General features: G+C 41.8%; 1 protein-coding gene, 1 long non-coding RNA gene and 1 pseudogene across 2 annotated transcripts; all 3 read right to left on the reverse strand.

Moving 5' to 3' along the window:
- Positions 1-39,256: 39,256 nt before the first annotated feature.
- On the reverse strand, positions 39,257-60,158 carry LOC122677766 (syncytin-2-like). Its single transcript, XM_043878003.1, is given in 5 exon segments — positions 39,257-41,207; positions 41,542-41,597; positions 41,600-41,710; positions 54,642-54,720; positions 59,978-60,158. Coding segments are annotated over 3 exon segments (1,206 nt in total). The 5' UTR covers positions 41,672-41,710; positions 54,642-54,720; positions 59,978-60,158; the 3' UTR covers positions 39,257-40,129.
- LOC122677767 lies at positions 57,695-105,703 on the reverse strand (annotated as a pseudogene).
- LOC122677768 lies at positions 90,412-103,745 on the reverse strand. The gene is made up of 3 exons (XR_006335913.1): positions 103,598-103,745; positions 102,907-102,987; positions 90,412-92,861 (listed from the first exon to the last, which is right to left on the reverse strand). It is a non-coding gene; the product is annotated as an uncharacterized LOC122677768 (long non-coding RNA).
- Positions 105,704-121,896: the final 16,193 nt, after the last annotated feature.

Genomic DNA, 121,896 nt, shown 5'->3' on the forward strand with positions numbered 1-121,896 from the left:
GTGTGGTAGTTTGAACATTCTTTGGCATTGCCTTTTTTTTGGAATTGGAATGAAAACTGATTCCTATGGCCACTGATGAGTTTTCCAAATTTGCTGGCATATTGAGTGCCACACTTTAATAGCATCATGCGGGGAGCCGGCCTGCTCAAGGCCCAAAAAGGCCCTGGGAAAGCCTTGAAAGAGGCCATTCCCTGTCCCACCACCCCATGATAAAGTAGTAAAACATTTGCCGGGTCTCCTTTGTTCTTCCTTGAGAAAAACGTAGTAGTGACCTTCACTTAGTAGTTTGTCTTGGAATGCCAAAAACAAGATGTAAGCTTCTGCAATCACTTAAGACAAAGAATTGTATTGATGTGACAAACACCAGATAGGATTTTTTATGAACTATGTTTTCTGCTTGTACTAGTATAAAGGTAGCTGTTTTACTCAATAAAATCGCTGACTTGCCTAAAGGGCATTCAGCCCTCTCGACCCCATCCTTTACTTTCAGCTTCTTTTCCTCAGGCTTCCGTGCTGCTGCGGTCGGGACTTGTTCTCTTTGCCGGCTGGTCCCGGCAGCAGCATCTTTTAGAATTTGAAATAAATCAACTGGAATTCCATCACCTCCACTAGCTTTGTTCACAGTGATGCTTACTAAAGCCCACTTGACTTCACATTCCAGGATGTCTGACTCTAGGTGAGTGACCACACAGTTGGGGTTATCTGGGTCATGAAGATCTTTTTTGCACAGTTCTTTGTATTCTTGCCACCTCTTCTTAATATCTTCTGCTTCTGTTAGGTCCATACCATTTCTGTCCTTTATTATGCCCGTCTTTGCTTGAAATGTCTCTTATCACAGTCTTCATTTAAAAATCTATTTTATCTGATATGAATATTGCTACACCCATTTTCTTTTGGTCTCCATTTGCATGAAATATCTTCTTCCAGCCCCTCACTTTCAATCTTTATGTGTTCCTAGGTTTGAGGTGGGTCTCTTGTTCAGTTCAGTTCAGTCACTCAGTCGTGTCCGACTTTTTGCGACCCCATGGACTGCAGCACGCCAGGCCTCCCTGTCCATCGCCAACTCCCAGAGTTTACTCAAACTCATGTCTATTGAATCAGTGATGCCATCCACCCATCTCATCCTCTGTCATCCCCTTCTCCTCCCACCTTCAATCTTTCCCAGCATCCAGGTCTTTTCCAATGAGTCAGTTCTTTGCATCAGGTAGCCAAATTATTGTGGTTTCAGCTTCAGCATCAGTCCTTCCAATGAATATTTGGGACTGATTTCCTTTAGGATGTACTGGTTTGGTTCTCCTTGCAGTTCAAGGGACTTTCAAGAGTCCTCTCCAACACCACTCTTGTAGGCAGAATATATAGGTGTTTTGTTTTTGTATCCATTTGGCCAATCTTTGTATTTTGGTTGAACCATTTAACCCATTTACGCTTAAGGTAATTATTGATAAGTATGATCCTGTTGTCATTTACTTTGTTGTTTTGAGTTCATTTTTTCTGTGTTTCCTGTCTAGAGAAGATCATTTAGCATTTGCTGAAGAGCTGGTTTGGTGGTGCTGAATTCTCTCAGCTTTTGCTTGTCTCTAAAGCTTTTGATTTCTCCTTCAAATCTGAATGAGATCCTTGCTGGGTAGAGTAATCTTGATTGTGGGTTTTTCTCTTTCATCACTTTAAGTATGTCCTGCCGGTCCCTTCTCACCTGAAAAGTTCCTATTGAAAGATCAGCTGTTAGCTTTATTGGGATTCCCTCATATGTTATTTGTTGCTTTCCCTTGTTGCTTTTATTATTTGCTTTTTGTGTTTAATTTTTGTTAGTTTGATTAAAATGTTTCTTGGGGTATTTCACCTTGGGTTTATCCTGTTTGGGATTGTCTGGGTTTCTTTGACTGGATGGAGTTCTATTTCCTTCCCCATTTTAGGAAAGCTTTCAACTATTATCTCCTCAAGTATTTTCTCATGCCCCCCCCCCTTTCTTTTGTCCTCTTCTTCTGGGATACCTATGATTCAAATGTAGGGACATTTAACATTGTCCCGGAGGTCTCTAAGCTTGTCCTCATTTCTTTTGATTCTTTTTTCTTTTCTCCTCTCTGCTTCATTTATTTCCACCATTCTGTCTTCCACCTCACTTATCCTTTCTTCTATCTCAGTTACTCTACTCTTGCTTCCCACCAGAGTGTTTTTAATCTCAGTCATTGCATTGTTCGTTATTGATTGACTCTTCTTTATTTCTTCAAGGTCCTTGTTAAACATTTCTTGCATCTTCTCAATTCGTGTCTCTAGTCTATTTATCTGTAACTCCATTTTGTTTTCAAGATTTTGGATCATCTTTACAATCATTATTCTGAATTCTTTTCCAGGTAGACTTCTTATCTCCTTCTCTTTTTTTATTTTTTCAGTTTGGTGGGTTTTTATCCTATTCTTTCACTTGCTGGATAGTTCTCTGCCTTTTCACTTTGTTTAGTTTGCTGTGTTTGTGGTCCGTCTTCTGCAGTCTGGAGGATCATGGTTCCTCTTAACTGTGGAGTCTGCTCCCTTTGGGTGGGGTTGGACCAGTGGCTTATCAAAGTTTCCTGGTTGGGGAAACTTGTGTCTGTGTTCTGCTCATGGATCTGGATCTCTTCTCTCTGGAGTGCAATGAAGTGTCCAATAGTGAGTCTTGGGGTATCTATGGGTTTGGATTGGCTTTGGGCTGCCCATCTTTTAATGTTCAGGTTTATGTTCCTGTTTTGCTGGAGAATTAATGTGGTATGTCTTGCATTGGAACTTGCTGGCTCTTGGGTGGAGCTTTCTTTTGGTGTAGGTATGGAGACTTTGGGGTGGGCTCTTGTCTGTGAATGTTCCCTCGGGTCAGGAGTTCTATGATGGTCTAAAGTTCTGGAGTTGAGGCTCCTGCCTCTGGGTTTTGGTCCCCCTCTTACAGTGGCCTCAGGATTTCTCCATCCACACAGCACAGAAGACAAAATCCCTTGCTTAATGGTGAAACAACTCTCTACTGCCAGGAACACCCAGAGAGATTCACAGAGTTATATAGAGAAGACGGAAGTGGGAGATGGAGGTGAACAGGAGGAGAAAAGGGAGTGTGAAAAGGGGAGAGAGCAATCAAGCCAGTAATCAAATACCTAAGTGAAAATGGATATTAAAGATTAGATTCTTAAAAGTACAAAACTGATAACAAATATCAAAAAGCAAAGATTAAAAACCTAGACTAGAGATTAGACTCAAAACTACAATATAAAAAATATAAAAATCAATCACAAAAATTTTTGAAATATATGGAATTTGTTTTTTAAAAATGGGATTTTCAAAAGAAAAGTAATAGTAGGTTATAAAAATGAGAGTTAAAGGAGTAATAATAACTAAAATGAAAAAAAGTAAACATGATAATAGTAAAAGTATGTTTAGGAATTTCTCTGGACCTGTTGTGGGCAGTGTGGGGTCAGTTCAGTGTCAGATAGTCCCTTGACTGGTTTGTACTTGTTCTCAAAGTCTATAGCTGCTCCTCAAATGCACAGTCTCAACCTAACTGCAGGGTTTTAATCTGTTGCACCTATCACTTCCAGTGCAGTTCCCCCTTCTTTGCCTATTTTGGCTTCCTCAGACTCTTCTATGTCTAATTTCCACCTTGACACTAGGGGGCAAAGGCGACCACCTATTTAGGCTCACAGATTTTAGCTATCTTCCTTTTTAATGTGTGGTTCTGGTTGATCATGGCCTCCAAGAGGCATGCAAACTCCATTTTATTCCACATATTTTAGATTCCTCATGAATCACATTAGCAATAAAGTTACCTCCGTTATCACTCTGAATTGAATTGCTAGACCAAATCTAGAAATTATCTCCTGGAGCAAGACCTGCACTACCTCTGAAGCATTATCAATCCAGCAACAGAATGGTTCTCCCCCTCTAGCTTAGACTCCATGAAGGGTGGGGGAGTCCCAGTCTTAGAATTATTTTTGGCACAGATCATACATTTTCATAATATTCTTTCAATTGTCCTTTGCATATTTGACCTTTTAATGTAACCCTGTATCCATCAGATGTCCAGAATGAGTGCTCAGGTATACTGATCCAATTACTTCTTCCATGAGATATGCATGAATTAAAACACTCCTTGGTCATTTACTATTTGATCCTAGATACACAAGATTAAATACCCATTCTCGTGACTTTTAGAAGTTCTCAGGTGAGCATGCCAGATAAAATTGGGTCAGGCTTTACTTAGAATCAGAGCTGTAACCAAAGGTGTTTTTGTCCTGACTGTCCTGGGCAATGCACAACTCCCACCTCCTTTGGCTTGGGCACTGTGTCTAGCAGTTTCAAAACGACCTGGGGGCATGTTTGATTTATTTTTCTTCAGAAGTGAGCAATCTATCTTTCCAAATTGCCCCATATATGTTCACAACTGAAAAAGGCATACTTTGAGTCAGTATAGATGTTAACTATCTTACCTTCACAGAGATGGAAAAGTCAAATGAGGGCAAAGATTTAACTTTTTGGGCCAAGATACGTGATGACAAAGCTTACACTCCTAGGTTCTCCTGCAAGGTTATCATTGTATATATGCTCTTTCAGTTTCCATGGTCCATGAAACTATTCCTATCTGTGAAGACCTCGATATCTGTATCTCCCAAGGGAACATTACTCCCAAGGCCCAAGAAGCTGCTCAGTGATCTGAAAGCAATAATACATGGGCCTGAGAGCATGGGCCACCCAGAGGGGTGGGGAGTCTTTGGGGTCACATTAGGATTAAGAAATAAAATTGACTGATATCCTCCCAAGTGGTCTGAAGTGAGCCACTATCCACCGTTCAGTTCCAATAGTGGCACCACACAGTGGGGTGCCAACCATGGTTGGCTGTCCTAGAGTGAATTCCTCTGCTTCTTGCAACAAATCTTGAGTAGCAGCTATGACTCTCAAATCCAGTGACCAAACCTGAATTATACTGTCCAAAGCCTTTGTGAAACAGGGTACCGGGCATTTTGTGCTCTCAGAGTATGGGTCAATACCTCCAGTCTCACTACCTGTCTTTTATGTTTAAAAAGATCAAAAGGTGTATATGTACCACAGCTTCCTTATCCATTCGTCTGCTGATTGGCATCTAGGTTGCTTCCATGTCCTGGCTATTATAAATAGTGCTGTGTATATTATCTAGGGTGAAACAGATCACCAGCCCAGGCTGGATGCATGAGACAAGTGCTAGGGCCTGGTGCACTGGGAAGACCCAGGGGAATCGGGTGGAGAGGGAGGAGGGAGGGGGGATCGGGATGGGGAATACATGTAACTCCATGGCTGATTCATGTCAATGTATGACCAAAACCACTACAATATTGTAAAGTAATTAGCCTCCAACTAATAAAAATAAATGAAAAAAAAATCAAATGACTTTTTTCTAATATGGCAAACCCAGAACAGGGGCAGTCAGTAGTTTTGCCTTTATTGTTTGGAAGGTTTCTGACGTTCTCTAGTTCCCACTGAGGCCTTATTGTCAGATGTTTTTAGGGCTTCATATAACCATTTAGCTATTAGCTTAAGCTGGGGATCCACGAGCAACAGAATCTTGCCATTCCAGGAACTGATGCAACTGTCTTTGGTGGTGGACACTGTCACCCTGGTTACTGTTTCCAGGCAGTCCTGGAGCAATTCCTCTGGCCTTTGGTCAGTTTAATTCCTAGATATTTCACTGAGAGTTGGGAAATTTGAGCCTTTTTCTGAGAGACTTTAGGGCTTCATTTGGCCAGAGAGTTGCAATTGGTGATTGCTTTGATTTCTACATCTGCCCTATGAATGCAAAACACTTGGGATTCAGGACACAAAGTAATATAGAAAAAGACCTCTGTTAAGCCCAAGTCTTCAGGTTATGATAGTCAATAGAATATAATGATTGGGGAATACCAGTTGGATAATTTCTCTATCTGATTTATGACTCTTATGTCCTGAAAAAAACCAGTAGTCCCCAGTGTCAGGTTTCTTATAGGAAGGATGGGAGTACTATATGGTGACTGCATGCATACACGCTAAGTCGATTTCAGTCATGTCCTACTCTTTGCAACGCTATGGACTGTAGCCTGCCAGGTTCCTCTGCCCATGGGATTCTCCAGGCAGGAATACTGGGTTGGGTTGCCATGCCCATCTTCATGGGATCTTCCCAACTGAGGAATCGAACCTTCATTTCTTTGGTCACCTGCATTGGCAGGTGGATTCTAACCACTAGTGCCACATGGGAAGCCCATATGGTGGCTGAGGGAGGAAAAAAGGCAAGTATTTAAAAAAGCCAATTTATCAAAGTCTGCATCCCTGTTTGCTTGCTCCTTTAAAAGGTACTGCCTAAGCTCAGAGCCTGAGTGTCCGGTTTCAGCTTTACTGCTCTGGCCTTCCTTGCTGTACCTGCCCTCTAATAAGCCTATGCTCTCAGGCTTCCCTGATGCAGGATGTCTTCAGGGGTGCTGGTGGCTCCATCCCTTGATAGGATGGCAGCCTACAAGGCACAGGCTTGTTCCACTGATACCTCTATATCCACCCGTCCAGGAGTGAAAGTCATTTTAGCATAATACAGCTCATCCCAATGAGACTGGGCTCTTTGGCATGTATATATAAGTGTGTTTTAAGTTAGGGGCCTGAATTTGACCGTATACGGGTTGCAAAAACAGTTTTTAGAGAGGCTTTCTGGAGATTCCTCTTGACATGGCACTTTTTTGTGTTAATAGTTAACTAGTGTTCAAAACAGAGCAAGTGGCTCTAGGTATCAATCAGAAAGTCAACTTGTTTGTTTCCCACAAAAGAGTTACCTGGCGCTCCTGGTGGGAGGTGGGATGGGGCCTGTTTCCCCAAGTGAATTCCCCAGACTTCCTCACTCTGTCATTTTCTCTTGTCTCCAGCATGAAGAATGATTTCTCCTCCTGTTCTGGTTTCTCTTCTTAAGTTCGGATAATTTTTTTTTTTTCAGTGGACTTCTGGGTTTACAACAAGCATCCCTTTAACATATCCTTTTATATATGTATATATATATATATTTATATATACATCATTTATATATTTATATATAAACATAGCCTATTTTCTGTGTACTACTGTTCACTCTCTTGGGTCCCTGAAATCTTACCCTCTACTCAGATTTTTTGTCTCCCCATTTCTCTGGTCATGAGCATCACTGGAAAAAGGGGCATCTGCAGCTTCATTTAAGGGATCTCTTTCTGGTCTTGTATGCCCTCCTGACTGAAAAATTGGAAGCAATTTCTATTATGCCAAATGAGATATCAGCAAGAGGAAAATACCTTCTATATTCTGCAAAATTTTCTAGACACCTGGGGCACTGTGAACCACAAGGTCTGAATAATTAACTTGTTTTCCGGATTATCTAGATTCACATCTCTATATTGGAGATATGCCCTGTACATTCTTTCCCCAAACTCAGGGTTTTTACTGTGGCTGCTTGCAAACTCTTTGCGCCTTATGAAAACTCCTGTGTTTGTTCTCCGTTTTGGAGACGTACCATGATGCACTCCTTGTAATGCTCAGTTTCAGCTTTATCTCCTAGGTCACTCTCCTCCCAGTCTGGATCTGTGATGGAAATTGCTTTTGCTGCTGGTGCTGGGAGGGGTTTGCCAGACCAGCAACATGCATTCTATCTGCCTCTTCTCTAGGATTTTCTATTACCATCCTCATCTCTTTCTCAGCTAACAGGGTAGTTAGCAAACTTTGAACCCAGTTTGGACTGTGGGTGGCAAAGATGGAGGAGAATGAATCTTCCATCAGGTAGGGTCATCCCAGTAGGTTGGCATATTTTGCAACTCAACAAGTCTGAGGTTGAAAAGGGAGAGTGTATCCAAATGAATCCTGCTGGATGATCTTGGGCGTTTATTCATGCAATGTGAATCTGCCTCAGTGGAATGCCCTGAATGAACATAAGTGCTTCTCTGACCAATACGGGTGCTCTGTCAGGTATGAGAGGGAGACAATTCCTCCTTCCTCAGCTCCTACCAGAGCAGGTGAAGGTGAATTGGTTGGTGTGGGATTCTGTCAACCATACAGAGTCAGCTATCATGGATATCTAGGACCATTTATTTGTTGAATTAATACCCCATCTCTTGATTCCTGAGAATCTGGTAAAACTTTTTTAAATAGAACTTTTAGTATCTCCTTATTGGAGGAAATTTCTTTCTTTGTCATAATTTTATACATGTTACCTTTTTCTCTGAATAGGCTCACTTTGATACAAGGCTGTACTTAAGAAGCATCATTCCATTTCCTCTAATTTCACAAATAGTTCTGGTTGAAAGACAGTGTTGTAACATACAGAGGCAGAAGGGGGGCAGTGGAACTGAGGTTCTAGACTACTGAGGCCAAGCAGTGTTAAAACTGAACAGTGTTTTTTTTTTTTTTCTTTCCTTTCAGAGGTGCTTAACTAAAAATTTACCAGTTCTGCAAAATACATCCTCAGGGTCTACAAGATATAACAGATCTTTGATTACTCATTTTCAGTTGTTCACAGAGGGTGCTGTCAGATACTAAGGAAGCAAGCAGGCCCACAAATAAAGGCATTGTTAGGGTTACAGATTGTTTAGTCCAATAAAGAAAACCCTCAAAATCAATGCTGCACCACAGACAGAGCCAAGTGGCTAAAACAAAGAACACCTTGGTACCATCACACATGAGCTCTACTGTTTTGCAGAAGACACAAGCAAGTGCCTTGTTTAAATCACCTCCAAAACACCAAGGGCCATTGGCACCCAGCTGGTGGCAGATGCTCAGGGCTGTTCCTGTGACAAAGGTGCTCAGGAATCTGCTGGACAGAATCTTAGAGCCACTTCCTACCAGGGAGAAATGTGCCACAAAAATATCCATTTGCTATGGTGGTCCTTTCATGATCACCAAATATGTCACACATTTGAACTAGGTTCACCTGCCGCAAAGTCAATCTATTAACACCAGGTTGTGGTGAAGGAAAAGTACAGTGTTAACTTTCAGGGCACCGAGCAAGGAGTTCAGGTCCTTTGAGCATTAGCTGCCTATTCTCCTTGCTTGGTGTCCTGCAAATAAATGCTGTACTTTCCTTTATCATGACCGACTGTCAGTAGATTGACTGATGTGCATCAGGTGAATGAACCCAAGTTCAGTTCAGTAACAAAACTACTCTATATGTCTTGTAAATACTATTAAAGCAAAATACCAAGTAAAACTGAGAATACTGGCAAAGTACATGTAAATGCTGACAAAATTAAAGCACAAAGAAGGTAACACTGACTAATACAGCGTAATTCAGGTCAGAAAGAAATGAAGCAAAAAAAATTTTTTTTCAGTTATGGTGATTCTCAAATATAAATCTTTGTGCTCCAAATAACATGGCTAAGACAAAACCAAGAAAAGACAAAATACTGAGGTAAAAGTACAAATTTAAGAGAAAAATAAAGAAAAAAATCAAAAGTAAAAATTTAAGAGAAAAGTAAAGAAAAAATCAAAAGCCAACTAAGAATTTGCATTAAAGAGAAAAAAATTACTGTGAGCAAAATTAAGCATGGAACAGGACCCAGTGTGAGGATTTTAAAAGATAAAGCTGCAAATATATGGTAATAAAGAAAAATCTAGATGGAAAACATGATAGCCTAGCAAGACTTTAAATAATCAAGTATTAACCCCAAAAATAAAAACAGACACAGAATCTTCATTAGATGAGTATAAAGAAAAGTCAGTAAAATGTTCAAGATTTTAAAAAGATTCCACATGCAGAACTTTCAATTTAACAATATAGAACAGACAATATTCATTAAAGAGTTCTGAAGTACACAAAAGCTAAAATAAAGAAGTACTTCACAGAAGAAGTACTTAAATTCTAAACCACCACGAAAAATCATTAGTGTTTCTGATATTAAAAGTTTAAGGATATTGATAAATTAAAATTGTTGAAAAGAGGGAATTGCAAAGCAATGCGTACTAAACATGAAAAGTTGCCCAAGACCAGAAGTTGTGGTTATAATTGAAAAAATATTTGGATCAGTATTACCTGTCTGAAGTGGGAATAGTTATGATTTTTCAGGAACTTGAAACATCTATTAAAATCAGAAATAATACATATACTCTCCCCTTGATAATCTAAACAAGAATTAAAGTCACCTAGACTCAATGATACATGAACAAAATGTTTAGTACTGAGGTTTTCATGGCAAAAACTCAGAAAATGAATATCTTTTAATAAGAGAAGGATCGAGCCAAAGGAGCTCAATGCCCACTGAGGAGTCAGATGGCTACTGGACACCACACCAGAGACACAACGCACTGGTTAGGGATGTCCTGGATACATGAGAAGAAAAAACAAGTGCAGGTAATGTACGTAGTACGAGCCCATTTTTGTAAATACACACAAAGCCATAGAAGTAAGAATGGACTGTAAACAGATAAAAACAGGCTCCATGATTATTAGTCAGGAGAATGCTAACAAAACTGGTTCTGGTGTCGGAAAAAGTTGATAATGGCCAGTGCTGGGCTAAATATCACCCCCTCCACCTGGAAAGGGGCAACAGGCACTATTAGACCTTTTGGGTAATTAAAATGTGAAAAGTATACAGTAATGACTAGCTCTGGGTGCTTCAGAGGACTGTGTGGGAATATGAACTATTCTTTCTCTCATGAAAAGGGAGTCCACAAAACCACAAGCAAATTCAAAAAACAAAGGAACCAAAAAAGCACACCAAGAACAGGCTGCCTATTTTGAACAGCTAACTCAGTATAGAGAAAATGAAGTAGACAAAAAAAAAAAAAGAGTACATGGCAGTATAAGCTAAGAAAATGCAAAACAAAACAAGCTGTCTTCCATCCCCAGTTAAGGGGAAATTGGATTAAGGTGGGGCAGCCTTGCATAAAGGCCAGGTGAGTCCCAGAACTGGAGAAAATGAAACACATCCAAACTCAGTTTATGATTTGCTCCATGTATGGCACACAATCACATGTGCACTCTAAGTTAGACACAGCAGTCAGAAAGAAGGATCTGGGAGAAGCTGTGCAACAGATATGGCACCACGACCCCTGGGCTGTTAAGAGTAGTGTGAGCAAGAAGTCACAGAGCCTCCAACTGGACTCAGTCCCCAGACAAGAGCCTGCGAGCTACTCAGCTTAGCGGTCTCATTTTTCAGGAGCCTCCAATACAGAATACCCGTGAAGCCTCAGGGAATTCTTATGTATGTCAGTGCTCCTGTTCCAGTGATGGCATCCCTGGACCTCACCAAACAAATTCCATATCCATATTAACACCTGTATTATGTCACACTTAAATACTCATAGCCTAACAGGATATTAAATACAATCATCATACAAACTCACATTGGCCGCTGTGACTCCATTTCAAACTACCTAACATAGCCTAAAGTCACACAAGGTGAGTAGGAATCACATGATTAAAAGTCACATCAAATTTTAGCACCCCTCACCTCCCCATCCCCTGCAAAGCCTGGGATACAAACTGTTATATGTCACTCACCCTTCCTAACTGATCACTGTCTCCAAATTTCACCCTCCTGTTGCATGTTGTCAGAGCAAGTTCTTTAGGACATAAACCAGCACATCACCACACTGAATAAAAGCCTGTGTCAGCTACAGATTGGCACTTGGCATCTACCTCTACGAGGATTAAATCATATGCTGCTACAGCTTCTGACTTTCAACAGCCCCTGAAAGTTCACTGTGGAGAGCTGAGGCACTCTGGGCTCTGGGAAAAGCTGGCAGAACAGGTCTTCAGATAGATACTTTCAGGAGCTGATTTTATGAGCCCAAGTCTTGCATCTCCTGGTTATTAGAAAAGCACCAAAGTCCTTCATGGTGATGTCTGCTCTTTCTGCCTAGGAGAAGTTGTTGTTTGTTGCTTTTAGTCAACAAACTAAAATTTGTATCCTAACTACAAACTAAGTTGTGTCCGATTCTTTGTGACCCCATGGACTGTAGTGCGACAGGTTTTTCTGCACATGGATTTCCCAGGCAAGAATCCTGGATGGGTTGCTAGCTCCTTATCCAGGGATCTTCCCCACCCAGGGATTGAACCTGAGTCCACAAGTCTTCTGCATTGGCAGACAGATTCTTTACCACTGAGCCAGCATGGAAACCCAATGAGCAGAAGCCTTTGGCAAAAGTTATGTGCTGGATTGCATGAGTTTCCCTTTCACTATAATCACATATATACTCATTTCCCGCCTTACTTCTTTGGATCAGTTTCTCTGAGCTATCTGAAATGCCATCTCCCAGGCTGCAGTCCTCATTTTGCTCCAAATAAAACTGAGCTTGGAACATCTCGCATTGTACATTTTTTAAAAGTCAGCACTCTGGAGTCTTTCTGTATACTAAGACCCTCTGATGATCCTCCAAGCCTGATCTGAAATTTGCCAAGTTTGCCCCACATAGGATGTTTAAACTTTGCTTTCCACCTTAATTTAGAGATTCTCAACCCAGAGTGGATAGAATCTCAAAGGTAACTAGGATCTTGGGCAAGAAAGAGATCACACCTGTTTTCATTCATATCTGAATGCAATTTAGCATGATAAAACTATCAAAACAATAATTCAGATAAAGAATATATGAGCTTCTTTTTTTTTTTTATTCTTTTTTTTTTATTATTATTTTTTTTTCCAGTGGGTTTTGTCATACATTGATATCTATTATTTAACAAGACTGAGTTATAGGTCTAAACTATTTTCAAATTTTAACTTAGAATATAAAGCTATGTTTCACGATACTTACAGAACTACAATGTAAAATGAAAAAAAGCTATGATTTCTAGTGGTGACAAAGTTATGGTTCTGCTAATAATATCAGACCACAAAAGCTCCAGGTTAAGGATCCCCACCCTACACTCATTCCTCAATAGTCCAAAAGGTCCGTCCTCCTGATTCTTTAAAATATGTGTGCTCCTACACCCCCTCCACTTCTCCATTTACCAAGCCACTCTTCTGCCAAGTCTGAGCTGCTGCTAAAGGAAAATCACAAGTCCAGGATGGCATCAGTTATGCTAAAGCCCAGGACACCAGACTTAGACTTCCGTTTGACCTACTTGGAGTTTCCACCTTCACCAGAAATGCAATCTTTATCCAACCAGGTTGGATTACTCTGATTGGCACCAGGGAGTTAATCTCTCATGTGGCCCCTCTCCATAGCCTGCCCCCAGAGGAAGAAGCAGAATACATGATGAAACTGCCATTCTTTTCCCCTCAAAAGATGTCTTTTCTTTTCTTTCCTTAGTAGCTACCTTGCCCCACCATTTTTCTTATTAAAAACCTTCCATTTGGGAAATCTCTGGGAGTCCCCCTTCTGTTTTCTAGAGGGTATGCTCCCCAATTGGCCCATGAAATTGGTTGAATTTTGTTTTTTACCACTGCTCACCCATGAAGCTCCTCGTCCTGGAAGGAGGATGAATTCTCTCAGAGCAGGACTTAGTCTCCTGTGCAGCTGTGTCTCAGGGCCTAGAATTCAAGCAAAGCCATTGACACAGAATTCAAAGTTTAAGATTTAGCATGTAGATAAGTACCCCCATTCTGTACTCAGAAAAAAAAAAGATACTTTTCTAGGTATGTTTGCTTGAATTTATATGATTGTAATGTAAACATGTTATTCCTTTAGTTTTTAGAAAAAGTTCAATTTTCTAACAATGAAGGAAATGTAGAAAAACTTACTACTTTCAAATCTACCCTCAGTCAGAAATACTCTGAAGAAATAGGTCAAGATATAGTTCAGGCCTCATGCCAAGGGAATGGAGGAGACAGAATCAAAGCCTAGGTCCCCTAAATTCCAAAGCTCTCACTTATACCATTGTCTCCAAAGACACTGTCAATTTCACCTTCTGACTCTGTTTGTAAAACCATTAGTTAAGTCCTCCCTCATTTCCTCCTGGTCTTCGTTTTCTTCTCTCATGGCACTACTATTTTCATATTCCCAATTTTAGGGTAAGGGACACCTAGGAAGGTGCCTTTCTCAGCAATCAGAGTTAGGGCACATCATACAGCTAGCTGGCCCAGTACAGTGCCCGCCCTGTCCCCCACACTTCTGCCAGCCTTACCTGGAGAGGGGCTCCAGCCCCAGGATGCAGCCCTGAGCAGAGTGAGGAAGGAGGCTGGAGGGCTGATCTAGTCTTCTGTTGGCTCCTCCCTCCCCTTGAAGAGTTTGCAAATCTCTAGTCCCAACCTCTTTCAATCCCACCCCTTCCCTACCTCTCCAGACATCTCATGCAGCCCTGAAGTCACTGCTGACTTCCAGTCTTGACTTTCCATCCATAACCATCGAGCTCCACCTTCAGGTCCAAACTTGGGCACCTCTGGTTCTCCCCCACCACACAACTGCCAGGATTCCAGGCTCTCAAGAAAATGAAAATTTAAAAAAAAGAGTGTTAGTCACTCAGTCATGTCCCACACTTTGCAACCTTATGGGCTATAGCCCACCAGGCTCCTCTGCCCGTGGAATTCTGACAAGAGTACTGGAGTGGGTAGCCATTCCCTTCTCCTAGGGAATCTTCCTGACCCTAGGATTGAACCTGGGTCTACTGGATTGCAGGTGAATTCTTTATTGTCTGAGCCACCAGGGAAGATCCCTCAAGGTAGTAAAGGCAACACTAATTACCAAGTTATTCAACTATAACCCTAGGAGTCAAACTTGACTTCTCTCTTTTCTTCTATCCCCACATTTACTTATCCCCAGGTCTTGGAATTGTCACCTTCTTTCTCTCTCCGTGGTTCTGTAGTTACGTATGACTCTGTGCAGCCTTCCTGGGGCAGAGTCCTCCTACTATGTCTTCTGTTTTAACTCTTCTCTGAGGTCCCCAGAAAACAATATTTGAACACATTTCCAGAACTGTTGTACAGATGCTAAAATCCCCACATAATGGAAGAAGCTATTGACTTTAAAAAATGCACAATGTGAGTGTTGTGAGGTAAGTTTCATTGGGAGCAAAATGAGAACTATATCCTGAGAGACAGCACCTCAGATACCTCTGAGAAACTGCTCCACAGAGATAATGGGGAAGGTCAGCACAGGTGTGATTTTGGTGAAGGGGAAGTTTGTTCAATCAAGCACATCACTTTTGCAGAAGGTTTCTGCAAGTCTTGTGCAAGTTTCTAGATATGAGGAGATGCAAGAATTGGGCTCATAAAATCAGTTACTGAAAATATCTGTCTGAAAACCTATGAATCTTTCCTAGAGCAGAGTGCCTCATTTCAACTCCCTACCCTAAACTCCTTACACGGGATGTGAAAGTCAGCAGATGCAGCAGCACATGATTTAATTTTTGTAGAGATAGATGGCAAGTGCCAATCTGTAGCTGAAAAAGTTAACTATTTGATGACCATGAGCACATTTCCACTTGGACCTACTGAGGTCTAAGGATTGATTAAGTGATACTGTCCTGTTACCTCACCACCAGCATGTCAGTTAGAGAGTCCAGTGTCACCAAGGCTGAATGATCTGAGAGCCAGCATTTGGGGACCTTCATTCAATTTGAAAGAACTGCCATGTAGAGTTTAAGAGAGACGCTGAGTTCAAAGGGTAGATTTGGAAGAGATGAGACTGAAAATATGTGAGAACCAGGTCATAAGGGACCATAGAACTATAATGTCTTTGTTCTAAAGGCCTTTGATTCATGATTGAGAAATTCATTTATCTAGCCTTTATTTGACACAGATTTGTCAGGTACTTACTCCCTTCCAACCACTATGTTTCAGGCTTGGAAATGGTGGTAGGTAAGTTAGACATGGAACTTACAGATTAGCAGACAAGAGAGACAACCAAGTCATTTTGGCCCAGAATGATGCATGTAGCAACTGAGAAGGTACAAGGTGTGATGGGGACACATACGTGGGACCCTCAGCTGGGACCCTCAGCCTAGTTCAAGGATGTGGATGGGGTAAAGGATTCCTGAGGAATGTATAAGCTATCTGAAGGATGATGAGACATTAGCCGGGCGAAGAGGAGCTGAGGAAGCACGCATAAAGCCTTAAGACGAGGGAGAACACTGATTGGGGCATTAGAGGAACTCCAGAGTTCCTGGAGTAGGAAAAAAGGAAGGATTGCAAGATGAGACTGGAGAGAAAGCCACCATATAACAAGTTTGGATTTGAAGGAAGTAGGACTATAGGAAGCAATGTTCAGATTTACATTTTAGAAAGAACACTCCAGCTTTGTTGGGGGGGCATTTGTGATATTTATTCAGTAAATATTCGTAGACTATCATTCTGGGTCCTAGGCTCCAGCGTTCATGGCTTGGTAAATGAGGCAGACAGACTGACAGCAGTAGCAGAATAGCTGAATAATGAAAGTCCAAATTGCACTGCAGTTGGACCCGCCAGAAGGAGTCAGGGAAACCTGCAGAGGTGGTGGCATTTGACCTAAGCCATAGGGTGCTAGGGGCTTCGCCAGTGGCTCAGAGCTAAAGACTCTGCCTCCAGGTGACAAGGGTTTGATTCCTGGGTTGGGACGATCCCCTGGAGGAAGGCGTGGTATCCCACTCCAGTATTCTTGCCCGGAGAAGCGCATGGACAGAAGAGCCTGGCAGGCTGTACTCCTTAGGGACGCAAAGAGTTGGATACGACTGAAGCCACTGAGCATGCACATACACATGCATAATGATGCATTGGAGATTGCCCAGGCATTCCGGTTAGAACAGCAGGTGTAAAAACAAGGAGAGTGAAAGAGCATGGCCTGCTCTTTCAGAGTCATTTCAGGAGGTCTTGCGTTTAGGTTGCACAGGACAAGTGACAGTAAAGGAGATCTGAGAAGAAGGTTGGGAGACACATCTCACTTGTACATTGATTAGGGGTATGAACTTGTGCCTATAACTTGAGAGAAATCACAGACTCCTTGAAGAATTTGAAGCTTTCTTTGGAAAAATGCACAGGAGTGCCAAATATGCTTGCAATTTCAAGGATTCAGAAATCTGCAGTTAAAATCTCACTGCTCTGGGCAATAGACCCTTGAAAAATTTCTAAACAATGAAGCCAGATGATCAGATTTGTACTTTAGAATGATCACCAGGGAAGGGTGGAAAGAGACTGGAGGCAAAAAGATCTGCTAAAAGGTTTTCATAAGGCAAGAGGTATGAAGCTGTAAGGGCTGTTCCATCATGGTGTCAGCAGGGATAAAGAATAGGAAAGGCATCAGCAGTGGGCATGGGACAGGATGTGATGACAAATGGATAGGAAGAAGGGTCAAAAATGGTGGGACTACTGTCTCCAATATCTGTTCTTCCCATCATCCTTAGTAATACAATTTCCAACTTGTAGCTGGACACATCACCATGCAGAAGAGAGACTCCATCTCTGAGGCTCCGTCATAGCTTAATATGGCCACTTAACTAAGCTTCTACTACTAAGTTGTGAGTGAAGTGATATATATGTGTGCAAACTCTAGTTCCTGCATTTAAAGAAGAAGACAATGTATTTCTCCCTACCCACTAGCTGGAATGTGGTAGTGATAAATCTTGATTCATGAAGATTAGGCCAACAGTCTAGGGATCATAGAATAACCAGTTAGGAAGAGCCTAGGCCCCCAACATTGTAAAGCTGTTGAATCTGCTCCTGACTGTTTATTCCCCATTTGATATGTGAACAAGAAATAATTTTTTAGCTTGCTTAGACCATTGCACGTTTAGGATCTCTGTTGCAGGAAGAACTGGACAATTGCATTCAGCATCTCATCTCAACAGTCTAAAGCTGAGGTTATACCAAGTGAGAGAAAATAGTTGCAAATGATGCGACCACCAAGGGGTTAATTTCCAAGATATACAAATAGCTCATCCAAGACGATAACAAAAAAACCCCAAATCACTTTCCAAAAATAGGCGGAAGACCTAAATAGATATTTTTCCAATGAAGACATACAGAAGGCTAATAGGCATGTGAACGAATACTCATCCTCACTAGTTATTAGAGAAACACAAATCAAAACTGCAATAGGTACCACCTCACACCAGTCAGAATGGTCATCACTAAAAAAATCTACAAATAACAAATGCTGGAGAGAGTATGGAGAAAGGGGAGCTCCTCTGCACTGTTGATGGGAATGTAAATTGGTACAGCCACTATGGAGAACAGTATGGAGTTTCCTCAAAAAGCTAAAAATAGATTTGGCATACCATCTAGCCGACTGAGACATTCAGACAAAACTATATCCAGACAAAACTCCTGAGAGCATATCCAGACAAAACTATAATTCATAAAGGTACATTCACCCCTTGTTCATAGCAGCAATATTTACAAAAGGCAAGACATGGAAACAACCTTAATGTACATTGACAGATGAACAGATAAAGAAAATGTGGCGTATATATGTATATAATGTAACACTGCTCAGCCATAAAAAGAATGAAATATTGCCATTTGCAGCAACATGGATGGACCTAGAGATTATTATACTAAGCAAAGAAAGAAAGAGAAAGACAAATACCATATGATATCACTTACATGTGGAATCTAAAATATGACACAAATGAACTTATCTGTGAAACAGAAACATACTCACAGACATAGAGAATGTATATGTAGTTTCAAAAGGGTGAGGGAGGAAAGAACTGGGAGTTGGGATTCATAGATGCCATTGTTGGTAGGATGGATAAGCAACAAGGTCCTGTGTGAAGCACAGGGAACTGTAGACTGGGAGCAGGGTGGGAGCAAAGGCCAGGACCTGTGTCTGCTCTGTCTACCCACAGAGAGGATGGACGTAGGTCTGCTTTCCACCCACTGCAGGTTCAGCAGGACAGGCCCAGCCAGGCCTCACTGGGGGAGAAAGACTCTGATCAACAATTGCAGTGTGTAGGGTGTTCCCCTCATCCAAGCCATTCTTGGGCACCAGCTAGGTGTTCTACCTTTCAACTTATCTGACACCTTGTACCTGGAAATGGCTTCAGATTTCACAGGTTAAGAGTTCAGTCCCATAAGACTGCCCTGCATCTCAGATGCCAATCACAAGCCCAGGTTGTCACCTACGTTTTGACTGACAGGCTGTAGCTTAGAGGTTCCCATGACCTCCTCTTGGGTTCAATTAATTTTTTAGAGCACACAGAACTCAGAGAAACATTTACTTACTAGAGTATGGGTTTATCATAAAAGGATGTGACTCAGGAACAACTAGATGAAAGAAACATGTAGGGTAAGGAGTGGGGAAAGGCATGGGGCTTCCTGATCCTCTTGGAGCGTGCTCCTCTCTGCATCTCCACAGGTTCACCAACCAAGGAGCTCTACAAACTCTGGTCCTTGGGTTGTTATGGAGGCTTCACTACACAGGCATGACTGATTGAATCACTGGCCAATGGTGATTGGTCTCAGTCTTCAGCCCCTCTCATCTCCTCGGAAATCAGGAGGTCAGAGGAGTACGATTAAAGCTCCAATCCTTTAATGACATGATTGGTTCATGGCAATGAACCAACTGAATTGCCATCAGTTGGATCAGTCCAACTGATCAGTTCCCATCCTTAGCTGCCATCCAGAAGTTGTTCATTAGCATACAGAAGACCTCTTTATGGCTCTCATCACTTAAGAGATCCCAAGGGTTTTAGGAGCTTTGTGCCAGAAATGGGACAAAGCCCGATATGTATTTCTTATTATAAATGACAGTATCACAGGAACACTAGACACTGAAGCTCTCTGCCTGTGACCAGAGTGAACGTGGGATTCTTAGTTCAAGTGTGAGATAGGCACTGTGTACCTTTAAGTAACGTCCTTCTTTCCAGCTGTGACGAGTAATAAAGTTGACATCTCTGCTGTTTCATCTCCCAGTCATTTCCCAGCTTCAGAAATGAGAAAAGTAATGAAATTTATACCCCCCTAATTTCTGTCCCAAGTCCCCCACCCTCCCTGGTCAATACATTGGTCTTGTGGATGTGGTCTAGTCTGGTCCAGTTGGTGAACTGGGGTGGAAAAGAGGAGCAGGGGTCCATAGGCAGATGAAGGAATCTTGTATGAATGAGACACTGCCACACTCAAAGGATGTTTGAGCCTACAGGACACTAGTCGCTTCTGTTGCACAACTCCAGGGGATGCCATCTCAGTGTACTAGTAAACATCACCTTCTTAGCTTGTGTTCCAGGAGCTGCAATTCACAGATGGCACAATGTTTCCCTGGAAGACTTATCCTCTGAAAAGGATAAGATAGCACAGAGCCTCACTGGCAGGTAACTTGGCATGTCCAGGTCTCAGGGTTCAGAGGTCTGATCAGACAGGTAGCAGAACTGAGATACAAGTGATCGAAACCCTACCAAGGGACAAGGTTTTCACACCAGGATACCATCCAGGACTCAGGAGGAAAGAGTCAGTGGGCCAAGGAGGGCTCAGCCAGGGAGCAGGGAGGCTGACAGTTCAGGCTGGCACGATTATAAAGTCACCTGAGTGCCACCTCCAGTTGACTCAATCTAGGCTTAAAAGCAGTCACAACCCAGCATGGAACAAACACAAGACCCAAGGGATCAGCTCAGTTACGGCTTCTCTCCTAGCTTCTGGTGGCCCCTGGCATTTCTTGGCCTCTGAGAGCGTGACTCCAAAATCTGCCTCCTCCTTCATGGTGCCGTTTTCTCCCTGTGTCATAACATCATCTTCCTTCTGTGCTTGTCTATCTCTGCATCCACAAGTTATTTTTTTTTGATAAGGATGCCAATCATATTGGATTAGGGCCCACCCTAAGTACTTCATTTTAATTGGACTACGTCTGTAAAGAACCTGTTTCCAAAAAGTTCACACTGCAAGGTACTAAGGGTCAGGATTTCAATATATCTTTTGAGGGGGGAAAAGGGGGACACAATTCATCACATAACACATATTTTTGTTCCTCTCTTCTAAAGATGCTCTTCCGTCTAGCTCTCACTCTTCCTCACAGTTAATGCCTACCATTTCTTAAAATTGCACCTCACTGTAACCTCCTCTGGGAAGCCTCCATGACCTCTGCCCCCAGGACCGCCACAGATACTCACAAATCTGGAGGGATGACCAGCAGCTCTCATAAGCTCCACATCAGTGCCACTCAGAATGTGGCTAGAAACTTCACAGTGATTTGACATTGTGCGGTCAGTAGGCTTCTATTGTGTTTGTTTTTAATTTCATTTTCCTACGTATTCATGTTCATGGATGGTGTGGGTTGAAAATTTGTTCAGTCACTCAGTTGTGTCTGACTCTACCCCATGGACTGCAGCAAGTCAGGCTTCCCTGTCCTTCACCATCTCCCAGAGCTTGCTCAAACTCTTGTCCATTGAGTTGGTGGTACCATCTAATCATCTTTTTTTTTTCTATTTCTATTATTTTCCATCTAATCGTCTTATCCTCTGTTATCCCCTTCTTTTCCTGCCTTCAATCTTCCTCACCATCAGAGTCTTTAAAAATTATATGTGCTGACAAGATAGCTAAAACAAGTGTAAAACTTAAGACAACAGAGACTTTAAAAGACAACCTGGTGTTCTTTCTTTGTTTCCTGTACTTCTCCGTCCAACTGTTATAGCAAACAAAGTGGGGTGTGAGAGGGTGGTCACATCCCAGGTCTCAGGGACATCATTGGGGACATCCCAAGTGTGTGTTCTAGCTTTGTGCAGAAACGAATTCAAGAGTGAGCTATGGTAAAGCAAAAGAAAGTTTATTCAGGGAGACATACACCTCATAGACAGAGAATGGTCTATCTCAGATGGCAAGAGGTACCAGAGGGCAGGGTTGTCAGTTTTTTATAGAATGGGTAATTTCATAGGTTAATGAGTGGGAGGTGTATTCCAGTTATCTTAGGGGCAGGGATTGCCATGAATTGGGGCCAATGCCCACTCTTTGACCCTCATGGTCACCCTTGGAACTACCATGGTGCCTGCGGGTGTGTCATTTACCAGATGATGTATTACAATGAGTGTCTACTGTCGCTCAAGTTCTAATGGAAGTTGACTTGTCCACCATTTTGGACCCAGCTGATTCTAGTCAGTTTAGGTTGTGTCTTCAATGCCTATGTCATTTTTTTAAAAGTTGTGCCCTGCCCCTTTTCTGTCTCACAGCTTCTCAGAACTAGTAGTTCTCTGTAGGTGCTGTATTCTCTTTTCCTCTGCCTGGTCCATAAGCTGTTTCCTCTCCTGCAAAACTATTCTCCTTGTCACCTGGAAATTAGTTCTATAAAGTAGTCAGATTCACCTCCTCCAGGAAGCTGTACCTGATACCTGAGGCCTAAGATCATAGGGCCCTTCCATTCTCTTTAAGCCTCAGGCTGGAAGCATGTACTCAGGGTTGGGGCTCAGGTTGGAGCATCCCCAAATCTGTCACAGTGGCATATTGATCATTTTGAATTGGACTTGCTTGAGAATCAGGCAATGCAAATAGGTATCTCTCACTGGTCTCTGTCTCCCTGAAAAGCAAGAAATGAACCTCTCCTGGGAAAGGTGCACTCCCTGCATCTTGAGGTAGGAGTACATCCTTATCATCAGAGACAGGGAATTCATAGCTGAGACGCTTGTGTAAACAAACCTTACTTCTTTGAATTTATTACCCTAAGCCCAAACTATGTTCAGGCTCCTGAGCTGCCTCTGCCATTGCAGAATATGCTAGAGATGCAGGTTCAATCCCTGGGTCTGGAAGATACCCTGGAAAAGAAATGGTTACCCACTCCAATATTCTTGCCTGGGAAATCCCATGGACAGAGGAGCTTGATGGGCTATAGTCTATGGCGTCGCAAAGAGTTGGACAGGACTAGGACTGAGCAATTAACACGTTCACTTTCACTTTACTATTGTGTATGCATAAATGTGTGTGTGTGTGTATATATATATATATATATATATATATATATAAGCATATATACACACATATATTTGGCTGTCATGGGTCTTCATCGCTGTTCTCTGACTTTCTCTAGTTGTGGCAACCAGGGGCTACTCTTCCTTGCCATGCCAGGGCTTCTCTTTGCAGTGACTTCTATTTTTGCTGAGCACTGGCCTTAGGGCAGACAGATTCAGTAGTTGTGGAGCACTGGCCTAGTTGCCCCGAGGCATGTGGATCTTCCCAGACTAGGGGATATGATCCATGTTTTCTGCACTGGTAGATAGATTTTCTACAACGGGAACACCAGGAAAGTCCATAACTATATTTTTATAGAAAATTAGAATGTTTGTCTTCCTAGTTCTTGTTATGCAGAAATGTGCCCAAATTACATAAGCTCCTATATGCCAATTATTCTGCATATTAATTCATGTTTGGATTTAAAATAAAATGTAAAAGATGACTGTGGAGTTGGAATTTTGAAACAATAGACAAATCTGGAAACAAGTCACCATGGAAAAGGCCCTGGACAGCCTTGAGGGAAGGGTGCAGTAGACTGTTTTTGTGTTTCGATTAAGGCCTCTGCCCCTTCCTGAAACCCCACCCCCTGCTATGCTTTGGATGGAGGGGGTGGGGTGGCCTAAGGAAACAAGGATATTCTAGGCAGAAGTGGACGGAGGCCCCTTCACAACCCCTTCTATTAGAAATTCATTTTTAGGAAATGCTGTTGGAGTGGATGGTGGCACTTTTATATCCAAGGTTCCCAAGGAGGAAATCACCAGTGGGCTGCAGGTGTTGGGACCAGACATGTGGGTCCACAGGGATCTCGTTCAGCAGATTATTGGAGAGAAAAGATTCTGGCAGTGCAAGTGACTAAGGGTGGAAGCCTTACTGGCTTGAGTCATGCTGGTAGAATACCACCTCCTATTTATGTTTAATGATGCTATTCTTTCTTTACTCACACATCTCCCGTGTATCTATTTTAGTTTCTCCTTTAGACTGTTTTAGTAGCTTTACTTCTTCAGGAGTGAGTAGATGGTACTTAAATGGCATTGGCTTTCCTCACATGTATAATTCTTGCTCAAGGGATTTCTACTCATGTGACTTGGCTTGTAGGGGGTCTCCACGTAGGGAAACTCCACTTGGTTGCCTCTGCTCAGGTACTCTTCTGAGTCCCCTGACTCAGATAAGACCATTTTTTGTGTTAGTAGATTGGCTTGGGTTTTGCTACTTTGAGAATGTAGGTCCCACATGTATGTGGTACAGACCCAAGATTCCAATTGTATGATTCCAGCCTGGGAGGACTAACTCTCTCTTCTTGCTGAGAACCTGGGAGAGTGGAAGGACACTCAGATTCTTGTTTGTGGATGGCAGCTAAGTCCTGGCTCTAGCTCCAGGTCCTCATTAAATGCCAGGCCTATGGGCTTTCAAACACCTCCTTCTACAGCCCATCTCTGGTTCTCTTGAAAGCCATGTAACCTTAGCTACTGCTCTATATCCAACACCTAGGGAATTTCCTCTTCCTGTCTTTTAAAACAAATGTTATTATTTATTTACTTTTGGCCTTATTTGGGATACACAGGATCTTGCATTGGGTTTGCATTGCTCTAGTTGAGGAGAGCAGGCTTACTTGTCCTGTGGCATGTGGGATCCTAGCTCCCTGACCAGGGATTGAACCCAGGTCCTCTGCACTGGAAGGCGAATTCTTAACCACTGGAACACCAGGGAATTCCCTTTTTCTTGCCTTTGAGACTGTATTCTTAAACTATTTGAATATTCAAATATTGTAAATAATATTCTGTCTAGTATTACTATATTTTAGGCATGGAAGGGAGTGCTTTAGCATGTTCTTCGTCTATCATCTTGACCTAAAACTTTAATAGAGGTTATTTTTAGTAAAATACATTTTTAATGTTAATTTTGTAAATATTTCTTTATTCATTCTTCTATTTTTCTAGCAGATTCAAGATGTTTCTCTTTGTCTTCTTTTTAGATGTACAATCATATGATATGTAAATAATGACAGCTTTGCAAACTCCTTTTTATTAATTACATGTTTAAATCCCATCCTTTTCTAATTGCATTGACAGGAAGTTCTAGAGCAATATCCAATAATAATGGTGCTATCAGACCCCCCCCCTCTTGTCTCTGACTTTATTAGAAATGCCTTTAGTGTTTTAGCATTAAACACATCCCAGCTTTGGTTTTTGGAGAAGGAAATGGCAACCCACTCCAGTGTTCTTGCCTGGAGAATCCCATGGACAGAGGAGCCTGGCAGGCGGTTTTGGTTTTGAGAAATGTTTTCCTTATGATAAGGGAACACCCCCTACATCTTCATTTTATTAAGAGGCTTATAAGAAATGGGTGGAGGAATTTTATGAAATGCATTTTCAACATTCCTAAAGGCAATCAGATGGTTCTTGTCTTTTGACTCATTTAAAATTAGTTTATATTGTTAAATTTCCTAATATGGAACCATCCTTAATTTCTTGATTCATGAAATGAACCTCTCTTGATCTTGGTGTGTTACTCTTTTAATGTATTTCTGGCTTCATTTGAGATATATATATATATATATATATATATATATATACAATTTAGATATATATATATATAATTTATATGTGGAGATATATATTTTTAAACTTTTCTTTCTCATTTCTATTTAGAGGCAAAATTAGTCTGTCAAAATTAGGTTATTAGATTAAAGATTTACTAATTTTAAAAAAGGAATTAAGATATTTCCCATATGTCTCTGCTCTTGAATAGTTTAAACAGCATCAGAAATATCTGTTTGTTCAGTGTTTGAAAGATTCACGTGAAATGATCTGAGACTAGGATTTTTTAGAAGAATTTTCTTAATTTCTTCTATGTCATTAGTTTCTTTAGGTGTTCCATGTCTTTCTAACCTAATTTTGGTAAGATATATTTTCATAGAAGGGCATCAATTTTATTTGGATTTTCAAATAAACTAATTATAATAGTACATAATAGTCTCACATGTATCTATCCTTCCTCTGTATATGGAACAAGTCTCTTTTTGGCATAATTTTGTATTGTTGTGCTTTTTTCTCCTGTTTCTTTCTTCTGTGTTGTGAAGTACCAATATCCACATTTTTCAGCAATCCAGACTTTAAAATTACAAAGTTATGGCTTTAGAGTTGCATTTTTGTTTTCTTGGTCATTAATTTCTGCTCTTACCTTACTGTTTCCTTATTCTGCCTTTTAGAGATTTGTTTTACTTTTTCCAGCTTCTTGAAATAGTAATAGGTGAGTCTTGTATACTTTATTTTTATTTTTTGTTTTGGTTGCACCATGGGGCATGCAGTACCTTAGTTCTCCAATCAGGGGCCAAACTCATGACCCCTGCTTTGGAAGCATAGGATTTTAACCACTGGACTGCCAGGGGAGTCCCCTTCATGTATTTTTTTTTTTTTCTTTAATGGCAGTAATATAGCTGGGTTTTTCTGTGAAGTACCTTCTGTTGAACTTCCAGGATATCACACTCACTGGATATAGACTTTGGGATTTATTATATGTTTATTACACTTATTATAAGTACTTTCCAAGAGACTTTGGTACCTTAACCCAAGGGACAAGATAAGAACACTCAGTGAGATTTGAATATGCAGAAATTGGGCATGAAAATATTGTAAAAACTGAGAAAAAATTGTAAGAAATTCTCAGATGTAGGGAAAGATTAGGGGTATTGTCTAGGTGGAAGGTATGGCAATAGGCATGTGGCAGACATTTGGAGGGCCTTCCCTGGTGGCTCAGCAGTAAAGAACCCGCCTGCAATGCAAGGGCTGCTGGAGAAACGGGTTGGACCCCTGGAGAAGATCCCCTGGAGGAGGGCATCAGAAACCCACTCCAGTCTTCTTGCCTGGAGAATCCCACGGATAGAAGAGCCTGATGAGCCTCAGTCCACAGAGTCATGAAGAGTCACACACGACTGAAGCAACTTAGCACGCATGTAGACATTTGGAAGCCAGACCAACTGGATCTTGAATCCGAGGCTAAAGTTGACAGAATTTCTGTAGGTCTGTCTACAGACCTTTCTGAGGGAGGTCCTTGATAGTGGGCTTTTTAAGAGTAGAATGCCACAAACTCAGAATGGGTTCTGGCAGATGCTAAGACTAAGGTGCCAGATGCAGTGGGTGGAGCAGGATGCCAGGGACGCCTGCACGATCAGAAATCAAGTCAGATAGCATGAATGGATGAACAGGGTTCAGAAGATCAGGGCAGAGAAGCAGGATTGAAGTCGTATGCATGAAAGTAATCACAGAAGTCCTCAGTGTTCTAAAGGAGTGAAGGGAAGAGAGAAGAGTCAAGGATGAAACTGTATATAAAGGGATTTAAAGAGAGGAGCCTGAGAAAGGGATCTAGAGGAGGAGACCATGGAGAGCAGTCATGGAAACGGAGGGGCAGAGCTGTGCTGAGCTACAAGGAAGCAAAGCTGAACATGGGTGAAGGAGGGTGGGGTGGAGGTGAAGACACCCCTTTCTAGAGGATGCCCTCACTGCTAATACTAAACTAGTGAGGGCTAGACAGCCAAATGGAAGCACTGGTGGGAAGTAAATTCTGAAGACAATGGACTCTTCACCCTTAAGATCTTTTCATTTTATTCACAATTAACAAACAAAATTAATTAGAGAATTGTTGTTGCTGTTGTTGGGACTAAGAGGTCAAACTTCACCTTACCTGTCTGGGTAGCATGTGTTCAGTGGAAGGTATTAAATGATGTCTTTTGTCAAAGAGAAGTCAACCTGAAAAAATAAATAAATAAAACCGAGGAGATATCCTAGTTTTAGAAAAGATTTGCTACAAATTTATTTTAAACAGAGGTCTGTCAAAGTACTAAAATATTATTTGACTTCAAAGACTGTGGATATGCTGAACTTTTCGATGATATGATGTGCAAAAGACACCTTACAGGCCCTCAATCAATGTTAGTTATCCCCCCCAACCACCTCCCACTCCCAATACGTATCTATGCAAATCAGGCCTGGTGTTTGTTCAGAGGGAGCTATGTTCTCCCTACTTAGAGATTAGATTAGTGCTTCTTGTCTAGGGTCAGACGCCTCTGTGTTTCTCCAAACCAGAAGCTGTGTGCTCACCAGTGTTGACCTTTCCAACACACATCAGAATTCACCCCTTCTAGGCCAGCTCATTTTACCTGATGTCTACAACAGGATAATCGCTTTGGAAGCTTCTGGGGAGATCTGCTCCTGGAAGGCTGTGGAAAAGGTCCCCTGTGCAGTCTTTTGTAACTTGACTACCAGCAAATGTTCACACTGGCTGTGGTGGGCTCTGTGACAAAAAGGGGAAGCCTAACCAGATTTTAGACCCCTATGTAACCCCATAATTGAGTCAAGGCTATGCCATGGTCAGAGGAGAGGTAAGGTGGAGGAAAAAGACCAAAGGGCTTCCTATGGGCCAGTGACAAAAAGTCAATGCCAAGAGAACAGTGAGCATACATTCAAATGACATTATTGTTATATGGTTATGAGAACAAAGGTTTTCCACTGCAAGATTATTTTTTAGCATCCTGATAAGCAACTGATCATGTCTGGGTCCACCAACTCGGCGCATCCCCCATTGTCTCCTCTCTCAGGTCGGCCACCTGACTTGAGAGAACCAAAAGCATGTAAAACCACACGGTGTCTACAGTAACAGAATTATCCTATTCCACTCTCTGCATCAACAACAGTTGACTATTTCAGGGAACTTTTGCCCAGAAGATGAAAGGTGAAACTATTGCTTATTTCTAAAAGTTTTCAAAAAAGTGATTTAAATGATCATTCAGTTTTTCAACAGAAAATGTCAACTGACAATATACTTCCCAAGATTCTCTGAACATTTGCTGCTTTTCTTGTTGTGACCATCAATCTTAAACTCTTATTTCATGATCCTTAACCAATCCTAATCAAGCCCTTCCTTGAAAACGCTTCTGAAACTAGACTCCAAAACCTTTCAGACATCCCAACTTTGCCTTCTCCTCTCAAGACACTATGAAGAGTCTGTCTTACTGGAAAAAAAAAAAAATGAACTCAGTCTTTTTTTGACAACAAACTGTTCCGCTGCTCTTTGGGGGAAAGGCAGCATTTGATAATCTCATCTGACTTCTCCACCTCCCCGCAAGTTCTGAAAGCCATTCAGAATTCAGACATGGTGATATGGGTTAGAGGTGCTTTAGTCAAGCAGGACAAAGCAATTCAGGACAAAGCTATTCAGAATTCAGACATGGTGATATGGGTTAGAGGTGCTTTAGTCAAGCAGGACAAAGACCTTATTCTATCTTCAACAGACATAACCCTAGGTGATCCACCTGGCCCTACATGTCTATTCAATGTATTGTTGCTGCTGCTACTCCTCAGTCACTCAGTTGTGTCTGACTCTTTGTGACCCCATGGACTGTAGCCTGCCAGGCTCCTCTGTCCATGGAATTTTCCAAGCAGGAATACTTGAGTGGGCAATTAACATAATGGTTATAAAGCCTCTTAATGAAAAGATATCATTTACTAGGAGACATATACAGAAAATAAAATTCATTGTGCTCTAAAATTATGCCAGGTACATAACTCAAGTCATTTAAAAAAAAATTAATGTTTTAATACAGCTATGATGTCTCAGTGGTAAGTTAGGTGTTATTCCCCTTCCTTTTTTTATCCCCAAACTGAGTTCACTTCCTGATGGATGTCAACCAAACCAAAGATAAGGAGAAGGAAGGGTTTGTTACTTGCAGCAAGTAAGGAAACCATCATAGATCTTTCCCAAAGCAGTGTCTCCAGGAACAGCAAAATTGGGGAAGTTTTAAGCTAAGGGTATATGCATACTCATTAAGGGACTTGAGCAGAAGAGAAGTCAGCAGAGAATTGGGGCAAAGGTTGACAGAGTCCTAAGCTCTAATAGACTGAAGTCACAAAATTCAGGAAAGGTCAACATCATCATCCCTTTATTGTGGTACTTCAGTCATTAAGTCATGCCCAACTCTTTGTAACACCAAGGATTGTAGCATGCCAGCTTCCTGTCATTTGCCTTCTTCTGGAGCTTGCTCAAACTCATGTCCATTGAGTCAGTGATGCCATCCAACCATCTCATTCTCTGTTGGCCCCCTTCTCCACCTGCCCTCAGTTTTTCCCAGCATCAGGGTCTTTTCCAAGGAGTCGGCTGTTCGAATGAGATGGCCAAAGTATTGGAGCTTCAGCTTCATCATCAGGCCTTCCAGTAAATATTCAGGGTTGATTTCATTGAGGATTGATTTGTTTGATCTCCTTTCTGTCCAAGGGACTTTCAAGAGTCATCATCCCTTAGGTTCCTGTTGATCTAGTGATTGAGTGCTGGAGGAAGGGTCAAAATTCTGCAGTAAACCTCAAGAAAGTGCTTCATGCTAGTCTATACCAATGAAACAGAATTGGAAATCTTTACAACTAATTTGCTCTATTTTCTATTGTTGCCTCTCTTGTCTGATAACAGTAGTATTATTCTCTTATGAACATAATTACTAAGGCCTGTTCAAGGGTGAGCTTTGAGGCCAGGCTTAGGTCATAAAATAGCGTAAGGCCTAAAATGGCTTCTCCTACATTAAAAAGGTTTACCTGACTCTTTTCCTCTGAAGACCATCTAGCCTATCTGCTTCCATTTCATCAGATAAACCTTCTGAGCCTCCTCCATTCATTTTCTACAGCTTCCCAGAGCATACTGTATACAGCATACTGTTCTTATTTATAAAACTCACAAATCCTTCTTTAATGCCTGGCTTTCCCACTAAGGGGCTTCCCTTGTGGCTCAGATGGTAAAGAATCTGCCTGCAAAGTGGGAGACCCAGCTTTGATCCCTGGGTTCAAAAGATCCCCTGGAAAAGGGATCTTGCCTGGAGAATTCCAGGGACAGAGGAGCCTGGCAGGTTACAGTCCACGGTGTCACAAAGAGTTGGACACGAATGAGTGACCAGCACTTTCACTACCTTTTCCCACTAACACCATAAACTATATGAAGTCAAGGAGTGTCTCTTAGTGTGATGAAGATATTCATACCTTTGGTATTCAGTTAGCAACTTCTGTTGTTACAATGAAAAGAAAGAAGGACATCACAGCCCAGCCTTTGTTGACTGACTAGGGAGATTAGTACATGAAAAGTTTAAGCATCTGCATATGCCAAAGAAAAGCTAACAATTAAATAGAAAATTAAAATTGCAGATTTTAATAGGATTTCTAAGCCCCAGTCATACTGAGGAATCAGGAATTCTCTGTATGAGTCAAGTTCTCTCTTCTCTGTGTTTTTCCAGGCTGCCTTATCAACCTGGAAGCCCTTCTTGCTGTCTTGCTCCAGCTAACTCCTAGGACCCTTCAAGGCTTAGTGTGGATATCACCTCCTTTAAGACTTCTTCATATGCAATGCCATGCTAGATGAATCACAAGCTGAAATCAAGATTGCTAGGAGAAATATCAACAATCTCAGATATGCAGATGATACCACCTTAACGGGAGAACTTGAAGAGGAACCAAAGAGCCTCTTGTTGAAGGTGAAAGAAGAGAGTGAAAAAGCTGTCTTTAACTTAACTTTAAATTTAACATTCAAAAAACTAAGATTATGGCATTCAGTACCATCACTTCATATCAAATAGAAAGGGAAAAAGTGAAAACAATGACAGATTTTATTTTCTTGGGTTCCAAAATCCTGTGGACAGTGACTTCAGCTACAAAATTAAAAGATGCTTTCTCCTTAGGAGGAAAGCTATGGCCAACCTACACAGTGTATTAAAAAGCAGAGACATGATTTTGCTGTCAAAGGTTGGTATAGTCAAAGCTATGGTTTTTCCGGTAGTCATGTACGGATGAGAGAGTTGGACCATAAAGAAGGCTGAGTGCCAAAGAATGGATGTTTTCAAATCGTGGTGCTAAAGAAGACTCTTGTGAGTCCCTTGGACAGCAAGGAAATCAAACCACTCAATCCTAAATGAAATCAACCCTGAATATTCATTGGAAGGGCTGATACTGAAGCTGAAACTCCAGTACTTTGCCCACCTGATTTAAAGAGCTGGCTCAACAGAAAAATCCTGATGCTGGGAAAGATTGAGGGCAGGAGAAGAGAGCAACAGAGAATGAGATGGTTGGATGGTATCACCAACTCCATGGACATGAATTTGAACAAACTCCAGGAAACAGTGAAGGACAGGGAAGCCTGACATGCTGCAGCCTATGGGGTCTCAGAGTTGGATGTGACTGAGTGACTGAACGAGAACAACAAAGTTTTGACACCAGACTATGCACCTTTGCATTTAGCAATTAAATTCTGAGAATGGATGCAAACCATTTAACGACTGTCAGACCCACAAATGCCTTCCGCTCTCTTCATATCCTGTCTGTAAAGACAAGGACACTATGTGGGTAGGGATTTAGTCCCTAGGGTGTTCATATTTCTTTAAAAATCTGGAAGTAGTTGGGAATGTAAAATGGTACAGCTGCTATGTCAAACAGCACCAAGCTTCATGAACTTTTTTTAAAAAAATGCAAGTAGTGTATGATCCAACAACCTCACTCTTAGGTAGTTATTCAAAAGAATTCATAGCAGTATCTCAAAGAGGTATTTACACTGTAAATTTCCACAGTGGCTCAGGCAGTAAAGTATCTATCTACCTGCAATGCAGGAGACCCAGGTTCAATCCCTGAGTTGGGACGATCCCCTGGAGAAGGGAATGGCAACCAACACAGTGTTCTTGCCTAGGGAATCCAATGGACAGAGGAGCCTGGCAGGATACAGTCCACACGGTAGCAAAGAGTCAGATATGACTGAGCAACAAAGCACGCGCACATTTATTGCAACCTTATTTGCAACAGCCAAGAGATATAAAAAAACCCTAATGTTCAGACAGATGGGTAAAGAATATGTGGTATATTAATTCAATCCTATATATACATATATATATATATATATATATATTTTTTTTTTTTTAAGAAGAGTATTGTTGTATTTAAACTAACAACCTTCTAGGTCATAAATATAACTATCTCTCCGAGTCTACACATGCTTCAGCTACACACGAAAACAGAGAAGTTGAGGGACTTTCTGTTTCCCTGAATGTTTCAAGCCTGTGGAACTGGGCTGTGGGTGACTTGGACCTGGCAGAGTGAGGCCTCTCCCCAAGATGGAACAAATAGAAATTATTTGGATGATTCTTCATTTTCACAATGTCAGAGTCACCCTGAACAAATTGGCAATACACAGCAGAATTAAACTTAAACTTACTTTAGGAGCCAACAAAGGGACTCTCACCCTGATCCTTAAATGCTCTTCATAAGTAGCGTTGCTTGCAGTGGTGGGAAGTTAGAGGCAGCTTGGTGTTTATCACTAGAGAAACTGATAAATAAAATATGGTGGATACATACAGTAAAATTCAAGTTATAAACAATGAGTTACATGTGCATGAAAACCTACATAGATCTTTTAAAAAGAATGCTGAGTATAATTGAGGTGTGAAGCATAATTAGATTTACATAAACTAAGGACACAATCATTCACAAAATGACATATTTTAGAAGAAACACATATATCCAAGGACTGACTTACACAACACACATTAAGTTAAAGTTATATCACTCACTCATGTCCGACTCTTTGCAACCCCATGGACTGTAACCTACCAGGATCCTCCGTCTATGGGATTTTCCAGGCAAGAGTACTGGAGTGGGTTGCCATAACACACATTAGTGTGGATGAATACTGGAGAATGGGAAGTGCAAGTTAGGATAGAGGATAAAAATAAAAAAGGAGGGGGATATTTTGTATACTTGATGATAGAGGAGCAGAGGCTAAAAAGTATTGTAAGGATATTATCAGCTGTTTACTTTTTAGTAGAAATTCTTACCTCTCTCCAAGACTTGGAGAAAAAAAAAAATTACTAACTATCCCCAAGTAAACCTCACAGGACAAGGAGTCTTGCGTTTGTGCGGCTATGTCAATGTAAACATCCCTGTTGGAGGATTCTGCAGAAGGCTTGTCTCTCAATTTGGTTACTGCAACTAAACGTGTCCTCCTTATAACTTGACCTCCACCAGTCCTTCTCCTCTTGTATCTAGGCAGGAATTGGCTATTATTCTTGGGAATAATAGCACTGGCTCAGAAACTAACATGAGTTCCTGACCATTGCATTAAGTTTCCTAGTACCACAAACTAGGTGGCTTAAAACAAAAACATTGTCTCCCAACTCTTCACAGTAGATGTCTGAAATCAAGGTATAGGCAGGATCATGCTCCCCTTCAACGGATCTAGGGAAGAGTCTTTCTTTGTCTCTTCTAGCTCCTGGTGGTGCCAGAGATACATGGGCTTTCTTGGCATGTAGACCCATCACTCCAACCTCTGCCTTCTCTTCACATTGCCTCCCCACTGTGTGTGTGCATATGTCCTCTGTTTTGTTTTCTTATAAAGACACTAGCCATTAGATTGGAGGCCATTTTATAGAAAACAACCTACATTACACGGAGGAAACTGAAATGCACATTACTAAGTGTAAGGAGCCAATCTGGAAAAGCTACATACTGTGTGATTCCAATATATGACATTCTTGGGATTTCCCTGGTGGTCCAGTGGTTATGAATCTGCCTTGCAATGCAGGGGTTGCAGGTTTGATCCCAGGTTGGGGAACTAAGATCCCACATGCCACGGAGTAACTAAGCCTGAGTGCCACAACTACTGAGCCTTCCATCCAATATATGACATTCTTGAAAAGGCAAAACTGTGGAGAAAGTGAAAAGATCAGTCCTCCCCAGGGACTGGGAAAGGGGGGTGACTAGGCAGAGCACAGAGGATTTTTAGGACAGTGAAATGATTCCATATGATACAATGGTAGATACAAGTCACACATTTGTCCAAACTCAGAAAGTACAACATGAAGAGTGAGCTCTAGTGTAAACTATAGACATTGGGTGATAAGATGTATCATGTAAGTTCATGGATTGTTAACAACTGTGATTCTGATGTGGGATGATGATGAGGGAGAGTGTGCTTGTGTAAGAGCTTGGAGTGTGTGGGAATCCTCTGTGCCTTTCACTCAATTGGTTGTAAACATAAGCTCAAAAAAAGTTAACTCTATTAATTTTTTAAGATTGAGCATAAGACATATTACCTTCGATGCTGAAGTCTAAAACTGAACACTAGAGACTACAGTAAGTCCCCTACATATGAACCTTAAAGTTGTCAACTTTAAAAGATGCAAATGTGTGTTTGCATGTCCAATCACATGAGTTGTTGTAGTCCATGAGTCTGGCCTACATTTTCATGTATGTGCATCCCAGCATCTACATTTCAAGCTAGAACTGTAGGAAGGACAGTTCATTGAACTCCTTGCTGTGCAACACGAGGAGCTTACTAATGAAGACTTGATGGAATTGGAGGCGCAGAGAAAGGACAAAGAGAGACAAGAGGAAGAAGTAACTGAAGAACCAGATTCAGGATGCAGGAAATGGAGAGGGGATTTTATTTCTTTGAGGGGGCACTGTTAGTTTTTGAGGCATGGGACTTGAACTTAGGATGGTATAGGAAGGTTACAGGAGCTGTTCAGAATGCAATCCAGCACTATTATATCATCTATCATGAGGAAAACAGAGCTACTACACAGATGTCACTGGAACATTTTTGAAGAGGGTAGATAGAATTGAATCCAGAAAAGAACCAGAACCTGAGACATCAGCGTCAAGCGTGAGTGAAATTGCAGCTCTGCCTCAAACTTCTACTTCTCATGAGCCTTCAGCCTTTGCTTCTCTTACCTCCTCTCCCTTCTCCAGTCAGTAATCCTTCTGCCTCTTCACTTGATGCCAGCCCCTGTATGCCAGCTGTCGTACTGTATACTGCCATGCTTTTCAAGGTATTGTACTGTAAGGTTAAAAATGTTTTATTTTTGTGTGTTTGCTTTTTTTTCCCCAATTTTATTTATTTATTTTACTTTACAATATTGTATTGGTTTTGCCATACATTAACATGAATCCACCACGGGTGTACATGTGTTCCCCATCCTGAATGCCCCTCCCACCTCCCTCCCCATCCCATCCCTCTGGGTCATCCCAGTGCACCAGCCCCGAGCACCCTGTATCATGCGTATTATTTGTGTGAAAACTATTATAAACCTACTACAGTACAGTACTAGATAGCTAGTTGTGTTTGTTGGGTACGTAGGCTAACTTTGTTGGACTTTCAAACAAATTGAACTTAGGAACTTGCTTTTAGAACAGAACACATTCATATGGAGGGGACTTACTGTACTACAAAAAGATTGCAATGGGACTTCCCTGGTGGTGCAGTGGATAAGAATCCACCTACCAATGCAGGGGACACAGATTTGGTCCCTGGTCTAGGAAGATTCCAAATGCCATGCAGTAACTAAATCCCCATGCTATAACTACTGAACCTGTGCTATAGAGGCCACAAGCCACAACAATCAAGTCTATGTGCTGCAACTACTGAAGCCTGTACCCCTAGAGCCTGTACTCTGCAACAAGAGAAGTCACTGCAATGAAAATGTACGTGCTGCAACAAAGACCAACTGAAGCTACATATAAATAAATAAATAAAACTATTTTTTAAAAATGACTGTGACGTAATATTCATATGAACATTTAACACAACATTAATGTCAATGTTAAGGAGAGAATTATACTTAGAAACAAGAAGTTCAAAATTTTCCATTACATATAAACTAAACCAAGAAAAATTAAGAGGGCATAAAATTAAAAGATAATGATTCCTATGTTTGGCATTTAAATACTAAAAGATATTTATTTAAATTCTAAAAACACTCATCAGCCAAAACCTAAGGGAAAATGGAAACTATTAGATATCAATAATAATAACTGCCTTTTGTAAAAGTGGAGAATTGAGGGAAATTTACAAACTTAAAATATTAAAAAAACTAGAATAGGTGAAAATTGAGATAAATTGCAAGATAAGCAAAATGGACCCAGAAAGTGGACAACATTGAAACTTTTGGTTACATGGACTTACCTGGAAGAAAACGTACAAATAACACAGTGAACAGAAAGAGAGTACAATCATAGATAAATAAAAGGGAATATTATCGAACTTTCACAAGTAAATTTGAAAATTGAGACACAACTTTTATTTTAGTATACCTAGACTCTTCTAGGAAAAGTCTTTTATTCTTATTATCCTCTGCTTTGTTATTGAATAGCCTCCTGGAGCATATTGAAATACTTCCTTTTTATGCTCCAGGAGGCTATTCAATAACAAAGCAGAGGATAATAAGAATAAAAGACTTTCCCTCAAACTCCTAAATATATAGAGATGCCACAATTTTAAAGAAAAAAAGCAACAAATCAAATTCAAATTATTTAAACAGATACACCAAGACCAACTTGATTTATTCAAGAGTGCAAGGAAAGTCACTGTGAAAAAGAAGGGAGGGTCCTCAAAAAATTAACTATAGAATTACTATGTGGTCCAGCAATTCCACTTCTGGGTACATACACATAAGAACTAAAAACAGAGACAAAAGCTATTTATTTATGCAATCATATTTTTTTTTCTTTTATTTTATTTTATTTATTAGTTGGAGGCTAATTACTTCACAACATTTCAGTGGGTTTTGTCATACATTGATATGAATCAGCCATAGATTTACACGTATTCCCCATCCCGATCCCCCCTCCCACCTCCCTCTCCACCCAATTCCTCTGGGTCTTCCCAGTGCACCAGGCCCGAGCACTTGTCTCATGCATCCCACCTGGGCTGGTGATCTGTTTCACCATAGATAGTATACATGCTGTTCTTTTGAAATATCCCACCCTCACATTCTCCCACAGAGTTCAAAAGTCTGTCCTGTACTTCTGTGTCTCTTTTTCTGTTTTGCATATAGGGTTATCGTTACCATCTTTCTAAATTCCATATATATGTGTTAGTATGCTGTAATGTTCTTTATCTTTCTGGCTTACTTCACTCTGTATAATGGGCTCCAGTTTCATCCATCTCATTAGAACTGATTCAAATGAATTCTTTTTAACGGCTGAGTAATATTCCATGGTGTATATGTACCATAGCTTCCTTATCCATTCGTCTGCTGATGGGCATCTAGGTTGCTTCCATGTCCTGGCTATTATAAACAGTGCTGCGATGAACATTGGGGTGCACGTGTCTCTTTCAGATCTGGTTTCCTCAGTGTGTATGCCCAGAAGTGGGATTGCTGGGTCATATGGCAGTTCTATTTCCAGTTTTTTAAGAAATCTCCACACTGTTTTCCATAGTGGCTGTACTAGTTTGCATTCCCACCAACAGTGTAAGAGGGTTCCCTTTTCTCCACACCCTCTCCAGCATTTATTGCTTGTAGACTTTTGGATAGCAGCCATCCTGACTGGCGTGTAATGGTACCTCATTGTGGTTTTGATTTATGCAATCATATTTAAAGCAGCATCATTCACAGTAGTCAAAAAATGGAACCAATCAAGTGTCCTTCAAAGGATGAGTGGATAAAAAATATGGTGTATATATATATATATACATTCACAAGAGATTATTCAGCTTTGTGCTCAGTTGCTCATTCATGTCTGACTCTTTGTGGCCCCAAGGACTGTAGTCCACTGAGCTCCTAGTCCACTGAGCTCCTATGTCCAAAGAGTTATCCAGGCAAGAATACTGGAGTGGGGTGCCATTTCCTACTCCAGGATTCAGCCTTAAAAAGGAAGGAAAATATAACACATGTTACCACATGGATAAACCTTGAAGATATCATGTTAAGTGAAATAAGCCAGTCACAAAAAGACCAATATAGTGTGAATCTACTTGTATGAGGTACCTAAATTAGTCAAATTCAGAGAGAAACAAAGTAGATAGGTATTGCCAAGGGAGAAGGGAAAGGGAGGGGAATAGAGAAATAGTGTTTAGTGAGTAGAGTTTCAGTTTTGAAAGATGGAAAAAATTTGTTGTACTTGAAGCTATCAAGATGACTATGAATGAGTAATAAGAAAAATCCACCAGGTAGGACCTTCAATAGGATTCCAATACTTTAATAACTTGGGGAATAAAGTGCTATTCTAGGTTAGCAGATATAGATAATTATGTGCCCCTTATTTAGATTCTGGCTTGAATAAATCAATTGAGGAAGAGCAGGAAATTTTCAATATATACTGAGTACTCCGTATTATGGAATATGAAATTTATTGGCTGGGGCAATCATATTGTGGTTATTTAAGAACACACTCATATTTTAAGAGATAGATACTGAAGTTTCTAAGGGTGAAATGGCATGGTGTCTGTGATTTGCTTTAAAATATTTCAACAAAAAGAGTAAAGACAAATGAGGAATACAGTTCTTCTTGAATCTGGGTGATGGATATGAGTTTATACTTTTGTATGCTTGAAAGTGCTCCTAACATTCAATAAGCTGAGAAGTCATTAAGAAAAACCACTGAGCTCTCCTAATCAAAACACAGGTTGTTACTTAACCAAACTTGAGTTTGCCCACCCAAATAAGCAAAATCGATCTACTGACAGGGTTGTGGTGAAAGAAAGTACAGCATTTATTTGCAGGGTGCCAAGCAAGGAGAATGGGCAGTAAATGTTTAAAGGACCTGAACTCCCCAGTGACTTTCAGACAGGAGATTTTTATATTAAAGATAAGGGTAAGGATCTTAAGTGTGTGATTATCTCATGGAATATTCTGATTGATGGGGTTTTAATCAACAAAGTGATGTCTGGCATCTTGATCATCGTTCTTCTGGTTCGAACTTGTTTGGCTGTGGTCACTGGGTTTCATCATGAGATCCTGGTTTCTGAAAAACAACTCAAAGATATGTTGCATTAGTTTATTATCTATATCCCTTGAAAAGGATCTAGGAATCCTGTGACTCTGTTTTATGACTAAACATTTATTTCTTGATTGCTTTTCCTTTGTTCCTGTATTTCCTCACTTCTGTAATTATTAACTGCTTGAGTCTGCTCTTAGGAACTCTGTGAAGACCTAAAAATCTCAATCTTTTTCTACAAACAAGAAGTGGGGACAATAGGAGATTGTATCCAGGAAGACCCTGCAGGGTCCTGCTCAATTTCAGGTCCCTCTGCACTTTGATACTCCTCATCCTGAGGGGAACAGGGGCGACGACCGCTCTGGCTACTTCCTGCTGAACAGGGGCGATGTTAATTCTTCAGAATTAGAGGAGCAAAAGTCTTGAATCTTCTTTTCAAAGAATTCTTGAGTCCCAAGTCTAGCATCATACTTTGAATTATGAAAACATGATTTCTCTCTTTGACCACTTTGTCATAGCATCTGAACAAACAGTTGAAAATTAAGAAACACATTAGAGAGAAGATGATGATCAAATAGAGCCTTGTAACAGTACTCAAAAAAGTCCCCCTATTTCAGATGTGTTCTGAAATAAGTCCTGATGTGCATCCTTTTTATGTACATCCTATAACCAGGTAGCCTTTTGAAGTATTTTGTTTACTCGGGTTTCAACTTCTCCAGAGGTATTGATGTATGTGCAGCATGTATTATTAACCATTACACACACTCCTCCTTGTTCTGCTAATAAGAAATCATGGACTATTCTATTGCCCGGGAACACTCGAGTCAATGAGTTCAAAGATATGTGTTGGGCTACAGTACTTTTATCTGTGTCTTCAGCAATTTGTCCAATTGTGGCAGATAGGTTATGAATTGTATCTCTATTGACATAAACTCTGGCAGTTGGTGTGAGGTTGCCAAAAGAGCTTTGTCCTATATTCTTCTCATATACTGCCAATATCATTCTTTTATTATAGGTGTTTGGTTTAGCGAGCAAAGAGATGTTCTCCAGGCTATACAAGGACAAAGGCATCTTTACATATCCCAGTAGGCAGGACCCTTGTATTTCCCAGCTGTCTAAGCAGCGATATGCCCTCCCTTCACTTCTTGGGGTATTTCCTGTGCCACAGACAAAGTAATATCCTGCCGGGGCACACGTTATACCTCCCAGGGTAGTGAAATTGATACTTTCTTTTTGGGGAAGCACGGACAGTACGTTCTCTAGCCAGGGATCACTACCAGTGCAAGCCTTCCAGATTCTCGTTACATTATATTTAACTTTTCTGACTCTCTGGCATGAATTAGTGTCACTTTTAGCTCTTTCACATTTGTCATTCATACATTTCAGGGGGTTTTGTTCATCACATTTTTTCAGGAGAAAGTCAAGAGACCGCGGTGGACCAATTCTGACTCTTGGTCCCCTGAAAATTTTCTCAGACAAGGTGAAACAAGGGGTAGAGGCATTCTTATGTAATCTGATTAACCTAACTTTGAATGTGCGGCCTGGAGGAGGAAGATGATAGTAGGTCATGGGTTCTGGCACAGTACCAAAATCAATTACGGGGACTATAAGTGGGACAAAGTCTTTCTGGATGTCTTCAGATATCAAATGGCATACCCAACAATTACTTACTTTCTGACCTGTGGCTATACTCTGAGATAACATAATTAGAGAATTTTCCCTCCAGGAAACAGCAGACACCAGTGGGATGAGACAGTAAAGAAAAGCAAGAGCCATCATTATACCTGGGGCCAAGATCTTATGTGGGAAAATAGCAATAGCCCTAAACTTTGGTACTAACTGTATTATCACAAGGTTTAAATTAAAATAGAGCAAAAGTTAAATATCTCTTATTATCAATATCACAGCGAATGATAGGCTTGATTGTCTACAATATAATCACAGGTAAAATGATTAGATGAATCCAGAAGCAAACAAAAAACTATAAGCAAATAATAAAACAGAAAAACGCTCCAGCCAATTATAAATGTTATGATAAATGGTCACAAGTCATTTACAACTTATAAAAGATACTTTCTTTGATTTTAACTGAAGTCCCACTGTGGACTTGTAGGAAGGCAGACTGACTTTGTTCAGCTTTGTGGTTGTCTTTTCTGTAACTGCTGAGGACTGTAGATTTGTAGTTGAGTCAGAAGTGAACTTCATCCGTGTGTAACAGATCCACAACTGTTATACAGTTGACTCCTGTCAATTGAACAGAAGAGCTAGTTAGCAGTAGAACATGGTAAGGCCTCACCCTCTGAGGCTGGAGTTGGTTCTTTGGTGTATATTCTTCCTCATTATTAGGAGCACTCAAGTCTCCAGTTCTAAAACACTGGAAGAGGACATCTATGAGAAACATTATTTATTAGTACCAAATTTAGAAATAGTATTTCAAACTTACCCCAGTGTTTACACATATCTTACAGTGTCTAATTCTTTTACCTTTCAATCACATGTCTGACCACTTAACTGCTCAGAATAGAGAAAGGATCTCTCACACAACATTTCTTAAGGACTCAATTGGAGTCTACTTCTAGGACACATTCTAATTCTAAGCAATGCAATGGGGGCAATTTAATCCACGTTAAGTCAGTTTCTTGACAGATTTTAGCCATTGTCTTTTTTAACGTGTGGTTCTGGTTGATCACAGGCTCTAAGATGCACGCAAACTCTTTTTTATTCCACATATTTTAGATTCCTCCTGAATCATATTAGCAGTAAAGACACCTCCAGTATCACTCTGAATTTAGCTGGGTAGCCCAAATCTAGGAATTATCTCCTAGGTCAAGACCTTTACTACTTCTGAAGTGTTCTTCAATCCAGCAAGGAAATGTTTCTAAGCAGCCTATTAAGGTTACCCATCACTAGTAGGTAGTGAAATTCCCCTTTTACTTTGGGCATGACTATAAAATCTACTCGCCAATCTTCACTCAGGCTCATCTCCTCCACTCCATACAGGGTGGGGGAGTTCCAGTCTTAGAATTATTTTTGGGACAAATGATACATTTTCATAATATTCTTTAAAGTGTCCTTTGCATATTTGATCTTTTAACATAATCCTGTATCTACTGTCCATGATGGGTGCTCAGGTATACTAATCCAATAACCTCTTCCATGAGATATACATGAATTAAAACACTCCTTGGTCATTTTCCACTTGCTCCTAGATACAAAAGACTAAATACTTATTCTCATGACCTTTCAAGGTTCTCAGTACATCAGGTTAAATTGGATCAGGTTTATACTTAGAATCCGTGCTATAACTAAAGGTGTTTTTGCTGACTGTCCTGGGCAATGCACAACTCCCACCTCCTTTGGCTTGAACACTGTGTCTAGCAGTTTCAAAACTTCCTGGGGGCATGTTGATTTCATTTTCTTCAGAAGTGAGCAATCTATCTTTCCAAATCGCCCCGTATGCATTCACAACTGAAAAGGCATATTTCGAGTCAGTATAGATGTTAACTATATTAACCTCACAGAGACAGAAAAGTCAACTGAGAACAATAATCTAACTTTCTGGGCCAAGTACATGATGGCAAAGCTTCCACTCCTAGGGTCTCCTGCAAGGTTATCACTGTGTATCTGCTCTTTCAGTTTCCATGGTCCATGAATTAATTCCGTTTGAGAAGTTCTCGATGTCTGGATCTCCCAAGGAATCATTAATCAGGCCCAAACAGCTGCTCAACAATCTGCAAACAATAATGCATGAACCTGAGTGCATGGGCCACCCAAAGGGGGGGGAACAATGAGACCAGATTTGAAAAGGACATAGTCTTTGGGGTCACATTGGGATTATCAAATAAAATTGACTGATATCCTCCCAAGTGGTCTGAAGTGAGCCAATATCCACCCTTTAGTTCCAACAGCAGCAACACATAGTGGGATGTAAACACCATGGTTGGCTGTCCTGGAGTGAATTCTGCTTCTTGCCACAAATCCAGCGCAGCAGCTATGATGCTCAGATATATTGACCAATCCTGGATTATACTGTCCAAAGCCTTTGTGAAATAGGATACTGGGCATTTTGTGCTCTCAGATTGTAGGTCAATACCTCCAGTCTCACTACCTGTCTTTTATGTTTAAAAGGATCAAATGACTTTTTCAAACGTGGCAAACCCAGAACAGGGGCAGTCAGTAGTTTTCCCTTCATTGATTGGAAGATTTTTCACATTCTCTGCTCCCCACTGAAGGCTTATTGTTAGACTTATTTTAGGGCCTCGTGTAACTGTTTAACTATTAGCTTAAGTTGGGGACTCATGTGCAGCAGAATCTTGCCATTCCAGGAACCGAGGCAACTGTCTTCGGTTTTGGACACTGTTACTCTGGGGACTGTCTCCAGGCAGTCCTAGAGCCATTGCTCTGGCCTTTGGTCAGTTTGATTCCTAGATATTTCACTGACAGTTGTGAAATTTGGGCCTTTTTCCGAGAGAGTTTAGAGCTTCATTTGGCCAGAGAGTTGAGATTGTTTATTGCTTTGATTTTCAGATCTTCCTTACAAATGCAAATAACTCTTGGGATTCAAGACTCAAAATAATATAGAAAAAGACCTCTGTTAAGCCTAACAATAATCTTCAGGTTAAGATAGTCAATTGAATAAGTACTGGGGACTACAGTTTGGATATCTTTCACTATCTGATTTATGGCTCTTATGTCCTGAATGAATCAGTGTTCTTCAGTGCCTGGTTTCGTAAAGTCAGGATGTGAGTATTATACGGTGAAGGCATGCATGCATGCTGAGTTGCTTTTAGTCATGTCCATCTCTTTGCGACCCTATGGACTGTAGCCTACCAGGCTCCTCTGTCCATGGGATTCTCCAGGCAAGTATACTCAAGTGGGTTGCTGTGCCCGACACCTGGGGATCTTCCCAACACAGGATTGAACCCATGTCTCTTACATCACCTGCATTGGCAAGCAGATTCTAACCACTGGTGACACATAGGAAGCCTGTAAGATGACTGAGGGAGGAAAATAAGCAGGTATTTTTAAAATCCAGTTTGTCAAAGTCTGCATCCCTGTTTTGCTTGCTCCTAGAAGGCGAGGGTGGGATGTTCTGAGAGAATAGCATTGAAACAAGTATACTGTCAAGGGTGAAACAGATCACCAGCCCAGGTTGGATACATGAGACAAGTGCTCAGGGCTGGTGCACTGGGAAGACCCATAGGGCTGGGATGGAGAGGGAGGCGGGAGGGGGGGTCGGGAAGGGGAACACATGTAAATCCATGGCTGATTCGTGTCAGTGTATGGCAAAAACCATTACAGTGTTGTAAAGTAATGAGCCTCCAACTAATAAAAATAAATGGGGAAAAAATAAAAAATAAAAATAAAAATTTATCTTGCCAAATTTGGCCAGGATGCTTCAATGAAAAATACATAAATAAGTAAAGGGTATTGCCTTAAGCTCAGCGTTTGAGTGTCCAGTTTGTTTCAGCTTTACTGCTACGGCCTTCCTTGCTGTACCTGCCGTCTGATCAGTCTATGCTCTCAGGCTTCCCTGATGCAGGCTGTCTTCAGGGATGCTAGTGGCTCCATCTCTTGACAGGATGGCTGCCTGCAAGGCACAGGCTTGTTCTGGTAGTCCCTCTCTATTCAGTCTTCCAGGAGCGAAAGTCATTTTAGCATAATAAATCTCACCTCAACAATGAGACTGGGCTCTCTGGCATGTATATAAAAGCGTGTTTTAAGTTAATTGCCTCAATCTAGGCGCTGCAAAGCAGTTTTGGGAGAGGCATTCTGTAGACTCCTCTTGACACGGCTCTTTTTTTGGGTTAACTCATGTTCAAAACTGAGCTAGTGGCTCCAGTACCAATCAGAAAGTCAGTTGTCTGTTTCCCAAAAAAGGGTTCCCTGGCGCTCCTGGTGGGAGGTGGGATGGAGCCTGTTTCCCCAAGTGAATTCCCTGACTTTCCTCACTCTCTCTTGTCTCCAGCATGAAAAATGATTTCTCCTCTTCTTCTGGTTTCTGTTTTTAAGTTGGGACAGATTTTCTTACTGAAAGCTTCTTGGCTTTCAGTAAGCACTGCTGGGGATGCACTTTAACATGTCCCCTTTAGGGGTCTCTTTTCTGAGGGCTACCCTTCACTCTCTTGGGTCCCTGGAATCTTGTCCTCTGTTCAGATTTCTTGTCTCCTCATTTCTCTGGTCAGTGAGTATCGCTGCCAGAATGGGCATCTGCTGCTTCTTTTAAAGGGTCTCCTTTTGTTCTTGTATGCCCTCCTGACTGTGAGAAACCGAAAGCAGTTTCTATTACACCAAAAGAGAGATTAGAAGCAGAAAAAGACCTTCTACCTTTTGCACAATTTCTAGATATAGGGGGCACTCTGAGCCAGAGGGTCTGGTTAACTAACTTGAAATTCTCCAGATTATCTAGATTCACATCTGTATATTGGTGATATACCCTGTACATTCTCTCCCCAAACTCAGGTTTTTTTACTGTGGCTGTTTGCACACTCCTTGCACCTTATGAAAACTCTTGGTTTGGTTCTCCCTTTTCAAGCCCTACCATGATGCACTCCTTGTAATGCTCAATTCCAGCTTTATCTCCTAGGTCATTCTCCTCCCAGTCTGGATCTGTGGTGGGAATTGCTTTTGCTGCTGGTGCTGGGAGGGGATTGCCAGAGACAGCAACATGCATTCCATCTGCCTCTTCTCTAGCATTTTCTATTACCATCCTCATCTCTTCCTCAGCCATTGGGGTAGTTAGGAAGCTCTGACCCAATTTGGACTGTGGGTGGCATTTTCTATCCTGGTACGGTCATCACAATAGGTTGGTATATTAATTTTCCAATTGAACAAGTCTGAATTTGAAAAGGGAGAGTATATCCACATGAATCCTGCTGGCTGACCTTGGGCACTTATTCCTCCAATGAGAATCTGCCTCAGTGTGAATGCCTTGCCTGAATATAAGTGGTTCTCTGACCAATATGGGTGCTCTGTTGGATATAAGAGGGAGACAATTCCTCCTTCCTCAGCTTCTACCTGAGCAGGTGAAGGTGAATTTGTTGCTATGGGATCTACGGCCCCTGCCCCTGCTTCCCCATTCTGCCCACCATACAAGTGAGATGGATATCTAGGAGCATTTATTTGTTGAATTAATTTCCTTCTCTTGATTCCTGAGAATCTGGTAAAACTTTTTAAATAGAACTTTTAGTATCTCCTTATTTGAGGAAATTTCTTTCTCTGTCATAATTTATGCATGTTACATTTTTCTCTGAATAGGTTCACTTGGTAAAATAATATCAAAGGCTGTACTTAAGAAGCATCATTCCATTTCCTCCCTTTTTAACAAAACAGTTCTGGTTGAAAGATGGTGTTATTTAGAGAGATACTGGGGGGCAATGTAGTCCAGGTCCTAGACAACTGAGGCCAAGTTGTGTTACAATAGAACACCATTTTTTTTTTCAGAGGTGCTTAAATATTTACCAATTCTGCAAAATATACTCTCAGAGTCTACAAAATGGAACAGATCTTTCATTATCTACTTTGAATTGTTCACAGAGTGCTGTCAAATGTTAAAGAAGGAAGTAAGTTCACAAACACAAGGCATCTCTCAGGGTTACAGATTCTTCAGTTCAATACAGAAAACCCTCAAAATCAATGCCCAGTCATGGACAGACTGGGCTAAAAGAAAGAATACCTTGGTGTCATCACACATGAGCTCTGCTATTTCACAGAGATGTCACAAGCAAGTGCCTTGTTTCCATCACCTCGATGCACCAAGGGCCATTGTAATACAGTTGGTGGCAGAGGTTCAGGGTTGCCCCTGAGACAAAGGTGCTCAGGAATCTGCGGGACAGAATCTTAGAGCCACTTCTTGCTAGTGGCCAATGTGCCACAAAGACATCCAGCTGGGGTGGTGGTCCTTTCACAGTCACCAAAATAGTTGCATACTTGAACTCAGGTTTAGTTGCAGCAAAGTCAATCTATGGATTCCAGGTTGTGGTGAAGGAAAAGTACAGTGTTAATCTGCAGGTCATCAAGCAAGGAGTTCAGGTCCTTTGAGCATAAGTTGCCTATTCTCCTTGCTTGGTGCCCTGCCAATAAATGCTCTACTTTCCTTCATCATGACCGACTGTCAGTAGATTGACTGCTGTGCATCATGTGAATGAACCCAAGTTCAGTTCAGTAACAAAGCTACTCTATATGTCCTACAAGTGCTATTAAAGCAAATATCAAGGAAAACTGAAAGTAAGGACAAAGTTGTACATAGCAGTTCAGTTCAGTTGCTCAGTTGTGTCTGACTCTTTGCAACGCCATGAACCGCAGCACTCCAGGCCTCCCTGTCCATCACCAACTCCCGGAGTCCACCCAAACCCACGGCCGTCAAGTCGGTGATGCCATCCAGCCATCTCATCCTCTGTCGTCCCCTTCTCCTGCTACCCCCAATCCTTCCCAGCATTAGGGTCTTTTTCCTTCCATGAGTCAGCTCTTTGCATGAGGTGGCCAAAGTATTGGAGTTTCAGCTTCAGCATCAGTCCTTCCAATGAACACCCAGGACTGATCTCCTTTACACATAAATGCTTACAAAATTAAAGCACTGACTAATATAGCATAATCCAAGTCAAAATAAAGAAATGAAACAAAGAAAAATTTTCAGTTATTGCAATCCAGAAGTATAAATTATTTTGTGCTCCAAAAAACATGGCTAAGACAAAACCAAGAAAAGAGAAAATGCTGAGTTAAAAGTAGAAATTTAAGAGAAAACTGTAAGAATAAAAGCAAAAGCCAAGTAAGAATTTTCCTTAAAGAGAAAAAATAACCATGTGCAAGATTAAGCATAAAAAGTGAGCCAGTGTGGGTATTTTAAAAGACACATCAGCAAATGTATGGTAATAAAGAAAAAAAATCTAGATGGAACACATGATATCCTAGCAAGATTTTAAATAATCAAATATTAATCCAAAAATAATCCATCTGGTGCCATCAGTTCAGTTCAGTCACTCAGTCATGTCTGACTCTTTGTGATCCCAAGGAGAGCAGAACATCAGGCTTCCCTGTCCATTACCAACTCTTGGAGCTTACTCTTGCTCATGTCCATAGAGTTGGAGATGCCATCCAACCACCTCACCCTTTGTTGTCCCCTTCTCCCCTCACCTGCAATCTTTCCCAGCATCAGGGTCTTTTCCAATGAGTCAGTTCTTCCCATCAAGTGGCCAAAGTATTGGAGTTTCAGCTTCAACATCAGTCCTTCCAGTGAATATTCAAGACTGAGTTCCATTGGGATTGACTAGTTGGATCTCTTTGCAGTCCAAGGGATTCTCAAGAGTCTTCAACATCACAGTTCAAAAGCTTCAATTCTTTGGTGCTCAGCTTTCTTTATAGTCCAACTCTCACACCCATGCGTGACTTCTGGAAAAACCAAAACTTTGACTAGATGGACCTTTGTTGGCAAAGTAATGGCTCTGCTTTTTAATACGCTGTCTAGGTTGGTCATAACTTTTCATCCAAGGAGCAAGCGTCTTTTAATTTCATGGCTACAGTCACCATCTGCAGTGATTTTGGAGCCCCCAAAAATAAAGTATGACACTGTTTCCATTATTTCCTCATTTATTTGCCATGAAGTGATGGGACCAAATGCCATGATTTTAGTTTTCTGAACGTTGAGTTTTAAGCCAACTTTTTCACTCTCCTCTTTCACTTTCAACAAGAGGCTCTTTAGTTCTTTTTCACTTTCTGCCATAATGGTGGGGTTATCTGCATATCTGAGGTTATTGATATTTCTCCTGGCAATCTTGATTCCAGCTTGTGTTTCATCCAGCCTGGCATTTTGCATAATGTACTCTGCATATAAGTTAAAGAAGCAGGGTGACAATATACAGCCTTGATGTATTCTTTCCTGATTTGGAACCAGTCTGTTGTTCCATGTCCAGTTCTAACTGTTGCTTCTTGACCTGCATACAGATTTCTCAGGAGGCAGGTCAGGTGGTCTGATATTCCTATCTCTTGAAGAATTTTTCACAGTTTGTTGCGATCCACACAGTTAAAGGCTTTTGTGTAGTCAATAAAGCAGAAGTAGATGTTTTTCTGGAACTCTCTTGCTTTTTTGATGATCCATTGGATGTTGGCAACTTGATCTCTGCTTCCTCTGCCTTTTCTAAATAAAGCTTGAACACCTGGAAGTTCATGGTTCACATACTGTTGATGCTTGGCTTGGAGAATTTTGAGCATTACTTTGCTAGCATGTGAAATGTGTGCAATTGTGCGGTAGTTTGAACACTCTTTGGCATTGCCTTTCTTTGAGATTGGAATGAAAAATGACCTTTTCCAGTCCTGTGGCCTCTGCTGAGTTTTCCAAATTTTCTGGCACATTGAGTGCAGCACTTTCACAGCATCATCTTTTTAGGATTTGAAATAGCTCAACTGGAATTCCATCACCTCCACTTGGTTTGTTCATAGCGATGCTTCCTAAGGCCCACTTGACTTCACATTCCAGGATGTCTGGCTCCAGGTGAGTAATCACACCATTATGGTTATCTGGGTCATGAAGATCTTTTTTGTAGAGTTCTTCTGTATATTCTTGCCACCTGTTCTTAATATCTTCTGCTTCTGTTAGGTACATAACATTTCTGTCCTTTATTGTGCCCATCTTTGCATGAAATGTGAAGATTCACACACTTCATGTGTCCTGGTCCCATCACTTCATGAAAAATAAATGGGGAAATAATGGAAACAGTGACTGACTTTATTTTCTTGGGCTCCAAAATCCCTGCAGATGGTGATTGCAGCCATGAAATTAAAAGTCGTCTGCCCCTTGGAAGAAAAGCTATGACCAACCTTGATGGCATATTCAAAAGCAGAGACATTACTTTGTCAAAAACGTCCATCTAGTCAAAGCTATGGTTTTTCCAGTAGTCATGTATGGTTGTGAGGGTTGAACCATAAAGATGGCTGAGCACCAAAGAATTCATGCTTTTGAACTGTGGTGTTGGAGAAGACTCTTGAGAGTCCCTTGGACTGCAAAGAGATCAAACCAGCCAATCCTAAAGGAAATCAGTCTTGAATATTCACTGGAAGGGCTGATGCTGAAGCTGAATCTCCAGCTCCAGTATTTTGGCGATCTAATGCAAAGAACTGACTCCTTGAAAAAGAACGTGATGGTGGGAAAGATCGAAGGCGGGCGGAGAAGCGGACGACAAAGGATGAGATCATTGGATGGCATCACTGACTCAATGGATGTGAGTTTTAGCAGGCTCTGGGAGCTGGTGATGGACAGGGAAGACTGGCATGCTGCAGTCCATGCGGTCAAAAAGAGTCAGACACAACTGAGTGACTGAACTGAACTGAATCCAAAAAATATAAACAAACACAGAATCCTCATTAGTGAGGATTAAAAAAAAACAAACAGTAAAATGTCCAAGATTTTAAAAAGGTTCCACATCCAGAAACTTCCACTCAGCAATATAGAACAGACGATATTCATTAAACATTTCTGAACTACACAAAAGCTAAAATAAGAAAGTACTTCACTGAGGAGTGAATAACAAATTCTAAACCACCACTAAAAAATCATTCATGTTTCTTATATTAAAAGTGTAAGGAAATTGATAAATCAAAATTTTAAAATAGAGGGAATTGCAAAACAATGAGTACTAAACATGAAAGGTTTCCCAAGACAAAAAGTTGTGGCTGCTGCTGCGGCTAAGTCACTTCAGTCGTGTCTGACTCTGTGCGACCCCATAGACGGCAGCCCACCAGGCTCCCCCATCCCTAGGATTCTCCAGGCAAGAACACTGGAGTGGATTGCCATTTCCTTCTCCAATGCATGAAAGTGAAAAGTGAAAGTGAAGCTGCTCAGTCGTGTCCGACTCAGCAACCCCATGGACTGTGCAGCCTACCAGGCTCCTCTGTCCACGGGATTTTCCAGGCAAGAGTACTGGAATGCGGTGCCATTGCCTTCTCCAGAAGTTTTGGCTATAACTGAAAAAAATAAGATCACTATTACCTATCTTCTGTGGGAATAATTATGATTTTTCAGGAACTTGGAACACCTATTAAAATAAAAAATAATACACATACTCTCCCCTTAATGACCTACACAAGCATTAAAACCACCTGGACTTGACAATACACGAGCCAAGCGTTAAGTACTGAGGTTTTCATGACAAAAACTCAGAAAACAAATATCCTTTAATAAGAGAAGCATTGAGCCAAGGAAGCTCAATGCCCACCGAGAGATCAGAATGCACTGGTTAGGGCTGTCTTGGATACATTAGAGGAAAAAACAAGCTGCAAATAATGTAGATAGTACAAGCCCATTTTTGTAAATACACTCAAAGCCATAGTAGTGAGAATGGACTGTAAACAGATAAAAACATGCTCCATGATTATTAGTCAGGGGAATGCTAACAAAACTGGTTCCAGTGTTCGAAAAAGTTGATGATGGCAGGGGCTAAATGCCTACCCCTCCACCTGGAAAGGGACAACAGAGCTGGTAGATCCTTTGGGTAATTAAAATGTGAAATGTATAGAGTAATGCCTAACTCTGGGTGCTCCAGAGTACTCTGTGGGATTATGAATTATTCTTTCTCTCATGAAAAGGGAATCCACAAAGTTGCCAGCAATTTCAGAAAAACAAACAGACAAAAAAAAAGCACCCTAAGAATAGGGTTCCTGTTTTGAAAAGTTAACTCAGTACAGAGAAAATGAAGTAGACAATAAACATATAAAATGATGGCAGTCATAAGCTAAGAAAATGCAAATCCGAACAAGCTGTTTTCCATCCCCAATTAAGGGGAATTGGATTAAGGTGGGGCAGCCTTGCATAAAGGCCAGGTGAGTCCCAGAATTGGAGAAAATGAAACACATCCAAACTCAGTTTATGATTTGCTCCATTTATTGCACACAATCACACAAGCACTCTAAGGTAGACACGCCAGTAAAAAAGAAGAGCAATCTGGAAGGTATCTAACTGGCACCCCACTTTCTGGGCTGTTAAGAGTAGTGTGAGCAAGAAGTCACAGAGCCTCCAACTGGACTCAGTCCCCAGACAAGGGCCTGTGAGCTACTCAGCTTAGCAGTCTCATTTTTCAGGAGCCTCCAATACAGAATACCCGTGAAGCCTCAGGGAATTCTTATGTATGTCAGTGCTCCTGTTCCAGTGATGGCATCCCTGGACCTCACCAAACAAATTCCATATCCATATTAACACCTGTATTATGTCACACTTAAATACTCATAGCCTAACAGGATATTAAAAACAATCATCATACAAACTCACACTGGCCGCTGTGACTCCATTTCAAACTACCTAACATAGCCTAAAGTCACACAAGGTGAGTAGGAATCACATGATTAAAAGTCACATCAAATTTTAGCACCCCTCACCTCCCCATCCCCTGCAAAGCCTGGGATACAAACTGTTATATGTCACTCACCCTTCCTAACTGATCGCTGTCTCCAAATTTCACCCTCCTGTTGCATATTGTCAGAGCAAGTTCTTTAGGACATAAACCAGCACATCACCACACTGAATAAAAGCCCGTGTCAGCTACAGATTGGCACTTGGCATCTACCTCTACGAGGATTAAATCATATGTTGCTGCAGCTTCTGACTTTCAACAGCCCCCGAAAGTTCACTGTGGAGAGCTGAGGCACTCTGGACTCTGGGAAAAGCTGGCAGAACAGGTCTTCAGATAGATACTTTCAGGAGCTGATTTTATGAGCCCAAGTCTTGCATCTCCTGGTTATTAGAAAAGCACCAAAGTCCTTCATGGTGATGTCTGCTCTTTCTGCCTAGGAGAAGTTGTTGTTTGTTGCTTTTAGTCAACAAACTAAAATTTGTATCCTAACTACAAACTAAGTTGTGTCCGATTCTTTGTGACCCCATGGACTGTAGTGCGACAGGTTTTTCTGCACATGGATTTCCCAGGCAAGAATCCTGGATGGGTTGCTAGCTCCTTATCCAGGGATCTTCCCCACCCAGGGATTGAACCTGAGTCCACAAGTCTTCTGCATTGGCAGACAGATTCTTTACCACTGAGCCAGCATGGAAACCCAATGAGCAGAAGCCTTTGGCAAAAGTTATGTGCTGGATTGCATGAGTTTCCCTTTCACCATAATCACATATATACTCATTTCCCCCCTTACTTCTTTGGATCAGTTTCTCTGAGCTATCTGAAATGCCATCTCCCAGGCTGCAGTCCTCATTTTGCTCCAAATAAAACTGAGCTTGGAACATCTCACGTTGTACAGTTTTTAAACGTCAGCACCCTGGAGTCTTTCTGTATACTAAGACCCTCTGATGATCCTCCAAGCCTGATCTGAAATTTGCCAAGTTTGCCCCACATTGGATGTTTAAACTTTGCTTTCCACCTTAATTTAGGGATTCTGAACCCAGAGTGGATAGATTCTCAGTGGTGCCTAGGATAGGGCAAGAAAGAGACCATATCTGTTTTCATTCATATCTGAATGGAATTTAGCTTGATAAAACTATCAAAATAATAATTGAGATATAGAATATTTGAGCCTCTTAACCTATTATTAAATAAGATTGAGTGGTAGATCTAAACTATTTTTGAATTTTAACTTAGAATATAAAGTTGTATTTCATGATACCTGCAAAACTATAACATGAAATGAAAAAAGCTATGATTTCCAGTGATGGCAAAGTCATGATTCTGTTTATAATATCAGACCATCAAAGCTCCAGATTAAGGATTCCCACCCTACACTCATTCCTTATCAGTCCAAAAGGTCTGTTCCCCTGATTCACTAAAATATGTGTGCTCCCACACCCCCTCCACTTCTCCATTTACTAAGACACTCAACTACCAAGTTTTAGCTGCTGCTAAAAAAAAATTATAAATGATCCCAAAATGGCATCTCTTATGCTAAAGTCTAGGCACCAATCCTAGACTTTGCACTTAACTTACTTGCAGTTTCCACCTTCCCCAGAAATGTAACCTTAGCCAGCCGGATCAGAATTTTCTGATTGGCACCGAAGAGGTTATCTGTTTTGTGGCCCCTCTCTATAGCCTGCCCCCAGATCAAGAAGCTGTCTACATGATGAAGCTGCCATTCTTTTCCCTCAAAAGATGTCCTGGCCAAAAAATAATCTTTTCTTTCCCTAAGGGCTAGAAAGGATACTTCCCAGTTTGACCTTCAAATTGATTGAGTTTTGTTTTACACCTCTGCTCACCGACGGAGGTCCTTGTTCTGGAAGGAGGATGAGTTCTCTGCAGAGCAGGATGGTCTCCTGTGCAGCTGTGACTCGGGGCCTAGAATTCAAGCAAAGCGGTTGATACAGAATTCAAAGTTTAAGGTTTAGTATGCGGATAAGTACATCCATTTGTACTCAGAAAATAAAAAAGTACTTTTCTACATATGCATTTGCTTAAATTTACATGTTTTTCCTTTTGTTTTTAGAAAAAGAGCTCAATTTTCTAACAATGAAGGAAATGTAGGAAGAGTTACTACTTCCAACTCTATCCCCAGCCAGAAAAAATCTGAAGATATAGGTTGGAGCTAAAGTTCAGGTATCATGTCTAGGGAATGGAGGAGAAAGAATCACAGTCTGGGTTCCCTAAGTTTGGAAACTCTCGCTTATACCATTGCCTCCAAAGACACTGTCAATTTCACCTCCCAACCATGTTTCTAAAGCATGAGTTCTTGCTCATTTCCTCCTGGTCTTTATTTTCTTCTCTCATGGCACTACTATTTTCGTATTCCCAATTTCTTAATAAGAGACACCTAGGAAGGTGCCTTTCTCATGATCCGGTGAGAGACAGAGCAGGTATAAAGCTAGGGGAGCCCAGGACAGCATCTGCCCCATGCCCCATACTTCTGTCAGCCTTACCTGGAGAGGGGCTCCAGCCCTAGGACTCAACCTGGAGCAGAGTGAGGAAGGAGGCTAGATCCAGGCTGCTCTTATGTTGTCTCCTCCCTCCCCTTGCAGAGTTTGCAAATCTCTAGGCTCAATGCCTTTTAAATCCCACCCCTTCCCTACCTCTCCTGACATCTCATGCAACCCTGAAGCCACTGCTAACTTCCAATCTTGACTTTCTATCCATAATCACCGAGCTCCACCTTCAGGTTCAATTCTTGGGCACTTCTGTTTCTCCCCCACGCCACAATTGTCAGGATTCCAGGCTTTCAAGGAAATAAAAATGAAAAAAAAAAAAAAAGAAAGAAACTGTTCATCCTTTAGTTGTGTCTGATGCTTTATGACCTCATGGACTACACAGCCCACCAGGCTCCTCTGTCCATGGAATTCTGGCAAGAATACTGGAGTGGATAGCCATTCCCTTGTCCGAGGGAATCTTCCTGACCCAGGGATTGAACCTGGGTTTCCTGCATTGCAGCTGGATTCTTTACTGTCTGAGCCACCAGGGAAGACCCCTCAAGGCAATACAGGCAACACTAATTACCAAGTTATTCAGCTACAACCCCAAGAGTCAACCTTGACTTCTCTCTTTTCTTCTATCCCCACATTTAATCATCCCCAAGTCCTTGGAATTGTCGTCGTCTTTCTCTCTCCGTGGTTCTGTAGTTACGTGTGACTCTACGCGGCCTTCCTGGGGCAGAGTCCTACTATGTCTTCTATTTTAACTCGTCTCTGAGGTCCCCAGAAAACAATATTTGATGCACATTTTCAGAACTGTTGTACAGATCCTAAAATCCCCACATAATGGAAGAAGTCATTGACTTTAAAAAAATGTATGTGAAAGTTGTGAGTTAAGTTTTACTGGGAGAAATATGAGGACTGTAGCCTGGGAGACAGCACCTCAGATAGCTCTGATAAACTACTCCGCAGAGGTAGTGGGGAAGGTCAGCACAGATGTGATTTTGGTAAAGGGGTAGTTTATGCAATCAAGCGCATCATTTTTGTAGAAGTTTTCTGCTAGTCTCGTGAAAGCTTCTAGATATGAGGAGATGCAAGAATTGGGCCCATAAGGCCATCTTCTGAAAATATCTGTCTAAATACCTGTTGATTTTTTCCAGAGCACAGAGTGCCTCATTCAGCTCTCCCCCCAGAACTCCTTTCATGGAGTGTTGAAAGTCAGTAGCTGCAGCAGCGCATGATTTAACCCTTGTAGAGGTAGATGGCAAGTGTCAATTTGTAGCTGCCAAAATTAACTGCTTGAAGACCATGAACACATAGCCCCCCAGACCTAGTGGAGCCAGAGGATTGATAAAGTGATACTGTCCTGTTACCTTACCACCAACAAATCAGAGAATTATAAACAACCTGATTACATTCCTTGTGACTGCCCACCCCCTCCTCCTTCCACAGCCTTTAGAAATGCTACCTACTCCAAAAAGAGTGCTGTCCTGAAACCTATCAGGGAGTTCAAGTATTTTGAGCACTAGCTGATTGGACTCTTGCTTGATGCCCTGCACTTTTCTTCACCACAACCAGGTGTCAATAAATTGGCTTTGCTGCATGCAGTCGAGCAGACCCAAGTTTGGTTCAGTAACAGCTCCCAGCAGTTGTCACAGGGCCCAGCAGTAAGGACAGGCAAGCATCATGGCTTGGAGACCGAAAAAACATGGCCAATATTCAGTTCACAAATCACTTGGTTTATTACATGCAATTAGCCTGCAAGACACATTAGTCAAATTTGGAATATAGAAAAGAGGGTCGGGAACCTCTCCGAGGAGAAGTCTGAGCACAAGACATGTCAGCAGGACCAGTGGTCTGCTGTCTGCAGTGGGTCTCCAGACAAGTGTGAGTGGGAAGTGGCCCTCTGCTCTGACAGGGCCGCTGGCAGTGTCCCTCTGCAGCAGCTCTCAGCAGGTGGAGTCAGGTCCTCAGTGAAGCATCTAATTTTAAGGAATAACATTTACCCCTGGGGAGGGGACCTTGGCTCATAAGTTGCTTCTTCTGTTCCAGTGACTTGTGTCACCCATCAGACTTCCCTCAGTTTATCCCTCAGTCCTCCAGCTGACTTTTCAAGACAAAAAAATGTGGAATTTCACCCTGGCTACTGAGGCTTAAAACCCTTCACTTAGGTTAAAGTCCTACAAGTTTCACACAAGATGAATAGGAATCATAACACAAAAGAAATTATATCATGACATCATTTATAACTAATATTTGAGAACATTTATATTATTAATGGTACTTACTCTAATAAGTTCAATTTACATTTTGTTTCACATCTCAATACATCTCAAAAAGAAAGTCAAATTAATTATGGTCAAATGCATAATGCCAAAATTTATAAATGTTTAATGTTCGTATATCTGCATTCAGTTTTCGTTGTAAAGTTCCTTGACTATAAAAAAGAACATTTAGTTCACTCCTTTGATAGGAATTAGCTCTTAATGCTGAGATGGCTTTTTCTTGGTATTTCTTCTATGATTATATGAATGGTATTGAATGGCAAGGTACTCATCATGTTAATTTTTAAAAATGCCCACAGCCAACTATTATAATTAGAATAATAGACAGGTAGACAGGTAATGCAACTGCCCAATATTTTTGAGGCTGGTAGATTAAGCCTATGAAGTTTAACCAGCATTCAGTGATAAAAAGCCTTCACAAGTTATAGTATGGTACCAACTAGAAGCTTAAAGAACAGGTAAAAGTTTAAAGAACAGGTAGAAGGTTAAAAAACTGGTAAAAGGTTAAAAAAAGGTAAAAGAACAGAGCACGAATGGATTGCTCTTTCTAGCAACAGCCATAGTGAATTTTCTACTTTCTCCTTGGTTTTGTACATTCTCAATTTTGAGTCTGTGTAAGAGCATGAGGGAGGAAAACTAAGGGAAAGACTGTAGCGCCAAGGCCCCCCACTTCTACTCTATGTCCCCCACCCTATGCTATGGGCCCCTGCCCCTATGCTATGGGCCCCTGCCCCTATGCTATGGCCCCTGCCCCTATGCTATGGCCCCCCACCCCTATGCTATGGGCCCCTGCCCCTATGCTATGGCCCCTGCCCCTATGCTATGGGCCCCTGCCCCTATGCTATGGCCCCCCGCCCCTATGCTATGCGCCCCTGCCCCTATGCTATGGCCCCTGCCCCTATGCTATGGGCCCCTGCCCCTATGCTATGGGCCCCTGCCCCTATGCTATGGCCCCCCGCCCCTATGCTATGGGCCCCTGCCCCTATGCTATGGCCCCTGCCCCTATGCTATGGGCCCCTGCCCCTATGCTATGGGCCCCCCACCCCTATGCTATGGGCCCCTGCCCCTATGCTATGGCCCCTGCCCCTATGCTATGGGCCCCTGCCCCTATGCTATGGGCCCCCCACCCCTATGCTATGGGCCCCTGCCCCTATGCTATGGGCCCCCCACCCCTATGCTATGGGCCCCCACCCTATGCTATGGGCCCCCCACCCCTATGCTATGGGCCCCCACCCTATGCTATGGGCCTCTGCCCCTATGCTATGGCCCCCCACCCCTATGCTATGGGCCCCCACCCTATGCTATGGGCCCCCCACCCCTATGCTATGGGCCCCCACCCTATGCTATGGGCCTCTGCCCCTATGCTATGGCCCCCCACCCCTATGCTATGGGCCCCTGCCCCTATGCTATGGCCCCCAAAGAGTTTAAGAGGCTCAGTTTCCAGGATTCAGGTTCCATACATTCCAACTCTTCTGAGTCCCAGCACCCTGGACTTTTGCTACTAAGGCACTCATCCATCCTGATTCAGGCTGTTGGGCTGAGATCACCTCTGTACCAGCTATGTGACCTAAAACAGTAAGTTAGCAAACCTCTCTGTGATTCCATTTATAAAATAAATGAAGCAGGCAAAATAGTCCCTACCTCATGTTGTTGGCAGAACTTAAAGAAAATTCAGGAAAAATATCTTTCATGATGCTTAGAATTCAGTAATATGTGCATATTGCAACAAGTTTGTTATATATGTGAAAGTAAAAAGAATCAAGGACACCTTCAACATTTGATGCATGTTCTTTGGATTTTTTTTCTAGGACTTATGTTGCTTGCATAAGTTATATAATGAACCTCTTATAACAGTGAACTTTTCTTCTTTAGGGATTTTCCTGAGACTTCAGTGAAATACAAAAAAACAATTGGGGAACTGTAAGATATAATTCAAGCTTTCCAACAGTGAAGATGAAATCTCATCTAGATAGTTATTTAAGCTCTTTTTACCTCCATTTCCTATAAAATGAGAAATTCTTTGGTACCTACCTCATAGATTGTTGATTAAATGAAGTAAAATATGAAAAAATGCTAGAATAGTGAGATGTAAGCCTCATATAATTGTTTGCTATTATATTGCTATTATCATTTGTTTAAACTTGGCTGTATTTTTTCTCAAATAGTTCTCACATACTTTCTTTCTTTCTTTTTTGGTTAATATTATTCCTGGGTAATAATTATTTTCACCACCATTGTAAATTATATTCCACTCCCCCCACCCCCAGTCTATGACTGATAAATTGGAAAGCAGTAGCTGACAGCCTGTGGCTAGTAGCTCACAGTCTAGCATCTCCTGGGAAAGATAGATCTTGTAAACAGATTAATTTTATCACAACAGGTTAATTGAAAAAGTAAAGGCAAGCTTACTGTGAATGGGTTCTGTGAATGGCAGAGAAGGCTGTCAGCCACACTTGCAGGGGTTGTCTGGGCAAGTTTCTTGGAAGCAGTCACAGGGGGCTGGGTCCTCAAGGTCAAAGCATTTTGCACCTGTTGTTGGTACTGTGCTCTCATCACTGCTTAACTCCTGTTCAGTGGATGGGCCAAGGTGGTGGGTTCTACCGCTAATGCCAGAAGTCAAAGTGAAGGCAAAAGAAGAAAACAGATTAGAGAGTCTGTTGCATTCATCTCTACCTGCCCTGGAACTAGATGCCCTGGCCCTTTGCTTTTTCACTCCTGCTGCTCCTAAATTCCACAGAGATTTGCAGCTAACATAGGACTTTCCTTTGGGGTGTAGCACTGTTTTAGCCCAGAGGATATATCCTAACCTAGTAATCTTTCTCTAGAGGAAAGTAGTTTCTCTGGAGAAAGGATGCCTAATTCCATCCTGTATTAAAAATTCTAGTTCTCATTTCAGCGTGAGGACGTTCTCCTGCACTTGAGATCCAGCTATTTCTTTTGAAGGAGGTTTCCTTCTGATGATGTGAATCAGGTAATGGAAAACCTGTGCCATCTTCTGGCCATGTGTGTGAGTAGGTGTCTTGAAAAGTTCTTTTAAAAACATTTTTTATTGAAATATATTTGATGTATAATATTATATAAGTTACAGGTGTACAGTAGAGTGATTCACATTTTTAAAGTTTATACTCCATTTATAGTTCAGTTCAGTCGCTCAGTCGTGTCCGACTCTTTGCGACCCCATGAATCACAGCACGCCAGGCCTCCCTGTCCATCACAAACTCCCAGAGTTTACTCAAACTTGCGTCCATCGAGTCGGAGATGCCATCCAGCCATCGCATCCTCTGTCGTCCCCTTCTCCTCCTGCCCACAATCCCTCCCAGCATCAGGGTCTTTTCCAATGAGTCAACTCTTCGCATGAGGTGGCCAGAGTATTGGAGTTTCAGCTTCAGCATCAGTCCTTCCAATGAACACCCAGGACTGATCTCCTTTAGGATGGACTGGTTGGATCTACTTGCAGTCCAGGGGACTCTGAAGAGTCTTCTCCAACACCACAGTTCAAAAGCATCAATTCTTCGGCACTCAGCTTTCTTCACAGTCCAACTCTCTCATCTATACATGACCACTGGAAAAACCATAGCCTTGACTAGATGGACCTTTGTTGGCAAAGTAATGTCTCTGTTTTTTAATGTGCTATCTGGGTTGGTCATAGCTTTCCTTCCAAGGAGTAAGCATCTTTTAATTTCATGGCTGCAGTCACCATCTGCAGTGATTTTGGAGCCCCCCAAAATAAAGTCTGACACTGTTTCCACTGTTTCCCCATCTATTTCCCATGAAGTGATGGGACCAGATGCCATGATCTTCGTTTTCTGAATGTTAAGCTTTAAGCCAACTTTTTCACTCTCCTCTTTCACTTTCATCAAAAGGCTTTTTAGTTCCTCTTCACTTTCTGCCATAAGGGTGGTGTCATCTGCCTATCTGAGGTTATTGATATTTCTCCCAGCAATCTTGATTCCAGCTTGTGCTTCCTCCAGCCCAGCGTTTCTCATGATGTACTCTGCATATAAGTCAAATAAGCAGGGTGACAATATACAGCCTTGACGTACTTCTTTTCCTATTTGGAACCAGTCTGTTGTTCCATGTCCAGTTCTAACTGTTGCTTCCTGACCTGCATACAGATTTCTCAAGAGGCAGGTCAGGTGGTCTAGTATTCCCATCTCTTTCAGAAATTCCCACAGTTTACTGTGATCCACATAGTCGAAAGCTTTGGCATAGTCAATAAAGCAGAAATAGATGTTTTTCTGGAACTCTCCTACTTTTCAGTGATCCAGCGAATGTTGGCAATTTGATCTTTGGTTCCTCTGCCTTTTCTAAAACCAGCTTGAACATCTGGAAGTTCACAGTTCACATATTGTTGAAGCCTGGCTTGGAGAATTTTGAGCACTACTTTACTAGCGTGTGAGATGAGTGCAATTGTGCGGTAGTTATTTAGTATTAAATACAGGTTTTTCTTTTCTAGTTGCTAAATCTAAAGTTTTGTGAACTTCAACATGTATTCAGTGATGACTCACCTGTGGAATTAAGTGAAAAGTCAGATTCTGATTCCTAAGCGTGCACCTGCCTGCACCAGGATCCTGATGTAAGCTGTTCACGGACAACACTCTTGAAAAACAGTAAAAATAATGGGACAAATGCCAAAATGTAAATGCTTATGGATTTTTAAAAATCATCTTATGATGAAAAACAAAACCACTCTTTTGGGAATTCCCTGATTATCCAGTGGTTATGACTTAGTGTTTAGGGCTGGGGTTTGATCACTGATGGGGGAACTAAGATCCCACAAGTTGCATTGCATGGCAAAACAAAAAATCAAACAATAAAAACACACTTTTAAGTTAAAATGCATAAGTTTGGAAAGTACAGGAATATTAAAGATGAAAATTAAAATCACGTATAACACCAGATAAAAGTATCACTTTCTAATTCAATTTTTGTTCCATTTAATTTTGTGTCTGCAATAAAAATTCCTTTGAAAATATGGTTGAAACTAACTGCATCATTTTCCACTGGTGACTTTGTGCCATGTCATGTTTAACTGTTCCCACTTGGGTTATGGAAGATCTTCAGGCTGGTTTCTTTGTTAGAAATCATAGTATAGTATTTGTATAACCATCGATTTACATTAATCTTTGTCTACATCTTTGATTACTTATTTAGGGTAAACTAGGAAAGACTGTGGTACAGATTAATTCTTGATAATATTGTCAGCTCATTGTTTCCAGATTTAATATATTAGGCAGAATGTCAAAAACATGGAATTGCATAAATGAAAGGAGTCAATTCCTCTACAAGCACAACAATCTCTAATTAGAATCATAAAGCCTGTCCTTTGAAATGTTTAATGGAATTTTGCAATCCAAGAGCTATTTTTCCTCTCCATGTATCTCTTTTTACTTGTGTTCTTTTTTCCCTTTTTCTTTTCCACAATGTAAAAGCTATCTTGCATTTTGATTATTTGTTATTCATCATAAGTCTAATTTTAATAAAGAGGTTCAGTAATAGGAGAGTATAGTTTCACTCGTGGCTCAACCAGTAAAGAATCCACCTGCGATGTAGGAGATCTGGATTTTATCCCTGGGTTGGGAAGATCCCCTGGAAGAGGGCATGCCAACCCACTCAGAATTTTTGCCTGAAGAATCCCCAGGGACAGAGGAGCCTGGTAGGCTACAGTCCATGGGGCCACAAAGAGCCTGACACAACTGAGCAACTAAGCATACATATAGTGAGAAAAAGATATGCATTTTTCATAATTGAATGTTATATAATATACCAAGTGAAGTTCAATTTTATTGAGTGCTTAATTGACCAGGCACTGTGTGAGACTTCTTGAATATGAAGTGAACAACAATCTAATTCATGACCTAGAGAATGACATAGGTATGAAAATAATTACAAAAAGAAGTGATGCCTGCACTATTAAAGCAATGAACAAGGTACAGATATAGCAATAATAGTTAGTTTTACTATGAAACAAGAACTGCTGCTTTTACATCTATGTCAACCCATTTAATTGTTCTCTGTTATGTTATCTTGTGTGTGTTAAGTTGCTTCAGACATGTTTGACTCTTTGCGACCCTGTGAACCACAGACCCTCCAGTTTCCTCTGTACATTGATGGAATTCTCTAGTCAAGAATACTGGAGTGAGTTGCCATGCTCTCCTCCAGAGGATCTTCCCAACCCAGGGATTGAACCCACATCTTTTAGATCTCCTGCATTGGTAAGTGAGTTCTTTACCACTAGAGCCTATGTTATCTTATAAGGTAGTTTTTATTATTATCATCATCATCGTCTTCCCAACTTTACAGATGGGAACACTAGGCAGAGGAACTTGCTCAAAGTTGTAAGAGCCAGGATGTGAATCTAGATGCTCCTGCTCCAGAGTCCATACGCATAACCACTAAAGAGTAATGTCTCTCTGTAATGTCAAGGATGGTCTAACTAGGGAGGGATAATTTTTAATTCATACTGGATCGGCTTCTGTGAATTTATCCTTTATCTTGCCCCTTTTGTTACTGTAGGCATACGTAATGGCCTGCCTCAGTGAGATAGCCTGACCCTGCCCCTGTGTGAACGGCTGTAAGGAAGTGAAACATATTCCACTGCCTGAAACTTGTCATTTTAGGAGACATTTGGAAGAAAGCGATGGTCCTTTTACTTTGTTCCCTCACCTCCCTCTCCATCTCTGACCAGTAAAAGAAACTGGCATCCAGCCCCTACAAGATGGTTATTTTGAGGCACTAGACTGACATCTCCATCTGTCGGCTCCCTGAGTAAAGTCCCTTCCTCGTCTCAATACCTTGTCTCAGATTTATTGGCCTGTTGTTCAGTGAACAGAGCAAGCTTGGACTCAGTAACAAAGGAAGGATGATAACTCTGGAAGATCAAGAATTATTTTAAAAATGAATATTTTCAACTAATATTAACTGAGCAACTACTACATGGCAAGCCATGTGCAAAGAGCTGGGTGGATACACAGTACTGAAAAAGATAGTCATGGTTCCTGTCTTCACGAAGTTTGAGTCAACTTAAAGAAAGAGGCACAACATGAGAGCTTTGAGCTTCAGTTTTGTTCTGGGACCTTCCTGAGGATTATAGCCTGAGAAGAGCTCCTCATAGAGCGCTGAGAACCTGCTCCAAGGAGGAAGGGCGAGAAGTCAGTATAAATACAATTTTGGATGGAGAACACATGTAGCCAACCATATATCTCAACAGCAGATTACTGCCAGTTGTGCTGGACAGTATCTCAGTAAATGATTTTAGTGCTTTTGTAGATTTGGAATGATACAAGAGTCCATAAAGATTTTATAAAAATGTTAATATATATATATGCATGTTATATTTGGCTGGAGAATCCTATGGACAGAGAAGCCTGGTGGGCTACAGTCCATAGGGTCACAAAGAATTGGATGTGATTGAAGCAACTTAGCACACACACATGTGCACACATGCGCATGCACATGCACACACACACACACACACACACATATATATATATATATATTTTAACTTTCTACAGTCCTTTTTCCAAAGCACAGAGTGCCTCATTCTGTTCTTCATCCTGAATTCCTCTCAGGGTGCACTGTTGGTCATTGACTGCAGTGGCTAATGATTTCATCCTTGTAGAAATGGAGAGTGGGTGACATTCTTTGTTTAATACTAAACAATCTAGTGGGAGAGCCATACAGTAGACCCACAAAAACACAAGTGAATACACAATTGCCTAAGTGAATAGACAATTGCCAAGACAAAGAGGATCTTCCCTGGTAGCACAGTGATAAAGAATCCACCTGCAGTGCAGGAGACGCAGGAGACATGGCTTCGATCTCTGGGTCAAGAAGATCCCCTGGAGGAGGGCATGGCAACTGACTCCAGTATTCTTGCCTGGAGAATCCCGTGGAGAGAGGAGCCTAGCAGGCCACAATCCATAGGGTTACAAAGAGTCAGACATGACTGAAGCGGCTGAGTACGATGCACACACTAAAGACAAGGAGCTAAGGATTAATATAAAAATAATAATATCAGGATAAGGAGATTATGCTGGTGTCATGAGGAGACACAACATCTGGAATTAAGGAAAGAGAAGGAGTTATTCAGGCACAAAAATGAGAAGAAGATTTTGAATGCAGGTTGTGAGTCAGGAGCTTATGTCAAGAGGAACTGAAAGAGTGGTTGCAACAGCAAGGGAAATGCTGGTGAGAACAGATCATTCGAGGCCACATTGAAAGAAGTTGAATTTATCCTAAGGTCAATGAAGGGTTTGCAGCAGGGGTGGGGAAGAAGTTACAAGGGCCCATGAACATTTCAAAAAGTTATTCAATTCGATGCAGTATGAATTGAAGGTTGAGAGACTGAAAACTGAAAGAGCAATTAGAAATAGCTCCAGGTGGGAAATGATGGTGTCCTGGACCAGGCTGGTGGTTCTGGAGATAGAGCATTCCCGGGCTGAAGCAGGAATGTGGAAGCTGGGCTGGGCAGGGCCCACTCTGCACTGACATATCTCTCTACCTGGAAATTTGTTCTAAAACTTCCACAATCCCAGGGGCCCAAATGTTCATGGTTTTATCTATGAATTTGTTCTTTCTCAAAAATCTCTCACACAAAAATATCCCTTTTATGCAAAAAGGAAAGACATCAAAGTTGAGTGAACCTCACGTTGGCAACTCAAAAGCTTGAGTTCTCTTGTGATTCAGATACCGGGAGCTTAATGCCCCATGGGTGAGTCATGGAACCTCCCTGGGCCCCAGGTTCATCATCTCTAAAAATGGAAATCATCATATAACCTTGGGGTGCTGGGCAAGGAATAGCCAAAGAAAGTCTTGGAATCCAGTTTGTAATCCATGAAGACTGTCTTACAGGAATGGCACAGCCAATGTCAGTACAACTCTGTGACTCATACCTAAGAGAGGCGCAAAGTCCCAGAGCAGGACACTGATGTGTGATGGTGTGGCTCAGAGAATGGGGCAAAGAGTGATCTGAAATGCTTTAAATGGGTTTACTTTGATTTCAAAGCACATTTTAAGAGCAGAATCCCACATTACTAATGTTCTAGCTAAGTGTTTCTCAAACTTTGATGTACATTCAAATCACCTGGAGATCTTGTCGGAAGATTCAGTCAGTCTAGGAGGGAAGGGGGCTGGAGAGTCTGTTAGAACTTTCTAACCAGTTCTCAGGGGACGCTGACACTGCTTGGCCACACCACATCTGGAGCAGCAAGACTCTGGCCTATCCTGACCATTTATATATTAAAATGCTGCTTCTCTGTCTTTTGTCTCCCAAGTTTCTTTGCATTTCTCTGGTTTCAGCTCTAGGGAATTTGTAATGTGGGTCTTCTGTTGTGGTTCTACAGAGGGAAGTAGGCAATGTGTCCCATGTTGCCTATTTAGAGTCTGTTTCCACATCTTGTTGGGTGGCAGCTTGTATTTGGTCACGTTTTTAAAAGGTATCTCATTGGAGTCTAGCGCTTAAATACAGCTTATTTACCATAGAAAGTGAACATGTTTATTGCTCAGTCGTGTACAACTCTTTGCAAGTCCCATAGGGTATAGCCTCTGTCCATGGAATTCTCCAGGCAAGAATACTGGAGTGGGTTGCCTTTCCTTTCTCCAGGGGATCTTCCCAACCCAGAGATTGAACCCACATTTCAGGCAGATTCTGTACCATCTGAGCCACCAGGGAAGCCCCATTTACCCTAGAAGCAAATGGTTTTCCTAGAACTTGAAGTAGTTGAGTCATTATCAAAAAGACTTTGTCCACCCTGTCCGAGATTTTAAATAAGTTTCTTTTCATCTTGAGCCTGGAACATGAATATATGATCTCAGCCCTTATAACCATGTCATTCCATTGGAATGTCTGAGCCCAGAACATGGTGAGATGAACAATCACAGCCTGCCTTCCTACACAGTCACTGCTCTAGAACTCACTTCACAAATATCTGCTGAGACTGACCAGATGCCTGACATTATTTCCAGTAGTGGCTTTTCAGTGTCTAGGGTTACCATGATCCCAATTTCAGGCTGACCAGACATTAAACCAAGGTTCCACTGATTAATACATTTGTCATGTGCCTGACAGCACAGTTTCCAAGCAGCATAAATCAGGCATCCTGGAGACAGGCATTAAGCACAGGGTGGGGAGAGATTCACAGGTATTTCAACTTCCCTCTCTGCCTTCAGACCTTGAAATCTGCTTTAGGATGACAAAACACACTTGCTAATAGGAAAGAATAAGACCAGATAGCACAGATCATTCCACAGATATTTCTAGAGCACCTATCGTGTGTAGTTGCTGGGCTCAAATTAGACATCACAGTGATACAGTTCAAACAGCCATTTCATCTACTAGGGGAAACAGAACAGTTAGCAAGAAGCAGGAGACACAGGTTCGATCCCTGGGTTGGTAAGATTCCCTGGAGGAAGGCATGGCAACCCACTCCAGTATTCTTGGCTGGAAAATCCTGTGGACAGAGGAGCCTGGTGGATACGATCACAAAGAGTAGAACATGATGGAAGCCACCGAGTATGCACTTACACACGCATACGCTTGCAAAAGAGTTTGCCCAGGCATTCCAGTTAGAACAGCAGGCATAAAGATGTGGAGTGTGAAAAAGCATGGATGGCCTGCTCTTTCAGAGTCATTTCAGGAGGACTTGGGTTTAGGTTGCACAGGGCAAGTGACAGGGGAGGAGATTTGAGAAGAAGGTTAGTAGACACATCTCATTTGTACATCTCCCTCACAGCTTGATATAGCCATGTAACTAAGCTCCTGCTAATAAGATGTGAGTGAAGCAATGTGTATGTGTGCAAACTCCAACTCCTGCATTTAAAGAAGGAAAAAGCATTTCTCCCTACCCACTGGCTGGAATGTGGTAGTGATAAATTTTGATCCATGATTAGGCCAACAGTCTAGGGATCATAGAACAACAAATCAGATAGAGCTTAGGCCTTCAACATTGTAAAGCCATTGAATCTGCTTCTGACTGTTTATTCCCCATTTGATATGTGAACAAGAAATAATTCTTTAGCTTGCTTACTCCATTGCACATTTGGGATCTCTGCTGTAGGAAGAACTGGAAAAATGCACTCAGAATCCCATGGCAGTCTCAACAGTCTAAAGCTGAGGTTATACTGAGTGGAAGAAAATAGTTGCAAATGATGCAAATGCCAAGGGCTTAATTTCCAAAATATATAAACAGCTCATACAAGTCAATAACAAAAAACCCCCAAACCCCTTTCAAAAAATGGGCAGAAGACCTTAATAGATATTTCTCCAATGAAGACATACAGAAGGCTAATAGGCATGTGAATGAATTCTCATCATCACTAATTATTAGAGAAATGCAAATCAAAATTACAATAGGTACCACCTCATACCGATCAGAATGGTCATCATTAAAAAATCTACAAATAACAAATTCTGGAGAGAGTATGGAGAAAGGGGAGCTCCCTTACACTGTTGATGGGAATGTAAATTGGTACATTCGCTGTGGAGAACAATATGGAGGTTCCTCAAAAAACTAAGAATAGAATTGGCATATGTAGCAATCCCACTTATGGGAGTTTCTCCGGACAAAATTATAATTTGCAAAGGTACATCCACCCTTTTTTCATTAGCAACACCATTTACAATAGGTGAGACATGGAAACAACCTAAATGTACATTGACAGATGAACAAATAAAGAAAATGTGGTGTACATATATATATATGCACATATATGTGTATATATAGAAATATCTGTCAGCAATAAAAAGAATGGAATAATGCCATTTGCAGCAACATGGATTGACCTACAGTTTATCACACTAAGCAAAGAAAGTCAGAAAAATACTATATGATATCACTGACATGTGGAATCTAAAATATGACACAAAGGAGCTTATCAATGAAACAGAAACACCATATGATATCACCTATATGTGGAATCTAAAATATCACACAAATGAACTTACATATGAAACAGAAACAGACTCATAGACATAGAGAATAGATATGTGGTCAAGGTGGTGGGGGAGAAAAGGACTGAGAGTTTGCGATTAGCATATACAAACTATTATTTATAGAATGGATAAACAACAAGGTCCTATGTGTAACACAGGGAACTGAAGATCAGGAGCAGTGTGGGAGCAAAGGCCAGGACCTGTTTCTGCTCTGCCTGCCCACAGAGAGGATTAACACGTGTCTGTGTCTACCTACTGCTGTCTCAGCAGGACAGGCTCAGCCATGCATCACTAGGGGACTAAGACTCTGTACACCAGTTACAGTGTGTAGAGTGTTCCCCTCATCCAAGCCATTCTTGGGCACCAGCTGGGTGTCCTACCTTTCAACTTGTATGATACTATGTGACTGGAAATGGAATCACAACGTAAGGGTTCAGTCCCACAGGACTGCCCTGCACTTCAGATGCCAGTCACAAACCCAGGTTGTCACCTGTGCTTTTGACTGACAGGCTGTAGCTTAGAGTTCCCCATGACCTTCTCCTTGGGTCCGATTAACTTGTTAGAGCAGCTTACAGAACTCACAGAAAGATTTACTTCCTAGATCACAGGTTTATCATAAAAGGACTCAGGAACAACCAGATGGAAGAGAGTGTAGGGTAAGGAATGGGGAAAGGGCACCGAACTTCCTTATTCTCTCGGAGCGCACTGCTCTCTGCATCTCCACAGAGGTTCACCAACCGAGAAGCTCTCTGAACCTTGGTCCTTGGGTTGTCACTACATAGGCATGACTGATCAAATCATTGGCCAATGGTGATAGATCTCAGTCTTCAGCCCCTCTCATTTCCTCAGAAGTAAGGAGATCAGAGGAGTAAGACTGAATGTTCCAACCCTTAAATTGCATGGTTGGTTCTCCTGACAATCAGTCTCCGTCCTTAGGTGCCATCCAAAAGGTGTTCATTAACATACAAAACACCCCTTTACAGCTCTCATCACTTAGGAGATTCAACAGTTTTAGTAGCCCTGTGCCAGAAAGGGGACAAAGTCCAATATATATTTTTTATTAAAGTCACAATATCACAGGGAAACAGAAAGGGGCACTGCAGCTCTGCCTGTGACCAGAGTGAACATGGGATTCTGGGTGCAAGCGTGAGATACTCGCTGTGCACATGTAAGTCACATCCTTCTTTCCAGCTATTGTTGTTTAGTTAGTAAGTCATGTCTGACTCCGTTTGCAAGCCCATGGACTGTAGCCCACCAGGCTCCTCTGTCCATGGGATTTCCCAAGCAAGAATGCTGGAGTGGGTTGTCATTTCCTTCTCCAGGGGATCTTCTCATCTCAGGGATTGAATACACATCTCCTGCATCAGCAGGTTGATTCTTTACCATGGAAACACCAGGGAAGCTACGCCCTTCTTTACAGTTGTGATCAGTTGTAAAATTGACATTTCTGGTGTCTCATCTCCCAGTTGTTTTCCAGCTTGGGAAATGTGAAAATTAACAAAATGTATTGCCCCCAAACTCCTGTTCCAAGTCCCCCACACTCCCTGGTCAGCACATTGGTCTTGTGGATGTGGTCCAGTCTGGTATAGTTGGTGAAGTGGGGTGGAAAAGAGGGGCGGGGCTCAGGAGCAGATGAAGGAATCTTGTCTGAAGGAGGCATTGCCACACTCAAAGGATGTTGGAGTCTACAGTGCCACTAGTCACTTCAGTTGCACAACTCCAGGAGTGTTGTAACTAGTGAACATCATATTCTGCTGGCTGTGTTTCAGGAGATGCCATTCACAGATGACATTATGGTTCCCCTAGATGGCTGGAACAGGGTGCTCTGAGTCAGGGTAAGGTAAGACAGAGCCTCACTGGAGTGTAATTTGGGGTGTCTGGGTCTCAGGGTTCAGAGGTCTGGTCAGGATGTGGCAGAACTGAGATATAAGTAATGAAAACTCTACCAAGGAGCAAGGTTTGCACATCAGACGCCCATCCAGGACTCAGGAGGAGAGAGCCAGCGGTCCAAGGCGGGGCTCAGCCAGGGAGCAAGGAGGGTGAGAATTAAGGCTGGCATGGCTATAAAGCCACCTGAGTTCTACCCCTAGTTGACACGATCTAGGCTTAAAAGCAGTCACAGCCCTAACAAGGAACAGACACAGGACCCAAGAGATCAGATCAGCCAGGGCTTCTCTCCCAGGTTCTGGTGGCCCCAGGCACCTCTTGGCTTCTGACAGCATGACTCCAATCTCTGCCTCCTCTTTCATGGGAGTGTCTTTTCCCTGTGTATCATCACATCATCTTCCCTCTGTGCATGACTATTGTGAATGTGCACGCCTACTGTGAATGTGCATGCTCAGTTGTGTTTGACCCTTTGTGACCCTGTGGGCTGTAGCTAGCCAGGTTCCTCTGTCCCTGGGATTTCCCAGACAAGAGTACTGGAGTGGTTGTCATTTCCTATTCCAGGGGATCTTCCCAAATCCCCAACCCCTGCATTGGCAGGTGGATTTTTTTTTACCACTGTACTACCTGGGAAGCCCCATGAGTGTCTATTTCTGCATACAAATGTTTTCTTCCACATAAAGTACTTTATTTTAACGGATTTTCTCTGTAAAGAACTGTTTCCAAATAAGTTCACATTGTGAGGTACTAGGGGTTAGGACTTCAGTATATCTTTGGGGGGAAGGGGGGCACAATTCAGCACATAACATATGCTTTTGTTCCTCTCTTCTAAAGATGCTCTTCCCCTCTAGCTCTCACTCTTCCTCACAGCAAATGCCTACCGTTTCTTAAAATTGTACCTCAGCATGACCTCCTCTGGAAAGCTTTCCATGACCTTTGCCCCCAGGGTCACCACAGATACTCACAAATCTGGAGGGATGACATCCAGCTCTCATAAGCGTCACATCAGTGCCACTCAAAATGTGGCTAGAACTTTACAGTAATTTGATGCTGTGCAGTCAGTGGGTTTCTATTGCATCTATTTTTAATTTTCTTTTCCTACTTATTCATGTTTATGGATGTTATGGGTTGAATGGTGGTCCCGAAAGGAGCATATCCCTACCAACATCTTGGTTTCAGACGTCTGGTCTCTAGAACTGCCAGAGAATGCATTTCCGTTGATATAAGTGACTCAATTTGTGTTAATGTGTTGTAGCAGCCATAGATAATGAACACAATGGCATTTTACAAAAACACTGATCCATAACGGATTTGGAGGTAGAGGGGGATTTCTTTTTAACCACATATTGTTTAAGAAGCACTATTCTGCGTAACATCACTGCACATAATACAATGTACTTTACCTTTAAGTGACTCTCTTCCCACTAAGGGTGTATGCACTGAAGGCAGATAAGGTAACTCCACATATCTTCAGGTTTAAATTCCCATGTCTAGCATCTGACCTGACAAATAGTAGACAATAATACATTGAATATACATTTAGGGCCAGGCAGATCACCTAGAGCCCTGTATGTTGAATATAAGACTAAGGCTTTCGTCCTGCTCAGTCAGAACCCATATCCCATATCCTCTTTGTCTGAGTTCCAAATGGCTTTCAGAACTAGTGGGGAGATAGAGGTGACAGATGAGGTTGTCGAATGCTGCCTTCCCACCAAATAGCACCAGGACAACCTGTTGTTAAGACAAGACTGAGTTCATTCTTTTCTCAGTGAGACAGAATCTTAGTAGTGTCTTGGAGAGAAGAAGGTAAAGTCAGGATGTGTATAAGGTTTTGGAGTCCGGTTTTGAAAGCTCTTTCATGGAAGGGCTTGATTAGGATTGGGTAAGGATCACAAAATTAGAGTTTAAGACTGATGGCCACAGCAAGAGAAGAGGCAAGGGTTCAGAGAGAATCTTGGGAGGTAAATTGTCTGTTGATGTATTCTTTTGAAAAGTTGAGTAACTGAATGATCATTTAAAGCATTAAAAAAAAAAAAAAAAAAAAACTTCCAGGAACAAACAATAGTTACTTCAGCTTTCACCTTCTGGGCAAGAGTTCCCTGAAAGAGTCAACTTATGTTGACACAAAGAGTGAAATAGGAAAATTCTGTTACTATAGACAGTCTCTGTGTGGGTGTAGATGGTTTTAGTTCCCTCGAGTCAGGTGACCCACCTGAGGCAGGAGAGAGTGGAGAATGCTCAGATCTGGTGGGTCCAGACAAGAAATTCTTTCAATGAGAAACGTTTGTCGCTCATAACCACATGACACAATAATGTCATATGAATGTATGCTCACTGTTCTCTTGGCATTGAGTTTTCACCACTGATTCCAGGGCAACCCCTTTGATCTTGCTCCTCCATTTTCCCTCTCCTTCTGGTTATGGTGTAGTCTTGACTCAACCACAGGGCTAGATAGGTGTCTAAAATCTGATTGGTGCATGCCTGCTAAGTCACTCCAGTCATGTCAGACTCTTTGTGATGCTATGGACTGCAGGCCAACCAGGCTCCTATGTCCATGGGATTTTCCAGGCAAGAATACTGGAGTGGATTGCCATGCCTCCTTCACAGGATCTTGCCAACTCAAGGATCAAACCTGCATCTCTTACATGTCCTGCATTGGCAGGTGGGTTCTTTACCACTGGTGCCACCTGGGAAAGCCCCAAAATCTGGTTGTTGTTGTCCAGTCACTAAGTCATGTCCAATTCTCTGGAATCCCATGGACTGCAGTACACCAGGCTTCCCTGTCCTTCACTATCTTCCAGAGTTTGCTCAGACTCATGTCCATTGATTCAATAATGCCATCCAGTCATCTCATCCTCTGTCTCCCCCTTCTACTCCTGCTCTCAGTCTTTCCCAGCACCAGGGTCTTTTCCAATGAGTCATCTTTTTGCATCAGGTGGTCAAAGTATTGGAACTTCAGCTTCAGCACCAGTCCTTCCAATGTATATTTAAGGTTGATTTCCTTTAGGATTGACTGGCTGGATCTCCTTGCAGTCCAAGGGACTGTCAAGAGTCTTCTCCAGCACCACAGTTTGAAAGCACCAATTTGGGGGAGGAGCCAAGATGGCGGGGGAATAGGACGGGGAGACCACTTTCTCTCCTACAAATTCATCAAAAGAATAACTGAATGCAGAGCAAACTTCACAAAACAACTTCTGATCACTAGCTGAGGTCATCAGGCACCCAGAAAAGCAACCCATTGTCTTCGAAAGGAGGTAGGACAAAATATAAAAGATAAAAAGAGAGACAAAAGAGCTAAGGACAGAGATCCGTCCTGGGAAGGGAGTCCTAATAGAGGAAGTTTCCAAACACCAGGAAACCCTTGCACTGGCGGGTCTGGGGGAAGTTTTTGAATCTCGGAGGGCAACCTGACTGGGAGGGGAACAATAAATAAAACCCACAGATTACGTGCCTAAACGCAACTCCCAGCAGAAAAGTACCCCAGACACCCACATCCGCCACCAGCAAGCGGGAGCAGAACAGAGAGGAGTGGGCGGCATTGCTTAGGCTAAGGACCGGGCCTGAGTGCCCTGAGGACAATCGGAGGGAGCTTTTGTGAGTTACCAACTTAAACTGTGGGACAGCAAAAGAGAGAGAGAAAATTAACCGGCCCGAACACACTGCTGGCCGTTGGCAGAACAAAGGGACCAAGCAAGTCCAGAGAAGAGCTCGCAGGCTGCGGACCAGCCCAGCCCCGCCCGGAGGCTGGAGGCAGGGGGAGGGGAAAGGGGCAGGCTCGGCCCCAAGGACCACATCCCCTACCGCACGGCAAACAGGCCCCCAGTTTCTAATCAAAGACCTCCTGAGATTCTGGATGGTCGACATCCACCGGGAGGGTCGTGGCGAGACACAGGGCGCAGGCACCCGACCGGCTCCGGCGTTGACTGGGGCTGGGGACGCAGAGGGCAGGAGGTGCGCTGCACCTGGGGAGAGTGCGCCCGTCAAGCTCCTGGCTGCCTGAGCCGCTCTGACGGGGAAGGCACAAAAAGCAGCTTTTTGTTCCACGTTTTTGTGGAACACCCAAGGGCTGGAACCGCGTGCAGCGCAGGGCACGCTCCATATAGAACAGTTGGGAGCCTGAGCAGCGTAGACGGGGAAAGCAGCGCCAGCCCCTCTGCGCAGCCGACAGAACTAGATACCTGAATAAGAGACCACCTTCGCCCGCCTGGGTCAGGGCAGAAATTAGGCACTGAAGAGACGGGCAAACAGAAGCCAAGTAAACAAAGGGAACCACTTCAGAAGGGACCGGTGCAACAGATCAAAATCCCTGTAGATAACATTGACTACACCGGAGGGGGCCTGTAGATATAGAGAAGTGTAAGCTGGAACGAGGAGCTATCTGAAACTGAACCGAACCCACACTGACTGGAACAGCTCCAGAGAAATTCCTAGATATATTTTTACTTTCTTTTTTTTTTTTTGAAGTAAAAAAAAAAAAATTATTTTTCTTTTTTCTTTTTTCTCTTTTATTTTCTTTTAAAATTCCCTATTACTCCCCCATTACTCCTTAACTTTCATTTTCATAGATTTTTATGATTTTTTTAATAAGGAAAAAAATTTTTTTCTTGTTTTTTTTTCTTTTTTTCCTTTTTCTCTTCTATTTTCTATTTTTCTTTTTCTCTTATTTCCTTTTAAAGTCCTCTATTACTCCTCTACTACTCCTTAATTTTTTATTTTCATTACACAATAATCTTACAAAAAAAAGAAAAACCTATTTTTAAATTGAACTTCATATATATTTCTAAAATTTTTTTTGTGCTTTTGTTTGTGTCTTTAATAAAGTATTTTTAAGAGTCTAACCTCTACTCTAGATTTTTAATCTTTGTTTTCCGTATATGATATAAATTGTGGACATTTAAGAATCCAATATTCAGTTCCCATTTTTATTCTGGAGTGTGTTGATTATTCTCTCCCAATCTTGACTCTCCATTCTCCACCTCAGAACACCTCTATTTCCTCCTTTCCCCTTCTCTTCCCAATCCAATTCTGTGAATCTTTATGGGTGTCTGGGCTACGGAGAACACTCTGGGAACAGACAACTGCGTAGATCTCTCTCTCTCCTCTTGAGTCCCCCTTTTTCTCCTCCTGCTCATCTCTATCTCCCTCCTCCCTCTCCTCTTCTTCATGTAACTCTGTGAACCTCTCTGGGTGTCCCTAACGGGGGAGAATCTTTTTGCCGTTAACGTAGAAGTTTTATTATCAGTGCTGTATAGTTGAAGAAGTCTTGAGACTACTGTAAGAATAAAACTGAAATCCAGAAACAGGAGACTTAAGCCCAAAACCTGAGAACACCAGAAAACTCCTGACTACATGGAACTTTAAGTAATAAGAGACCGTCCAAAAACCTCCATACCTACACTGAAACCAACCACCACCCAAGAGCCAATAAGTTTTAGAGCAAGGCATACCGCACAAATTCTCCAGCAACGCAGGAACATAGCCCTGAACATCAACATACAGGCTGCCCAAGGTCACACCTAACACATAGACCCATCTCAAAACTCATTACTGGGCACTCCATTGCACTCCAGAGAGAAGAAATCTAGTTCCACGCACCAGAACACCGATGCAAGCTTCCCTAACCAGGAAGCCTTGACAAGCCAATCCTCCAACCCCACCCACTGGGTAAAACCTCCACAATAAAAAGGAACCACAGACCTCCAGAATACAGAAAGCCCACTCCAGACACAGCAATCTAAACAAGGCGAAAAGGCAGAGAAATACCCAACAGGTAAAGGAACATGAAAAATGCCCACCAAGTCAAACAAAAGAGGAGAAGATAGGGAATCTACCTGAAAAAGAATTTAGAATAATGATAATAAAAATGATCCAAAATCCTGAAAACAAAATGGAGTTACAGATAAATATCCTGGAGACAAAGATTGAGAAGATGCAAGAAATGTTTAATAAAGACCTAGAAGAAATAAAAAAGAGTCAATTAAAAATGAATAATGCAATAAGTGAGATAAAAAACACTCTGGAAGGAACCAAGAGTACAATAACAGAGACAGAAGATAGGATAAGTGAGGTAGAAGATAAAGTGGTGGAAATAAATGAAGCAGAGAAGAAAAGAGAAAAAAGAATCAAAAGAAATGAGGACAACCTCAGGGAGCTCTGGGACACTGTGAAACGCCCCAACATTCGAATCATAGGAGTCCCAGAAGAAGAAGACAAAAAGAAAGGCCATGAGAAAATACTCGAGGAGATAATAGCTGAAAACTTCCCTAAAATGGGGAAGGAAATAGCCACCCAAGTGGCAAGTCCAAGAAACCCAGAGAATCCCAAACAGGATAAACCCAAGGCAGAACACCCCAAGACACATATTAATCAAATTAACAAAGATCAAACACAAAGAACAAATATTAAAAGCAACAAGGGAGAAACAGCAAATAACATACAAAGGGATTCCCATAAGGATAACAGCTGATCTATCAATAGAAACCCTCCAGGCCAGAAGGGAATGGCAGGACATACTTAAAGTAATGAAAGAGAATAACCTACAGCCTAGATTACTGTACCCAGCAAGGATCTCATTCAGATATGAAGGAGAATTCAAAAGCTTTACAGATAAGCAAAAGCTGAGAGAATTCAGCACCACCAAACCAGCTCTTCAACAAATGCTAAGGGATCTTCTCTAGACAGGAAATGCAGAAAGGTTGTATAAACGTGAACCCAAAACAACAAAGTAAATGGCAATGGGACCACACCTATCAATAATTACCTTAAATGTAAATGGGTTGAATGCCCCAACCAAAAGACAAAGATTGGCTGAATGGATACAAAAACAAGACCCCTATATATGCTGTCTACAAGAGACCCACCTCAAAACAAGGGACACATACAGACTAAAAGTGAAGAGCTGGAAAAAAATATTTCATGCAAACGGAGACCAAAAGAAAGCAGGAGTCGCAATACTCATATCAGATAAAATAGACTTTCAAATAAAGGCTGTGAAAAGAGTCAAAGAAGGACACTACATAATGATCAAAGGATCAATCCAAGAAGAAGATATAACAATTATAAATATATATGCACCCAACATAGGAGCACCGCAATATGTACGGCAAACGCTAACGAGTATGAAAGAGGAAATTAATAGTAACACAATAATAGTGGGAGACTTTAATACCCCACTCACAACTATGGATAGATCAACTAAACAGAAAATTAACAGGAAACACAAACCTTAAGTGACACAATGGACCAGCTAGATCTAATTGATATCTATAGGACATTTCACCCCAAAACAATCAACTTCACCTTTTTCTCAAGTGCACACGGAACCTTCTCCAGAATAGATCACATTCTGGGCCATAAATCTGGTCTTGGAAAATTCAAAAAAATTGAAATCATTCCAGTCATCTTTTCTGACCACAGTGCAGTAAGATTAGATCTCAATTACAGGAAAAAAAATTGTTAAAAATTCAAACATATGGAGGCTAAATAACACGCTTCTGAATAACCAACAAATCATAGAAGAAATCAAAAAAGAAATCAAAATATGCATAGAAATGAATGAAAATGAAAACACAACAACCCAAAACCTATGGGACACTGTAAAAGCAGTGCTAAGGGGAAGGTTCATAGCATTACAGGATAACATCAAGAAATAAGAAAAAAGCCAAATAAATAACCTAACTCTACACCTAAAGCAATTAGAGAAGGAAGAAATGAAGAACCCCAGGGTTAGCAGAAGGAAAGAAATCTTAAAAATTAGGGCAGAAATAAATGCAAAAGAAACTAAAGAGACCATAGCAAAAATCAACAAAGCTAAAAGCTGGTTTTTTGAAAAAATAAACAAAATTGACAAACCATTAGCAAGACTCATTAAGAAACAAAGAGAGAAGAACCAAATTAACAAAATTAGAAATGAAAATGGAGAGATAACAATAGACAACACTGAAATACAAAGGATCATTAGAGACTACTATCAGCACCTATATGCCAATGAAATGGACAACTTGGATGAAATGGACAAATTCTTAGAAAAGTATAATTTTCCAAAACTGAACCAGGAAGGAATAGAAGATCTTAACAGAGCCATCACAAGCAAGGAAATCAAAACTGTAATCAGAAATCTTCCAGCAAACAAAAGCCCAGGACCAGATGGCTTCACAGCTGAATTCTACCAAAAATTTAGAGAAGAGCTAATACCCATCTTACTCAAACTCTTCCAGAAAATTGCAGAAGAAGGTAAACTTCCAAACTCATTCTATGAGGCCACCATCACCCGAATTCCAAAACCAGACAAAGATGCCACAAAAAAAGAAAACTACAGGCCAATATCACTGACGAACATAGATGCAAAAATCCTTAACAAAATTCTAGCAAACAGAATCCAACAACATATTAAAAAAATCATACACCATGACCAAGTGGGCTTTATCCCAGGAATGCAAGGATTCTTTAATATCCGCAAATCAATCAATGTAATACACCACATTAACAAATTGAAAGATAAAAACCATATGATTATCTCAATAGATGCAGAGAAAGCCTTTGACAAAATTCAACACTCATTTATGATTAAAACTCTCCAGAAAGCAGGAATAGAAGGAACATACCTCAACATAATAAAAGCTATATATGACAAACCCACAGCAAGCATCACCCTCAATGGTGAAAAATTGAAAGCATTTCCCCTGAAATCAGGAACAAGACAAGGGTGCCCACTCTCACCACTGGTATTCAACATAGTGTTGGAAGTTTTGGCCACAGCAGTCAGAGCAGAAAAAGAAGTAAAAGGAATCCAGATAGGAAAAGAAGAAGTGAAACTCTCATTGTTTTCAGATGACATGATCCTCTACAGAGAAAACCCTAAAGACTCTACCAGAAAATTACTAGAGCTAATCAATGAATATAGTAAAGTTGCAGGATATAAAATTAACACACAGAAATCCCTTGCATTCCTATAAACTAACAATGAAAAAGCAGAAAGAGAAATTAAGGAAACAATACCATTCACCATTGCAACAAAAAGAATAAAATACTTAGGAGTATATCTACCTAAAGAAACAAAAGACCTATACATAGAAGACTATAAAACACTGATGAAAGAAATCAAAGAGGACACAAACAGATGGAGAAACATACCGTGTTCATGGATTGGAAGAATCAATATTGTCAAAATGGCTATTCTACCCAAAGCAATCTATAGATTCAATGCAATCCCTATCAAGCTACCAACGGTATTTTTCACAGAACTAGACCAAAGAATTTCACAATCTGTATGGAAATACAAAAAACCTCGAATAGCCAAAGTAATCTTGAGAAAGAAGAATGGAACTGGAGGAATCAACCTGCCTGACTTCAGACTCTACTACAAAACCACAGTCATCAAGACAGTATGGTACTGGCACAAAGACAGAAATATAGATCAATGGAACAGAATAGAAAGCCCAGAGATAAATCCACAAACCTATGGACACCTTATCTTCGACAAAGGAGACAAGGATATACAATGGAAAAAAGACAACCTCTTTAACAAGTGGTGCTGGGAAAACTGGTCAACCACTTGTAAAAGAATGAAACTAGAACACTTTCTAACACCATACACAAAAATAAACTCAAAATGGATTAAAGATCTAAATGTAAGACAAGAAACTATAAAACTCCTAGAGGAGAACATAGGTAAAACACTCTCCGACATAAATCACAGCAAGATCCTCTATGACCCACCTCCCAGAATATTGGAAATAAAAGCAAAACTAAACAAATGGGACCTAATGAAACTTAAAAGCTTTTGCACAACAAAGGAAACTATAAGTAAGGTGAAAAGACAGCCCTCAGATTGGGAGAAAATAATAGCAAATGAAGAAACAGACAAAGGATTAATCTAAAAAATATACAAGCAACTCCTGAAGCTCAATTCCAGAAAAATAAACGACCCAATCAAAAAATGGGCCAAAGAACTAAACAGACATTTCTCCAAAGAAGACCTACAGATGGCTAGCAAACAGATGAAAAGATGCTCAACATCACTCATTATTAGAGAAATGCAAATCTAAACCACAATGAGGTACCATTACACACCAGTCAGGATGGCTGCTATCCAAAAGTCTACAAGCAATAAATGCTGGAGAGGGTGTGGAGAAAAGGGAACCCTCTTACACTGTTGGTGGGAATGCAAACTAGTACAGCCACTATGGAAAACAGTGTGGAGATTTCTTAAAAAACTGGAAATAGAACTGCCATATGACCCAGCAATCCCACTTCTGGGCATACACACTGAGGAAACCAGATCTGAAAGAGACACGTGCACCCCAATGTTCATCGCAGCACTGTTTATAATAGCCAGGACATGGAAGCAACCTAGATGCCCATCAGCAGATGAATGGATAAGGAAGCTGTGGTACATATACACCATGGGATATTACTCAGCCGTTAAAAAGAATTCATTTGAATCAGTTCTAATGAGATGGATGAAACTGGAGCCCATTATACAGAGTGAAGTAAACCAGAAAGATAAAGAACATTACAGCATACTAATACATATATATGGAATCTAGAAAGATGGTAACGATAAACCTATATGCAAAACAGAAAAAGAGACACAGATGTACAGAACAGACGTTTGGACTCTGTGGGAGAAGGTGAGGGTGGGATGTTTCGAAAGAACAGCATGTATATTATCTATAGTGAAACAGATCACCAGCCCAGGTGGGATGCATGAGACAAGTGCTCGGGCCTGGTGCACTGGGACGACCCAGAGGAATCGGGTGGAGAGGGAGGTGGGAGGGGGGATCGGGATGGGGAATACATGTAACTCCATGGCTGATTCATGTCATTGTATGACAAAACCCACTGAAATGTTGTGAAGCAATTAGCCTCCAACTAATAAAAATAAATGAAAAAAAAAAATCCAAAAAAAAAAAAAAAGAAAGCACCAATTTTTTGGTGCTCAGCCTTCTTTATGGTCCAAACCTCACATCCTTACAGGACTACTGGAAAAACCATAGCTTTGACTATATGGACCTTTGTCAACAAAGTGATGTCTCTGCTTCTTAATACACTGTCTAGTTTTGTCATAGCTATTCTCCTTTTTCATAGCTCCTTCTTCCAAGGAGCAAGTGTCTTTTAATTTCATGGCTGTAGTCAGCATCTGTAGTGATTTTGGAACCCAAGGAAATAGAGTCTATCACTGTTTCCATTGTTTCCCCATCTATTTGATATGAAGAGATGGGACCAGAATCCATGATACTTATTTTTTGAATGTTGAGTTTTAAGCTAGTTTTTTCACTTTCCCCTTCAACCTCATCAAGAGGCTCTTTCATTCCTCTTCACTTTCCCCCATTAGGGTCGAGTCATCTGCGTATCTGAGGTTGTTGTTATGTCTCCCAGCAGTCTTCATTCCAGCCTGAGCATTCTCTAGCCTGGCATTTTGCGTGATGTACTCTGCATAGAAGTTAAATAAGCAGGGTGACAATATACAGCCTTGACATGCTCCTTTCCTAATTTTGAACCCACCTGTTGTTCCATGTCCAATTCTAACTATTGCTTCTTGACCTGCATACAGGTTTCTCAGAAGGCAGGTAAAGTATTCCAATGTCTTTAAGATTTAGCATGTTTGTCGTTATCCACACAATCAAAGACTTTAGCTTAGTCAATGAAGCAGAAGTAGATGCTTTTTCTGGAATTCTCTTGCTTTTTTCTATGATCCAACGGATGTTGACAACTTGATCTCTGGTTTCTCAGCCTCTTCTAAATTCAGCTTGTACATCTGGAAGTTCTCAGATGCTGTACCGTTGAAGCCTAGCTTGAAGGATGTTGAGCATTACCTTTCTAGCATGTGAAATGAGTGCAATCGCACAATAGTTTGAACATTGTTTTATATTGCCCTTCTTTGAGATTGGAATGAAAGCTAACCTTTTCCAGTCCCATGGCCATTGCTGAGTTTTCCAAATTTGCTGGTGTATTGAGTGGTTAGACTTCCCCTTTTGTCCCAGAGTCCACCACAGCCAATGTGGGTATTTGCTGGTAACCAAGTCACAAAAGACGGCACGAGTGACATTTTCTACACCCCTCCAGGAGCAGGAGATTAGAAGTGATTATCCAGAAGCTTCCAAAGTGATTATCCGGTTGTAGACATCAGTCAAAATGAGCAGGCCTAGAAGGGGTGAATGCTGATGCGTGTTGGAAAGGTCAACACTGGTGAGCTCTCAGCCTCTGGTTAGGAGAGACACAGAGGCGTCTGGCCCCAGACAAGAAGCACTAATCTAATTTCTAAGCAGGAAGAACATAGCTCCCTGTGACAGAGCACCAGGCCTAATTTGCCTAGATATGTATGGGGAGTGGGAGGTGGGAGAGAGAGATAACTAACATTTATTGAGGACCTTCCCAAATGACTCACTGGTTTAAAAAAAAAAAAAAATCTGCCAGCTAGAGTGAGAGACACAGGAAACATGGGTTCAATTTCTGGGTTGGGAAGATCCCCTGGAGGAGGAAATGGCAACTCACTCCAGAATTCTTACTTGGAAAATCCCATGGACAGAGGAACCTGGTGGGCTACAGTCCATGGAGTTACAAAAGAACTGGATACAACTTGGTGATTAAACAGCAACAACAAGGCATTTTTTACACATCACTTCATGGAAAAGCTCGGCAAATCCAAAATCTTTGTAAGTTGAATATTTTCAGCACGCTAAGAGAGATCTGTTTAAAAGAAATTTGTAGCAAATTGTAAAATGAAGGATACCTCCTCTGTTTTGTTTTCTCCTCTAGTTGACTTCTCTTTGACTGAAAACATCAGTTAATATTTTCCACTGAATACACGCTACCCAGATAGGTAAGGTGAAATTTGACCTCCTAGTCCAAACAACAGCAAGCACTATTCTCTAGTATTTTGTTTGTTAATTATGAATAAAATGAAAATATCTGAGGGGTGAAGATTCCATTCTCTCCAGAATTTACTTCCTATCAGTGCTTCCATTCTGCTCTCTAACGCTCACGAATTTACTACCAGCAGTGAGGGCGCCATCCAGAAAGAGGAGTCTTCACCAACATCCCCCCCTCTTCCACTGGTGTTCAGCTTCACCTTGGTGCCTCCTTGTAGCTCAGCACAGCTCTGCCCCTCAGCTTCTATAACTGCTCTCCATGGTCTCCTCCTCCAGATCCCCGTCTCGGGCTCTTCTCTTTAAATCCCTTTATATACAGTTTCATTTTCAACTCTTCCTCTCTTCCCTCCACCCCCTTAGAACACTCAGGACTTCTGTGATTACTTCCATGCAAACCACTTTCTGCTTCTCTGCCCTTACAACACCTCCCTCCCAACCTCTTGCTCCAATCATCCCACCTGACTTGAATTATGATCATGCAGGCATCCCCAACATTCTGCCCTGTCCACTAGGCCTGGCACTCTCATCCTGGCATTTGCCAGAACCCCTTCTAAGTCATGGAATTCTATCCTTAAGAAGTCCATTAAGGACTTCTCTCAGCCTACAGAACTGCTCTCAGCTTTAGACTTGGATTCAAGATCCAGTGCAGTAGGGATTCTGAAAGTCTACCACCATCTTATGGTCATACCCTCCAGCTAAACAATACCCCTAATCTTCCCCCACATCTGAGACCATCTTACAATTTTATCTCAGTGATTACAATTTTGTCATGCCCAATTTCTGCATATTCAGATCTCACCCAGGGTTCTTATCTAGTCTTTTGGGTTTAAGGTACCAAAATATCTTGCAAAGTACATGTTATTGCTGTTGTTTAGTCGCTAAGTCATGTCGAACACTTTTTGAAGCCCCATGGATTATAGCCTGCTAGGCTCCTCTGTCTATGGGATTTTCCAGGCAAGAATAATGGAGTGGGCTGCCATTTCCTTCTCCAGGGGATCTTTCCAAACCAGGGATCTAACCTGAGTCTCCTGCATTGCAGGCGAGTTTTTTTTGTTTGTTTGTTTTTTGTTTGTTTGTTTGTTTTTTACTGCTGAGGCCTCAGGGAAGCCTGGAAAATGTATGTAATAAATTTCAAAAGGCCATCTCTAGTGGATGTAGTATCTTGGAAAATGAATAGACAACAGTTAGAACTCTGTATGGAACAACTGATTGGTTCAGGATTGAGAAAGGAGTACAACAGCGCTTTTATGCTGTCATCTTGTTTATTTAACCTATATGCTGAGCACATCATAAGAAATGCCAGGCTGGATGAGTTACAAGCTGGAATCAGGATAGGTGGGAGAAATATCAACAACCTCAGATATTTGGATGATACCACACTAATGGCAGAATGTGAAGAGGAACTAAAGAGCCTCTTGATGAGTGTGGAGGAGGAGAGTGAAAGAGCCAGCTTAAAACTAAGTATTAAAAAAACTAAGATCATGGCATCTGGCCCCATTACTTTATGGCAAATAGAAGGAGGAAAACTGGAGTAGTAGTAGTGACAGATTTCCTCTTCTTGGGCTCTAAAATCATTGTGTACGGTGACTGCAGCCATGAAATCAGAAGACCATTGCTTCTCGGCAGGAAAACTACAAAAAATCCAGGCAGTGTGTTGAAAAGCAGAGACATTACTCCACTGACAAAGGTCCATATAGTCAAGGCTATAGTCTTCCAGGTGGTCACATTCAGTTGTGAGAGCTGGACCGTAAAGAAGGCAGAGCACCAAAGAATTGATGCCTTCCAACTGTGGTGCTAGAGAAGAATCTTGAGAGTCGCTTGGACAGCAAGGAGACCAAACCAGCTAATCTTAAGGGAAATCAACCCTCAATACTCATTGGAAGGACTGATACTGAAGCTGAAGCTCCAGTATTTTGGTCACCTGATGCAAACATTGGAAAACTCCCTAATGCTGGGAAAAGTTGAGAGCAGGAATAGAAGAGAGAGATAGAGGAGGAAATGGTTGGATGGCATCACCGATTCAATGGACATGAGTTTGAGTAAACTCAAGGAGATAGTAAAGGACAGGGAAGCCTGATGTGCTTCAGTCCATGGGGTCACAAAGAGCCAGACGTGACTGTGTGACTGAACAACAATTTCATAGGGTAATGAGTGAGAGGATAATCTCACATTTTGGGAGGAGGAGTGGGGATTTTCAAGGATTTGGCCACCGCCCATAGTTTGGCTTTGATGATTGACCTCCAAACTGTCATACTGTGTGGGTGTGTCATTTAACTTGCTGATATGTTATGATGAGCATCTATACTGAGGCTCAAGGTCTAGTGGAAGTTGATACAGCCATCTTGGACTTATTTTGTTGTTGCTGTTGTTCAGTCATTTAGTTGCTCAGTTGTGTCTGACTCTTTGCAACCCTATGGACTGCAGATGCCAGGCTTCCCTGTCCTTGTCTCTCTCCCAGAGATTGCTCAAACTCATGTTCATTGAGTCGATGATGCCATCCAATCATCTCATTCTCTGTCATCCCCTTCTCCTCCTGCCCTCAGTCTTTCCTAGCATCAGGGACTTTTCCAATGAGTTGGTTCTTCAAATCAGGTGACCAAAGTATTGGAGCTTCAGTTTCAGCGTCAGTCCTTCCAATGAATATTCAGGGCTGATTTCCTTTAGGATTGACTGGTTTGACCTTGCTGTCCAAAGGACTCTCAAGAGTCATCTCCATCATCACAGTTTGAAAACATCAACCCTCTGGCATTCTACCTTCCTTATGGTCCAACTCTCACATCCAAACATGACTACTGGAAAAATCATAACTTAGACTAGAAGATCCTTGTCAGCAAAGTGGTGCCTCTGCTTTTTAATATGCTGTCTGGATTTATCATAGCTTTCCTGCCAAGAAGCAAATGTCTTTTAATTTCACAGCTGCAGTCACTATCTGCAGTGATTTTTGAGCCCAAGAAAATAAAGGACTTATTTGGTTCTAAACAGTTTGTATCTTGTCCTCAGGCTTTGTCATTCGTTTAAAGTTTGTGCCCTGCCCTCTATATGCCTGTTTCAAAGTGACTTAAAGCTAACTACATTAAGAATAAGTGCTCACTCCTGTCCAACTCTTTGTGACCCTATGGACTGTAGCCTGCCAGGCTCCTCTGTCCTTGGGATTTTTCAGGCAAAAATAGTGGAGTGGGTTGCCATTTCCTCCTCCAGGGGGTCTTCCTAACCCTTGAACCCACATCTCCTATGTCTCCTGCATTGGCAGGCAGATTCTTTACCACTGAATCACCTGGGAAGCAAATATTGGTCAAAGAAATGAAACAAAATTAAAAAATAAGCACTGGAAACTCCAAGAATATGTGATAAAGGGTATTTAACCTAAGTGAATCAAAGGTTATCTTGAATACAAGAAGTTAAAAACATGAAGAATCTGCCTGCAATGCAGGAGACCTGGGTTCAATCCCTGCATTGGAAAGATCCCCTGGAGAAGGAAATGGCAATCCACTCCAATATTCTTGCCTGGAAAATCCCATGGACAGAGGAGCCTGGTGGGCTACAGTCCATGGGGTCACAAGAGTCAGACACCTTAGCGACTAAACCACCACCAACAGAGGAGAAAAAAGATTTAATGGGTAGAAAGGTGAGCCCACAGCCCCAATTCTTTAGTCCTGCAAGTGAAATGGGAATCCAAGTTCCTATTCATGGAGCAGAATGTAATCCATGAACATGCAAACACTCACAGTAGCAAGCAAATAGGATATATTAGAGAGGAGGAAAGTACAAAGCTGTCAGCAAAGACACATAGAAGGGATAAAGAGTACTCCCAAAGGCAGGGATTACAGCAGTTTTATATCTTTACCATTATTAATCTGTACATTTTTGCTTGGCTCCTGTTCTTAAATCACTATTTCTAAATGAGTCAGTTTAAAGATCAAGATACTTAGCTTAATATCTTTATGGCTTCTCTTGATCCTCAGATTAAGTCACCACCCTTTTTCATGCCCCCTGGCCATTTTACACTGGACCAGATATATGGGCTTAAGATTAATGATCACCAGTTATTGTTTTTTTTTTTTTCCTTCAGGAATATGGAAGAGAAGCTGATTACTGCCCTTCCCTAGATCTGAGTGCTGATAATTTATCAGACCAAAGATACATTCCAGGAATTCAAGATAAAGGATATAGTTTTTAGGATAATGGAGCAAGATGTTTACTGAAAAAAAGATGGAGATCTCAGAGTTCCACACTGACTGCCTAGCAATTTTTACCTCATAAGAAGAAATGAGATAAAGAGCACTTAAATAAATAAGATTAAAAGCATAGGCTACAAGCAGATAAATGAGTGCAGTGTTGTGATCTCATCAGCAAGCTAAATGACACACCCATAGGCACCACAATAGTTCCAAGGCCAACCATCAAAGACCAAAAAGTGGGCAGTGACCCAATTCTTGGAAATTTCCATCCCTTCTCCAAAACAGTTGGAATAAACCTCTCACTCATTAGTCTATGATATTACCCAGCCCATGAAAACTAATCACTCACATATCTTGGGACCTCTCACCTTCTGAGATGGCTCACACTGTCTGTGGAGTGTATTTCTCCCATGGCCACTCTCAAAATCTGTGACAAACCAACCTTCTGTTTATGGAACATGTATCTCTCTAAATAAACCTGCTTTCACTTTACTATGGTTTGCTCTTGAACTTTTTGTGTGTGAAGCCAAGGATCCACACCTGGCAGCCTATTTCAGAGACTTGCCTGAGACTAGGATGTGGCCATCTTCTCCCATTGTATCCTTCTTAGTGAAACAAACTAAAAACAGGAGCTGCATCTGAAGTTATCAAGGTTACTATGAGGAATCAAAGGAGGACCTAAGAGGAACTAAAGAACTTCTTGATAAAAGAGAAAGATGAGAGTGAAAAAGCTGGGTTAAAACTCAACATTCAAAAAATGAAGATTGTGGCATCTGGTCCCATCATTTCATGGCAAATAGATGGGGGGAAAAATGGAAACAGTGACTTTATTTTCTTGCTCCAAAATCACTGCAGGCGATGATTGCAGCCATGAAATTAAAAAATGCTTCCTCCTTTAAAGAAAAGCCATAACAAACCTAGACAGCATATTAAAAAGCAGAGACATTACTTTGGCAACAAAGGTCTGTCTAGTCAAAGCCATGGTTTGTCCAGTAGTCATGTACAGATGTGAGAGTTGGACCATAAGGAAGGCTGAGCATGGAAGAATTGATGCTTTTGAACTGCGGTGATGGAGAAGACTCTTGAGAGTTCCTTGCACTTCAAGGAAATCAAACTAGGCAATTCTAAAGTAAATTAACCCTGAGTATTCATTGGAGGGGTTGATGCTAAAACTCCAATACTTTGGCCACATGATGCAAAGAGCCGACTCATTGGAAGAGACCCTGATGTTGGGAAAGATCGAAGGCAGGAGGAGAAGGGGACAACAGAGGATGAGATAGTTGGATGGCATCACTGATTCAGTGGACATGAGTTTGAGTAAACTCTGGGAGATAGAGAAGGACAGAGAAGCCTGGCTCACTGCAGTCCATGAGGTCACACAGAGTCAGACATGACTGAGTGACTGAAGAACAATGAGGAAGCAACCAGAAAAATCCACCAGATAGAATCTTCAACAGTGCTTCAGTGTTTTAATGATTGGGGGAATGAGAGGCTGTACTAGTTTAGCAGATGGAGAGAATTGTGTGCCTCTTGTTTTGATCCTAGTTTGAATAAACTAATTGTAGAAGGGCAGGAAATTTTGAATATGGACTGAATATTCAATATTAGAGAATATGAAATTATTAACTGGGACAAAAATGTTGGATTTTTTAAAAGAAAACACCCATATATTTTTAGAGACAGGTACTGAAGTTTTTAAGGGTGAAATGGCATGATATCTGGAATTTACTTTAAAATATTTTAGAAAAAAGAGAAGAAATAGATGAGAAAAATGAGGAATACGTTTGTTCTGAATCTGGCTAATGGATATGAGTGTTTATTCTTTTTTATCCTTGAAAGTGCTCCTAATATTCAACAAACTGAAAAATCATTAAGGAAAACCACTGAACTCTCCCAACAGGAACACATTACTACTGAGTCAAACTTGAGTTTGCTTACCCAAATGAGCAAAGCCAATCTACTGACATAGGGTTGTGGTAAAGTAAAGTACAACATTTATTTGCAGGATGCCAAGCAGGAGAATGGGCAACTAATACTTAGAGGACCTGAACTCCTCAGTGGCTTTCAGGCACAGGTTTTTAAAGACTAAAATTAAGAGTAAGGCTCTCAAGCACGTGATTAGCTCATGGATTCTTCTGATTGGTTGGGTGTTAAGCAATAAAGTGATATCTGGCATCTTGATCATCATTCTTCTGGCTCCAACTTGTTTGGGTCATCTTGGCTGAGGTCAACAGGTTTCATCATGTGGTACTGGTTCTGTAAAACAACTCAAAGATATGTTGCATCAGATTGTTATCTATATGCCTCGAGGAAGAACTAGAAGTCTTGTTGACTCTGTTTCATGGTTAAAATTTTCTGCTTCTTTGCTTTTCCTTTATTTCTACATTTACTCATTTCTGTAATCATCAACTTCTTGAGTCTGCTCTTTAGAACTCTGGGAAGACCTAAAAATCTCAAGTTTTTTCTACAAACAACAAGTAGGGACAAGAGAGGGTTGTACCCAGCAAGGTCCTAAAGGGTCCTGCTCAGTTTCAGGTCCCTCTGCTCTTTGATACTCCTCAATCCAGAGGGGAACAGGGGCGACGACCACTCTGGCTACTTCCTGCTGAACAAGGGCGATGTTGATTCTCCAGGATTAGAGGAGCAAAAGTCTTGGACCTTCTTCTCAAAGAATTCTCAAGTCCCAGGCCTAGAGTCAGCATTTTGCACCATGAAAACATGATCTCTCTCTTTGACCACTTTGTCATACCATCTGAACAAATATTTGAAAATTAATAAACCTATTACAAAGAGGATGATGATCAATGGAACTTTGTAACAGTACTCAAAAGAGTCCCCCTATTCCAGATGGCAACCAGGAAAATAAGTTTTGGTGTGTATCCTCTTTATGTACATCCTATAACTAGGTAGCCTTTTGAATTATTCTGTTTATTCAGATTTCAACTTCTCCAGAGGTATTGATGTATGTGCAGCATGTGGTATGAGCCACTGCACATACTTTTTCTTGTTTTGCCAATAGGAAATCACAGGCTATTCTATTATCTAGAACCACATGAGTTCAAAGATATCTGTTGGGCTGCAATACTTTAAGCTGTGTCCTCAACAATTTGGCAGATTTCCCAATTGTGGCAGCTAGATTATGAATCATATCTCTATTGATGTAAACTCTGGCAATTGGTGTGAGGTTGCCAAAAATACTTTGTCCTATATTGTCCTAGTAGCCTGATGATACCTCTCTTCTAAGACGCATGTTTGAGTTAGAGAGGGAAGTAATGCTCTTAAGGCTGTGCCCAGAAAGGGGCACAGAACGTCCCAGTAGGCATGACCCTTCCATTTGCCAGCTGTCTAAACAGCGATGTGCCCACCCCCGTGAAGGTGAATCACTCCCTGTGCCACAGACAAAGATATATCCTCGAGGGGAGCAAGTTATACCTCCCAGAGTAGTGTCATTGATTCTTTCATTTTTGGGGAGTTCAGAGATTATGTTATCAAGCCAGGGGTGAGAGCCACTGCAAGCCTTCCATAGTCCATTTACGTGATACCCAACTTGTTTGGCTCTCTGACACAAATTAGTGTCATTTTTAGACTTTACACATTTGTCAATTGTACATTTCAGGGGATTTTGTTCATCACATTTTTTCAGAATAAATTTGAGGGACCGAGGGGGACCAGTAGTAACTTTTCCTCCAACGGAAATTATCTCAGACAGGTTGAAACAAGGGACTGGAATATTGTGATGTTCCTTGGTTAGCTGAACTTGCCATGTGACACCTAAAGGAGGATGATTATAGAAGGTAATGGGGTCCGGAACAGTATCAAAATCTGTTATGGGAACCACCAATTCATGGTTGGTTTGACACTTCACACAATCATTTAAATTCCCACCTCTGTCTATGTTCAGAGATAACCTATTTTCCTTCCAGGAAGTGGCAGACACCAGTGGAATGAGACAGTAAAGAAAAGCAAGAGCCATCATTATTGTTGGGGCCAACAGCTTGTATGGGAAAATAGCACTGGTGCTCAACTTTGGTACTAATCCTATTATCACAAGGCTTAAACTAAAATAAAGGAAGGTTTAAGTATCTTCTATTATCAATATCACAACAAATTACAGATTTGCTTGACTATGATATAATCACAGGTAAAATGATTAGATGAAGTGGCAAACAAAAGGATAAAAGCAAGTAATAAACCAGAAAAATGCTCCAGTCAATTATAAATGTTATGATGGATGGCCACTAGTCATTCACTAGTTATCTAAGATACTTTCTCTGTTTTTAAATGAAGCCCTAGTCCAGACTTGCAGCAAGGAGTACTGGCTTCAGTCAGCTTTTTCGTTGTCTTTTCTGCAACTTCTGAGGGCTATGAATCTGTGGCTGGGCCAGAAGCCAGTTTCACCCGTATGCAATGGATCCACGGTTTGATTCCTGTCAATTTAATAGAAGAGTGGGTTAGTAGTAGAACCTAAGTCCTCACCCACCAGGGCTGAATTTGGTTATTGGGTATACATCTTTCCACATTATTAGGAGCACCCAGTCTCCAGGTCTAAAATGCTAGAGGGGGACATCTGTGGGAAACATCACTTTACTAGTAGCAAATTTAGGAATAACATTTAAAACTAACCCCAGCATATGCACATATCTTACAGTGTCTAGTTCTTTTACCTTTTGATCACATGTCTGATCATATAACTGCTCAGAATAGAGCATACAGTATTTCGTAAGGACTCAACTGGAGTCTACTTCTAGGACCCACTCTAATTCTAAGCAATGCAAGCAGTAACACTCTTTCCCAGGTTAAGTTAATTCTTGACAGATTTTAGCTATCTTCCTCTTTAAAGTATGTTTCTAGTTGATCGTAGCCTCCAAAATACATGCAAATTCCATTTATTCCACATTTTTTAGACACCTACTGAATCACATTAGCAATTAAGCTACCTCTATTATTACTCTGAACTAATTGAGCTCGGTAACCCAAATCTAGGAATTATCTCATAGAGCAAGACCTTTACTACTTCTGAAACGTTTTCAATCCAGCAAGAGAATGATTCTAAGCAGACTGTAAAGGTGTTTGCCATCACTAGTAAGTAAAGTTTCCTTTTACTTTAGGCATGATTGTAAAGTCTACTTGCCAATCTTTCTCAAGCACTCCCCTTTAGCTTGGACTCTGTGCAAGACGGGGGAGATCTCATCTTGAAATTATTTTTAGCGCAAAGCATACACTTTTGTAATAATCTTTGAATTGCCTTTGCATATTTGGTCTTTTAATGTAGTCCTGTATCCACTGGATGCCTATAATGGGTGCTCATGTATATTGCTCCAATTACTTTCTCCATTAGATAGTCATGAATTAAAACCACTCGTTGGTCATTTATCATTTGATCCCAAATGGGTAAGGTCATATCACCATTCTCATGATATTTCGATGTTCTCAGGTGAGTGTGTAAGTGTGTTAGCTGCTTGGTTGTGTCCGACTCTTTGTTGACCCCATGGACTGTAGCCCACTAGGCTTCTCTGTCCATGGAATTCTCCAGGCAAGAATGTTGGAGTGGGTAGCCATTCCTTTCTCCAGGGGATCTTCCTGACCCAGGGATCAAACCTGGGTCTTCCTCATTTCAGGCAGATTCTTTACTGTCTGAGCCACCAGCATATGTGGGGCTAAATAAACAGGGCTATAACCAAAGGCACTTTGTCCTGAAGGCTGTTCTAGCAGTTTGGTCAGCTGTGCTGTTCCTTTTCAAAACAAAATAGTCAGATCTCGGATGTCTTGGGCAATGTGCAAACTGCTACCTCCTTTGGCTTGAGCACTGTGTCTAGCAGCTTCAAAACTTCTTTGGTGTGTTTGATTTCTTTTCTTTCAGAAGTGAGCAGTCTATTTTTCCCAATTACCCTATGTATGTTTACAACTGAAAAGGCATATTTCGAGTCAGTATAGACGTTGACTTTTTTACCTTCATTGAGATGTAAAGGTCAAGTAAGGGCAATAATTTTAGCTTTGGGGGCAAAGATACATGATGACACAGCCTCCTCTCCTAGACCTCCTGCAAGGTTACCACTGCATATCTGGTCCTTCAGCTTTGGTGGTATAGAGGTTACTTCCATCTGGGAACATCTCCAGGTTTGGATCTCCAAAGGGAATTAGAATCAGATCCAAGCACCTGCTCAGTGATATGCCAATAATCATTCATGTACCTCTGGGACACCCAAAGGGGTTGGGAGCAGGGTGGCTAGGTTCAAGGAGGACACAGTCTTGGGGTCACATTAGAATTATCAAGTAAAATTACCTGATATCCTCCCAAGTGATCTAAAGTGAGACAATATTCACTCTTTTGTTCCAACAGTGACAACACGCAGTGGGATGTACACACCATGGTTGGCTGTCCTGGAGTGAATTCCTCTGCTTCTTGCAACAAATCCAGAGTAGCAGCTATGACTCTCAAATACATCTGGATTATACTGTCCAAAGCCTTTGTGAAATAGGATACTGGGCGTTTCATCGACTGTGGGTCAATACCTCCAGTCTCACTGTGCTGTACTTAGTTGCTCAGTCATGTCTGAGTCTTTGTGACCCCATGAACTATAGCCCACCAGGCTCCTCTGCCCATTGGGCTTCTCCAGGCAAGAATACTGGAGTGGGTCACCATGCCCTCCTCCAGGGAATCTTCCCAACCCAGGGATCGAAACCAGGTCTCCTGCATTGAAGGTGAATTCTTTACCGTCTAAGCTGCCAGGGAAGCCTAAGAATACTGGAGTGGGTAGCCTAGCCCTTCTCCAGGGGATCTTCTGGAACCAGGATTTGAACCAGGGTCTCCTGCATTGCTGAGCTACCAGGGAAGCCCCTCCAGTCTCACTACCTGTCTTTTATGTTTAAAAAGATCAAATAACTTTTTCAAACCTGGCAAACACAGAACAGAAGCAGTCAGTAGTTTCTTTCTTCATTGTTAGGAAAGTCTCTTGACATTCTCCAGTTCCCACTACGGCATTATTGGCAGTCTTTTTTAGGGCCTCATACAACTGTTTAACTATTAGCTTAAGCTGGGGATCTTGGGGATCCAAGTGCAGCAGAATCCTGCCATTGCAGGAACCGATGCACCTGCCTTTGGTGGTGGCCACCGCACCCTGGCTACTGTCTCCTGGCAGTCCTGGAGCCTATTCCTTTGGCCTTTTCTCAGTTTGGATCCCAGATATTTCGCTGATGTTTGGGAAATTCGGGCCTTTTTCCAAGAGATTTTATAGACTCATTTGGCCAGACGGTTCAAAATAGTCCCAGTGTTTTCACTTGTGTTCTTTGTATTGAGAGCTGTGGAGGATCATTCACATATCTGAGCAGAGCTCCCTCCTGTAGCTGGAGCTCCCTCATATCTTTAGCTAGCACTTTCCTGAACACCGTGAAGGTGTTTTAAGTCCTTGCAATACTGTCTAGCAGTATTGCTGCTTGCTTTGGTTTCTAGATCTTCCCAACAAATACAAATAGCTCTTGGGATTCAGGACTCAAAATAACACAGAAAAAGACCTCTACTAAGCCTAATGAAAGTTTCCAGGTAAGAGGATCAGCAGAATATAGGGATTGGGGACCACAGGGTGAATATCTTTCACTATCTGATTTATGGTTCTTCTGTCCTGAACAAACCAGTAGTCCTCAGTGCCAGGCTTCTTAAAGGCAGGCTGGGAGTATTATATAGTGACTGAGGGAGTCCAATAAGCAAGTATTTCAAAATGCCAATCCAGCCTTGGTCTGGATCCCTATTTTGCTTGCTCCTTTAAGGGATATTGCCTTAAGCTCAGAGCCTAAGGGTCCAGCTTCACCTTAACTGCTACGGCCATCCAGACTCTTCCTGTCCACCTATCAGTCCGTGCTCCCAGGCTTCCCTGCTGCAAGGTGTCTTCAGGGACACTGGTAGTGACTCCTCCATCCCCTGACGGGAGGGCTGCTGCAAGGCACAAGTTTGTTCCAGTGGTACCTTTATATCCAGTATTTCAGGAGTGAAAGTCACTTTAGCATTCAATTTAGTTAAAAAATCTTGCCCCAGCAATGCAACTGGGCACTCTGGCACGTCCAAAAAAAAAAAAAAAGGCTGTGTTTTAGATTAGGAGCCTCAACCTGACAGCCTAGGGATTGCAAAAACAGTTTTTGAAGAGGCTTTCTAGATACTCCTCTTGCCAAGATGTATTTTTTTGGGGTTAACTCTTTGGGTCCAACTCCTTGCGAATCCAGTGTTCAAAGCTGAGCAAGTGGCTCCAGTACCAGTCAGAAAGACAATCTACTTCCCACAAAAGGGTTACCCAGGGCTCCTGGTGGGAGACTATTTCCCCAAGCAGAGTCCCCTCAGAGAATCCTCTGTCACTCTCTCGTCTCCAGCATGAACAATGCTTTCTCCTCCTCTTCCAGTTTCTTTTGTAAGCTGAGGCAGACTTTCTTTCCGTTGCCTTCTTGTCTTACAATAGGGACTGCTGCCGACCCACTTTTACATGTCCCATTGGTGGGCTTTTTTCTGTGGGCCACCCTTCACTCTCTTGGTTCCCTGGGTCTTACTCTCCGCTCAGATTTTTGTCTCCCATTTCTCCACTGAGTGTCACTGCCAAAAGGGACTTTTGCTGCTTCATTTCACGGGTCTCTTTTCCACCTTGTCTTCCCTCCCTACTATGAAACACTGAAAGCAGTTTCTACCAAATAAGATAACAACAAGCCAAAAAGTCCTTATGTCTTCTGCAACTGGGGCACTCTAAGTCACAAAGTCCAATTAACTAATTTGAAATTCTCTGGATTATCTGGATCCACATCTGCACATTGGCATTATACCCTGTACATTCTTTTCCAAAACCTCAGGGATTTTCCTGTGGCTGTTTGCACACTTCTTCCCTTATGAAAGCTCCAGTGTTGGTTCTCCCTTTTGGAGCCCTACCATAATGCACTCCTTGTAACGCTCAATTCCAATTTTATCTCCTAGGTCACTCTCCTCCCAGTCTGGATCTATGATGGGAATTGCTTTTGCTGCTGGTGCTGGGATGGGTTTGCCATGGGCAGCAACATGCATTCTACCTGCCTCTTCTCTAGCCTTTTCTATTGGGTTCACAAAAAGTTTGTTCAGGGTTTTCCATAATATTGTACAGAAAAACACGTATGAATTTTTTAGTCAATGCAATATTTCCATCCTCTTCTCTTCCTCAGCCAATAGAGTGGTTAGCAAACTTTGATATCAGCCCAATTGGGATTGGCAAAGATGAAAGAGAATGAATTTTCCATCCTGGTAGTGTCATCCCAGTAGGTTGGCATATTATTTTTGCAGTTCAACATGTCTGAGGTTGAAAAGGGAGAATGGATCCACATGAATCCTGCTGGATGATCTTGGGCATTTATTCCTCCAATGTGAATCTGCCTCAGTGGGAATCACCCTGAATGAACATTAGTGGTTCCCTGACCAAAATGGAAGCTCTGTCAGGTATGAGAGGGAGACAACCCCTCCTTCCTCAGCTCCTGCCAGAGCAGGTGAGAATGAATTGGCTACTGTGGGATCTATGGCTCCAGCCCCTGCTTCCACATTTTGCCTATCATTCAGAGGCAGTTGTGATGGATATCTAGGAGCATTTATTTGTTGAATTAATTCCCCGTCTCTTGATTCCTGAGAATAGGGCAAACCTTTTAAAATCTCTTTATTGGAGGAAATTTCTTTCTGTATCATAACTCCATGCATGCTACATTTTTCTCTGGATAGGCTCACTTTGAATCAATAGCATAAGGGCTGTACATAAGAAGCATCCTCCCATTTTCCTCCCGTCTCACAAAATAGTTTTGGTTCAAAGACAGTGTTATAATTTAGAGAGCCATTAGGGAGCAGTGTTGTCCAGATCTTAAGATGTCCTGAGGCTAAACAGCGTTACAATAGAATACCATTTTTTTTCTCATTTTCCGAGGTGCTTAACTAAAAATTTCCCAATTCTGCAAAATATACCCTAAGGGGCTACAAGATGGAGCAGAGCTCTGATACCCATCTTTGTTGCTCACAGCTGGTACTATCAAACATCCAGGGAGCGAGCAAGCTCACAAACACAAGGCATCCCTCAGGGTTACAGATTCCTTAGTCCAGTACAGACAGTCCCCCAAATCAATATCCCACCACAGTCAGAGCCAAGTGGCAATGAATACCCTGGTGTCATCACACATGAGCCCTTCTACTAAGCAGAAGTGTCTCAAGTAAATACCTTGTTTCCTGCACCATGAAAGCACCAAGGGCCATTGACCCCCAATTGGTGGCAGATGCTCTGGGTTGTCCCTGAGACAAAGGTATTCAGGAAGCTGCTGGATAGAATCTTAGAGCCCTCTCTTGCCAGGAGCCAATGTGTCACAAAGACACCCAGTTGGGGTAGTGGTCCTTTCATGGTCACCAAAATTGTTACATAATTGAACTTAGGTTCACTTGCAGCAAATTCAGTCTATTGACACCACGTTTTGGTGAAGGAAAAGTACAGTGTTAATTTTCAGGGCACCAAGCAAGGAGTTCAGATCCTTTGAGCATTAGCTACCTATTCTCCTTACTTGGTGCCCTGCAAATAAACGCTGTACTTTCCTTTATCATGACCCACTGTCAGTAGATTGGCTGCTATGCATCAGGTGAGTAAAATCCAGTTCAATTCAGCAACAAGACTGCTCTATATGTCCTACAAATAGTATTAAAGCAAACTACCAAAGAAAACTGGAAATCAGGGCAAAATTGTACATATAAATGCTGACAAAATTAAAGCACGAAGAAGGTAACACTGACCAATAAAGCATAATTCAGGTCAAGAGAATGAAATGAAGCAAAGAAAAATTTTCAGTTATGGTAATACACAAATATAAATATCTTTGTACCCCAAACAACATAGCTAAGTCAAAACCAAGAAAAGACAAAAGGCTGAGATAAAAGTAGAATTTAACAGAAAACTGTGCAGAATAAAATCAAAACACAAGTAAGCATTTTCCTCAAAGAGAAGAAATTACAGTGTACAAAATTAAGCATGGAAAAGGACTCAATGTAAGGATAATGAAAGATAAATTTGCAAATGTATGGTAATAAATAAAAAACAAATGAAATAAATGATATTGTGGCAAAACTTTAAAATAATCAATTAGTGATCCAAAAGGTAAAAACAAACACATAATCCTCATCAGATGAATATAAAGAAAAATCAATGAAATGTTCAAGATTTAAAAAAGGTTCCATGTGCAGAACAGTCCATTTAACAACACAGAATAGACAATTGTCATTAAAGAGTTGTAAACTGCAAAAAAGTTAAAACAGGAAAGTACTTCACAGAAGAGAGAATAACAAATTCTAAACCACCACAAAAATCATTCATGTTTCTTATAATAAAAGTTTGTGTAAATCGATACACTAAATTTTAAAAAAAGGAGAATTGAAAGCAATGAGTACTAAACATGATAAGTTGCCCAAGCCCAGAAGTTAAGGGCATAATGTAAAAAAATGGGATCACTATTACCTATCTGAAGTTGGAATAGTTATGACTTTTTAGGAACTTGGAACACCTAATAAAATCAGAAATAATACATATACCCTCCCCTTGAAAAGTTACACCAGAAGTGAAACCACCAGGACTTAACAATATGTTCAGTCCTGGGTTTTTCATGACAAAGACTCAGAAAACAATGCCCTTTAATAAGAAAAGGATTGAGCCAAAGAAGCTCAATGCCCACTGTGGAATCAGAGTGGCTACTAGACACCACACCAGAGACACAGTGTACTGGTTAGGGATGTCCCAGGTGCATTAGAGGAAAAAACAATCTGCAGGTAACGTGGCTGGTATGAGCCCATTTTTGTAAATAGATATAAAACCATAGAAATTAGAATAGACAGTAAATAGATTAAAATATGCTCAATTTTATTAGTCAGGGGAATGCTGAAAAAACTGGTTCCTTGGTCGGAGAAAACTGATGATGGCCAGTGCTGGGCCAAATATCCCTCCTCTCCACCTTCAAAGGAGCTGCAGGAACTGTTAGACTTTTCAGGTAATTAAATGTGTAAAGTATACAGTAATGCCAAACTCTGGGTGGTCACAAAGAACGGGGTTGGAATATGATCTGTTCTGTCTCTAGCTAAAAGGAAGTCCATGAAACTGCCAGCAAACTCGGGGGCTGGGGGTGGGGGGAGAGCACACGAAGAACAGGCTGCCCATTCTGAAAAGTTAATTCAGCATAGAGGAAATGCAAGTAGATAACAAATATGAAATGAGGGCAGTCACAAGCCAAGAAAAGGCAAATCAAAGCTGTTTTCCATCCCTGATTAAGGGGAAATTGGTTTATGGTGGTGCAGTCTCGCAGAAAGGCCAGGTGAGTCTGGAATTGAAGACTGCAAAACAGAGCCAAATTCAATCTACAATTCGATCTGTTTATTGTACACAATCACGCAGGCACCGTAAGTTAGTCATGTAAGTGGGAAAGAGTGGCGGCCCTCCCACTCCATCCCAGGAAATGAGTCTCAGGACTAGTGTGAGCAGGAAGTCACAGAACCTCCACCTGCATGGGCTCAGTCCCCAAACAAGAGCCTTCTAGCTGCTCAGTTCAGTGGTCTCATTTTAAGGAGTAATAGGGAGTACCAGTTACGCCCCAAGGGGTCTTGTCTCATCAGTTGCTCCTGTTCCAGTGAAGTCAAACCTTGGCCCTTAGCAAACAAATTCCTTACCCATATTAACATTACGTCACATTTAAATATTCACATTCTAACATCAGATGTTTAAAAGCAGTCTTCGTGGAGGCTCACATTGGCCACTGTGACTCCATTTTGAACTACTTAACATAGCGTATTGTCACATAAGATGAGTAGGAATCAAATGATTAAATGTCACATTGAAACAGTTATGCATCCCCCCACCCCGCCCTGTATCTTTGGGGTGTATATTGCTAAATGTTTCTAGTCTTTCTTGTTTCCTTTCTCCACAGTTCACCCTTCTGTTGTATATTGTTAGAGCAAGTTCCTTAGAACATAAATCAGCACTCATTACTGCACGGATTAGAAGCTTCTTGAGTCTTTCTGTGCTAAACCCCTTTTGATGGCACTCCAAGCCTGACCTGAACCTTGCCACGTTTGCCCCAGACTCGGTGTTTAAACCTCACTGTCCACATTGATTTAGGGGTTCTGAACCCAGAGTGGATAGAATTTTAAGGTGTCTAGGATCTCCGGTCAAGGCTATGGTTTTTCCAGTGGTCGTGTATGGATGTGAGACTTGGACTGTGAAGAAAGAAAGCTGAGCACCGAAAAATTGATTCTTTTGAACTGTGGTGTTGGAGAAGACTCTTGAGAGTCCCTTGGACTGCAAGGAGATCCAACCAGTCCATCCTAAAGGAGATCAATCCTGGGTGTTCATTGGAAGGACTGATGCTGAAGCTGAAACTCCAATACTTTGGCCACCTCATGCGAAGAGTTGACTCATTGGAAAAGACCCTGATGCTGGGAGGGATTGGGGGCAAGAGGAGAAGGGGACGACAGAGGATGAGATGGCTGGATGGCATCACCGACTCGATGGGCATGAGTTTGAGTAAACTCCGGGAGTTGGTGATGGACAGGGAGGCCTGGCGTGCTGCGATTCATGGGGTCGCAAAGAGTCAGACACGACTGAGCGACTGAACTGAACTGAACTGAACTGAGGATCTCTGGCAGGAAAGACTGGAATTTTCTTTCAAATATGAGTGGATTTTTAGCATGATACAGTTATTAAAATAATAATTTGAGATACAGAATATGTGAGCTTCTTAACCTATTATTTAACAAGATTGGCAGATCTAAACTATTTTTGAATTTTGGCAAAGTATAAGACTGTGTTTCATAATACCCGCAAAACTGTAACATGAAATGAAAAAAGCTATGATTTCTAGTGGTGACAAAGGCATGGTTCTTTTAATAATACCAGACCACCAAAGCTCCAGGTTAAGGATCCCCACCCTACACTCTTTCTTCATCAGTCCAAAAGGTCAGTTTCCCTGATTCACTAAAATATGTGTGCTCCCACGCCCCTCCACTTCTCCATTTACCAAAACACTCAACTATCAAGTCTAAGCTGCTACTAAAGAAAAACCACAAGCCCAAAATGGCATCACTCATGCTAAAGCCCAGACACCAATCCTAGATGCCACACTTGACTTACTTGCAGCTTCCACCTTTCCCAGAAATGTAATCTTGGCCAACCGGATTGGAATTTTCTGATTGGCACCAAGGAGATAATCTGTCCTGTGGGCCTTCTCCATAGCCTGCACCCAAAGGAAGAAGCTGTCTACATGATGAAACTGCCATTCTTTTCCCTCAAAAGATGTCCTGGCCTAAAACTAATCTTTTCTTTCCCTAATGGCTCTCTGCCCCACCCTTCTTCTTATCAAAACCCTTCCATTTGTGGAATGTCTGGGAGCACCCTTCTAGTTGCTAGAGGGGATGCTCCCCGATTTGACCTTCAAATTGGCTGAATTATGTTTTTTACCACTGCTCACCCACAGAGGTCCTTGTCCTGGAAGGAGGATGAGTTCTCTGCAGAGCAGAACTTGGTCTCCTGTGCAGCTGTGTCTCAGGGCCTAGAATACAAGCAAAGCACATGACATATTAATAGAATTCAAAGTTTAAGGTTTAGTATGTAGTAAAGCAACCCATTTTGTACTCGAGGAAGAAAAGAAGTTACTTTTCTAGTTATGTGTTTGCTTAAATTTATATGATCATTAACAGTAAACGTTATTCTTATTGTTAGAAAAAGAATTTAATCAATCTTCTAACAAAGAAGGAAATGTAGAAAAAGTGACTACTTTCAAATCTATCCACAGTCAGAAATACTCTGAAGAAATAGATTGAGGATAAAATTCAGCCCTCACGTTGAGGGAATAGAGGAGACAGAATCAAAAGTCTGGGTTCCCTAAGCTCCAAAGCTCTCACTTATACCATTGCCTCCAAAGATACTGTCAATTTCACCTCCCAACCATGTTTTTAAAGCAAATACTTTAGTCCTCCATCATTTCCTCCTGATCTTCATTTTCTCCTCTTGTGACACTACTATTTTAATATCCCCAATTTCAGAGTAATGGAGGCCTAGGAAGGTGCCTTTCTCATGAGCCAGTGAGAGACAGAGCAGGTCGTAAAGCTAGGGGGCCAGTTCATCACCCACCCCCTGCCCCACACTTCTACCAGCCTTACCTGGAGAGGAGCTCCAGCCCTAGGACATAGCCCTGAGCAGAGTGAGGGAGCAGGCTGGAGGGCTGACCCAGTCTTTTGTTGGCTCCTCCCTCCCCTTGCAGAGTTTGCAAATTTCTAGGACCAATCCCTTTTCAATCCCACCCCTTTGCTGCCTCTCAGGATATCTCATGCAGCCCAGAAGTCACTGCTGATTTCCAATCCATAACCACAGAGTTCCATCTCCAGCTCTGATTCTCAGGCACCTCTGTGCTCCACCCCTACACCACTGCCAGGATTCCAGCATCTCAAGGAGATAAACGCCACCACTCATTGCTAAGTTATTCACCCATGACCCCAGGAGCCAACCTTGACTTCCCTCTTTTCTTCAATCTCCAAGTTTAATCATTCCCACCCCCGTGGAATGTCTGCTGCTTTTTCTCTCCATGGCTCTGTAATCACACTGGACTCTATGTAGCCTTCCTGCATCAGAGCCTTCCCCATCCTCTGCTTCAGTTCCTCTCTGAAGCACCTAGACAACAGTATTTGCTGCACATTTCCTGAGCTGTTTCACAGATGCTAAAACCTCTGCCAAACAGAAGAGATTAACTACTTGATGGCCATGAGCACATAGCCCCCTACTGGAGCCTGAGGATCGATAAAGTGACACTGTCCTGTTATCTCACCATCAGTCAACCAGAAACTTGTGCCCAAGTTGATCACATACCCTGGGACTCCACTCCCTCACCTGGGCTTTGAAAATGCTTTCCAAAAAAAAAAACTTTCTAGAAACCCATCAGGGAGTTCAAGTATTTTGAGCACTAGCTACTTTGGACTCCTTGCTTGGTGCCCTACGCTTTTCTTTATCATAACCCAGTGTCAATAAACTGGCTTTACTGCATGCAGGCAAGCAGACCCAAGTTTGGTTCAGTGAAAGTTCCCAATGTTTGTCACAGGGCCCTGCAGTAAGTATGGGCACACATCATGGCTTGGAGATAAATAAAACATGGCCAATATTCAGTTCACAAATCACTCGGTTTATCGCAAGCAATTAGCATGCAAGACATGTTAGTCGAAGTTGGGAATATAGAAAAGAGGGTAGGGAACCTCTCCAAGGAGAAGTCTGGGCAGGAGGCATGTCAGCATGAGCAGTGGTCTGCTGTCTGCAGTGGGTCTCCAGACAAGTGTGAGTGGGAAGTGGCCCTCTGCTCCGCCGGAGCCTCTGGCAGTGTTCCTCTGCAGCAGCTCTCAGCAGGTGGAGGCAGGTCCTCAGTGAAGTGTCTCATTTTAAGGAATAACATTTACCCCTGGGGAGGGGACCTTGGCTCATCAGTTGCTTCTCCTGTTCCAGTGACTTGCGTCACTCATCTGACTTCTCTTAGCCTATCCCTCTGAGACAGCTGCAGTCCTCCAGCCAACTTTTCAAGACAAAAAATATGGAAGTTCACCCTGGCCACTGAGGCTTACAATCTTTAACACAGCTTACAGTCCTACAAGTTTCAAGCAAGAAGAGTAGGAATCACAAGACAAAGGAAATCACATTATAACATCATTTATAACTCATGTTTGAGAACATTTATAACATTAATGGTACTTAATCTCAAAAGTTCAGTTTATACTGTTTTACATCTCAAAAAGAGACAGTTGATTAATTATGGCCAACATTATAATACCAAAAACTTATAAATGCTTAATGCTCACATACCTGCATTCAGTTTTTGTTGCAAAGTCCCTTGGCTGTAAGAAAGAATATTTGGGGGAAAAAAAAGAAAAGAATTATTGATACATCAGTTCCATTGATAAGAATTAGCTCTTGATGCTGAGGTGGTTTCTTCTTGGTATTTCTTCTGTGATTGTATGAATGGAGTTGTGTGGTGAGGTCCTCATGATGTCAATTTAAAATAAAGAAATAAATAAAAGCACACAGCCAATTATTATAAAGAGATAGATAGATACTGCAACTACCCAGTATTTTTGAGGCCGGTAGGTTAAGCCTATGAATTTTAGCCAGCATTCAGGAATAAAAGCCTACACAAGAAACAATATGAAGCCAAACTGGAAAGTTAAAAAGAGAACAGCGTATTTATGAATTGCTCTTTTCAGCAACAGCCATGGTGAATTTTCTACCATTTTCTCCGTGGCTTTGCACATTCTCAGTTTTGAGTCTGTGCAAGAGCATGAGGGAGGAAAAGTTGAGGAAAAGATCATAGCACCACAGCCCCTCAGCCCACACACTGTTGCTCCTGAATAGCTTTAAAAGCCTTGGTTTCCAGGATTTCAGCTTCCACATGTATCTAAAGCTGATATGCCTGAGAAGACTGAGATATGACCTTCCCCTATCTCTTTCTCAGTCTTTCTCTTCCCTCTTTATGAAATGATCATTAGATTCACTATGGGGACATTTCCCCCTGGTATAAAAATCTGGTTGAGACTGCCTGTTTCTGAATAGAAATTCCTAACATGCCCAGCTTGGAGGCTTCCATAAGAAATATTGAAAGAAGAGGTACTTCATCTCATCCAGGCAACATGCATCTCCATCCCATCCGTCCATTCACTCATCCATTCATCCATCTATATACTCATCCATCTATCCCCACATCCATTCATACATACATCACTTCATGTATCCACCCATCCTTCCCTCTCTCCCTCCATCTCTGTCTCTATTGGACTGAGAATCAGAAGTAAGATACATGTCCCCAAGATGTACGTCAACACCATTATTTGAACTGAAATGTGAAGTCTAAGTTTCCTGATAGAAAGTATGATTTGTCTGGGACTTCCTTGGTAATCCAGTGGTTGGGAGTATGCCTGCCAGGTCAGGGCACGTGGGTTCGCTCCCTGGTCTGGGAGGATACCACAGGGTATGGGGTAATTAACCCCGTGAGCTGCAACTACTGAACCTGAAGCTCTAGAGCCCATGAGCCAAGCCACAACTACTGAGACCACAGTGCTGCAACAACTGAAGCCTGTGGGCCTTGTCAGTTCACAACAAGAGAAGCCACTGCAATGTGAAGCCCGTGCAAAGAAGATAGAGAAAGCCTGCAAGCAGCAATGAAGACCCAGTGAAGCCAAAAATAAATAATTTTTTAAAAAATTTAAAAAATAGAAAGTATGATTTGTCGGATGGGATTGGCATTGCCAATTTGTTTATAAGAATACTTTCCATAATCTAGATGAACTAAACCCGTTTTCGACAAAAACACACTTAAGGTATGTTCAGAACATAAAAAAAAAGAAAAAAAAACACTAGAAAAATATATCCTTTGAAACTATTTAAACTTATGATTCAAAATTTTAGATGTGAACATAAAAACGTGATTTTTGAGGAATACGAGCAAAAAGTATTTGAAAACCACTGCCCCTTAGGTCCCTACTTGGTCCAGAATGATTCCAGAGGAGTCACTTTGGAAACAGTGGATGAGCTAACCAGGGGGTGTGGGCAAACAGGCTGAGCCTAGCACTGGGCTTCTTGTCTGGCACCAGTTCATCTTTGAGTCTTACCAGCTCTTCAGTTTTGTCTGGACTGTCGGTATAGAAGATTTTGCCTGTTTCCAGCATGGTATCAAGTTGGCACCTCTGGCACCTGCCAGGATACACTAGGCCCCAAAGGGAGAGTCATTCCTGGACTTGTAGCACCAAAATATTGAAATGAAGTCCAGCTTGGATTTGGAGCTAAGACTTATTCTGCTTGGGATGTCCTTCCTCACCCTAATTCTACCCACTTTGCTAGGTTAATCAACTTATTTGTCAAATAGTTAGTGTGTACATACTATGCACTGTTCTTTGATGACCCTCTGCTCCTCTAAGGGGAAGCTTTGTTTGACTCTTTAGCCTGAATTAGGAACCCTTCTGAGTCCCAGCACCCTGGGACTTCTGCTATTAAGGCACTCATTCATCCAGATGTAGGCTGTTGAGTTGAAACCACCACTTAACCAGCTGAGTGACCTAAAGTAGTTAGCAGACCTCCCTGTGCTTCCATTTCTAAAATCTATGAAGGCAAAATAGTACCTACCTCATGGTATTGGGGGAACTTGAGATAATTCAGGTAAAATGTCTTTCACAATGCTTAAAATTCAGCAATACATGCACATTGCAACAAGTTTGTTAAATATCTGAAAGTATAAAGAATCAAAGGTGATTTCAACACTGGATGCACATTCTTTAGGACTTTTAAGGACTTAAGCACTTACATAAAATATGAACCTTTTACAACAGTGAACTTTCCTTGTTCAGGGATTTTCATGAGCTTTGAGTTAAATATTTTAAAAACCAATTGGGGAAGATATATAAACACATACCTTTCCAGCAATGAAGATAAAATCTCATCCGGCAAGTTACTTTCTTCTGTTTCCTGTAAAATGAGAAGTACTGTGGTACCAGTCTCATGGATTGTTGATTAAATGATGCAAAATATGCAAAAATGCCTAGAATGGTGCTTTGGTAAATCATTTGGCTCAGTGGGTAAAGAATTAGCCTGCAATGTAGAAGGCACAGGAGAAGCAGGTTCAATCCCTGGGTCGGGAAGATCTCCTGGAGAAGGGAATGGCAACCCACTCCAGTATTCTTGCCTAAAACATCTAATGGACAGAGGAGCTTGGTGGGCTACATTCAAAGGGTCACAAAGAGTCAGACACAACTGAGTGACTAAGCAAGAAGATGGTAAACCATTTACTATTAATATTGCTCTTATAATTTGTTTAAAATTTTGGCATCCCTTTTTCTCAAATAGGTCTTACACATTTTCTTTTCTTTTGGTTAATATTATCCCTGAGTAGTAATTATATTTATTGCCATTGTGAATGGTTTTCTCCCCAGTCTACGGCTGATAGGTAGGAAAGCAGTGCTTAATAGCCTGTGGCTGGTAGCTCATACTCTAGTATGTCCGAGAAAGAAGATCTTATAAATAGATTTTTTTTTAACACAACATGCTATTGAAAAGATAAAGGCAAGCAAAAGTTCTATGAATGGTAGAAAATGCTGTCAGTCACACTTGCAGGGGAGGTCTGGGCAAGTTTCTTGGAAGTGGTCATGGGGGCTGCTTCTTCAGGGACAAGGCATTTTGACCTGATGTTGGTGCCGTGCTCCCGTTAACTACTTAACTCCTGTTCACTGGAGGTGCCAAGGTGGTGGGCTCTGCCTCTGATGACAGGACTCAAAGTGGAGGCAAAAGAAGAGGACAGTTTAGAGGGTCTGTTGCATCATCTCTGCTTGCCTAGGACTAGAGACCCTTTCCCTTTTTTTCCACTCCTGCTGTTCCTAAATTCCACAAAGACTCACCCTATCCTAACACTGGCCCTGACTTTGAAGCTAAGATAAAACAAGGAATTGGTGAGAGCTTTACTTTGGCGTGAGGTACTGTTCTGGCCCATATAGTAACCTACTACTCTTTTTCTGTAAACTATTTATGGACTACACTTCTAGAGGAAAGTAGTCCTATGAAAAAGGATGCCTAATCCCATCCCATATTAAAGATTCTAATTTCTTATTTTAGGATGAGGACGCTCACCTAGATTTACATAATGAGATTATTTTGAACAAGATTTCATTCTGATGACATGGATCAGGTAAATGGAAAACCTGCTCCATCTTCTGGCCATGTGTGTGTGTAACTTTTTTAGACTATTCTTTTAAAAAGCTTTTTATATGGAAGTATAGTTGATGTACAATGCTATATAAGTTACAAGTGTACAATATAGTGATTCACAATTTCTTAAGGTTGTACTCTGTTTATAGTTCTTTAATATCAAGCGCAGGTTTTTCTCTTCTAGTTGCTAAATCTGAAGCTTTGTGAACTTTAACATGTGTTCAGTGAAGACTTACCTGTGTAATTAGATGAAAAGGCAGATTTTGATTCCTAAGTGTGTACCTGCCTGCACCAGAATCCTGATGTAAACTGTTTACGGACTACACTCTTGAGAAACAGCAAAAATAATGGGATGAATGTCAGATTGTAAAATGAATAATGGGTGTTTAAAATCATTTCATGGTTGAAAAAGAGACAGACTTTTGGAAATTCCCTGGTGGTCCAGTGGCTAGGACTCAGTACTTTCCCTGCTGAGTGGCCAGGGTTTGAACCTTGGCTGGGGAACTAAGATCCCACAAGCCACGTGGCATCGCAAAGCAAAAACAGAAATACTGTTTCATAAAGCATAGAAGTTTAGAAAGTATAAATATGTTAGAGATGAAACTATGGAACTTACAATCACATACAATCCCAGATAAAAACCATTTTATAATCTTATTTTGGTGCCTTTTAATTTTGTATACCCAGTACAAAAATTTATTTGAAAATATGCTTTGAATTAGCGCATCATTTTCCACTGGGTTACTCTGTGCCATGTCATGTTTAATTGTCCCCACTTGGGTTATGGAAGATCTTTAGGTTGTTTTCACTGTTAGAAATCACAGTATGGTATTTCTATGACCATCCATTTACATTAATCTTTGTGTACAACTTTGATTATTCCTTTAGGGTACACTAGAAAAGATTATGGTGTGGATTGATTGGTGATAATATTGCTGGCTCACTGTTTCCTGATTTAATACATTTTAGGCAGAATGTCCAAAAACATGGAATTGCATAGATGAAAGGAGTCAATTTCTCTACAAACATGATAGTCTCTAATTAGAATCATAAAATCTGTCTTTCTAAATGTTTAATAGAATTTTGCAACCCAAGAGTTCTTTCCTCTCCATGTATACTTTGTACTTGTGTTCTTTGTTTTGCTGTTTTCTTCCTTGCAGGTTAAAACAAAAAAAATCTTGCATTTTGATGATTTATTATTCATTATTAGCCTAATTTGAATGAAGAGTTTCAATAATAGGAGAGTCATAATTGAATGGGATGTAATATACCTTGTTAAGTTTATATTTATTGAATGCTGACTTGATCAGGCACTGGGTGAGACTTCGTGAGTAGGAAGTAAGCAACAATCTAATTCATGACCTCGGCAATGACATAGGTATGAAAATAATGACAAAAGTAAGTGGTGCTTGCACTAAAAAGCAATGTACTATAGTAATAATAGTTCATTTTTACTATGGGCCAAGCACTGGTGCTTGTACACCTATGTCAATTCATTTAATCATCCTATGTTATGTTATCCTATAAGGTAGGTATTAGCCCATGGAGACACTAAAGCAGCGTAACTTTGCCCAGAGTTCTAAGAGCCAGGATTTGAATCTAGGTGTTCCTGCTCCAGAGTCCATGCACATAACCACTAAACATTAGTGTCTCTCTATAATGTCAATGAGGGAAGAATTATAACTTTGGAGAATCAAGAAGGATTTAAATAATTGTGTGTTCCTATGCTCTGTCGCTTCAATTGTGTCCAACTCTTTGCGACCCCGTGGACTACAGCCCACCAGGCTCCTCTCTCCATGGGGTTCTCCAGGCATGAATACTGGAGTGGGTTGCCATTTCCTTCTCCAGGGGATCTTCCTGATCCAGGGATCAAACCCAGGTCTCCTGCATGGCAGGCAGATTCTTTACCGCCTGAGCCACCAGGAAGCATACGTTCAACTAATATTAATTGAGCAACGACTGCATGGCAAGCAATGTGCAAAGAGCCGGATGGATATACCATGGTCAAAAAGATAGTCATGGTCCCTGTCTTCACAAAGCTTGGGTCAACTTAAAGAAAGACACACAGCATAAGAGTTGCGAATTTCCGTTTTATTCTGGGACTTTGCTGAGGAATATAGTCTGTGAAGAGTTGTTCCTCAAATAGCTCTGAGGCACTGCTCCAAAGAGGAAGGGGAAGAGGCCAGAATAAATACAATCTTGGCTAGGGAACACTTGCAGTCATGCATACCCCTCAGCAAAAGGTTACTGCCAGTCATGAGGGACAGATATCTCAGTCAATGATTTTAGTGCTTTTGTATGTTTGTGAAGATACAAGGTTCGTAAATATATTGCATAATTTTTTCCCTAAAATGTATCTAATTTTCTAAGGGGCTTGTTTCCAAAGCTCAGAGTGACCCATCCTGTTCTTCATCCTTAATTCCTCTCAGGGTGCACAGTTGGTCAGTGACTGCAATGGCTAATGACATCCTTGTGGAACTGGCGAGTGGGAAACATTCTTTGTTCTTCCACTTGCAATCTAGTGGGGGAGCCATACAGTAAACAAACAAAAACACAAATGAATACACAATTGCTTAAGTGTAATGAAGGCAAAGAACCGAGTACTAATATGAAAATAATAATACCAGAAGGACAAGGAGTTTTAGGTTACCGTGGTGTCTTGAATGACTTTTCTGAGGAGGCATCACACCTGGAGCTGAAGGAAGAGGAGGAGTTAGGCACAAAAGTGGAAAGAAGAACTTGAGTGCAGGTCCTGGGTCAGGAATTTGGGTCAAGAGGAACTGAAAGAGCTGTTGCAACAGCAAGGGAAATGCTGATGAGAACAGAGCATCCTAGGACATGTTAAAAGAAGCTGAATTTATCCTGAGGTCAATGAAGGGTTTGAAGCAGGGGTGGGGAAGTGATTGCAAGGACCTATGAACATTTCAAGAAGGTTATTGGATTCTACAGAGTATGAATTGAAAATTGAGAGACTGAAAAGCTAGAAGAGCAGTTAGAAGTATCTCCAGGCACAAAACGATGATGGCCAGACCAGGCTGGTGGCTTTGGAGACAGAACAAAGTGTGCATCCTACAGACATGCATTAGGAGCAGAGTCAACAGTTCTGGTGGGTGGCTTAGATGTTAGGGTGACTTCTAAGGTCTTTATTTTGCCCACTAGATGGATGTGTGCTAAGTCGCTTCAGTAGTGTACAACTCTGTGCGATTCTCTGGATTGTAGCCCACACCAGGCTCCTCTGTCCATGGGATTCTCCCAGCAAGAATACTGGAGTGGGTTGCCATGCCCTTCTCCAGGGGATCTTCCCAACCCAGAGATTGTACCCACACCTCTTAAGTCTCCTGCACTGGCAGGCGAGTTCTTTACCACCGGCACCACCTGGGAAGTCTACTAGATGGATGTGAAGGTTTTTACTGAGATGAAGAAACCTGGGGGTGAACAGATTTTGGAGGGTTTACAGAAGTCCTCTTAATCCAGCTTCCAGAAGTGAACCAGAGAATAGAAAAATGTGTTTTTTCAGCACAATTCATAACTGACTCACCTTTCCATCTCTAAGGAAAAACATAATACCTATGACAACAAGCAATGTGACCTGGAATCCTGAGATGTCAGAGGGGTGAGCGATGGTTCCAGGCCCCTTGGACCTCACTCATCCATCTTTCCTTCCTCCTGGAGGCTCTCATGTTGACTCCAGACTGTACACTCTGAGAGATCAGGAATCTTATCTGGATGGTTCACCCACACGTCCCTCTTCTGAGGGAGGGATTGTGTTTTCAATCTTACTCCAGCCCTCCTCACTCACAATTAGTAGGTTTATTACCCTTCTCTATCCCCACTTTACTTGCAAACTGATTCCAAAGGGGAATGTCAGCATATTTTGGACATTAGTGCAGACAGAAATTTTGTTCTTACACCACTATTACAGGGACTTCCTTAAAGGACAAATACAATCACAAAACTCCTTAGATTAGATGATCTCAGTGACCCAAGGATGCATAAAGGCTGTCATGTGGCCTAGAGGGTCCTTCCTGATTTGGACTATTTCTGTCTGCCTATTATAGCTCTTTCCACTTCTCACAACCTATGTTCTGGTCACACTTGACTCGATAGTTTGCTGAACTCACCATTCTCAATTCTCACTTTGAAAATTCTGCTCTTCTCCCTGGAAACCCCATCACCCATTCACCCAACCAACTCTGACTGCACCTGCAGCCTCGAGTAGGCAGCTTCCGTAATACTCCATTCTTCCGTCTATCGTAGCATCACCTCCCTCCATCATGCTATCATCCCCTCTACTGCAATCCTTTCCATATCTGCCACCTCTCTAGACTAAGCAACTCAAGGGAAGGGAATGTGTCATTCAGTTCTGTGTTTCCTGAACCTAACATAGTCAACTCTTACAAAGTGTTACATGAGTAAGAGAAAAAGTCTTGTCTTACCTCAAATGCTTTTTTGGTTTACAGTTCTTTATTTTTTTGATGTGGACCACTTTTAAAATCTTTATTGTTTGTTTCAATACATTTGTTTATTGAATTTGCTTCAATATTGCTTCTGTTTTATGTTTTGGTTTTTTTGGCACTTCTCTCATTGGAAGGTGAAGTCCTAATGACCTGACCACTGGGGAGGTCCCTATTTTAAAATCAATTTCAATGACTGCTAATGAGCGTTAAATCTTCTAGCTCTTTCTAAGTGTATCCCACAAAACAATTTTATTTAAAATACACAGTAAAATGATAAATTTCAGCAACAAGATTCTTCCAGAGGGTAGGCCCTAAAAGGAAGCAGGACAGGAGGGGTGGGACGGAGAGAAAAGCCGGGGTGGAGGTGGGGTGGATCTTAAGGACTAAACTATGTGTCCCAGCGGCTGAAACCCTAACATCTCCAGCTTATTGCTCGCTGTCAAGGGCCAGGCAATTTGGTTACAGGAGCTTGCAAAGAAAGGAACAGAACCTGGTCATAAACTGAACTACCAGCGGCAATGAGGATGATGTCTATCATACGATACTTTTAACAGCCGGGCGGTGTGGGAGCTCCAACCTTCCGAAGCTCTGCCCGCATCGGAGGTCTTGCAAGCTTTCACTCTACCAAGACTCCCCCGCCATCCTGCGCACCCCGCTTCTAGTTACTGAAGACTCAGCTAAACAACTTTTCCCCCTGCCGCACCGCCGCAGACTGCAGACTCCCGAAACTCGCAGCGTCTCTCCTGCGCCCCCGCGCGACCGTCTCCGGTTTCGCAGGCTGCTGCTGTCTGGGGTGCACACGCGGCCAGACGAGAGCAAGTTTGGGTGTTCTTGGCCCCAGCCGGGAAAGACAGTGTGGGTGAAAGACGACCATCCTGCCAAGGAGGCGTGTATCCTGTCCTCACCAGCGTGCCGCGAGCCAAACACCTGGCAAATGTACCTGGTTAGAATCTTCACATGTCACTAGAAAACCAGTGATCAAGGAAGGGTTGGAAAGCAGTAATTAAACTTCAGATACGGACATGCATCTCCGAGGCGGTGGGAGAGGTCACAGTGGAGGTTCAGGCGAGTCATTTATGCCCCGCTCTGATCTTTAAGCCACAGCTTTAGAACTGTGGTGTTGGAGAAGACTCTTGAGAGTTCCTTGCATTGCAAGGAGATCAAACCTGTCAATCCTTAACCGAAATCTATCCTGAATATTCTTTGGAAGGACTGATGCTGAAGCTGAAGCTCCAATATTTTGACCACCTAATGTGAAGAGCTGACTCATTGGAAAAGACCCTAATATTGGGAAAGGTTGAAGGCAGGAGGAGAAGGGGGCGACAGAGGAAGAGATGATTGGATAGCATCATTGACTCAATGGACATGAGTTTGAGCAAACTCCGGGAGTTGGTGAAGGACAGGGAACCCTGGCGTGTTGCAGTCCATGGTGTCGCAAAGATACCACTGAGCGACTGAACAACAAGGACAAGAATTAATGCATCTTTGTCTTGCCAAGCTATCACACCTAATAACGTGGGAAGCCCTCGCTGTGGTCGCAGGGCTTTTATGTAAGGAATTGTCCAGTGAGCAGTCAGGACACTTCCGGGAAGCAAGTCTTCTAGCCCCTAAGGAAACAGGGAGCCCCACCCCCACTCTCTGCCTCTGTCCAAAGCAAGCTTGCTGTGGCCTTTTGTTTAATCTGTGGGTCAGAATTGATCTACCGACTCCTGGGGTCCACATTCTATGGGACAGCCAGAACGGGAGTCTGTTCCAGAGCAGATGGGGTGGTGATTTGGCAGAGAGAATGCGAGTCCTGCTTGTCCCCCAACCCCATTGCTATTTGGTTAGTACTCACCTTTTCTAAATAGTGGAGACAATAATGTCTATTCTGAAGGACTGTGAAGATTCACTGGGTTCCCCTAACCCCAATATTTTATTATCAGTTCAGTTCAGTTCAGTCGCTCAGTCGTGTCCGACTCTTTGCGACCCCATGAATCACAGCACGCCAGGCCTCCCTGTCCATCACCAACTCCCGGAGTTTACTCAAACTCATGCCCATCGAGTTGGTCATGCCATCCAGCCATCTCATTCTCTGTCATTCCCTTCTCCTCCTGCCCTCAATCTTTCCCAGCATCAGGGTCTTTTCTAATGAGTCAACTCTTCGCATGAGGTGGCCAAAAAGTATTGGAGTTTCGGCTTCAGTATCAGTCCTTCCAATGAACACCCAGGATTGATCTCCTTTAAGATGGACTGGTTGGATCTCCTTACAGTCCAAGGGACTCTCAGGAGTCCTCTCCAACACCACAGTTCAAAAGCATCAATCTTTCGGCGCTCAGCTTTCTTCACACTCCAACTCTCACATCCATACATGACCACTGGAAAAACTATAGCCTTGACCAGACAGACCTTTGTTAGCAAAGTAATTTCTCTGCTTTTTAATATGCTATCTAGGTTGGTCATAACTTTCCTTCCAAGGAGTAAGCGTCTTTTAATTTCATGGCTGCGGTCGCCATCTGCAGTGATTTTGGAGCCCAAAAAAATAAAGTCTGACACTGTTTCCACTGTCTCCCCATCTATTTCCCATGAGGTGATGGGACCAGATGCCATGATCTTCGTTTTCTGAATGTTAAGCTTTAAGCCAACTTTTTCACTCTCCTCTTTCACTTTCATCAAGAGGCTTTTTAGTTCCTCTTCACTTTCTGCCATAAGGGTGGTGTCATCTGCATATCTGAGGTTACTGATATTTCTCCGGGCAATCTTGGTTCCAGCTTGTGCTTCATCCAGCCCAGCATTTCTCATGATGTACTCTGCATATAAGTTAAATAAGCAAGGTGACAATATACAGCCTTGATGTACTCCTCTTCCTATTTGGAACCAGTTTATTGTTCCATGTCCAATTCTAACTGTTGCTTCCTGACCTGCATACAGGTTTCTCAAGAGGCAGGTCAGGTGGTCTGGTATTTCCATCTCTTTCAGAATTTTCCACAGTTTATTGTGATCCACACAGTCGAAAGCTTTGGCATAGTCAATAAGGCAGAAATAGATGTTTTTCTGGAACTCTCTTGCTTTTTCGATGATCTGGCAGATGTTGGCAATTTGATCTCTGGTTCCTCTGCCTTTTCTAAATCCAACTTGAACATCTGAATTTCACGGTTCACGTATTGCTGAAGCCTGGCTTGGAGAATTTTGAGCATTACTTTACTAGCGTGTGAGATGAGTGCAATTGTGTGGTAGTTTGAGCATTCTTTGGGATTGCCTTTCTTAGGGATTGGAATGAAAACTGACCTTTTCCAGTCCTGTGGCCACTGCTGAGTTTTCCAAATTTGCTGGCATATTGAGTGCAGCACTTTCACAGCATCGTCTTTCAGGATGTGAAATAGCTCAACTGGAATTCCATCACCTCCACTAGCTTTGTTCGTAGTGATGCTTCCTAAGGCCCACTTGACTTCACATTCCAGGATGTCTGGCTCTAGGTGAGTGATCACACCATCGTGATTATCTGGGTTGTGAAGATCTTTTTTGTACAGTTCTTCTGTGTGTTCTTGCCACCTCTTCTTAATATCTTCCCCTTCTGTTAGGTCCCTACCATTTCTGTCCTTTATCGAACTCATCTTTGCATGAAATGTTCCCTTGGTATCTCTAATTTTCTTGAAGATCTCTAGTCTTTCCCATTCTGTTGTTTTCCTCTATTTCTTTACATTGATCACTGAGGAAGGCTTTCTTATCTCTCCTGGCTATTCTTTGGAACTCTGCATTCAAATGGGAATATCTTTCCTCTTCTCTTTTGCTTTTCGCTTCTCTTCTTTTCACAGCTATTTGTAAGGCCTCCTCAGACAGCCATTTTGCTTTTTTGCATTTCTTTTCCACGGGGATGGTCTTCATCCCTGTCTCCTGTACAATGTCATGAACCTCTGTCCATAGTTCATCAGGCACTCTATCAGATCTAGTCCCTTAAATCTATTTCTCACTTCCACTGTATAATCATAAGGGATTTGAAAATTTCAAACATACAGCACAGTTGAAAGATTTCACAGTGAATATCTACTAGATTTGTTTTATCATACAGCTGTCTATGTATCATCCATTCAACCATGAACCCATTATTTTAAAAAATCCATTTCAAAGTAAATTGCAATCAAATTTTTTAAATTGATTAAACTGTATTTGGCACAGTGCCTTGACAGGTATTTCCATTCAACAAATATCTGAACATTTGTGTTGTGCCAGCACCATGGGCTTCCCAGGTAGCAGTAGTGGTAAAGAATCCACCTGCCAATGCAGGAGACGTAAGAGATGTGGGTTCGATCTGTGCTAGGTGCTGTGGATACAAGTCTGAAAGACACTGTTTCTGTCCTCGAAGTGTTCAGAATTTGGCATGAACAAGAGACAGACTAACAGATATCAACTCTCCCACTGTTGACATGATAGAGGAAGCTCAAGGTGAACCCCAAGCAGAAGAGAGAGAGTTATCCAGGTCTGTGAGGTCAGGGAAGTCTTCCTGGAGGAAGCAGCATTTCAAAGGAGATTTTATAATAGCTTCTATAACTACTGTAATACAGTGTGATAAACAAGCTTTAGTCTACACCCCAAGGTGGTGAGTTAACCTTGAAGCTGTACCCATAGCAGGAATCTTGGGTCCACAGATGGATAATTAGCATTTGAAACACCATATACTTTTGGAATGGCTTCAGTAGCAAGAGAAGGATGATATACTCCTGGGATGGCTTCAAACATCATCATCTAAAAGTACACCAAAAAAAATAAAAAGTTTAAAAAGTAAAGGAAAAAAATAAGTAAAACTAGACTAAAGGGTGCATTAATTACCTAGAGTTAACTTTTAAGTTAGTGAAATGAATGTGCACAAGAGCTGTGGTTGGTAGGAAGATGGAAGACACGGCCCTTCCTGCTTGCTTAAACAGGCCCTAGGGATCTAAAACCTGACACCTTCAGGGCAGCCTTCTAGGTCGGAACCCGGAACCAGCGCTACATGTGCCCGCTCACCTCCATCCCCTCCTTAGGAAGGGTTTATTGGTGGGACAGAAAGTCTGAATGTTGTTGCAGCTGGCTGGGAATGAAACTTTTCAAACCAGGTGTTTGTGGGAAAATCGAAAACATTCGTTCTTAACCCTGACTGCAGGGTTATGAGAATCCCTGCTTGGAGCTTTTAAAAACAATTCTTGGATCTCACCCTTTCTCCCCTCTGTCCCCAGGCCCCGTGTGGCATGCATGCTCCATCAGTCGTGTCCAACTCTTTGCAACCCCATGGACTGCAGCCCACCAGGCTCCTCTGTCCATGGGGTTTCCCAGGCAAGAATACTGGAAACAACAACAGGGGATCTTCCTAACCCAGGGATCGAAACGGCATCTCCTGTATCTACTGCATTGGCAGATGAATTCTTTACCACTGAGCCACCTGGGAAGCTATAGCCCAGGCATTGGGTATTTCAAATATCCCCAGGTGATTTTTTTCCCCAGTGATTTTAATGTACAGCCAACGTTAGGAACCAGTGGCCTAAGAAGACAGAGGGCAGCTCACCAAACTTTCCCAACAGGTGGGGTTTGTGGGTTGCGTGCTCGCTGGAGAATGTTTATGCAGGGGGCAGGCTCAGGCCAATTTTCTGTCACTGTAGCAAGCTCTCAGGTAGCAAGGTGGTGAAGGTGGAGGCCTGCTTTCCTGTCTGCCTCTAACAGTTGGAGGCCACTTATATTTACCAAAAACAATTCGGCAATTGTGACTGACCACAGACCGGAAGGGAAAGGGAGGGGAGAACTCCGACCTAGTGTTTCTCTAACTTTTGTGTGTATGAATCCAGTGGAGAGTCTGTTAAAACACAGCATGCTGGGCCCCACCCCAGAGATTCTAATTCAGTTGGTCCAGGGCAGGGCGCCCTTCAGAATTCTCTCCCAGGTGATGCAGCTGATGCCTGTCTGTGGGTAAACCTTGAGCAGCATTGCAGGAGAGCCTGGGCTCGGCATTCCTCTCCTGGGAGAGCAGAAGAGATGGTGATGCAGTGAGGGGTACCCACCACTCAACTCCAGAAACTTGTTTTATTTTTCTAGAAACTTCAGGATAACTGTGTGAAAACGGGTTCCCACAGGCCTCACACCCTGAAGGATGGGATTCACCTGTTTTTAAAGGTTGAAAATAGAAATTTTCTGTCTGACATCATATTGGTCAGGGTTTTCCAGAGAAATAGAACCAGTAGGCTGTGTGTGTGTGTGTGTGTGTGTGTGTGTGTGCATAAAAGATTTATTATAAGGAGCTGGTTCATGCAATTATGGATATCAGGCTCACAGCCCAGGAGAGTCAGTGGTACAGATGGACTCTGAAGGCTGCAGGAGAATTTCCTGCTCAGAGAGGCAAGACCTTTTGTTCTATTCAAGCCTTCAACTGATTGGATGAGGCCCACCCATGTTACAGAAGGCAGTGTGCTAACTCAAAGTCTACTGATTTAAATGTTCCCTGGTGGCTCAGCAGCAAAGAATTTACCTGTAATGCAGGAGACATGGGTTCAACCCCTGGGTTAAGAAGATCCCTTGGAAAAGGGAACGGGCAACTCACTTAAGTATTCTGGCCTGGGAAATTCCATGGACAGAGGAATCAATTTTGAGGCGGCCATAATTTCTAAAATCTGCTTCTAGAAGGAGGATCAGAAAAACATATTTCCTCCTATATTAACTTTGCCAGCACAGGCCTTGAAACTTGACAGCAGCATCTCAGGGACCCAAGATCAAAACAGCTTCTTCCTCCTTAAAGTGACTGGAAATGGAAGTGCTGCTCAGAATGGGTGGAGGTTAGGGACTCACACACACACATCTTCCAAATTTCAGTTTATCTTGGTGTTATGCAGACAGTGAAATGTTTCTTTTTTCATCTTCACTTAAATATAGAGAATCTGAAGTTTGAGAGTCAAGCTGTCAAAAATTTAACATTTGCACGAGGCTGACATAAAACTGGAACTATTACCTAAATTTAAAATTGTGTGTTCAAAAAAGTCTCACTATTCTGGTTGACTTTAATAGGAAAATAGGAGTATAAATAAAGTATAAAATTGGGGAGGGGAATTGGGGACAGAAAGTTTCCACTTCTTATAAAGTTTGAAATCCAGCGCTGTAAGGAAAGGTGATGTGGCTCCATCTCCTAAAAAAAGGTGGTGGGAATCCCGATCCTTATCAAATGTGCTTCTGAAGAGAGATCTACCTAGCTCATCTGGGCATGGGTGGAAGAAGCAACCCAAGGACTGAGTCAAATAGGCTGTTGATTCTAGAAACTGGGAGAAGCCAAGGGGGCCTACAGGGAGAGCACTTCTTTAAGTGCAAAAGATTACAGAAGACTGAATCATCATACTTTGAGAAATCGATTCTTATTAACATCTTAAATCCTTTTGATTAGGTCAAGGATACAGGACTTTTGCCTTTGCCCATGAATTAAATCCTATGGGAATTGCCCATCTGCTGTAGTAACAACTAGAAGAGTGGACATTAACACATGAAACAACAGTTTTCAGACACTGGACAACAGGCTGCACTGGATTTTAATGCCCAATAGAAGGGAAACAAGGGAAGGGCTGCAAGTGCCCCAGCTGACTGCCTGGAGGCAATACCCAGGCTACAACCCAGGGAAGGGGAACCAAAGAGACTCCATGAGTAGCAGAGAGAGATCAAAGCTCAGGGAGGCCAGGGTGGGTGAGCTGCAAGGTAGAGAGCTGTTAGGAGGGAGTTGCATGGAAGGCTAGAGAGCCCTGCAGAGGGGCCCTTGAAGCCTTGGTTGGAATATGAATTTGCACATGCACGAGAGGGAACTCCTCAAGGCCAGGAAAGAACCACGTGGAGTTCAGACAGGGCTCTGGATAGTTTCAATCTGTCACAGTGGAAAGAACTCATAGTGTACAGGCATGGAGTAGACATTTTAGAATAATGCCTTAATAGTGGGACAAAATGAGCCCTAACAGTTGCATTAGACCTCCCTAAGAAAGCCTAAAAACAAGACTTAAAAGGATCAAACTAAGCACGAGTTAACATAATTGCACAACAGCACAGTCCCCCGCTGTTTCAAGGAATGCAATGGAATCCATCCACAGCAATGTAGATTTTACAATACTTGGCATCCGATAAAAAATTACCAGACACGCCAAGAAGCCAAAATCATTGACTCCATGGACATCAGTTTGGGTAAACTCTGGGAGTTGGTGATGGACAGGGAGGCCTGGCGTGCTGCAGTTCATGGGGTTGCAGAGTTGGATACGACTGAGCGCATAAACTGAACGGAACTGAAAGAAGCCAAAAGAAAAGATCCT

Source organism: Cervus elaphus, chromosome 20, assembly GCF_910594005.1.
Source record: "Cervus elaphus chromosome 20, mCerEla1.1, whole genome shotgun sequence".
NCBI classification, from domain to species: domain Eukaryota; kingdom Metazoa; phylum Chordata; class Mammalia; order Artiodactyla; family Cervidae; genus Cervus; species Cervus elaphus.